Below are 111,940 nucleotides of genomic sequence, written 5' to 3'. Positions count from 1 at the left end.
CAGTTTACTAGCTTTAATTTATGATTCTTTACAGTATCTGAGTTCACTTCAGAAGCAGCCAAGACAAAGATAGTCAAGATGTAGTCAAGACAAAGGCAGGTTTGTACTCATGAGAGATAGTTTCAGTCCATCCAGTTTCAACAAATTGAAGTTATAAGCATATGAAAATTTGATGCCGTTTCACTAAAGATATTTTCCTTCACCCCACCCCTTGTCCCCAGGAATTAGAATGGTTTGGAATTAACTGTCAGTGGAGCTGGAAAGTTATTGGACAACTCTAGAATACAGGTTGAATCCTGCTTGTCATCTGCCTGTCTTCAGGATTAAAGTAGACTCGGGTAGACTCAGGATGCTTTCAGGAGCACCCAGCATGATTTCTCCATGGTTTGGATCGCCAATGAGAAGTGCGTTTTGATTCTATTTGGGGAGAAAAGTCAAATCAATAGTAAGAGATTACTGAATTAAATTGCATAATTAAAAATTACTCCAGGGGGTTCTTACATGTTGTTGGTTACAAATCAGACAAATGTGGTCTTGAGCCTGAGTTCTGATGAGTAATCACCTTTGTAAATTCCAATAGATAGCTCTTGAAGCATGACTGAGATTCTATATTCTAAATCCACTGTTTCTCTAACTGGCAAGAAATTCAAGGACAAATTCTTGCCTCTGTACATTTCCCCCTTTGCTCTCAATGTGTCTGGAGTTTTGGCTCATTAATTCCCCTTGTCCAGTTAATGTTAGTTTAAACAGGATAAAACACTTTTCCAATATCCCACTGGATCAGAAAAAAGGAGAGGGATCAGTGTGGCTTCTGTTTGTTGTGGGTTTTGCCCAGCAAAGATCCTACCGCAGAAGAAATTACTCAAGGCTTTATCAGGTCAAGAGAGTGAGAGGGAGCTGGAGACCAACTCCCTGAGCTCCTCCAAAGCTCTTGTATTTATTGAGAATAGTCAAACAAAGAGTCAAAGTAAAATGCCTCATAGGAATGAGTAACAGGCATGGCGTACCTGCAGGGATGCAGATCAGCAGTTTCAGTTCTTGAAAAACAGAAACATTATAATCTTAATTTATATTTAGAGAAAAGGTTACAATATTGATAGTACAAATGGTTGTTTTAAGCCTCAATCAATCATGAGCAAGGTTACAGTGTTCCAAATAATTGATAATGAAAACCCAGACCACCACAAAGTCTCCATACAATGATTAGAAATTGTCTAAGCATGCGAAGCAGCCCCGCTGTTCCCAGCTAAGGACTAAGTTACAGTCTTCTGTGAGCAAGAACAGCCTACACCATCCACCTACGCCTGATAAGGGAAGCATGTCCTGCCAGTTAGGGCAAGGGACGAGTTATGGTTTTCCACAAGTACAAGCAGCCCTCAATCTATGACCTTGAATTAAGCAAAGCAAGCAAAGCATGTCCCTGCTTTTTACAGCAAGGAGACAGATTGTAGCAATTCCTGCTAGCAAAGCAGCTTCAAGGCAACTAAGCTAAGTTCCATAGATATAAGGTGGTGACTGGTATTGAGAGTTTAGTCTTTTAAGCTTTTGGACATTTTGCTTTGAAGCAGCAGTATAAAGTCAAATATAGAAAGCATTGGTTTTTATTATACATTTCTTATGTGTTTACATAAAGGTGAGAATATGATTTGGTAAAAGCAATTATTATAATATCAAAGTTTGTTAACCCAAGTTTGCACTCCCACAGATCAACCTTGTAATAACATCTGTCCTGCAACAAGTTATTTTCTAACCAAATCCTTGTAGTACGTGCAGTCATATTGCCCAATAGCTAATCAGACGAACAGTGACATCGTGCAGATCCATGATGTTAATTCAATTGTGTTACCTTCACTCCTTGTTCTTCCTAACCCACCCACATTGGAGACCAGCCTACCCTTGGTAAATATTTCACTCTAATAATTCTATGGGCCATCCTTTGTCTACTACTTGAGCACTGATAACAGTGTCTGGTACAGAGAAAATGTTGAACACATATTTATTGAATGAAACAGTAAGTTCTTATTTTTTTCACAGACCAAATTTTTCCAGCATAGCATGACAACCTCTTTCTTCTCCCCAGTTCTAAACAAATTATTTAGGTTATGTTGAGTCTCTGACCAATCAATAATCATTTAATAGACGGATGACTTGGCTCTTCTTCAAAAGGTGTATTAAAAAAAAAAAGATGGTCATTTTGCTTTACTCTCTAGCCTACAAATTTTTGGTAACATTCTTACGCTGTCCAAGTTTGATTCTTTTCTTGCTGTCCTTTTCCCCAAGTCACTACTGTGAACGCATCTTGGAAAGATAAATTTCCACATAAACCTCTACAGAGAGTTCACTCCTCAGAGGGTCATTGAAGTGCTTGTCCAGAATCCACACTCCGGTAGGACCATGAGGCGGTGTAGCCCAGCCCATGATTTCACTTGATTATCATTCTTGGATGGGTCAGTCAGTCTTCTGCCCACTAGAGGGCAGTCAAGTTCAATTCTTGATGGAAACAAGGGCTTGAAAAAAAGGAGTTCTGGGGCTTTTCCAGATTTGCTGATGGCTTGTGAGACCATGGATGCTGTGAGAAAACAATGCGTGAGCTGTCACACACCATTCATATCTTCCTGTGAGTGTTGTCTGGGGTCATGTCAGAGTAGTGTATTAAGTACTTACTCTGCTGTTAACTTGCTGAGTGGACATCTTTTCTGGAATTTCATCTATATTTTGAGATGGACTATTTCTGGGAGTACCCACAGAACTGGAACTGAGCTTCCCCATTCAAAATCTACTGGCTCACTGACTTCAAATAAGCAAAAAAAAAATTGGTGAAACATTCTTGTCTTGGTTCCTTTTTACCCTTTGTGTTTCACCGAGGAAAATGACACCAAAGTGGTCTTATTCATTCTGCTGGGTTTGTTAAAATTAGGCTACATTCAGATAAGTGTTACCCTAAAATTTCCCAGTGCCTCTTGTGGAGAATATTACTATGCTCCACAGAATAACATCAATCCTGGGACAAATTATTCTTTTAACCCACTGGTTCTCAGTTCACATTCCAATCACCTGGAGCTTTAAAAACTACTGATGCCCAAATCCCTTCCTTCGAGATTCTGACTTTATCATCAGAAGCATCCTAGGATTGGGTTTTTAAGAGCTTCCCAGGTAATTTTAATGCATAGGCAGCGTTAGAACCACTGTTCTAACCAAACATTTGCAAGAGCCCCACAACTCTGGTTTGAAAGCTAATGAGAATAATCTACTCATTTGTTAATTCAGTTATGTTGCCTTCATTTCTCATAGTTCCTAATCCACCCACAATCCTGGCCAGTTGAAACACTATGAACTATGTCACTGTAATACTCCTACATTTCCCATCCCTTGTTTATTCCAGCACTTTTAACAGTTTCTGACAAGGTATGTGTTAAGCATATATTTACTGGATTAATGAGTCCCTATTCTCGGGACATATTCTTTCACAATACCAAGGTCTCCAATATACCCAGAACCATTCTCTTTTCATCCAAATTTTAAAATGTAAGTGACATTGTGTTTCCTGGGGAATCATTACTCCATGAATACGTTGTTTCTTATGGGCTTTTCCTTCACTAGGTGTATTAAAGAAAGATGGACATTTTGCTTTCGTGTCTAGCCTGTAGGACCAAGCTTACAAAGGAAAATTTCTGTTGTGCTTGATATGACTCCACTGGCTAGGACAGCATACTCCAGCGGGAGGCTGGTGGATCTCCACATCAGGGAGAGACACTGTTCTCACGTTTCCCAGACCTATTGGAGTTTCACAGATGCTTTTCTTTACAAATGAGTGAATACTGCCAATGATGGGAAACCATATTCACTACCCCAAGGGCATTATAAATAACTCAGGCTGAGCCCCTGAAACTTCTAGCCCTCGTGATTCTCTTCTAAATGCTTTTGAAGCTGTCCCACCTCCCTGTGCATGGCTCTTTGCCACGTGTGATAACAAAGGATGTGTATGTGTGTGTTTGGAGGTGATGTAACTTAGTCTCTTCCCTGTCCTAAGGATATACTATGTACTTATAGGAACACTCAGAGGCCACAGCTGAAATGGTCAGGAACTTGAACTTTGGGGTCATTCAGGTTCAAGTCCAAGCACCTTTCCTTTCCTTATGGTTTGTTTGGCAGCAAGCAGCTCTTTCTTTAGGCCTGACCCTCTCATTAGGGGGCAGAAACTCTTTCCTAATGTATGTGGCTTCCTTGGGATCCCTCAAGAACCAAGTGAAGAAGACTCCAAGCTGGTTTCAGAAATCCAAGGAAATTCCAAGTGATTCTATGAACCTTTCGACATCCACCAGCAGTGTCAGAGCAGGAAACGGTGAAGCCCAAAGTGAACTTTGAAGAGAAACCATTAGAATGTGTTTAAAGTTAAGGAGATCTACATGTTACCTTTGAATGTCACCAGTTTAGCAAAGCCTGCTGCTACTGTAAGGCTGTGGGACAGATGTGTGATGAATAAATACAGGGTAAACAATTCAGAAACTGCTATATTCTCAATCAGTGGGAGAATATTTTTGCTGAAGCAAAGAGCTCTTCTTCCCAAAGAATCATTCCAAACGGTTCTGAAGGGAAATCCAGATAAGTAACCCCAAAGGATGACTTGGTGTCCATCAAGCTTTTGCAGCGGTAATAAACACTACCAAATTCTCAATGGTTTATGACAATAGTTTATGCTTTTTACTTACACCACATATCTGCTCTGGGTGGGCTATAGCTCTGCTCTCTGCATCTTCCTCAATTCAAGATTCAGCCTGAAGAAGCCTTGCCTATTTGGGACATCCCATTCGTATGACAAGATGGAAAATGTAAATGATGGAAGTGGCCAACGCTCTTCAAACTTGTATTCAGAAGTGACATTTATCACTACTGCCCACATTTCACTGGTCAAATGGCCAAGCCTGACGTCATTGGGTGGTAGGTCTACTCCTCTGTTGAGACCAATAACATAACTGACCTCCCCAATGCACTTTGGTTGTTGTTGTTAGTTGAGGTCCTGGGGATTGAACCCAGGACCTTGTGCATGCTAAGCACCCACTCTCCTATTGAGCTATACCCTCCCCGCTGAAGGCATTTTGGAAGAACACGTTAAGACCTGATAACTGTGATTCTGTGTGGGGTTGCAGTGGGAACTGAGTGCATGGGGAACAGGCAAGGAAGACTCTTCCCTGTATTTTTTTATACCTTTTCTCTTATGAGCCTGGTGAAACTACTACCTATTCAAAAAATAAAATATATGAAAGTGTAAAAGTTAAGCAAAAATATGTCATTTTCATATTTCAGATGTTCTTGAAAACACTTTAACACATAACATATACAATATATGCTTTGTTCTATTTTGATTTCACCTGTCACTTAAAATATTTTGGAAGAGACAAGATTAATCTTCCACTAAGTAATCAGTCTTTATTGGTTATGACACAAAGGGATTACAGATTCTGAAATTTCCGAAGTTCCTCAGTAGACCTCCATTCCTAATTTTCCAGATGTAAGTTTAGAAATTTGGGCCTTGTAGTTGTTTCTTTACTCATCTTGGTTAATATCCATGGGTTTTAGTATTGGCAAGCTGTTGAGTCAAGTTTTATTCTTGTAAAACCAACCTTTGCAGTGAGGCAAACATAAGATACTTTCTACAATGCAAGGGAAAGAATCTGCATCAATCAGGATTTTTCTAAAAACCTGCTTCAGAATATCCAATATTTATTCTACATGTTTTCTGTTGTTTTCTGCTGACACTCTTCCCTTTTTTCCAACGGTGCAAGAATTGCTTTCTTTTCCCTTATTTACAGCCCGCCTCCCCCCAATAAAACTGTTTTAGTTGTAGAATTAGCAAACGACTCTGTGTTACATGAATTGAAAAGAGAATGAATGGCAGGATTCTCTAAAGGTAGTTTCCTCTTCGATGTACAGGACATTGTGTGTAACTATTCTCCGACTTTCAGCCAATCGCAGCCAAGTTCTGTGGCCAAACGACTTAGAGCCACAGATGCAAAGAGATCTTCGATAAACGTAAAATAATCCAGGTAGACGTTGGGGTAACGCGTTTGCCAGCTGGCTTCGTGGGCTACTTCCCTTGCTCTACACACATCCAGAAGCACCCAGTTGGGTTCGTCAAATCCTCTTAGCCGGCTGCCGTGGGCGCTGGGCACCTCTTCCCCACAGGCTGCGCTTTCCCGAAGCCAGGCCCGAAGCCGCCGGGGCTTGTGCTGGGGACGTGTGAACGCAGCCAGGCCGGGCCGTCCCCATGCCCGGCCGGCTCTCGGGGTCTCCCCGGCCAGCCCTGTCCGTCACCCGGGTTCCTCACGCCGCGCTGGGACCGCCTCCCGCCAGCGGTAGGACGTCGCGGTCGCCATTCACCGCGCCCGTCGGCGGAACTACTACCGTCCGTGGGCATCTCTCGCACTTCTAACCGCGGGGTCAGCCTGTCCGCGCTCTGACAAACCGGGAATAACGTGGCAGCGCGATTGCGCATGTGAATACGTACGCACGTGCACGTGCGCGCGCGTGCGCGTATACTCGCGAGAGTGCGCGTTTAACTCGCGGGCTTATGTGGAGGGAGACGCTGCTGACAAGGATGTTATTTGTTCTAAGTTTGGGCCAGGCTGCGGTTGCTCCGAGTCCCAAACGAACGACGAGGGCTGCTTCCTATTTTAAAATTTAGTCAAGTAATTCTTGGTAAGACACCTACATCATCGATAATTCGGTCCCTGTGCTAATTTAGAAAGCTGTGCACATTTTGGTGCTGGAGGCCTGAAACTGTTCTCCTATGGCTGCTGTTACGTCTGTTACTTTTTCCCCTCTTGACGTTCCCCTCGTGCTTTTCTCCTTCCCCTCCTGTCTTCCATTTCCCCCTCTTTCCCTTCTTTTCCACCCTCTCTTCCCCTGCTACCTCGTCCTTCCACCTCTCCCTGACTTCTCTCTCTCTTATCCTTTTCTTCATCTTCTCTCCTCCCGGCCTTTCGTTTTCCTTCTCCCAGCCTCCCTTTCTTCCATTTCTTCCTCCCCACCCCCTAACCCTTGCCCTCTGTCTCAAGTCGAAGTCCTTCTGGTAGGCCTCTCTGCCTACTCTACTGTTGTGACTCCTCGAAGTTTCAGCCCAGACCGCTTCTGACTTCTAGCAGATCTGTCTTCCAGACTCACTTGTAATGCCACCTTTTCTATTATTTGTTTTTTATCGACACCAATGCAGTATGTCTTACTCTAATTGTATCAAGCACTTTAATATGTGATCTGTTGACATCAAATGAAGCTGAGTCTTCCCTCCTAGTTCTTCAAGATTGTCTTAGCTATCCTTGACCTTTTTACACTGTGTGTGAATTTTTGAGTCTGAGAATTTCTTTGAAGTCCTATTGGGATTTTGCTTAGAAATTCATGACTTCTTCGATTAATTTACGGGAGAACTGGAATCTTTAAAATTGATTCTTTTCCATTCATGTGATGTGTGTGTCCACTTATTCAGTTTTGTATTACATTCTGTAAGTTCTATAGGTTTTTTTCCTAATTGATTTGTGGACATAGATAGTAAAACTGTAACTCGAATGAATGAGAAACAAATTCAAAATAGAGTTTATTTGGGAAGGTGAGTAAAGTGGAGGCAGTGGGGAGGGACAACTAGGGAGATTATAAGGTACTAATGTTTTATTTCTGAAGCTTGGTGGTGGGTACATGAATATTTTGTTTTTTTTTAATTTTAATTATTCTGATTTGTGAGTTTTATGTGCATAATTTCACAATTTAAACAAATCATTCGTGCCTTTTATTTGATTGAATTTTAGGAGCATTAAGGGTTTAGTTGCTATTGTGAATAAGCTCTTTATTGCAAACGGACTCTTAAGCTGGTGTATAAGAATGCCGTTGGTTTTCATGTCTTGTCCAGTAACTTCGCTGAATGTTTGTAAGTTCTAATAGACTTTTAAAAAGTTTCTTTGCCAACTGTTAATAATTTGAGCTTTCTCTCTTTTTTCTTGCTCAGTATACCTAAAGGTTGCCAGTTTTGTTAATCTTTTCAAGGAACCAACTTTTGGTTTTTGATTTTGTCTATTGTTTTTCTCCTTTCTACTTCATTTATTTCTTTTCTCATCTTTTATTATTTCCTTCTGCTTGTTTTGGATTTAGTTTGCTCTTCCAGTTTCTTAAGGTGAAAGGTTATTTATTTGAAAATTTTCTTTTGTGTTAATTTAGGAATTTATAACTATAAATTTCCCTGCAAACATTACTTTTGCTGCATCTCATAAGTTTAGGTATGTTGTGTTTTTGTTTTTATTTATCTAAAAATATTTTCTAATTTCTCTTGTGATTTGTTCTTTGACCAGTTGGTTATATAGGAGTGCATTGTTTAATTTCCACACATTTGTGAATTTCCCAAATTTCTTTCTATTCTTGGTTTCTAATTTAGTTCCATTGTGCTCAACATACTTTGTATGATTTCAGTCCTTTAATGTTTTTGAGAATTGTTTCATGGCCTAACATGGTCTATTCTGGACAATAATCCATGTGCCTTTGAGGAGAATCTGCATTCTCCTGTTGTTGGGTGAACTGTAGATTTCTGTTAGACCTAATTGTTTTATAGTGTTGTGCAAGTCTTCTATTTTCTTTTTTTCTTTAACATTTTTTATTGATTTATAATCATTTTACAATGTTGTGTCAAATTCCAGTGTTCAGCACAATTTTTCAGTCATTCATGGACATATACACACTCATTGTCACATTTTTTTCTCTGTGAGTTATCATAACATTTTGTGTATATTTCCCTATGCTATATACAGTATAATCTTGTTTATCTTTTCTACAATTTTGAAATCCCAGTCTATCCCTTCCCACCCTCCACCCCCCTGGGAAAGTCTTCTATTTTCTTGATCTTCTGTCTAGTTGTACTATTCATTATTGAAAGAGGAGTATTAAAGTCTCCAATTGTTACTGTTTTTTTTTTTATTTTTTTAATTCAATTAAAAAAATTTTGTTTTGTTTTGGTGGGGGAGGTAATTAGATTTATTTACTAATTTTAATGGAGGTACTGGGGATTGAATCCAGGGCCTTGTGCATGCTAAGCACGCAGTCTACCACTGAGCTATGCTTTCCCCCCTAGATGAAATGCTGCCTTTTACGATGTTGTTCTTTGTCTCTAGTAATAATTTTTATCTTCTTTTTTTAATTGAAGTGTAGTTGATTTATAATGTTAGTTTCTGGTGTACAGCAAAGTGATTCAGTTGTACATATATATATTTTTTTCTGATACTTTTCCATTACAAGTTATTATAAGAAATTGAAGATAGTTCCCTGTGCCACACAGTAGGTCCTGTTGTTCATCTATTCTACATGTATAGTAACGTGTATCTGTTAATCCAAAACTCCTAATTTTTCCCTTCCCTGCCTTTTCCCTTTGGTAACTATAGTTTGTTTTCTATGTCCATGAGTCTATTTTTGGTTTATAAATAAGATTTGTATCATTTTTTAAAATTTCACGTATAATAGATAGCATATGATATTTGTCTTTCTCTCACTTAGTATGATAATCTCTATGTCCATGTTGCTGCAAATGGCATAATTTCATTCTTTTTTATGGTTGAATAATATTTCATTGTATATATACACCACATCTTTTTTAATCCAGTATCTGTCCTCGCTCTTTCCCATCTGCTGCCACACCCCTCTTGGTGGGGACCACTTACTCTTTTTTCCCTGAAGCAAGAACCAAATTGTATTAATTTCTTAGAAGTTTTAATGACCAAGTTTTGGGGAAGGGTGGGGAGGAAGCATTCTGTTAGTGAACTCTGGGAGTCTCATGGTCACTTAGATGGCGGGACCTCCTTGACGGTGGGGAGTTTGGTCACATCCCTCTCTAGCAGATACACACTGAGGTCAGGGAGACATCTCTCCACACCTGCACCAACTTCACAGATTGCGGTGGGAGTCGATGGTTAAGGCTGTAAAGATGCTTGCCATTTACCATTACCTGAAAGAGAAAATGTGTCAGAAATACAGTATGCCATCAAACAAACTCAGTCTTCCTTTCTGTTTCTGCCCTAGTATACACACCATCTACTAGGAAAACCCCTTCTCACACTTCAAAACCTGGTAGATATGCTGCTTTTTTATCGACTACGTTTGTGACTCTTTTGGAGTCTTGTTCACTCTATTTTCGGTACTTCTCTTATTCCTCCAGTGAGGTTCTACCACTGTCTGTTGCATGGTCTATATTTGTTTGGCGTTTCCTCTCACTTCAAAGATTCTCATGGCCAAGAATTGTCTCTCATGAATCTTGAATCCCTGTATCTTGCCCAGAGCATCACAGGCTGAATGATTGACAAGTGTTCATTGAATGCATACATCTCAGTTCTGCAAATCTTTGCTGCCATTTACTCTGATGACCCAGTTTTTCCTTTGAGTAGCCCAGATCTGGAGTGATGGTGTGAAGAATGAAACTCAAGTGATCTTAAAGAAGTAGAAGCGTACATATAGCTAAAAAATAGTATATTATTTTAACAGCTTATAAACATATGAAATGATGCTTCACCTTGGTCTTAAAAATGTTATTGTTTAGCCTAGCTATTTAAAAAGTTCAGACTGTTTGAACATACTCTTTGTTGGTGAGGCTGTGGAGAAGCAGTCACTTTTTAGGTGTTCATTTGTCATATTTAAAATGCATGTGCTTTTTGAATCAGTTCCTCCAGTGTTAAGTACTGGGAAGTTGATAGTGACAAAAGTGTGGTATCAAAACCGTAATGCGGCATCATTTGTGAGAGCAGAATATTGGAAACAACCTAAGTGTGCGTTAATAAAGGTCAAGTTAGATCATGTTCGGTAATCCTTCTACTGGAATAATATGCAAACATTAAATAATGATAGAGCATAATGGATTTCTCTATGATACATTCTTTGACTGCAAATAAACTCTAGTCCTCATGGTATAATATATAGAGAAACTTACAACACTGTTTAAAAATAAATGAAAGTACATATAAGGTAGACAGGTGGAGGTACTTGTATAAGCGTGTATTATCTCTGGAAGAAACGTAAAGAAACTAGGAACAGTTGTGCTGGCTTGAGAATGAGAGAAAGACTTAATTTGGGGTGGATCATGATTATTCGTATGCATATTTTAATCATTTAGCTACACAAAAATTCAAATAATAACAGCATAGGTAGAAATAACTGTGGGTGAAGTCAGAGGAAATTCTCCACTTTGAGGGAAATGGCATGTGAGCTGATCTTGACCCTGATTAGATTTGGGAAAAGACCTGAGGATGGTGGTACAGGCAGAGGGTGCTTTGTCATTAAAGGGGCAGGAGTAGTTATGGGAGGTGGATCCTGATGGACCCTGGGGCAAGCCAGGAAGGGAGAGCTGTGTCCTGTGAGGCCTGTGGAGGCTGTGTACCTGATGGTTCCTGGGCACCCTTACCTGGTACTCATTTTGTAGCACCAAGATGTGCAGTTCAAATTCTTGGCCCTCCACGAAGGGCACTTCGCAGGATGAAACCTCGCAGTTCCAACTCCCATTCTGACGGCTGTTTAGCTTCACAGATATGCCAAAGTACACTCGGAAATGGAAAGCGATGTCCGAGTTCTCATCAGTTCCAGTATGGAAATCCACCTGCATTTGTGGGTGCTTGCTGATGGGCAAAGCACATAGCATGTTGAACAGGGTCCCTTTCTTGTGGGGGACCCACATTTGACATACACATACACGTTCTTTCCCAACTCCTCCCTGGTAGAAGGGAGGCCTTCCTGGGGGATATTATAATCCTTGTTCTGAGGGGCTGCTTAAGCTCATCCTGCCCAGGGTGGAGACATGCCCTGTTCCTTGGCCCAAGACTCAAATTGGGCAGCAGTCACTGGCCTGGCCCTACCCATGGCTCATCCCCCGGCAAGCCTGTGCCCCTTGATAAAGAGCCACAGCCCTGACTCCTTTCCCCAGACCCCACAGCCTGCCAGCAGTCCTGCACCTGTAGGCTTAATGCCTGATACCAGAGGGTCTCCAGGACCTGCACCTGCATGGTGCTGCCATTATGCTAGTTATGCATTTTAACATCACTCGTACATGAAGTGACCCCCAACTCTGATATTATCACTTCTCCTTCCCCTCCCCACCCCTGAAATAGAGTACCCACCTGAAACAGCTAGCAGGTTTCCCTCTGACTGTCACTGAAGAACCAACAGACAAGGACACAGCCCGTGTGTAGGGGACTTGCTGTGGGGAGGTAAGAGTGGATGAGGGGGCATGGCCAGGTGTGGGCTCCCCTCCTACAAATCAGGGCTTCCCAGGGGCTCCCAGGTTAGACATCAGAGGACAAACTCTGAGGACCCCCACCTCTCCACCTCAGCACGGTCAGGTCCCTGTGTCTTTGAAGAGATGAGAGGGTCGTAGTTAAGAGCAAGGGTTCAAGAGCCCAGCTGCCTGGATTCAAATCCTGATTCTGCCCCTTACTAGTGGTGAGATCTTAGATCTATTACTTGAACTCGCCCTGCCTCAGTTTCCTCGGAACAAGGAGGATTATCAGAAATTCCTACTTCATAGGGTATTCTCAGGATAGATGAGCTAATATATGCAAAACCTTTAGCCTAATCACTGGCACATACAGGGTCCACCCAGGGGCGACTATCAGAAGGGGGAGGCCCTTCTGGAACACTGCCTTCCGATCAGTGTCTACTATCTGAAACTCTGAAGGCAAGACTTGAGGATGTAAAAATATACAAACATAAAAGTTCACTCCAGTGAAAAACGTTTGTTTAAAGAAGAGGGAAATAGTAATGGAAAAGGAAACCCCCGTGTGTGGGATGGACATGCATCAGAATTATCAAGGGGAAGGCATATCCTTTCCAGAATGTGTACAAGTTGTTGAGAACACAGCACTTGTACAAGGGGTGCAGGAAAGCAATTGGGGAGAATATGCAAGTTGTTGACTGATATCTCCCGTAAATTCTGTCTGGACTGAGGCTGAATTAGTTCCTTCTAGCCTCAGGAAGGATTGATTCTCTGAAACCAAGTCCCACAACCGCCTTTCCCCAGGGGCCAGGGTCTGCTCACCCTCCTTCTGTAAGGCGATGGGAATGACTGATTGGAGGGCAGACGCCTGAGCCAAAGAGGGTGTCACTGTACTGACTGAGACTGGAGACGCAACCCCCTCCAGCCTGAGGTCGCCTCCCCCCACTCCACTTGAGAAGAGGCATCTAAGGAATCACTCATTCTGCTCTCATTAATGCTCAGAGATGAGTCTTGGGTAACTCACAGTCCCCGAGACTTCCAGTTCTGACCACCAGGATTCACACTGATATGCATGAAAGACCCACAGTCACTTAGACCGTCATTGCCATGTAGGGGAGAACCTCACATGCAGACAAAGACATGCACACATTCACAGGTGAGCACCCAGTCCCAGATTCACACACACACACACACACACACACACACACACACACAAAACATGCACGACAGGCAACTCACACGTCACACACAGCTCTCCATACTCCTCACTGTGACGTGCACTGTGAGCTGTACTCACACACAGTCATGAAGACACACACAGTTTCACCCCCTCATCCCAGTCAGGGGTCCACCTCCCACACGGAGTCACAGTGTCTCCACAGAGTTCACTCTCAGACACTGTCAGATGCTGACAGATAATTACACTGGCCCAGGCTCAACATGTGATTCCCCACAAGGATTCCATGTAGTATATCCCCAGGGTCTCTCTCACACACTCACAACTGTCAGGAAAACAGTCCAAATGGAAATGCACATATTTTCATCTTATACAGTCTCCTACATTTGCCTCCTTTTTAAAAAAATCAATTGCCCCTGGGGAGAATACAGCTTAAGTGGTAGAGCTCATGCTTAGCATGCACAAGGTCCTGGGTTCAATCCCCAGTATCTGCATTAAAATAAATAGACAAATAAACCTAATTACCTCCCCCCTCAAAAAAAATAAACAAATAAATAAAATTTAGGAAAAATCAATTGCCCATTAGGCCAATATTTAAATTTATTTTATTATTTTTTGGGGCAGGAAGAGACAATTAGGTTTATTTATTTAACAGTCCTGGAGATGGAACCCAGGACCCTGTGCATGCTAAGCATGCACTCTACCACTGAACTATACCTTCCCCCCTTCCTCTTTCTTTTATGTCCCCTGAGATTATTGAAGGCTATGTCTTTTCAGCTCACCTGTTGCTTTGACATTGTTGTGTCTTCCTTTGGGCAGCTCTTCCAAACTGTGTCTGGTTTGGTGTTTGAATCCCTTGGAGTTGCAGAATATAAATGATCCCCGGCAGCCCCACCCTTTGGCTTTGTTCCTGTTTCTAAGCCTCAATGTCCCAACAGGGTCAGAGGGTAAAGTGTCAGAAGTAGACTTAATCCCAACTCTGCCTGTGATTGTGTCCTTGAGCAGGGTATATCTGATACAACAGGAACTCCAGTGAAGGGAATGCCCAGGGAGGAAGGAGTAGCGGGGGAAATGCAGGAATAGGGGTGACAGAGTGAAGGGGTGAGTGGGTCTAAAATCCAGCCTTCATGCCTCTTACCAAGTCTTTAGTCCACAGGCAGAATCTACTCAAAAGGTGCACATTTTTATAACTTGCACAGTGGCAAAGAATTGGTGATCCTGGTGTGACCCAGCTGAACTTGGGTCCACTTGCCCACTGTGCAGCAAAACCAACTGACTGACACTGGGTTGTGGGAAAGGAAAGTAACAGCATTTACTGCAGGCACCAGGCAAGGAGAACAGGCAGCCTGATACCAGAATACCTGAACTCCTTGATGGCTTCGAGGGAAGGGTTTTTAAAGGCGACATATGGGATGAGGGCTGCAGGGATTATGATTTTCTGATTTTCTTTTGATTGGTTGATGGGGAGGTAACAGAGCGATGTTTCGGGAATCTGAATCATCAACCTCCTGGTTCGAACCAGTCTGGGGTCTGCTAGCTTGTGGGCCATGGAATCACCATCCTCCACCTGGGTGGGGAGAGGTCTTAGCTTCTGCAGAACACCCCAGAGACATGCGTCAGATTGTTATGCGTATCCCCTGAGGAGGAATGAGGACTCCGAGGAATCCGTTTTATCCTGAACCATGTTTAAGTGGTCATTGCTTTTCTTGCTCAACTGCTCCTCCTTTGTGTCTGTATTCCCTCACATCCCCAGTTAGCAAGTGCTTGAGTCTGCTCTGTGGAACTCAGGGAAGGCCTAGGACACTAAAGCTTTTTTCTACAGACAAGAAATGGGGGACACGGAGGGAATTTGTACCTGGGAGCGCCCTGCAGGATCCCACTCAGTTTCAATCTCCTCTTTCCTTTTGTCCTCTCAATCCTGAGGGGACCAGGGGTGAGACAAGAAAGGGAGTAGAGTTTTGAATAGAGATGTTAATCATAAACTTGGGAGGAGAACTTGGTTTTGGGGGAACTTGGTTTCACTGGGGCTGAGGCCTCTCTTCCAGAGGTTGTGTGAAGGCACATTGACTCTCAGCAGACCCGAGACAGATGTAGAGAAAGTTTTTGAGTTATCGCCACCCTGCACTGGGTCCCTTGGGACCAACTGTGTCAGGTAAGGGCTGCTCAGACTGTTTTCTCACACACCTGGAGTGCAGCACACCTTCTCCGAGCCCTGATTCTTCTTTACGTTCTAGGAGAAGTGTAAGGTCCTTAAGTTCTGCTTGATTTGTGTGCTCCTTGACTCCAGGCTTGTCTGAGCAGAGGGACCAGTACAGGTAATTGCACTTTAGCTATAATGCAGGACCCCTCTTCAGATTCTTCTTTTGGGGTGAGAGGAGTCCCCTTCAAATCCTAAATTAGGAATTTAAAGAAGGGATATATTAGAATTCAGTTGTCGTTGGCATGAAGTAGTGTTTTCATCACCTGACATTAAATTGCTGATTATTTGAGGATTCTGTCCATGGCAGAGATTGAGAACAGAAGTCTTTCAGCCATTTTGGGCAGCAAATGGGGTCACTTTCTGCCACTCAGGGTCTCTGCATAGTAGTTAGTGGTCCCTGGGCATCCTCTGTGAGGTGATGCTCAGTGACCCGCATCCTCTTGAAAATCCTCAAAAGGTGTTGGTGTTCATGTGATAAAAATAAGGTACTTGCTTTAATGTGCTGTATTCATTTGTTTAGATGGTGGGTTATATTTATGGAGGAAACATGAGGTTATGATCTAAGCAAGACTCTGTAAAGGGGCTATTCTTCCATCTTTCTCTGTGGAGTGCAGCTGCATCTCGTGCTTGTTAGGTTCTGGGAACCAAGAGAGCAAATACTTTTTTAAATGTGGGATCACTTCAAGCTTCTCCCACAACAAATCACAACCTTGACTAGGAAGGCCATAAAATTTTTTTCTTTTGACTCCCTCTTCTTGCCAAAGCAAAGTGAAGAAAAACTAGGGGTGAAGGGGCTATGGCAGGATGAAAAGATTCTTGCCTTCAGAATAAGAAAATGCAACCAAATATAAGGTACAAATATCTTTTGGAAAAATAGTTACAGACCTTTTGTTTCACCTTCTTGGTCAACTTCCAACATACATCAAGATGGGACAGTTGAAACAGACCATTATTTGTAACATTCAAACTTGAGTAAGTTATTATTTAACTTTGGGGAACTGTTCAATAAATTATAGCACACCCAATTAATGACACATTTTTAGAGTCACTGAAAGGAGTTAGATGAGAGTGTTTTCAAATATTAAGATTTCAATATGGTATAATGAGTTTAAAAAATAAAAGTCAGTTGTAAAAATCTGTTGAGTATAAACTTTATCATAAGTTCCTGTCTTTCGGTGACCTGATTTTGGCTCTGGAAAGATCTATGAAAATGTATCACCATACTTCCTTTGGGTAAAAGAAGCTTTAGATTAAAAATTTTCTGAACTATTGAAAGTTTAAACATAAGCATTTATCAGTTTCCTTCTGAATATTGTGTTCATAGCAGGGAGGAACAAATAATTTGAGATGGACCATTTCCTCCTTCCTTATTTTCTTCCTTTCTCTCTGTTTACTCTTTCAGAAAAATCTATGGTTCTCCCATAATAAAACAGCCATGAGGTGACCCCTTCTCCTCACCTACCAATTTACTGAAGGCTGATATTTTGTTTGTTGTGCTTAATACTGAGGGCCTGGCTTATAGTAGATGCTTGACAACTATTTAAAACACACATGCATTTTTAAAAAAATAACTTCCTTCTGGAATGCAAACAAGGTAACATTTCTCAGAAATCAGTGGTATGTTTGAGAAGTGAAATGTATCTGTACTATGTGCTTCTTCAGAATGTATTTATGGTTTTATGACTAAAAGAGAAAATGAAGCAAACCTGGATGTTCGGTTAGGTTTCACAATTTAGTCAGTACAATAAGGAACTGAAGTTCTGGAGAACAAATGCTGAGTGTAGGCAGGGTGCCACTGTGGATGGAATAGGGTTTAGTAACTGAGCTGTCCTTTTTTTTTTCTCATGATAAACCAGGAGAAAAATTTTAACCCATAATTCAAACACTAATTACAGTATCTGTGATATATAAAAAGCACCACAAAACAAAAAGGACCATTTAGGAGAAGATTTGAGTAATGTATGAATTGGCCAAATCACAGAAGAAATAAAAATGTCCAATGACTGGAATCATGCGCTAACTCACTAGAAAAGAGGAAGTACAAACAACGTCAGGGTTGATGATTTTCACTTATCACACAGGCAGAAGAGGAAAAGGTGAATCATTTGCCGTGTTGGAGATGACCTGCCAGTGGGGTACCATTCTGCATTGTGCATAGTACGGCACGCTTTGGAGGGCATTCTGAGGAGTCAGTCAGTACTTGTAATGCTTACAAAGATCCCATGTGTTTGCATATGCATGGGGGAGAGGCTAAAAGGAATAATCGATAGAGAACCAACTCCACAGAACCTCGAGATGTTGCGTGTGAATTCCTTGGTTCTAGTCCTGTGCTGAATATGTGCTCAATCAGTGGCATGTAGGAGGAGAGACTGAAGTCAGAGTCAATGCTCTCCTGTTTATTTGTTTTTCCTTTTAAGCTTATTTATTTATTTTTGGTGGGGAGAGGTAATTACATTTATTTAGTACTCATTTATTCTTGGAGGAGGTACTGGGGATTGAACCCAGGACCTCATGCATGCTAAGCATGCACTCTGCCACTGAGCTATGCCCTCCCCCCTTAATGCCCTCTTGTTTACCGTCAAAACCACACTCCTTCCTCATAGAGTTGTTTGGAATATGATCTCCTACCCAAGGCAGTACATAAGGCTCCATGGTCAAGAATTCAGGACTGTTTCCTTCTTTTCTTCTCATATGGAGCTATGTTAAGATCCCTTTTCTCCTTGTCTGTAGAATCTCTGCCACCTGCTTAGACCAGATCCTGGGCTGAGGACAACAGCAGGGCCTGTAAGTTACCAGTACAAATGATGCCTCTGTGTGAACTTCAACAAGGTACCCTCTTCAGGATAGATGAATTTCTAAATGATGCCTTTTCTGTGACGATTCATTACAGCAACGTGCCCCTACTCCAGTGGAGTGTGCGCTCCTCTGCCTCTGTTCTTTTCCTCCTTATGGTGGGCAGCGTCTCTGAATCCCACTGCCCTTCTGCTGTTCAGGTCCTGCCTCAGGGTTTCTCTGAGCCTCTGTTCTACTGCAGGTTTGCTGGTACTGAGGCATAGGAGCCTGAGCCCTAACTGTCTCTGGAAGTCTCCTTCCCTCATTGACTCTCAGAACTTGATGCATTGTGGTTAATCTCTAAGCTCTGAGAGTGTCTGAGCATCTTCAGCAACTTTCTGTTCTGTTCATCTCACTGTAAAGGAAGACATTTTCATGCCCCTTGTGAAGGATAGTAAGAAAGGCTTCATTCAAGAGGGACTGCTGCAATGGGGTTTTTACAGTAGGGGAGAGGTGGAGCCTTATCTCTGATTGAAAGAGTGGGAAGTGGTGATTTAATAGCCAAGGAGCAGGGAGGGAACTGTAGATAGAAAATTTCCAAGAAGAAATGTCAGGGGTAAGGAATTCTGGCTAAACATCTTGACAGGGTTCTTGGGGAGGCAGTCCAGGGTGATAAGATAAGGGTGGAAGTATTTGTTCATTTATCAAGGATGGTTATATACCAAGGGTGGGGAATGAGAAATTTGTTCAGATACTGAATGTAGAAGATTTTTGCTAACCTGACCCAGCAGAATTCTTGCTAAAACCAGGCCAAGTGAGCCGAGGACAGAGTTTAAGGTCAGGGCCTAGTCAAGAAGCGAGCTCAGAATAGCCTGACTCAGGTTTGGTCAAGGAGAGAGTCTTTGTCGTCCCGCATTTCAGTGTGGTTTTAATTTGCATTGCTTCTGTTCTTAGTGTTGTTGAACATGTTCCTGAGTGTGTAAAAGCCATTATGTTTCCTTTTCTATGAAACGTCTTTTTTTTTTTTCATGCTCTTTGTCATTTTTTTCTGTTGGGTTTTTGGCATCTGTCTTACTACTTTTAAAGAACTTTTTATAGATTAAACGTCTGAAACGTCATATGCCATTTGTGTTGTTTTGCTCCATTTGTTGTCTTTATTTTTTTGGATTCCTTCATATCATCTGTTGCCTGTAAAAATGTCTAAATTTAATGTGTTTAGTTATATTCATTTTTGATGGATACCATTTAAAATTTTTACTTAACTTTTCTTGACCTCTTCATTGTTAGTTTTAATCCAGTGTAAATTAAATAATGAATGAGTTGTGTTTTAGCTAATGAACATTCGCCCTCTGTGAAGATGTCCCGGTTCTCCTAAGTGCTGGGTTATGATGGTGAACACGACAGGCAGGGTCTTTGATCTCATGGACATGACATGAGTGGAGGGAAAAAAAACTCATGAATGGCCTAGAGCATAGTTACAGGTTGGCCAAGGGATTCAAAGAGGAGCACCTGATGTTGTGAAAGAGCAACTTATTTTGTGAAAGGCAGCATCCAGGAGGGGCAGAAATTTGACCTGAGAACAGAAGGATGAGAGAGAGTCTGATATTTGGACGCTGGGCTTGGATGTCCCTGGTTATGAGAACAGCACATCTAGCACCCTGCTGTGGGAAAGAACTTGATTAGTTAGGGATGAAGGAGCCTGGAAGGATGTCACGTGACCAGTTGAAAGCGAGTGTTGGACTATAGGGAAAGGTCAGTCACGGTGCCTTGTTGCCATTGAACAGGATTCTATTCTATTCTAAGTACAGTAAGTGAATCATTTCTGGGGACTGATGGAGAGTGACATAATTCAGTCTATCTGGCAGCTATTTTGAGAACAGATTATAGGGGCCAGGAGAGGATGTGCAGGGCCAAGAGGGGGTCTGGGCATTGCTCTGGGGTGAGGCCTCAGCAGCTTTGCCTGGGAAAAGGAGGAAGTAGTGCCAGAGATAAATGATATGAGGACAGGGCACGTTTTCAGATATTCGAAATGAGGGTGAGGGAAAGGAGGAATCAGAAAAAGGTATGGGTCAAGGGCTGGAGTATCTTAATGGCTAGTAAGTATTACTTTAATAGTGAGGTGGGGGAGGGGATAGCTAGCTCAGTGGTAGAGCGCATGCTTAGCATGCACGAGGTCCTAGGTTCAATTTCCAGTACTTCTGGTTAAATAAATAAATAAATAAACCATATCCCACCCTGTACCCCTGCCAAAAAAACCTCTGAACTAATGGTGAGGAGAAGAGGAGAAATCACAAACAGTTATTTTGGTGGAAAAGTTACAGATTTTTGCTTTAGGTATGTTATTTATACAAAGTAATTTATTGACTAGGTAAAACATTAGCCTGGAACCTGGACACATCTTCTGCATTGTACACAAAAGCATCTTATTTGCTCATAGTGCCTTTTGGCCCTGTTTCCTCCTGGCACCATCTGGTGATTTGATATCCTGCCCAGGGAGGGGAATATTCAAGCAGGTGACAGACACTTTGTAGAAGATCTCAAAACTATGTTACTCTTGCTTTCCATCTTGCTCAGTACTTCTAACAGCCTCATGCATAACCCTGCGTTCTTTGGCACCAGGGTCTCCCAACCACGATGCAGAACAGACGACAGAAAATCTTTTGAAATGGAAACACGCTCAGTGACTCTTGTTGCGCACATACATCCCTGTGCTGTGCGCTTGAGATATGGATGTAAATGAGACACACTGCTGGCTTTGTGGTGTTTCCAGGGTAGAAGGGAGATCAGACGATGCAAAGGCTAATACAGTCAGGAGTGAGGAAACTGTATTGCAGGTGCGAGAGAAGCAGAAGGAAGAGAGGGCAACATGGAGAAGGTTTCCTGTGAATAGGAGATACCATGGAGGACACCTGTTTGGGTTTACACTTAGAAAGAACACCAGTTTCAGGGATAGTGGAATCCTGCATTTCTGTACCAATTTTGACTCTTCTAGGTAGTGGTAGCTGGAAACCCCTGCTGCAGCTTTGCCCACCGCGTCCAACCAGTGTTGGGAAGATGATGTAGGTGGGAACGACAGATCTGCCTCAGCGGATGCCTTTTCGACAGAGAGGGAGCATCTTCTCTGTCGTGAGGAGACTCTTCTCTATGCAACCATGGCTCATCCGAGATCTCACTAAGGAGGAGGACCCACCACGCAGCACTCTCCCCGGTGGTCAGGCTTTGTTGCTTTTGAGGGAGAAACATGTCATTGGACCCAGAGTGAGAGTGGGGCTACGGAGTAACAAGAGAAAAGCATTCCCTTGATCAAGCAGTGAATGAAAAGTCATCAGGAACATCTGAAAGGGAAAAATACAGTAACAGTAACAAGTATAAAGCTCTGTGGAGTTCCTATTGTATAATATATTCTTTTTGATGGCAGCAGCCCATTTCCCACTTTCAGATGATCAGTGGAGCTGCAGTTTAGTTTGCCCTTTGCCATAATTTGATGGTGGTGGCTTAGCAGTAGACATGACTGGGAATTGTACGTGACTCTGACACCTAGAACTGCACTTGGATGAAGCATGTCAACATCTCCAATACAATTAGAACCGGCTTCTTGTTACCACAGTGGACTCTGGATAGTGCAGACTCAACACACTTGTAGAGTCACGAATTTCCGAAGAACAGAGGGCAGGGCTCTGCAGCCTGAGCGAGAGGGGTCAGGAGTGACTCACCTCCTAACAGCTTTTCAGGGCACCTTCTCCAGACAGGCTCACAACAGGTTTCAACAGGGAAGGCAGAATCACTGGGGATGATGAAATCCTTAGTGTGAGGGATGGGAAGGAGGGATCTGATCACCTCTGCTTCTTGGGCTGGGTCACTTGGGCGCAAATCATTGAATGCAACCTGGTAGAGAATGAGAAAGAGAATGTGTGTGTGTGTGTCAGTGAGAACCATTGGCTTTGCACACTTGTCTGTCTTTTGCATATGTTTTTCTCTGGGTTTGGAAGTGTTTGTATGTAATATGTGTATCTGTGCGTCTGAGTGCAGATCTGGACACAGATGAATGTCTCCTTGTCAGAGGTGTCCTGATGTCCCTTTGCTGCAAGAGGAAAGCATGTTCTCTGTCTGATTATGCCTGAGTACCAGTGTGGGAGAGAAAGTGTCCCACATTGTTAGTGAGGAGAGGATATGGGTCCAGGGGGTGGGATCCCTCAAGGCCTGGGTGCCTCTCTATTTGAAATTCCCCTGGTTCACTCCTGGGCTCTGTTATAGGCCCCATAGTTTTGAGGATTGAGCAGAGAGTGGGTAGAGGATCCTGTCAAGGGCCAAACATTAAAGATGGAGTCAGCCTCCTTATCAGCCTTTCCCTCCTACCAGCACACTCGGGCCTTCCCGCAGCTTCCATCCAGTCCACCTTTACATCTCTGTCCCTGTCACAGCAGCTCAGGCCCAGCCTGAGTTATTGCTGCTCCTCTTTGTATCACATCAATTTGTGCTCTGTCCACAAGTCCTATTGGCTCTACCTGAAAATTCTTCATCAGTGGACCACTGCTCGTCACCTGAGCGCTCAGTGCAGGCAGAGGTTGTGCCTGACATATTACTGTGCCATTCCCACATCCCAGAAAGTGCCTTACTCATGGTAGGTACTTCATAAGTATTGTATAATCCTTTGTTTATATGAATGTCCTCTCTTCTTTTTGTTTTGTTTTTTTTAACATTTTTTAAATTGAGTTACAGTCATTTTACCATGTTGTGTCAAATTCCAGTGTAGAGCACAATTGTTCAGTTAGACGTGAAACATACATGTATTCATTTCCTCTCTTCCTTGTGAGGTGAAAGCCACGTAGCATTTCCCAGAAATGAGCACTGATTTTATTGCTTCAACAAACCCCAGATATTTCTTCAGAATCTCTTTGATTGCATAACCTAAGGAAAAATCAGTTGATAGCTCATGTTGGGTTTAAAAGATTAATCAGCATAATGAAGTGAAAATTCTGGTGAAAATATGCTGGGCTATCTGAGAACTTAGTGTAAACAGTATTTTAGAGCTGTGCCAACCTTGGTTGTAATGCCAAGCCAGGAGGAAGTGCTCTATGACTTTATAAAATATAATGAATGTGTATAACACACAAATGATTTGAAAGAAATTATAAAAAGAGAACAATTGGCAACATTTTCAGGGAGGCCAGTTGGCAGAATTAGTAATTGTGTGAACTCTAAATCTGTGCTTAAAATTACTGTTGATGAGGAAATTGCAAATAATACCATCAGTGCTGACAATCACCTCATCTTCGAGGAGAGAAGACTACTGTCCTGTGTTTTGGGGCATCTTCCTAGGAGTTTGGCAGGAGTAGAATTAGCACGGGAGTCTTACTGCATCGTTTTGAAGAATCAGTCAAAATATGTGATCGTGCAGTTTACCTCATGTGAGGCAAAACGAAAAGTATGTGGGAAGTTAGGAGAAAATTGTAGAAGTAAAGCAAATTTGTACTAAGATGAAAGGTTTATTTGCTGAATTTGAACTGAGACTAAGTGAGGCAGAAACTAAGACAAATGCCAGACTTAATGGCTTGGACATGCAACTGGAGGTAATTAACCAAGAATAGAGGTGGGAAAACATTAGGTGAAGAGATCAGGAATTATGTTTCATATGTTCAAATTTTAAAAATTAAAAAAATTGAGTTACAGTTTATAAAATATGTTAAGTTTTTAATTCCACGGTGCAAAGGCCGCTTTCAAAAAAAATATATCACCAGCAGTGTCTCCCAGCTGTGTCTGCTCTTGGCACCACTGTTTTGTGTATTTTGACTTTCTGCTAAGAAGGTGATTTCCAAGCATGTTTCAGAGTCTTGTGGGCAGAAAAGGCTGTCAATCACGAGCTGATCTAGTGCCCGACAGAGGGAAAGAGGAAGGAAACAGCTCTTGATTGACCCTTCTGGGTCCCTAGTCAGTTGCTTCTTTAGAGAAGTAGGATTTGTGATGTGTGTGTGTGTGAATCTTGTAGTCTCTGACCTTGTTGAACTCACTTATTAGTTCTACCATTTTGAGGGGGAGTGTCTTCCTTGGAGTTTTCTACATAGACCATCATGTCATCCGAACATAAGGACAGTATTATTTCTTTTCTGATTCCTAGTCAATATTTCAGTTCTATTCCAAAGGCAGGAAATGTCCCTCTTACTCTAGGTGGGGTCAGCCTTTCTGTTCTATTCATTTTACGTCCTTTTCTTGCCTTATTGTACTGACAGACCCTCTAGTACTAGGCTGGGGAGCAGCGATGATAGTGAGTCTTGCCTCGTGTTGGCTCTTAGAGGGAAAATGTTCAGTTTTTTCACCACTGGGTGTGATGTTGGCTGTAGATTTATTGTAATTATCAGGTTGAGAAATTTACCTTCTGTATCTAGTTTGCTGAGTTTTTTTTTTTTAAAGAAAAACTTTTCTTGGAAAGAATCACAAATTCTCAAGAAGTTGCAAAGGTAGTGTAACCAGGTCCCAAGTACCCATCACCTGGTTTCTCCAGTGGTTCCACCTTACATAATTATGGTCCAATGTCAAAACCAGGGGTTTCACAGTGGTACATTGTGTGTGTGTGGTTCTGTGTCATTTTATGAGAAATGTAGGTATATTTGTAACCAGCACCACAATCAATATACAAAATGATTCCAACACCCAGAAGAGAGCCCACCTGCTGCTCTTTTATAGCAGCATCTGACACTTCTACCTCACCCCCATCCGTAACCCGTGACACCACCAATCTGTTTCCTACCTGTGTAACGTAAGAATTTTGAGGATGTTGTATAAATGCAGTTAAACAGTATGCGACCTTTTGAGGTTGTTTTTTTTCCCTCAGGATAATGCTCTTGAAATCTCTTGGTTTCTTCTTACCTCACTGGTGGTTCCTTCTCTCTGTCCTTCAGAGCTCCCTCTTTTAGTCTCGGCTCCTTTATTCTGGGACAGCCCAGTGCTGATTCTTTGCTGTGTGTTTATTGATTTAGCTGTACTCACTCCCTGGGTGGCCTCCACCTGTCAGAGTTTTAAAGACCATCTGTATGTTAGACCTTCAAACATTATCTCTCCAACCAGACCTCTCTTTCAGATTCATGTATTAACCTGTCTACACTGGGGTGTGTGTTAGGCATGTCAGCCTCAAATTCCCGAAGCTGAGTTCCTGATCTTCCTCCCAAATTGTTCCCCACAGTTTTGCCCTTCTCAGTGCATGACTTCTTCAGTAGTTCAGTCATAAGACACAAATCCTAGTAGTTGTCCTCGATTCCTCATTTTTATATTTTTAATTGAGGTAACACTGGTGTAGAACGTTACATAAATTTCATGTGTACAGCATTATGTTTCTTCTTCTGTATATGCTACAGCGTGCTCACCACCCAAAATGTAGTGTCTGTCCATCACCATACAACAGTTGAGCAGCTTCACCCATTTTTTCTTCCCCTTCTCCCTTCCCTTCTGGTAACCACTAATGTTTTCTGTACCTATGTGTTTGTTTTGCTTTTGTTGTAATTTTACTTTGTTTTTTATTTTTTGTATTTCATACATAAATGAAATCATATGGTATTTCACCGATTATAATACTGTCAAGGTCCATCCATGTTGCTGCCAATAGGATTATTCCATTCTTTTTTATGGCTGAGTAATATTCCATTATATACACCATGTATATAAATATATATTTAAAATACATAAAAATACATATTATAGTTATAAATATATTTAATCTACATATCTAAAATATATTTTATAAATTTATCATACATATTTCAAATATATCTATATTTATATATAACAACTATATAAATATGTATATGTGCGTGTGTGTGTATATATATATAAAACATCTTTATTCATCTGTTGATCAACACCTGTGTTGTTTCCTTGTCTTGGCTGTTGTAAATAGTGCTGCTATGAACATTGGGGTTCATATATCTTTCTGTTTTTGTTTTTGGGGGTACTGGGGTTTGAACCCAGGACCTCAAGCATGCTAAACATGTGCTCTACCACTGAGCTATACTCACCTCCCCACCTTCCCAATGTATCTTTTGGAATTAGAGTTTTTGTCTTCCCTGGGTATGTACCCAGGATTGGGATTGCTGGATCATATGGTAACTCTATTTTTAGTGTTTTAGGGAACCTCCATACTGTTCTCCATAGTGGCTGCACCAATTTACATTCCCACCAACAGTGTAGGAGAGTTTCCTTTTCTCCACACTCTTCGCCAGCATTTATTATTTGTAGACTTTTTGATCATAGCCAGTCTGACTGGTGTGATATGATACCTCATTGTGGTTTGGGTTTACGTTTCTCTAATAATTAGCAATGTTGAGCTCTTTTCATGTGCCTGTTGGCCATCTGAATGTCTTTGGAGAAATGTCTATTTAGGTTTTCTGCTCATTTTTTGATTGTGCTGTTTGTTTTTTCGTTATTGAGTTGTATGAGCTGTTGGTATATCTTGGATATTAGTGCCTTGTCAGTCTCACGTTTACAAATATTCCTCTCATTCCGTAGGTGGTCTTTTCATTTTGTTTGTGGTTTCCTTTGCTGGGGTAAAGCTTTTAAGTTTGATTAGGCCCCATTTGTTTATTTTTGCTTTTGTTTCTTTTGCCTTGGAGCGTGATCTAAGGAAATAACTGCTACAATTTGTGTCAGAGAATGGTTTCCCTAAGCTCTCTTCTAGGGGTTTTATGGTGTCATGTCTTATATTTAGATCTTTAAACCATTTTGAGTTTATTTTTGTATGTGTTGTGAGGGAGTGTTCTGATTTCACTGATTTACCTGTAGCTATCCAGCTTTCCCAATACTGCTTGCTGAAAAAACTGTCTTTTCTCCATTGTATATAGTCTTGTGTTTTTTTGTCATAGATTAACATAGGTGTGTGGGTTTTCAATCATTTGTTTTTGTCAGTATGGACTCATGGACATATATTTTACACTTTGAATTATAATCCAGATTTTATTTTTGTTGTTCAGATTGTCCCAGCTTTGGTCCTTGGGAGCTCTTTCAGTTGGCTCCTCTGTCCCTTTGACCTTTCCCCATCGTTGTGGGGTTTTGTTTTGTTTTTGAAGACGTCCTTAATTTCTGAAACTCCAAGATGCTCCAGGTTTATCTTGTCTATTTTGTGCTTTAGTCCCAGAGTTAGTCATTTTCCCAAGGAACCCTAGTTCCTTTTATTGTAGGATTTCATTAGCAACCCAGATCTGGGTTTTAGTGTGATCATTACTACTGGAGTGTCATTGCTTTCAGGTCTCGAGCTGACAGAGCAAGGAAACCTGAGTATATACACATATCTATAAATATTTATATATGTAAACATCTATATCTATATTAAACCAAGCATGAATCCATACTGATATCTCCAACTCTAACACATTACACAGTGCATCATTTTAGCTGCCTCCTTATGCTTATCTATAAACTCACTCCAGCAGTGAGAAACCTCGCCACCACTATCCATTATGAAGTTAGCTGTTCATTTCCACTATTCATGGATAGTAATGTCAGGATATTGTCAATATTCTTTTACTTTTAACCTATTTGTGCCTTTATATTTAAAATGTGTTTCTTACAGGTAGCATATAGTTGGGCCTTGTTTTTATTTTTTAACCCAACATGGTAATCTCTGCCTTTTAATTGGATGTTTAGACAATCTATATTTAATTTAATTATTGATACGTTTAAATTTAAGTCTAACATATTGCTACTTTTTTTTTTGGTTGGGAGAGGTAATTAGGTTTGTTTATTTACTTACCCTTAGAGGAGGTACTGGGGATTGAACCCAGGACGTCATGCATGCTAAGCATGTGATCTACCACTTGAGCTGTACCGTCCCCATCTTGCTACTTGTTTTCTGTTTGTCCCATCTGTTCTTTGTTCCCTGCTTCCTCTTTTTCTGCCATTTTTGGATTAATCAAGTGTTTTTATTGTTTTATTTTAAATCTTTATTTTGTTATCTTAGTGGTTGCTTCGGGGTTTTTAGCGTACATGTTTGACTTATGCAGCCTGTCTCAAGAGGTGTGATACTGCTTCGTAAACAGTACAGTAACTTTACAATAGTATATTTTCATTTGTCTCCTCTGACTTTTATGCTATAGGTCTCATGTATTTTATTTTTATATAAGATATAAACTCTGTGATACATTGTTATAGTTTTTATTTAATAGTCAGTTACATGTTTACCCATAGAGCAGCCATTTCCTGTGTTCTTCATTCCTTTGTGTAAATCCAGATTTCCAACTGGTGTCATTTTCCTTCTCCCTGAAATATTTTCTTTAACATTTTTTGTAGTTCGGGTCTGCTGATGGTTGACCCTTCTCTGAAAAAGTCAAGATTTCACATTGTCTTCGAAAAATATTTTTCCTGGATTGGAAAAGTACACTTCAGATTCAGTTGGAAAATTCAAACATAATCTGTGCAATAGATGATATCAAGGGAGTTTTGTTCCTTTTCTGGAATGTTACAATGGTAGTTGTGGTTATGGTTTTTCTATAACCACATTTTCTAGATGCATTCTAATGTGTTTATAAACAAAATGACAAGATGGCTGAGACTTCATTTAAAATACTCCAGAAAAATAAGTAGGAGGAAAAATAAAACAAGAATGTTAGAATATTCATAATTAGTTGTAAGTGTGATAGTAATTACATAGGGGTCCTTAATATTATTCTTTCTTGAGAAAATTAATGGGAAACCTCACTAAAATGAAGTTGGGAGGCCAGGAGAGGGAGCTCTCATGCACATATCAACAGATGTCATTTTAGATCCCAGCAGGAAGAGATGGACTTCGCATCTCTGGCAGAAAGTGACCTTATTTTACCACCACCAGCAGGAGGAAGAAAGATTTTCTCTTGGCTTGGAAACAGCTCAGCCAGTGAAAATCCAGTATAAACTCTCAGTTTCCTCCAATGGACCTTTTGTTTATAACAGCCACTCCAAACTTTCCCTTCTCCTCTATAAAAGAGTTTTCTCCCCTTTGCTTTGCTGGGCTTGCATGTGTTTCACCGTAGTTGCATGCCCTGGATTGCAATTCTCTGGTGCTCCTGAATAAATCCATTTTGCTGGTAACATAACTGGCTGTTGTATTTTAGGTTAACCTGCTTCTTCTTTGATGCATGTTTGAAATTTTTCATTATAAAGTGGGGGAAAGCAGGGAGCATCACTGCTGTTCTGTTCTAGAGATGAAAATAGGTGCCCAGCAATCCCTTGAAAAAAATTCAAATGTGATGATTGTAACAAAGGGCAGGTACAAGGCTTTGAGGGCTAATTCTTGGGTGGATTGACCTGGCCAGGGATGTCAGAAAATATTTTCCTGGAGAAGAACATTTAGGATCTGAAAAAGAAGTAAGATTTAGCTTGCATAAGAGCAGAGAAGAAATCCCAGGTGGAAAAAAAGTTTGTGCAAAGGTGTAGTCGGCATGACAGACCTATGGAAGACAGCATGGTAGGAGCAGAAGGTGTCAGAGGAAAAAATTAGGAAGTACATGCATGCCTGGGCCTCATAAAAAGCTGAGTGGCTATTGAGAGGGCTTTGATCTTCACCTGAAAGCTGGAGAAACCATTGGTACGGGAGTGGGACGTGATTATATGTGCGTTTGAAAATATACCCCTAGCTCCCTCCTGGAGAATGGAGTGAAAGAGACAGGGAATTGAATCAATTACTAGTTGTTCAACTGAGAGATGATGATACCTGGGACTAGGGTTGATTGAGATGGGAAAGAGGACATACCTGAGAGATGTTTTGGAGGATAACTTGACTTGGATTGGTGGAAGGGGATTGAGTTTGTGATTCATTAGACATGGACAGATGTTGCCGCCAGTTACTAAAATGGGAAGCACTGCAAGAAGTTAGTTTGGGAGAATAAAATCAGGAGTTTGATTTAGGAGATACAGAGATCCTTTGAGACATTCCAGATAAGCTCACAAGTCAAGCTATACAAGTCTCAAGCTCAGAGGAGAGGCTGATAACAATACCATAGGAGTTCCTGAGGGCCATGATAAGAATTAAGATAGGAAACTTTGGATTCAGACTGAATAGGTACAAACCTGATTTTGCCACTTGTTAATCCATGAGTAGTAACAAGTTACTTAAATTCTCTGTCATTTAAGGGTCTCATCTGTAAAGCCTAGACAACAATAGACCTGCATCACAGAGTTCCTGTGAAGATTAAAGGAAACAGATGAAATCACCTTAGAACCATAGATGGCACAAAGAAAAACGTTAACTCTAATTATAGAACTGTGAGAGTGTTGTCTTCTCAAGTAGATAATCATAGGATGCTGGTTTCAGAGCTTTGAGTCATTCAATGAGATTAGATTTTACCAATCTAATTTGTGCAGTAGGTTTGTACCAGTAGGTCTCCTGGTATGCTTGCTGAATTTTTGATGAAGGCAGTATTTGTGCTTTTTAGATGCAGGCATTTTTTTAAACATTTTTTATTGATCTATAATCATTTCACAATGTTGTGTCAAATTCCAGTGTTCAGCACAATCTTTCAGCAATTCATGGACATATACACACTCATTGTCACATTTTTTTCTCTGTGAGTTATCATAACATTTTGTGTATATTTCCCTGTGCTATATAGTGTAATCTTGTTTATCTGTTCTACAATTTTGAAATCCCAGTCTATACCTTCCCACCCTCCACCCCCCTGGTAACCACAAGTCTGTATTCTCTGTCTGTGAGTCTATTTCTGTCCTGTATTTATGCTTTGTTTTTGTTTGCTTGTTTGTTTTTGTTTTTGTTTTTTAGATTCCACATATGAGCGATCTCATATGGTATTTTTCTTTCTCTTTCTGGCTTACTTCACTTAGAATGACATTCTCCAGGAGCATCCATGTTGCTGCAAATGGCATTATGTTGTCGGTTTTTATGGCTGAGTAGTATTCCATCATATAAATATACCACATCTTCTTTATCCAGTCACCTGTTGATGGACATTTAGGCTGTTTCCATGTTTTGGCTATTGTAAATAGTGCTGCTATGAACATTGGGGTGCAGGTGTCATCCTGAAGTAGATTTCCTTCTGGATGCAATCCCAGGAGTGGGATTCCTGGGTCATATGGTAAGTCTATTCCTAGTCTTTTGAGGAATCTCCACACTGTTTTCCACAGTGGCTGCACCAAACTGCATTCCCACCAGCAGTGTAGGAGGGTTCCCCTTTCTCCACAGCCTCTCCAGCATTTGTCATTTTTGGATTTTTGAATGACGGCCATTCTGACTGGTGTGAGGTGATACCTCATTGTAGTTTTGATTTGCATTTCTCTGATAATTAGTGATATTGAGCATTTTTTCATGTGCTTTTTGATCATTTGTATGTCTTCCTTGGAGAATTGCTTTTTTAGGTCTTCTGCCCATTTTTGGATTGGGTTGTTAATTTTTTTCTTATTGGGTTGTATGAGCTGTTTATATATTCTGGAGATCAAGCCTTTGTCGGTTTCACTTGCAAAAATTTTCTCCCATTCCGTAGGTTTTCTTCTTGTTTTACTTCTGGTTTCCTTTGCTGTGCAGAAGCTTGTAAGTTTCATTAGGTCCCATTTGTTTATTCTTGCTTTTATTTCTTCTAGGAGAAAATTTTTGAAATGTATGTCAGATAATGTTTTGCCTATGTTTTCCTCTAGGAGGTTTATTGTATCCTGTCTTATGTTTAAGTCTTTAATCCATTTTGAGTTGATTTTTGTATATGGTGTAAGGGAATGTTCTAGCTTCATTATTTTACATGCTGCTGTCCAGTTTTCCCAACACCATTTGCTGAAGAGACTGTCTTTATTCCATTGTATACTCTTGCCTCCTTTGTCGAAGATAAGTTGACCAAAAGTTTGTGGGTTCATTTCTGGGCTCTCTATTCTGTTCCATTGGTCTATATGTCTGTTTTAGTACCAATACCATGCTGTCTTGATGACTGTAGCTCTATAGTATTGTCTGAAGTCTGGGAGAGTTATTCCTCCAGCCTCTTTCTTTCTCTTCAGTAATGCTTTGGCAATTCTAGGTCTTTGATGGTTCCATAGAAATTTTATTATGATTTGTTCTAGTTCTGTGAAATATGTCCTGGGTAATTGGATAGGGATTGCATTAAATCTGTAGATGGCCTTGGGCAGTGTGACCATTTTAACAATATTGATTCTTCCAATCCAAGAGCATGGAATATCTTTCCATTTTTTAAAGTCTTCTTTAATTTCCTTCATCAATGGTTTATAGTTTTCTGTGTATAACTCTTTCACCTCCTTGGTTAGATTTATTCCCCGATATTTTATTACTTTGGGTGCTATTTTAAAGGGGATTGTTTCTTTACTTTCTTTTTCTGTTGATTTATCGTTAGTGTAAAGAAATGCAACTGATTTTTGAACGTTGATTTTGTAACCTGCTACCTTGCTGAATTCTTCAGTCAGCTCTAGTAGCTTTTGTGTGGATCTTTTAGGGTTTTCTAAATATAGTAACATGTCATCAGCATATAATGACACTTTTACCTCTTCTTTTCCAATTTGGATCCCTTTTATTTCTTTCTCTTTAGATGCAGGCATTCTTTTTTTTTAACATTTTTTATTGATTTATAATCATTTTACAATGTTGTGTCAAATTCCAGTGTTCAGCACAATTTTTCAGTCATTCATGGACATATACACACTCATTGTCACATTTTTTTCTCTGTGATTTATCATAACATTTTGTGTATATTTCCCTGTGCTATACAGTGTAATCTTGTTTATCTATTCTATAATTTTGAAATCCCAGTCTATCCCTTCCCACCCTCTACCCCCCTGGTAACCACAAGTCTGTATTCTCTGTCCATGGGTCTATTTCTGTCCTGTAGATGCAGGCATTCTTAAAGCTTTAAATTGTGTTATCTTCCTCTAAATAGATTAGCTTTTCAGGCAGTGAGAGTGGATATGTACTACATTCTTTCATCCAAATAAAAACAGAGCTGATTAGATTCAGTCTTACCTGCTTTGAGTGATGACTGATACACTTATTCCTCTAGGGTGTATCCCTCTCAGAGCTTTAGCCTAAGCTGCTTATCAGATTCCTCCCCCCTTGGCAAGCACTAAGCTCCAGTTTTTGCACCTTCCACGTGACTGATAGATGTTCTGCTCTGCTGCTTACGAAGGGAGGGTAGAGCTCAGTGGTAGAGTGCGTGCTTAGCATGCATGAGGTCATGGGTTCAACCCCTAGTACCTCTGCTAAATAAAAAATAATAACAATAATAAATAAATAAACCCAATGACTCCCCCCAAAAAGAAAAACAAGAAAAATTTTTAAAAAAGAATTGTCAACTAATATATACTTCATATTTAAATTCCCCCAGTTATCCTAAAACATGACCTTTATAGCAGATTTTAAGCCCAGAGTCCAGTCAAGTTCTATGCATACCAATGGATTGCTGTGTCTCTTTAGTCTCTTTTAATCTAAAACATTCTTCTGCCTTGCTATACCATTTTTGTAAGTTTCCAGGGCAGTTTAGTAACCAGCAAGGGCTCATGTGCCCGTGGCCAAGAAAGACAAACTCTGACAGTGGGTGTATTGTAGGGAGTATTATGAGGGGCACCCAGCAAGGGAGTGGGAGACAAGCCCTCAGGTCTTTGAGTTAGGGGTTTTTATAAAGGGGAAGAGCAAAGAGGCTGGGATTAATCATCTTGTGACATTTCTATGACACTTCTTTTTTTAAAAATTTTTTTCTATTTTAAAAATATATTGGGGGGAACAGGTAATTAGGTTTATTTGTTTATTTTTAATGGAGGTACTGGGGATTGAACCCATTTATCTTTCTTACTGGCAAATTTGCAGCAGATTGAATAAGATCTTATTTGACTTCTAGTAAACTTAGGTACATTCAAAGCATTATACTTTTGGTGTTGACTCTAAAGACATGTCTAAATTAATTAACTAGTGTCAACTAACTCTAATATCAGATATTAATTTAATACTGATTATTTTCCAGGTCAGATAATCCTGAAATTCTTCTGCTTAGTTTATTTTATATTTCTAAGAATTTATACAAGCCCTTAAGTTCCTTTAAGCCAGTTGAATAGAACACATTTACAAATTAATTTTGGTAATGCTCTTTCAAGGTAAACACATATTCATAATGCACACGTAGATACATAGATACAACCGGAGATTTTATACTTTCATTTTAAAATTTAGTCATGCATCAGGTATTACCATATAAAAGTCATTAGTTTATAAATAACAGTTGAAATAATTTAGGTTTAAAAGGATCTCTTGCCTTTTTCCCCGCCTCAGTCTCAGGAATTGGAGATGATCCAGATGAGGTGACAGGAGTTCCTGAGGACCCTGGTCAAAGATTTACATCTGAAGTCACAGGGAGAAAAAAAGCAAGCTCCTCCTAGAGAGACTTGTTCCCTTAGGGTCAGAATTCTGAAAAAATATTTTATCAAGTTAGTAAAACCAGTTTTGGATTGTCATATGAGCCTTATCTTGGGCATTCTTCTCTAGAGTCTGAAGAATATTATGGCCATGCAGTGTTACCAAAAAAAAAAATCACTTTGGCTTTAGTAATGGAACCATAACAACTGAAAGTGGTCCAGTTTTGTAGGATGCATTTTAAAGGACTGTTTTTAGGAACTGAGCTTCCCTTTTCCATGTCTGCCAATTAAAATAATGCACCTTCTTTAAGATAAATATATACTTACCAGAGAAACGTTGAACCACTTCCAAAAGGTTTAACGTCAAACCAGTTTCAAAAAATTTAAAGCCAAACCAATTCCAAAGACGACTTTAGGCTCTTACTTTTCTCAAACCCAATTCCTCCCCCAATACCAGGCAATGGGCCTAGAAGGGCACCACAATACTGGGAATAAATGTTTTTGGCCCACACTGTTGTGCTGGTTGCTTAGCACTAGATGTAGGTCAATCCAAAAACTGTTTCTTACTGCAAGCCTAGAACTTTGCCCAGTGTTGCTGATGCTGGGCTGCAAAGGGGATTCCCCAGCTAGATCCCTAGGCCAAAGAGGCCTGGGCATCTGCTGTATCCACAAAGGGAAATCCCTGAACCTGCAGAGAGCCAGCAGACCATGGACACTAACTTCAAAGGAACCTGAGAGGTCCCTTTGTGGTTGTCAGATTGTAACTGAGCAGGAGCTCTTGTACTCCAGGTGCAGAAAGACAGATTCTGACAATGTGTATTTGCAGCAAAGTAAGGTTTATTGAAGGGTGCCAAGCAAGGACTTTGAGACAAACCTCAGATCCATTCTGACATGGTTCTTTGCGTTAGGTTGCTTTTTGTTTGTTTGTTTTAAGGAGGAGGAACAAAGAGGCTGAAATTGCATGGCCCAGGGAGTCCCTGTCCTGGTGCCGCCCCACTAGTGGGTGAGGCTGGGGCATGAGGCTGCTGGCTGTGGAGCCCCAAGTGTTCCAGGGCTAGTGGTGGCCCACGGGCGGGCAGAGCCAGGCTCTGGTCTGAATGGCTGAGGGGTCAGAGTCCCAGAGCTTGTACTGCCCTGCTGACATATGGGGCTGGATTCTGGGGCAGCTGGATCGGGGGCCCAAGGTGTCTTGGGGCTGGTGCCAGCTTGCTAGTGGTGATCCAAGTCCTGACTCAACTGACTGCAGGGTTGAGGTGGTCCTCGGGCTGGTGTCTGCACCCTGGTGGGTGAGGCTGTGTCCTGGGGATGTTGCTGGACCACTGATGGGTGGAGCCAGGTCCTGGCGTTTCTAGCTATAGGGCACAGGGTTCCCAGAGCTGTGTCAGCCCACTGATGGGTGGTGTTGTGTCCCAGGGCCTCTGTTGTAGGGTTCTTGGGATCCTGGAGTTGGCGTCACCTACTGGTGAGCAAGAGCTGTGTCCTGAAGGCCAGCTGCAGGGCCCCGGGTCTCAGGGCTAGTACCAGCCCATTGGTGGGCTTGGCAGGGTCCTGGAGCCTCCGGTGGGTGGGGCCAGGTCCTGGGGCAGCCCCAGGACTGGTGCTAACTGACTAATGAACAAGTGTAAGTCCTGGTGCTAATAAGCTAAAGGGAGGATTCCAAAATGGCACTTGTCAGCAGCAGCAGTGTCCTCGTAATAAAACGAGCACCCCAGAATGGCTGCTGGCAGTGTCTGTTTTCCCAGGGTGAGTCCCAGTTTCCTTCTGCCTCTCCAGGATGCTCCCCAAGATCAGCAAGTGTGTCTGACACAGGTTCCCTTCAGATTACCATGGCTGCCCTGGGTCTCAGAGCATGAGAGATTTTGTACGCACCCATTCAGAATGCAGTCTCTGTTTCCTACAGTCCTCTGATTCTCCCCCAAATCCCACTGGCTTTCAAAGCCAAATGTTCTAGGTGTTTGTCTTCCTGATGTAGAACCCCTGGGTTGGGGAGCCCACTGTGGGCTCAGACCCCTCCCTCCTTTGGAAGAACTTCTGCTGTGGTAACTATCCTCTCATTTATGGTTTGTCTAATTAGGGGTGTGGGTCTCTGTTATACTGCATCTCTGCCCCTCCTGCTTATCTTGTGGTTTCTTTGTATCTTTAGTTGTAGAAGATTTTTCTGCTAGTCTTCAGGTCATTCTCATAGATCGTTGCTTTGTAAATAGTTGTGATTTTGGTGTGCCCATGGGAGGAGGTGAGCCCAGGGTCTTCCTACTCTGCCATCTTGGCCACTCAATGAATGTTTGTTTTTGTTTTTAACATACCGCAACTGATTCAACAAAAATATAAAATATAAATAGAACCATAAGAGTAGAGAGATTGAATCAGTAACCTCCCAATTAAAATCCCCTTAGATGAGATGACTTCACTGCTGAATTATATAAAACATTCCGTGAGGCCAAGGTTACTCTGATACGAAAGCCAGACAAAGATATCACAACAAAGGAAAATTATGGATCAGTATCCATATGTATTTTTCTACATGCCTGGGAAAGAGAAAATATAATTGGTGAGTATCTAGCTGTTCTCTCCCACAGTGTGAATCACTGGTGATTTTTACAGCATTGCAAATGACCCCTTTTAAACCAAATTCTCTCCGAATCATAGAAAGTACACAATTTCAGAAAACATTAAAATTAAAGTCTATCCGTAGTTGAAAGTAATTGAGTATTCCTGAAATTTTTAGACTTCATAATGACCTAAATTAAAATGGTTCTTTAAAACAAAAAACTGGCATCAAAACTTGATATTGAAAATATTTATAACAGATACAGAGTTGGCCTAAGGCTTAATAGTTCATCCATGAAGTCACCAGGAGGTTTCAGTATATGTGAAAAGACTACCCTGGGGTTGCTAAGAAAACAGTGATCCTCAAAGTGTGGTCCCCAGACCAACAAATCAGCCCATCTGGGAACTTATGAAAATGTATATTTGTGAGTCCCAGTCCGTATCTACTGAATCATAAACTCTGGGGGTGGGACCCAACCTTTTGTGTTTTTACAAGCCTTCCATGTGGTCCTCATGCACCCTAAAGTTTGAGAACTACTGGCTGAAAAAGATCTCTTTTCTGGTAAAGTAAAACAAACAAACAAGCAAGCAGACAAACAAAAAAACCCCACAACCCTGCACACTCTCAAGAGAATGAGAAGACAAGCCAAAGATTGGGAGAAAGTAATTTCAGAACACGTATCTGGTAATATTGTTGTCTAAAATAAATAAAGAACGCTTTAAAGTCAATGACAAGGAGAACAAATCAGTTTTTAAAATGGGCCAAAGATCTGAACAGACCTCAACAAAGAAGATATACAGATGTCAAATAAGCCTGTGATAAGATGCTTAACATCAAGTGTTATTAGGGAATTGTAAATTAAAACAAGATACCACTACACACTTTTAGTATGCCTAAAATTTAGAACAATGACAACACCAAATGCTGGTGAGGATGTGGAGCATCAGGAACTCTCATTCATTGCTGGTGAGAGTGCAAAATGGTACAGCCAGTTTGGAAGATAGTTTGATGGTTTCCTACAAAACTAAGAATATTCTTACCATGTGATCCATGAGTTGTGCTCCTAAATGGTTTACCCAAAAGGGCTGAAAACTTTATGTCCCTAGAAAAACCTGCACACGAATGTTTATAGCAGCTTTACTCATGATTGCCAAAACTTGGAAGAAAACAAGATGTTTCTCAGTAGGTGAATGGATGAATAAATTGTGGTACATCCAGACAATGTGATATGATTCAGCATTAAAAAGTATGAGCTATGGAGCCATGAGAAGACATGGAAGAACCTTAAGGTGAAAGAATCCAATCCGAAAAGGCTACATACTGTATGATTCCAACTATAGGATACTCAAAGGTAAAACTATGGTGGCTGTAAAATGATCAGAGGTTCCCAGGGGTGAGGGAGATGAGTAGGTAGAGTGCAGATTTTTAGGGCAGTGAAAATACTCTGCATAATATTATAAGGATGAATATATGTTATTATGCATGTGTCCAAACCCATCAGATGTACAACACCAAGAGTGAACCCTAAGGTAAACTATGGATTTTGAATGATTATGATGTGTCAGTGTAGGCTCATCTATTATAAGAAACGTACCACTGATGGGGCATGTGGAGAGTGGGGAGGCTCTGCATGTGTGGAGATGGTGTACATGGAAATTATTTTGCTCTCAATTTTGCTTAGAACCTAGAACTGCTCCAAAAAATAATGTGTGAGAAAAGACATTAGTAGGAAAAGTGATGAAATCAAAATAAAGTCTGACTTACCATATGGATAAAGATGTGGTATATTTATACAATGGAATACTACTCAGCCATAAAAAGAATAAAACAATACCATTTGCAGCAACACGGATGGACCTGGAGATCATCATTCTAAGTAAGCCAAAAAGAGGAAGAAAAATGCCATGTATATAGTAATGTGTATCTGTTAATCCCAAACTCATAATTTATCTCTCCTCCCCCTTCCCCTTTGGTAACCATAATTTGTTTTCTATGTCCATGAGTCTATTTCCGGCTTGTAAATAAAATTTGTGTTTTTAAAAATTCCACGTGTAAGTGATATCGTATGGTATTTGTCTTTCTTTGTCTGACTTACTTCACTTAGTATGACAATCTCCAGGCCCATCCATGTTGCAAATGGCATTTCATTTTTTTCTGGTTGAATAATATTCCATTTTACACACACACACACACACACACACACACACACACACACACACACACACACACACACACACACACACACACACACACACACACACACACACACACACACACACACACACACACACACACACACACACACACACACACATCTTCCTTATCCAGTCATCTGTTGATGGACATTTAGGTTGCTTGCATTTATTTGCTATTGTAAATAGTGCTGCTATGAACGCAGGGGTGCATGTGTTTTTTCGAATTAGAGTTTTCCCCAGATACGTGGCCAGGAGTGGGATTGCTGGATCATATGGTAAGTCTGTTTTTAGTTTTTAAGGAACCTCCATACCGTCCTCCATAGTGGCTGCACCAATTTACATTCCCACCAACAGTGTGGGAGGGTTTCCTCTTCTCCATACCTTCTCAAGCATGTATTATGTAGATTTTTGACGATGGCCATCCTGATGGATGTGAGGTGATACCTCATTGTGGTTTTGATTTGCATTTTGAGAGGCATGATTTTTTAAAAATACAATTCATATGTTAAGTTCCCTTACTTAGAATTCTTCATGGGATTTCAACTGTCGCAAATCCAAACTCCTTCACAAACGTTATGAGGACCTCTATGATTTAAGCTCTGCTAAGTTCTTCACCCAGGTTTGCTGCTGTCTTGTGTGTGAAAGGCTGGGCAACACTGGATGTTGGGGGCTTTGACAGTCCATCTTCCCCACACGCTGTCCCCTGGCACCTCCTGCTTGCACCCCAGGCCACACAAAGATCTGCCCACGCAGAGTCTCTTCCTCACCTTCCAATTTCGGGTGTCTTACCAGCTTATTCTTTCTCCCAGCACCCTTTTTGTTTACTCTTTTGTCCTGAGTGACAGTTGTGAATATTTTATCCATTTTCTTCTTGACTTTCATTTATTTTTCCTCCACTCTTTGAGGTCAGGGATTAGATCTTGAGTCACACTTTTATTCCAAGGACCCTGCACAACACCCGGCACAAAAGAGGTTCTCAATAAGCCTGTGCTGAGTGGATCATTGGAGGGTGTGGCATTAGGGAGAATAGGGTGGGATCTGATTGCATTAAAATTTTGCTTAAATATTAGACTTCTAAGCCCAGTAGACACTTAGACTAAATTTCAGTCAGAAAACACACCTGGTTGATTCATTGCTCTTCTGAAGGATACATGGCAGGTAAGCTGGGGCAAAGGCAATGTAAACTTAAGATGCTAGAGGCTGAGTGATTGGGTTGTAGATAAACTAAGGCGAGAGAGGTGAGAGTTTGTGGTCATCCCTGGGTTGTCAGTTTGGTGAACCACTGGGTTGTACCAATAGAGAGTATTTGAAAAACAATCAGTAACTTGACTCCTGCCAGTAATGTGAGTTTTTGTTTCTCCATGTTTTAAACACCTGATGTTGTCATACTTTAAAAATGTCAGTCATTTGGTGGTGTTCAAAACCAAAATTCAAATGAACAAATTTTGAAGATCATGTTGGCTTTATTCAATGATTCAAGAATGGGGCAGCATCCAATCCAGCAGATCAAAACGGGCTCCGAGGAGCTGTACAAAATGAATGACTTATAGGCAGGGTGGAGGAACTCGGAAGTTATATAAAGCGAAAAAGCAGAGTGATTATTGCAGAGTTCCTTCCCTTTATAGGATGGCAGGGGCCTATCAGGAAGTTACCTAACTGAGCTGATGGAGCAATTAGTGATTGATTTGTTTAAGATTCCATTTCTGGGAGAGCTGAAACTAAATTGTCTCGGTTTGTTGATATGGAACTTGGTGTAAGTGACTCCATTTTGGGTCTATTGTCTTGTTTTTAATAGTGGGTTCTTAAAATTTGATCCAATTGCATTTCTTTATTAACTAGTGCAACTGAGACTCTTCACTCTATTTTAAAGTCCATTCTGCTTTTCTTGTGTGCTAATTTCCCACTTCTCTCCTTTGCTGTTTCTCTAGTGTTTTCTTTTTCCCCTTGAGTTTTAGCAGGACATTTTTGTTGTATTCTAGACACTAACAATTTGTCTCTTACATTGTTGCAAATATATTCTCCCAATCTGTTTTAAAATTTACTCATGAGTTCTAATGTCCAGATATTTTAAATATTGGTGCTGTGATATTTATCAGCTTTTCCCTTTTATTATTGGCATTTAGAAAGCCTAGCATAGAAGTGTATTTCTTGACCAGGCATGTGAAAATAATTTTATTTATCTTTTCCATTTCAATTGCTTTAAAAATTATTTTAATGTTAGAAAAAAAAGCAGTGTTATGCCTCAACATGCTCACTTATCAGAAATTGTAACTGGTTCCTTTGGTACATGTTCCATCCATATTGTTTAATACTGAACTAATGAAATTAATTCATTCATCAATTTTGATATTGTCCTTTCAGTTTGGTAGATGAAGATTTTAGACTCATAGCCACATCTCTCCTCAGTTTTACTCTATACAACTTACTAATAGAGGGTAAAAATTAACATTGGTTAATTAAAATAATTTAATAATAATGTAATAATAATTTGATTAAGTCAATATCAATTTAATCACATGTAAATATTATTCACTGCAGAGTTAATTTATACTGAAATGATTCATGTAACATAAACTGTATAATTTGAGTTAATATTCTTTCTTTTTTCTCATATGCTTAAGATGCATCTTTCTTAACTTTGAACTGTCTGATTTATCAGTTTGGCCGATGGCATCTTCAGTATTTTCTCCCGAATATCCAAGCCAATTAGATAATCAAATGAATCAATTTTACTGATTGTCTCTTATATGGTGTATTAAAGAACGAAGTTCAACAGAGGGAATTTGAAGATCTAATTGGCTTTATTCAACAATTAATGAAATGACTAACATCCAGTTTAGGAAATCGAAAGGCGCTTCTGAGGAGCTGTACAAAATGGAAAGATTTTAGAGGCAGAAAGTGTGTGGGACAAGGAAGTCTTAAACGAGAGAAAGGATTATTTCAGGCAGTCACCTTTGTGGGGAGGTAGAGGTCTGTGTGGCAGATTACCTCACCGGTGCTGGCCAGGAAATTCCAGACTGACTGGTTAAAGGTCCCATTCCTGGGAGAGGCTGAAACCGCAGTTAGGCTAAGTATTGAGTTTTGGTTTGCTGGTATGGGGCTTACACAGATGACTCCATTTGGGACTTGTGTCTTTTACACAGGTACTTCTGTCCTCCTGGAATCAGCTCCGTTTGCTTTCCAGGCCTGGTGTATAGGCCTCAGCCTGGGACTTCCCCATGTTACTCTGTTTTCTTCTACATAAATTCCCGCTTGTTCTTTATTTTGCTAGGTTGAACTACATCCTCATGTAGTGCATGGAAGGTAAATTGGTTGAACCAATGAGCATCTGAAAGTGTCTTTATCCTGTCTTCACGTGGAAGGATAAATTTGACTGCTTAGAGAATTTTAGGTTGAAAGTAGTTTCCTTAAAAATGTAATAATAGTCCTTGATTCATTATATTAAAGTCCCCAACTATTCTTGTGTTGCTGTGTATTTCATCTTTAATATTTGCTTTCTATATTTACGTCCTCCTATGTTGGGAGCATAAATGTTTATAAATGTTACATCCTTTTGGTAGGTTGGCCCCATTATCATTCTGTTATGCCTTTCTTTGTCCTTTGTTACAATCTTTTGTTTTAGTCACTTTTTCTGATGTAAGTATTGCTACACCAGTTTGCATTTCCTTTCCATTGGCATGGTATAGCTTTTTTTTATCTCTTTACTTTCAGTCTGTATCTTCAGGTGTTTTTTTTTTGTTTGTTTTTGTTTGTTTGTTTAGTATCTTTAGTTTTGAAGTGCATCTCTTGTAGCCATTGTATAGAAAGGCCTTAGGTTTTTTTTAAATCTGTTCAGCCACCTATGTCTTTCAATTGGAGAATTCAGTTCACTTACATTTAAAGTAATTACTGATAAGTATGTAATGATTGTCATTAAAAAATTACTTTCTGGCTGTTTTTGTAGTTCCTCTCTGTTCTTTCTTCTTCTCTTTCTCTCTTCCCTTGTGGTTTGATTTTCTTTAGTGTTATGTTTGTATCTTTTCTCATTTTCTTTAGGTATTTAATAGAAATGTTTTCTTTGTGGTTACCATGAAGTTCACATATATGATATCCTATGTATTTGATAATCTCTTTTAAGTTGACAGTAACTTAATTTAGAACACATCCCAAACTTTATATGTTTAATTCTCCCCTCCCAGGTTTTATGTTTTTGATGGCACATTTTACATATTTTTATGTTATACACCCTCCTTGTATCTTTTACCCTTTCTTCTTGCTTTGTACGTGATTTATCCACTACCTTTATTATTGGGGATATTTTGTACCAAAGCCTTTTTTCTATCCCCATTACAGAAAAGCCGAGTACCACTCGCCGATTCCGCACACACTTTAGTCGGGGACAACTTAGAGTACTAAGAGATACATTTGAAAAGACCAGGTACCCAAATTGGTTCATTGTAAACCAGCTTTCTTCAAGTATTCATCTTGACGAGTCGATAATAAAGGTATGTCCCTGATTCTTTCTCTAGGTAGCTAGAGAGCACATCTAACCCAGAGTTTCACACATGCTTTCAGTCATTGTGTAATTCGAATTGCTCGAGTGATTGCTATGTGCCAGGACAGATGTTAAGCATTTATGTATTTATTCTAATGATCATTCCTTTTATTGAAGTTAATAGAGAGGAATTGTTTTCCAAGAATTATAAACAAAATAGCTAGAATTTGAACCCAGGCCTTTCTGACTCTAGACCCACAATGCTAGATGAGATCCCTTGTCTATGGATCTCAGATACTCCCATTTGGGTTTGTTCCTGTTGGTTCTCGTTAATCATGACATTCATGATCATCTAGATACCTTTCAACTAAGTGCCCACAGAATGTTCAGGGCATAAGAACCCCTTGATGAATCCTGAAGGCACCCCCAAGCCAGACTCCCACTCCATATTCTCAGGCTTCAGAATCCTTGCTTAGAGAACCCAGAGTGTCCACCAAGACAAAACCGACTTTCCTAAACATACCTCCCGATCTAGGCTTGAAGTGCTCTGTCCTGTTCTCCCCATTGCTAACACAATCTTACACGCCCTTTGCTCTCTGGATCCCAGAACAGAAGAGGATAGAAAGAACTTTCCTCATTCAAATAAATATGAAGACATGTAAGAGTAGCTTTCACATGCCCAAAGCTGCCTAGTTTCTGAGGTGTATGAGGATCCCCCTTTGGACCTATCCCGTCTTATGCACCTGTTCATCTCTTCCCTCCCCAGACTTGGTTTAAGAATCAGCGTGTCAAATGGAGGAAGCGGGAGCAGCAAACTGGGGAGAATCTGTCACTAGAAGACCCACAACAGGTCAGTTCAGTGGAGGAGGAAGAGGCCTCCTCACCTGCCACTTCAGCAAACAGTCGTCCCACAGATCTCAGCATCTCAGATGCCTCTGACCATGAACCACCTAAGCCTGGTATTGAGCAACCTCAGGCGGCCGGTGCTACTCCGTGCAGTTCATCTTGTGGGCTGCTGCCTGATGATCTCCAACAGATAAATTTCAGAGACTTTGACCTTCCTTGGGCCTCCACTCCTTATGACTTGGATCAGTTTATACAATTATATGCCTTACCTGGGGGTGATGGTCCCTGGAGTCTGGATCACGACCTCTTCCCAGAGTGCTCCGATTGAGGGAGTATGACGGGCATTGATCTTCAGTGTGATGTCTAGATCCTGAGAAAGTTCTGTGACCCAAATATTGACCAACTGAGAGACATTTCCAAACACCTTTAATAGGTCCATGTCAGTTTAAACAGGTCACAGTCCAGGAATTTCTCTTTTTCCCTAAGTAAAAAAAACAAAAACAAACAAAAAAAAACCTTCTATCTTTCATCGTTGCCAGTAATTTCTGTGCTCTGAGTTGTGTCCTCAACCCAATTTCAGTGTAAAGGACAGTCATCAGGTCTTTGGAGAAATAGCAGAAACCAGCTGGTTTTCCTAGCTTGTCCCAATTGAGCTCTGAAAGCACCCCACTGATGACAATACCATGTAAAAAATACCTATTTTCTATGGACTAGCTTTATCTCTTAAAGAAAAATTAGGAATCAGCAGCATGGTGGACTAGGAGATCCCAGCACTTGTACCTGATAAAACCAACCGTTTGATAATTATTCACTAATGATAATAGCTCTGGGAGAACTTTGGAGTTCAATTAAGAAGCCGCAACGCAACAGGCACATGAAAAGAGGCTCAACATTGCTAACCACACAGATCAAAACCACAATGGGATACCACCTCGTACCTGTCAGAATGGCTACCATCTAAAAGAATGCAAATAACAAACGTTGGTTGGCGAGGATGTGGAGAAAAGGGAACCCTCCTACACTGTTGGGAATGCAAACTGGTGCAGCTGCTGTGGAAAAACACTATGGAGGTTTCTCAAAAAACTAAAAATAGAATTACCACATGACCCAGCAATTCCACTCCTGGGTGTATACCCCCAAAATCCCCCAGAACTCTAATACAAAAAGATACATGCACCCCCATTGTTCATAGCAACATTATTTACAGTAGCTGAGACATGGAAGCAACCTAAGTGTCCATCATCAGATAAATGGATGAAGAAGACATGGTATAAAGTCCATGGGTGGGAAAGCGCACGGCAAACAGCTGGCCACTAAAGTTGCCGAGAAAAGTGCCCCTTCTACTGCCGGGGTGAAAAAACCTCATTGCTGCAGGCTGGCGACCCTTGCGCTTACCAGAAATCCACTGAGCTTCTGATCCGGAAGCTGCCTTCCCAGAGGCTGGTGAGGGAGATGGCCCAGGATTTCAAAACTGTCTTGAGGTTCCAGAGTGCTGCCCTTGGTGCCTTCCAGGAGGCTAGTGAAGTGCCCCTGGTGGGTTTATTTGAAGATACTAATCTGTGTGCTACGCACGCTAAGAGAGTCGTCATGTCTGAAGACAGGTTTGCTGGATACCGCATGAGAGAGCGTAAGGGCCATTTTTATGGTGGTGTGTAGCAAAATCTGTAAAGTACTTTGGTTTAACTTGTGGCTATTTTGGTAAGAAATTGTTTATAATATGCTGTGTTTCTACCTGGAGTCATCCCATCTTTCACTAACGATGAATGCGAACAGAGACTCCAGTTCATGGAACCTCTGCCAGTTAAGATGGTGTCATCTGGTATAAGGTCCTGGGAAAATCACTTCATAGAGATGGCTTTCCAAGTGGTTTTAAAACTTAACTTTCTACTGAAGTTTTTAGGTCAGTTATGTATGTTGAGTACATTTACACATGAACTTATTTATCAAAAAAATTGAAATAAATAAGCTACAAGGATATATTATACAACACAGGGAATAAAGATTTTATAATAACTATAAGTGGACTATAACCTTTAAAATTGTGAATCACTATATTGTATACCTGTAATTTATATAATATTATACATCAACTGTACTTCAATAAACATTTTTTTTTAAGAAGCGGCAGGGACTGTGTGGAGAATAAAAAAAAAACCAAGGCTGGCCCCAGAAATGGAAACACCTTACCTGTGTCACTCCATCCTCCCGTCCCACTTAACTTTCTTGCAAGAGGCATCCCTTTGGCTGTGACCTTGCACTTGAGGAGGAAAGACGAGCAAGAAGACCTTAGCCACGTTCACCAAGAAGTACCCAAGCAGCCCTTATGTTCTGCCCACATTTTCCATAGTGGGAGCTGTTGCAAGAATATGGCCTTGAGAGAGTGTGGCGTTGTTGAGACCATCCCGACTAAATATGTGACTGGACCCAGTTAAGGCCTCTGTATAAACTTTTTAAGATGTATTGAGTGGGTGTGGAGATCTCTGTATCTTGTGACTCCCCCCCAGACAAGCCTTGTAGTTAAGTTCCCTTGCTCGTTAAACCTGCCACCCACCAATCTGGTGTGATCTTCCTCTTCATTCAGTCTCTCCTTGCCCTCGGTGAGTAGGGGGACAGTTTATGAATCATCAGGTGATTATTAAGAAATGGGATGAATAAAATGGAAATTGATGGGGCTCAGACAAAGGTTCTAAACCAGTACTACCAAACATTGGGTTGGCCCAAAGCACTCCTACTGTTCCTTCATCAGGGAGTCCCAAACAAGTCAGCTCTATTTTCCCTAGTTTGGAGAAATCTTAAAAGCCGAAAGTCAAATTGTAATGAGAAATCTAACCTGCCATCACTTTGAACAATGGTTAGGCAGATTGATCCAGATGAAGACTGACCAAAGGGCCAGAGTCCCTTAACACGACCCTTTCTGGGGGACCCAAAGCCTTTCTGCAGAAGAGTGGGTAAAAGGGTCAGTGGTGGAAAGAGAAGTTTCCAGAACTCCTTGATGTGGGAGCCCCGCCAATGGTGATACCAAAACCCACTGGTGAAGTCCTGACATGAGCCACAGCAAGACTGAGAACATCAAGACGTAAGGGCCGATGGGATTATAAAAATTGGAATGTTTACACAGGCATTATGTAAAAAGGTTGTGTCTCCTTTACCTGAATGTTTTATGGGAATGGGCATTACCTCTGGCAATGAAACACAAATCCCCTACTTAGAGGTGCAAAAGTAAAACTTAATAAAGTGCTATTGGAGGTTACAGTTAAGGATGCAAGAGCTGATTTAATTAAGGTGAATGTTTGGAGAACAGCTATATTTCAACAGGCTTTATGTGAAGAGGTGCATCTCTTTGACCTGATTGTGTTATGGGGGTGGACATTGTCTCTGACTGGGGAATGCTACTCCTAACAAGTACTGTAAAACGGAAGGCATGTGCATTCGCCCTTCGACACCATTAATCGGACGTGCTAAGTCGGAACTGGTCACAAACATTGCATGTCCCAGCAATGACTACTGGTCCATTGGAATAGGGAATTTCTTCTTGAGAGGCAAGCTTGCTGTTCCTGTTAGCTGGCTAATGGACACTATTGGAAACTGTCCCTTTGACTAAAGGATTTGAAGAATCTTGGGACCTGAAATAGCCATCATATCTTGGATGATGTTGAAGAAGTGCTCTAATGGTGATGTCTGTTCTTAGAGGAATTCTGTAACAAAATGGAAATAGTTTATACAGGATCATGTCCCTGGGGGATGGAAGGAGGAGGTATGATCAGGGAGCCTCTCTTCCCCTGGAACTGACTTTGGAACCATGTGAGGAGCCACTGGATTCTCATGTCACATGGACACTGCCCTACAGATAGCTCCAAGTGACCAACAAAGGGCTGTTAGATCTGTGGACCGAAGTTCCAAAGTAAATGGACAACATCCTGCTTCTGATCAAAGTTAAAAATAAATTGGCTCAGTGGGCTGAACTGCATGCATTTTCCTAGCAGGATAATAGAATTAAACAGTGGCAAAGGTCCCTGAATTTTGATTTTTACTGACTCATTGGCAGTGGCGCAATGGCTTGGCTACGTGGTCTGGCAGAGGGCCTATGAAAAGTTGCCCAGATGAGGCATGGCCCTTTAGGAATCACCATGGGAATTTGAGGGGTGTATTAAAATAGGACATGCCTCTGCCCATCAGAAAAGCCCCTTACAGCTTTGCTAAGATGTTTGGATTCAACACACAGATATCCCTCCCTGTGCTTGCTTAAGTGGCCACCTCAGTCCATGAAATGAGTGATTCTGGGGGCACAGCAGCAATGCAGAGATGGGCTGAATCTAGATCTGTTCATCTTGCACCCTCCAAGGCAAACACAGCCCATTAGAGCTGTCCATCTTCCAGCAGATAGAGACTGCAGATGAATATGTGGCATCTCCCTGGGGAGAAGACTGTTCATAGCCAGAGAGTGAGATGGATGCTTGTAGCCCTGGAGGTCTACAAAGGGGTCCGGACAGAAACAGACACTGACTTTGGACTGGGCTTTTCTTACTTGGTGGTAGATACAAATGCTCAGAGTGCTGGAAAAGAAGCAGAACAGAAGAAACTGCACCCATTTGGATGGCCAGCTGTCACTTCTTCAGACAAGGAACACACTTTACAGCCCATGTCCAGCAATGGGTGGAGAGACATCCTCCCCAGAGTACTGGTTTGCTAGAGAACTGGAGTGGGCAATTAAAACATTGGTTGTCTAAAATGGGAAGAGGGGAATAAAGGCATGAAAAAGGCTTACACACCTTCATGAGTGTGTGCGCGCTCTCAACATGGGTGGAGTTAATGGAGTGCCCCCACTGGATGGAGTCCGCTGTTTTCTTGGTGGATCGGGTGGAAAGGGGGTGGGGAAGGATGCTAGTGTGACTGCAGTTCATGTCAAGGGGACAGGGTGATGGTGTTATAACTGCATTTTTCCTTTTTTCCCCAGCGTCACTTAAGGTTTTTAAAAAATACGATACGTTGATTAGAGGACCAGAGCTGTGACTACAAATGCTGGGAGCAGGGATGATTGGTAAGCAAGAAACTAATTACTATACTTTAAAATCTTATGTTGTGGGGGAGGGTACAGCTTAGTGGTAGAGCATGTGCTTAGCATGCACTAGGTCCTGGGTTCAATCCTTGATACCTCCATTAAAATAAATCTAATTATAAATGAATAAATAAATAAATCTGTTCCCCACTGTTGGTGGCGCGATGTCATGTACACACGAACACCGTGTGGAGAGAAGCAAAGCAGTTTTCTGTTTATTGATTATTAGAAAAGAATTTACATAGAACATGCATGGTGCCTCACATATCATCTAAGTTATAACAATGTTAATAATCTTAAGCTATTTCGGTTCCCAGGCTCCAGGTTCCCAGGCTCCTGCAGTAAGCACAGGATGTTACATGATCAAGGACAGATTGTTTTAAAGTTCGTCACAAAACTTCATTAAGTAGGCCATCTCTCATCCAGCCGGCTGTGCCTGTCTGAGGTGGTCCTCCTCTGAGGCTCTTACCCGTCGTTGGCTATCCAGCCGTCCATACTGGATACATTAAGTAGGCCATCTCTTATCCAGCTGGCTATGTGACATTTCTCACAGCTTGTTTATCAGTTCAGCCCATGGCTTATTCTCTAGAGCCTTCAGGCAGGGGCCTACACCCACCCCCTAAAATCACATCAGAATTCCTTAGGGCCTGGCAAAATTGGGGCTAACAGTAAGTATAACTGTGCTGCCTGGTGGTAAAGGCAACCTGCCAGTTCTGGATCTGTGTAGCTGCCCCGTTGGGAACAGGAGTGGACTGGGTGGGAAGGACTCACCAGACTAGGATTGCTGCATGCAGTGTAGACCACCACCATTATCGCACTCTGTGTCTTTTCTGAAGGTGGAAAAGATTGGGGATAAATGGAGAAAGTAATGGTAACTGAGGGCAAAGGAAAGACTAAATTGGTTATGTCATAAGGGAACTCCAGTATTCAAATAGCACCTCCGAGCAAGAGATGCTATTGTCTGTTAGCTCAGTGATATCAGAGGCCTGATGGAGTAAACCTGTCTGTCAAGACTGTTCCTCCTCTTGGAAACTGGTGTATTCAAACGACAGCTGTCCAACCTGAGTGGCCTTTCCCTGGAGAAATTTTATATGGTGATGATGGAGTGGATAATTATTGGTGACTGAATGTTATTCCAGTAACTGGTATCTTTTGACTTTTAAGATCATGTTGCTGTAAGGGGATCTGTGTTTGAAGTCCAGGGTGTGGACTGTGACATTGTGATATAATAAGAAAGATAGTTTGGTCTTCATCCATTGTTCCTGGCTCACAGCTCTCAGAACGCTTGTAACACTCTAGGAGATTAGAGCAAGAGGCATCTTTCGTTTTAATATCTGGGCTTTGCCCTCAGTTCCTAAAATCACATCAGAATATTAAGCTTAGTGAAACAAGTCAGATAGAGAAAGACAAATAATGTACGATGTCACTTAATGTGGAATCTAAAAAATAATATAAATGAATGTATGTGCAAAACAGAAATAGACTCACAGATGTAGAAAACAAAGTAGTGGTTACCAGAGGTGAGAGGGAAGGTGAGGGTGGGCAAATTAGGGGTATGGAATTAAGAGATATAAACTACTATGTATGAAATATAGACAAACAGCAAGAAATACAGTGCATAGCACAGAAATTATAGCCATTATCTTGTAACCACTTTTAATGAAATATAATCTGTAAAAATTTGGAATCACTATGTTGTACACCTGACACTAATATAATATTGTAACTCAAACAGTCTTCAATTTAAAAAAGGTGAAATGAGTGTCTTGTTATTTATAACAAGCCATTTTTAAATCTAACCACACCTGAGTTTATGTTAATGAGGTGATTTTTTTTTTAATTGAAGTATAGTTCATCTACAGTGTTGTGTTAGTTTCAGGTGTCAGTAAAGTGATTCAGTTATACATATATAACTATGTGTATATAAGTATATATATTTTCTTTTTCAGATTCTTTTCTGTTATATTTTATTACAAGATATTGAATACAGTTCTTTGTGCTGTACAGTAGGACCTTGTTGTTTATCTGTTGTATATGTAGCACTTTGTATCTGCTAATCCCAAACTCCTAATTTACCGTTCCCCCTTGGTAACTATAAGTTTGTTTTCTGTATCTGTGAATCTGCTTCTGTTTTGTAGATAGGTTCATTTGAATTATTTTTTAGATTACACATAAAAGTGATATCATATGATATATGTCTTTCTCTGTCTGACTTCACTTAGTATGACAATCTCCAGGTCCATCCACTTTGCTGCAAATGGCAATATTTCATTCTTTTTATGGCTGAGTAGTATTCCATTGCACATATATACCACATCTTCTTTATCCATTCATCTGTTGATGGACATTTAGGTTGCTTCCATGTCTTGGCTATTGTATATAGTGCTGCTATGAACATTGGGGTGCATGTATCTTTTCAAATTAGAGTATTCTCCAGACATATGCCCAGGAGTGGGACTGCTGAATCATATGGTAACTCTATGTTTAGTTTTTTAAGGAATCTCCATACTGTTTTCCATAGTGGCTGCACCAGTTTACATTCCCATCAACAGTGTAGGAGGGTTCCCTTTTCTCCACACTCTTTCCAGCATTTATTATTTTTAGACTTTTTGATGATGGCCATTCTGACTTGGGTGAGGTGATACTTCATTGTAGTTTTGATTTGTATTTCTCTAATAATTAGCAATGTTGAACATCTTTTCATGTGCCTGTTGGCCATCTGTATGTCTTCTTTGGAGAAATGTCCATTTATGTCTTCTGCCCATTTTTTGATTGGATTGTTTGGGGGTTTTTTTTGATATTGATCTGTATGAGCTGTTTGTATATTTTGGAAATTAAGTCCTTGTCAGTCGCATCCTTTGCAAATATTTTCTCCCATTATATAGGATATCTTTTCATTTTGTTTATGATTTCCTTTGCTGTGCAAAAGCTTATGTTTCATTAGGTCCCATTTGTTTATTTCTGCTTCTGTTTCTATTGCCTTGGGAGAATGACCTAAGAAAACATTGGTATGATTTATGTCAAGGAATGCTTTGCTTGTGTTCTCTTCTAGGAGGTTTATGGTATCATGTCTTATATTTAAGTCTTTAAGTCATTTGAGTTCATTTTTGTGTATGGTGTGAGGGAGTGTTCTAACTTCATTGATACACATGCAGCTGTTCAGCTTTCCCAACACTACTTCCTGGAGAGACTGTCTTTTCCCATTGTATATTCTTGCCTCCTTTGTTGAAGATTGACCGTAGGTGTGTGGGTTTATTTCTGGGCTCTCTGTTCTGTTCCAGTGATCTATATGTCTGTTTTGTACCAATATCAGCTGTTTTGGTTACTATAGCCTTGTAATATTGTCTGAAGTCTGCAAAGGTTGTGCCTCCAGCTTTGCTCTTTTTCCTCAGTATTGTTTTGGCAATTCTGGGTCTTTTGTGGTTCTGAGACAGGCTGGGACTTGGGACCCTTTGCTGCAGTGCTTGCACCTAGACAAACATCTCCTTGAGCAACAGAATACAAAGGAAGTATAAGGGACTAATATAACTGCATGCATGCTCAGTTGTGGCAAATTATGAACAGTAAGATACAAAAAGAGTAAAAAGTCAACTGCCACTTCTGAGGTGTTAGGAGCAAAAGTAGGGTACTGCACATGATCTCTGCACACAGGACCAAAGAGGGTGGGCATACCACCTAAATCACCCCTCTGGCCTGAGCCCTGCACCCACCTCTACCCTCACCCCATTTAAGGAACCAGTTTGACCCCCCTCAGGATACGAGCAAGGGAACCTGTTGCTTGTTTTTACTCCCTTGTGCTGCAGCAGGAATCCCAATAAAGCCTCGCCTGAATTTCTTGTCTGCTCTTGTCAATTTCTGTTGATTAAGGAGTCCAAGAACCCTGGTCAGTAACTGTTCCACATAAATTTTAGAATTGTTTGTTCTAGTTCTGTGAAAATGTCATGGGTAATTTGATGGGGAACACATTAAACCTGTAAATTTCTTTGGGTTGTATGACCATTTTAACAATATTAATTTTTCCAATCCAAGAGCATGGGATAATCTTTCTATTTCTTTGAATCATCTTCAATTTCCTTTATCAATATTTTATAGTTCTCAGCGTGTAAGTCTTTTACCTCCTGGATCAGGTTTATTCCTAAGTATTTTATTTTTTGATGCAATTTTTTTTAAAAAGGGACTTTAAAAAAAATTTCCCTTTCTGATATTTCATTGTTATTGTAAAGAAATACAACAGATTCCTGTATGTTAATCCTGTATCCTGCTACCTTCCTGAATTCATTTATAGGTTCTAGTAGTTTTTTGTGGAGCCTTTAGGGTTTTATATATGTAGTATCATGTCATGTATATATAATGACAATTTTACCAATGAGGTGATATTTTGAAAGCTCTTTGATATGCACAGGTTGGTGGCTGATTGCCAGGGGGAACCGACCATGTGATTAGAACTTTCAGGCCCATCAGCTGCTCTCTGGGGAGGGGAGATTGAGCTAATTACTAATGGCTGATGATTTAATCAGTATTGGCCTAATGAGACCACTATAAAAATTCTAAAGGACAAGGTTCGGAGAGCTGGGTTGGTGAAGAAGACCTCATTTACATGCAGTAAAGATGGCACATTCAAACTCTGCAGGGATGCTCCTGTGTTGGGACCCTTCTGGACCTCACCCTTTCTAACTCTTCATCCAGCTTTGCATTCATATCCTTTACTATTCTTTGCAATAAATCAGTAATCTGATAAGTAAACTGTTTTCCTGAGTTCTCTGAGCAGTTCTAGAAAATGATCCAACTCAAGGAGGGAGATTGTGGGAACCTCTGATTCAAAGCTGGTGGATCATAAGCACAGTGACAACTTGGACTTTTGACTACTGGAGTCAAAAGTGGGGCTGTCTTCCCTCTAGGACTGAACTCAACCTATGGGATCTGATGCTATGTCCAGATAGATGGTGTCAGAACTGAGTTACACGGTAGAACTGCTAGCTGGTGTGTGAGAATGGCTGGGGGGTTGGGGAACCCACACACACCTGTTATCAACAGTGAAGTATTGAGAATAGAGTAGAAACAGAAGTTTTCCTTTGCATCATGTATGTAGAAAACCCTAAAGACCCAACCAAAACCTCTGAGAACTAATGAATTCAGTAAAGTTGCAGGGTACAAAATCAACATACAGAAATTGGTCACATTTCTATACACAAACAGATTATCTGAAAAGAAATTAAGAAAGCAGTCCCATTCATGACAGCAACAAAAGTTAAATACTTAACAAATTTAAACAGGTGAAAGACTTGTACACTAAAATTTGTAAAAAAAATTGATGAAGAAAATGAAAGAAGATACAGATGGAAAGATAACCAGTATTCATGGATCAGAATTAGTATTGTTAAAATGTTAATGCTGCCCAAAGTGATACCCTGCAGAAGTCCCCTCATGAATACAACAAAAGATAACCCTTGTGGCTCTCATCACAGGAAATGCCAAGGATTTTAGGAGCTCTGTGCCAGGAACAGACCGTATATATATTTCTTTTTTAAAAAATTATTTTAAATTGGGAGGAAAGGTAATCAGGTTTACTTTTTTAATAGAGGTACTGGGGATTGAACCCAGGACCTTGTGCATGCTAAAGCACATGCTCTACCTCTGAGCTCTACCCTCCTCTTATTATTTTAAGTTGCAATATCACAACTTAAGTGCCCAAGTACCTGGAAAAGAGAACAGAAGTTCAGACATGTCAGAAAATTGCAGAACAGGAATCATGGGTTATAAGGAGAAATTCTGAGGAAGTCTACAGAGGAGAGAGTTACAGTCTTGGTTCTTCCCTGTACAATGTGTCCCATCTTTCCTTTCCACGATCATCTATAAAATGAGTTAGGCTCCCCTAGCCGAAAGTTGGACAGATATACTGAATTTGATCAGGACAAGAATAAGCAAAAGTACATTGAAGTGGGGTAGAGGAAGAGAGGAACAGACAGGGGAGAGTCAGAACGGAGATGTAGTCCCCGTCGAATGGTGGCCAGGTAGAAGGAGAGACTGAGACACATGAATGAAAGAGGGAAAAACAGCTGAAAGAGGGGAAGGCAGAACTGAAGTGTATAAAAGAATAGGACCAGCTGCATTTATCCAGCAGTGATAGATAGCAGATCAGTGGAACGGCCAGCACTGGCTCAGACCTGGATGGTTGAAGTGAAGACAATACACCTGGACCAGATCCAGGTGATGGCAGTGTTCTGAGTTGCCTGTATCAGGCAGCCTGGGGAGGAGGGGGTCATTTGAGGTGAGTGCTTAGAGGGCTGAACTCAACACCCACCTGAATTCAACTCACCTTGGGGTATGAGGAAAGTCTGTGAGGCAAAGGGTGTAGTGCCCGGTGTAGAGGTTTAGGGAACATGGTATTTTGCATACAGATGGGGAGGAGACCCTGTAGAATGCACAGCAGGTGGAGGGAGAACATTTGACCCAGCTCCTATTTCAGAGGAAAGAAGAGAAAGGGAGCAATTTGACTTGAGAAAGCTGCAAGCGAGGAGGCAGGCCGTCTCAGGTACAGGCAGCTCTCACAGTTCTGTAGCTCTCTATGACAGTGCTTTTTAAAACTTTAAGGTCTCTTTATGTTCCCTAGGGATCTGTTTAAATGGCAGATTTTGATTTCATGGGTGTGGTGATTCCACAGGTCTGAAATTCTACATTTATAATAATCTCTGAGGTCGTCCAGACACCTGCTGGTCTGCAGACTGCACTTTGAGCAGCTGGGCTCTGTGGTACATTTTTATAGCCATTATCACATTATCCATGTATTTCTGTGACTCACAAATGATTCTTTCTTTTCAGACTCCAAGTTTCCTGAAGCCAGTGTTTTGTTTAGAGCTGAACCGAAAGGCCAAACAACAGTAAGAAGCAGGTACTCCATAAAATTGCAAATGATTACATTTAAACATATGATTGTTGAATTGTGTATATATGACTGCCATGCTGCGTATGTAGTCTTGTGTGTACAGAATTTTATGCATTATACTTGTTACTAAACTGAACTTGGATCTGCAAAGCCAGTCTGTTGACACTGGGTTGTGATGAAGGAAAGTGCAGTGTTTATTGCAACATGGGGTCGGTCAAGCAAGGAGAATGGGCAGATTTGCTTAAAAGACCCGAGTTCCCTGATGACTTTAAGGGAAGGGTTTGTAAGGACGGGGTGAGGGAGAGGGTTGCAGGGTGCCTGATCCGCTTGTGGACAGTGTTTGGGTTGGTTGGGGTTGAGGTAACAAGGTGATATTTCAGGAATCAACATCATCAACCTTCTTCTAACTAGTGTGAGGTCTGTGTCCTTGCGGTCAGCATGCAGTTAACTTCTTCCACCTGGTGGGGGTCTCAGTCTCTGAAAAACAACTCTCACGCATGTGGCTCCGAATATTATCCATAGTCCTGGAAGTGGAACTAAAGGTCCTTTGTTTTATGGGTAAACAATTTTGATTTTCTCTTGCTTGTCTGTTTTTCTTTGTTTCTGCATTTTGTCACTTCTCTGATTAAATTTGCTCTTTGGAGCTGGGGGAAGACCTAGGAGGCTAAAATTTTCTACAAACAAGAGGCAGTGGACATGGCGGTGTCTGTCCCATGGAAGACCCTGCAGAGTCCTGCTCAGTTTCATACATAATGTGTCTTGTTCTTGTTTTGACTTCATGAACTCAGACACACAGCCTCCCATCTTCAGTTCCAGGTATCTCCTACTATGGGGGAGGCAGTGAGTGATGGCCAGTCTTGTCCAGGTAGGATCAGCTGAAGTGGATCTGCCACCTCCTTCATTCAATCTTCTTACCTGTTATTGGACAGCTTTCTGCTAAAGTTGGTCATAATGGGTGCATGTGCTGAATTAAATCAGGAAATAGACAAAGAAAATTGCTAAATTGATCCAGGAGCCATCAGGTTGTCTGGGGAAGGAAACAGTGCTGAGGATGAGACAGAATATGGTTGAGGGCAGGATGGGGTGGGTCGGGGGAGAATGTGATGAGATGTTAATTATAAAAAGGCAGACCTTAGAAATTTGGGTTCTAATTGGCATGTAAGGAGCTTGGAAATTGCCAGTCAATCCTAACAAAAAGGAAAAAGGTGAACATACTGGAAAAACCAACAAAACTCTTCGTGGATACATACAGGAGGGTAGGATACAGGGCATACTGCTGCTCCTAAGATGGCAGAGCCCGACTGGCAAATACATGGAGTCACTGCTTGCTGGAACAGAGACCAGGGGAACCGGTGCTGGGGCAGGAAAACCTAACCTGTGACTGATGAACTGCTAGAGGCTAAGTGTGGACAATCTGGGAGTTAACACCAGTGGGGACCCAGTCATGATGAGGCTTCTGTAGTATTGTGGAATTTACTCCTGGAGTTTGACCAGCTTCTTGCATTGAATACGGAGGAAATTCTTGTGCTTCCAGTATGGGGAAGAGAAAGGAACCATTCTGAAATATGCTAGAACACTCTGTTCTTTTTTGTGGGGTGGTAATTAGGTATTTATGTATTCATGAGGTCCTGGGGAATGAACCCAGGACCTCCTGCAGGCTAAGCATGTGCTCTACCCTTGAGCCATACCCTCCCCCTAGAGCATTCTGTTCTTAACAAGACCTGCCCTTGGGGCAAACTAATTAACCAGAGCCTAACCTGCTAGGGTATTATTATCAGAGCCTCACTAACCTGGAGGAAGAAAAATATCCAGTATCAGCTGGCTCTAGCCACATGGGAGAAGGAAATGCCCGCTCCAGCCCACTGTAGCCCTCTTGTCCAACCTAAGGGATGGCAGGTGGGGGAATCTGAGAAACATTTGTGAAGTTTAAAGTCCAGAGTCACAGGCTCAGTAAAAGGCTGAGACCTAATAGTAAGAGTATAGAATATTTCTCCTCTCCCCAAACCTAACTACTACATTACTAAGGTATTTTAAAATGCATTTTAAATGGGATTTTTAAACTTTCTCTTGCTGATATTTCATTATTAGTGTAAAGAAGGGCAACAGATTTCTGTATATTAATCATGCATCCTGTGATATTGCTGAATTCATTAGTTCTAACAGTTTTAGGGTGGAGACTTCAGGGTTCTCTGTATAAAGTAATCAGTTCATCTGCTAATTAGTGACAGTTTTACCTCTTCCCTTCCAAGTTGGAAACCTTTTATTTCTTTTCTTGTCTGATTTGTTATGGCTAGGACTTCCAATAATATGTTAAATAGAGGTGGTGAGAGTGGGTATCCTTGTCTTGTTCTTCAATTTAGTGGAAAGGCTTTCTGCTTTTCACCATTGAATAGTATGTTGGCTGTGGGTTTGTCTAAGTGTGAACAGCAGTATGAAACTGGAAATCAACTACAACCTCGGACCCAACAATATCCTGAGAGCTTAGGACAGTGAATGTAGGACCTGGGCGCTGCCAGTGTAGTGACTGTGTCGCCTAACTCCAGGGTCACCACCAGCATTGAGCTCCAGGTGGCGCCATTCGTATATAACATGAAAGACGCTGCTTAGTGATGGTTCGGTCCTCTAGTCCCTCTCCTGCGGGCGGGCAGCACCCCTCTGCTCTCTGCACGGGGACCGCGGCTTCCCGGGTTCTCAAACTGGTCGGTACACACCAGTGGGCGTTGGCTGAGGCCCTGCTACGCTGAGCTGCTTTCCGTGAGGATGTTCTATCCAAGTTTCCTACTGTGTTTCTCGCATTGTCGCTCAGGGCTTAGGACCCTCCCCTTACCCTTGATATCCAATCAGGACAAGGGCTGGATCTCTCGAGGGACCAGCCGGGCAAAGGACATCTTACCCTCCCAAATTTAAATGCAGATGAAAATGGAGTTTCTCTATGGAAGTGTTAATAACAATAATTGACGTGAAAAAGTAGAAACTCTGAATAGACCAATAACCAAAGAAATTATAAAGGAAGTAAGATCTATACTCTAAGAAAGGTATAGATGATTCATAAGCCAATTCACCATACATTCAAAGAAAGTATTCCTAGGTTATAGAAAGTGGTCCAGAGAATAGAAAAAGAACAGATACTACTGAAATCATTTTAGTGGTTGGCATAATTCTCTTAACAAATCTAGAAAAGTAGAATAAAAGTCTAGGCCGATGGCACTCATAAACAGAAGGAAAATTTACAAAGAAAATATTAACAAATTAAACTCAGCAGTGTTTTAAGACGATAATTCACAATAAATGAGAGGAATGCTTTCAGAAATACAGAAATATCTCAACATTAGAAAATTTGCCATTGCATCTCAGCACACTTACAGGTTAAATATGGAATAACATTTGATCATCTTGAAAGAGGTAGAAATGTTGCAGATTAATGAGAGAGACCCGAAATTCAGTCGTCTCCTTTCTCTGCCTTTCCTCCAGCTGTTGGGACAGGAAGCTGGAGCACATAATTCATGATTCCTTAAAATTTTGAGAGGTCAGCGAGGAGAGTCTGAACCCTGAGTGTCAGAGGAGGAGAGCCTCAGAGACACTTCCTCACCTGAAAACCGCGATAGCGATGTTTACCGGTCATACAGTGAGTGCTCCATCATGTATTACCTGCATGATTTTATCAGTTCTAAGCTGTTTTGTTTTCACATTTCAGCATATCTAGAAATCAGATTTTATCCTGTAACTGAGGGCATCTTACAGTTGCTCCCTGTTGAACAGCAGTCACAATGCAATCAGCCTTGCCGGGTTATTGTTCCCCTCCCATCTTGTAACGTTTAAGCACAAATCATTTAAAAGCCATTTGCAGAAGGAACATGAATCCTGGTTGTTGGGAAGCCCTTCCATGGACACGTGTTGAAAGGAAGAGGGCTGAGCTTAGAAGCAAATCCAGAAACGAGAGTTGAGCGCTATTCTAACAGATGTCCATCAGTAACGCTCTTGATAGCACAAGGGCAGTATTTATGGGAGAGCACAAATGTCAGGACCTCTAAATCAGAAAATGAGTCAAAATGTCTGCATTTCACTATGAGATGCATTGATGGCTGGACAGATGTGTATAAAAAAGCAAGTGTGGTTAAAAAAAATTCTAGCAGGGCAACCTTGGACAAATGACTCACCTCTCTGGGCCTCAGTCTCCTCATTTCTGAAACAGGAATAGTAACAGTTAATGTCTACCTCATAGAGTTGTCATGAGGGTTAAATGAATTAAAATATACACAGCTCTTGGAGAAGTGCTGGGCTTCTACTGAGCACCATATAAATGCTTTTATTTATATTATTTTAGAAATACACAATGTTCTGTGCATTATTTTTTTCCAGATGAGACAGACTGAGATGAAGTTTTTTTTTTTAAGAACATTTTGCTTTCCACTTCAGTACTTTAAAATTTTTCTTCGTTATTTTCATGTATTACTTTATCAAAAATTTTTTTTAATCCTGGCTGTTTGTGTTTCTGTTTCTGGACACTAGAAATATCTTGCCTTCTTGGGACAGACTTTCTGTCTTCTGGATAAGTCTAGAATGACTGTTAAGTCACATCAATGTAAAGCAAGCATTCACCGCTGATGGCTAAGGACGGGAAAAGAAAATCTGCCCAAGGGACAGGGGTCTTCTGAGAGGAAAGGGATTAGCACCCAGACCCCTTCTCTTTGAGACACCAAAGTTTTAGAACATTTCTGTTAAACTGGAATGGCCAGACCATAGACAGCTGTCAGGAGAAGGTCAGGGGATTTCTAGAAGAAAACTTACCATGATGGGTAGGTGTGTGCATTGGTCGCTTAGACACAGGTAGCTTGATGAATTAGGGTAGAGTGTTGGTGGGTTAGATTTGGGTTCCCTATGCAGGGTATAACAGGCAGATTTCCATGTAACAGGGAAAGTGCTTATATTAACCACTAGGGCTGCCACAATCAAGTACCACAAACTGTAAAGCTTAGACAACAGAAGTTTATTTTCCTTGATCTTGGCTGTGAGTCCAAGATCAAGGTGCTGGCAGGGTTGGCAGGCAAAGCCTGAGGGCTGTGATGGAGTTCCATGCTTCTAGAAGCTCCTGGCTTCTAGGGCTTTGCAGGTGGTCTGTGGCATTCCTTGGCTTGGAGATGCTGTCACTTAATATCTGCTTCCGTTTTCATGTGGCATTCTCCCTGTGTGTGTGTGTCTCTGTGTCCAAATCCGCCCCCCACCTTTTATGAGGACACACTAGTCATACTAGATTAGGGCCCAACCTAATGGCCTCATCTTAACTTGATCATCTACAAAGACCCTATTTCCAAATAAAGCCACACTCACAGGCAGTGGGGCTTAGAACGGCCATGTCTTTTGGGGGATGCAGTTTAGTCATAAGCAGGGATGTGCTTCACACCAGGCAAGAAAGGTGCCTTAATTTCTCCACCTACAGGATGGTGTGAACATTGTGTATTGGGCTTGATAAGGCTTTTAATAGGAAAAAATAATCATCTCTTTTCACTAGAGCACACCCCAGAGAAGCGTATCCTCTGAATCAGAAATATTTGGCATTGAGAAGTCACTACCTAGGTATTTCTCTTCATGTTTGTCTGGACTTGGGAGATAAGAAAAAGAAATCTCAGGTTCATTTGCTTTTGTTTCTTTTCCCATTTCTAAAATTCATTTTATTGTGTCCCTCTAGTACATTTTCAGTTTCCTTTTTAAATTAATTTTTTATTGAGGTATAGTGGATTTACAGTAGTATATAAGTTTCAGGTGTACAGTAGTGATCTACAATATTTAAATATTATATTCTATTTATAGTTATAAAATATTGGCTGTATTCCCTATGCCATACAATATATCCTTATAGCGTATTTATTTTATACATAGTAGTTTGGACCTCTTAATCCTCTACCTCATCTTGCCCTTTCTCCCTTCCCTCTCCCTACTAGTAACCACTAGTTTGTTCTTTATATCTGTGTCTTTTTCTTTTATATTCGCTAGTTTGTTTTGTATTTTTTTTAGAGTTCACGTATAAGTGATATCATACAGTTTTTATCTTTCTGATTTAACTGAGCATAATACCCTCCTCCGAGTCCATCCATGTGGTTGCAAATGGCAAAATTTCACTCTTTTGATGGTTGAGTAGTATTCCATTGTGTGTATATGCACACTGTATCTTTCTTTTTCCTTTTGGCTTAAAAACCGTAAATTTATTTTCTTATATTGCTGGAAGTCAGAAGTCCAAAATCAGTCTGACTGGGCTAAAGTCGGACTATTAGCAGGTTTGGTACTTCTTAGAGGCTCTGAGGGAGCATCCGTTTCCTTTCTGTTGGCCAACTTCTAGATCCCTTGGCTCAGGGCCCCTTCAAAGCCAGCAGCAGAGCATCTTCTAATCTCTCCTTCTCTCCCTCTGCTTCCCCATCACTTTGCCTTCTCTGCCTTTGACCCTTTTGCCTCGCTCTCATCAGGACCCTTGTGAAAACACTGGGCCCACTTGGATCGTCCAGAATAACCTCCCCATCTTACATCTGTCATATAGGCCTCTTTGTCATATAAGGCAACATATTCACAGGTTCCGGGGACCAAGACGTGGACGTCTTTGGCGGGAGGCATTAGGCAGACTACTATGGTGCTCAAAATGTCTAAGGAATTTTGCCCTCTGTTCCCCAGCAAAGCCACGCCTTTCTCAGAATGTGCTGGCTGTCACCCCCTGATTGGGGGTGTGACTGGTGTTGAGGTGTCCAGGGCCTGTGCTGGATGTTGGGTGGGGTCTCCTCTTTGCTCTGTGGCTGTCACTGCCCTGTCAGGGCCGTGTCTACTCCCCAGTTGCTGGAGTAGAAGCCCTGAGGGTTGGGTTCCCCCAGGCTCCGTTGCCCTCAAGTGCGTGCCCTGCCCCCAAGGAGGTGACTGTGTGGTCACAGGGAACCTATGCACCACCTGTGCAGGTGTCTCCAGTTCTGCTCAGAAGCAGCCCAAGTTCATGTACCTTTCTCTGTCGTGTTCACCCCAGACCTAGCACTAGGCTCCTGTACGGAGCGGGCCGAAGCTCGGGGTGACACTGTGGCTGCAGGAATCGAGGGGACTGTGCTGCCACTGGGACCTAGGCTGTGTCTGTGGCAGACTTCTCCCAGGACCTGACTGCCCCAGATCAGGCTCCACACTGTGGTGTGGAGTGTGCAGAGCCGGAGAGCTCCTGCCAGGAAACCAACCACCGTGTACTCCTGCCCGGAGCCTGTCCGCCTGAGACTCAGCACGCAGCCGATGTGTGTTTCTGTGGCACCACCTGGTGTGTGTGCTGACAATGACCACCCTGGCCAGACACTGCCCCACGCTGCCCGGGCTGACGGTGGGTTCCCCACCACCACATCCCCTGCCCTCCAGGCTGTCTCCACGCAGCTAGATCTAGTCCTCTCCCAGGGCCTGTCTGCCTGAGATTCAGCTCTTAGCCACTGCGCCTATTTGTGGCACCATTTTCCCATGTCCACCAGGTTCCATCTGCCATCCCTGTGTGTGTGCTGACAAATGGTTTCCACGGTTCAGCCCTCATTACACCCCAGTACCCCAGTCTGTCTCTGCACAGCTAGACTGAATCTCTGCCCTGATCTGCTGCTAGGCGGTGGTGTGGAGTGGGCAGGTCAGGGCGTTGGCCCCGTCTGACTGGGCAGTACAGCGAGGTGCAGGTCTCTCTGCCCTGAGTGTTAGCAAGCCAGCACACACCCGTGTAGAATCTAGGCTTCTTCATCCCCTCTGTCTGTCCCAGCAGGTAAAGGGGCTCCCCAGGGTGGGGGTCTGCCCTTGTGGACCTTCTCTCCCTTACAGATCCCTCCCAGGGGCACCAGTCCTGTCCTGATGCCCCCTTTCCCCCGTCCTGCCTGGTTACGTGGAGATCTTTCTTGCAGCTTTGGTTATATAGATATTCTGCCAGTTTCCAGTTGGGTTTCTGTGAGAATTGTTCCACATGTAGATGTAGTTTTGATGTGTTTGTTGGGGGGAGGTGATTTCCTCAACATGCTACTCCACCATCTTGACCCCTCTCCCACCACACCTTCTTTATCCAGTCATCTGTTGATGGACACTTGGGTTGTTTCCGTGTCTTGGCTCCTGTACATAATGCTCACTGTGAAAATTGGGAGTATATATATCTTTTCGAGTTAATTTTTTTGTTTTCTTCAGATACATATCCGGGAGTGGAATTTCTGGATCATACGTTAGTCCTATTTTTAGTTGGTTTTTTTTTTCATGGTACTGTATGTATTTATTTATTTATTTATTTATTTATTTATTTTAAACATTTTTTATTGATTTATAATCATTTTACAATGTTGTGTCAAATTCCAGTGTTCAGCACAATTTTTCAATCATTCATGGACATATATACGCTCATTGTCACATTTTTTTCTCTGAATTATCATAACATTTTGTGTATATTTCCCTGTGCTATACAGTGTAATCTTGTTTATCTATTCTACAATTTTGAAATCCCAGTCTATACCTTCCCACCCTCTACCCCCCTGGTAACCACAAGTCTGTATTCTCTGTCTATGAGTCTATTTCTGTCCTGTATTTATGCTTTGTTTTTGTTTGCTTGCTTGTTTTTGTTTTTGTTTTTTAGATTCCACATATGAGCGATCTCATATGGTATTTTTCTTTCTCTTTCTGGCTTACTTCACTTAGAATGACATTCTCCAGGAGCATCCATGTTTGCTGCAAATGGCATTATGTTGTCGGTTTTTATGGCTGAGTAGTATTCCATCGTATAAATATACCAGTCACCTGTTGATGGACATTTAGGCTGTTTCCATGTTTTGGCTATTGTAAATAGTGCTGCTATGAACATTGGGGTGCAGGTGTCATCCTGAAGTAGGGTTCCTTCTGGATACAAGCCCAGGAGTGGGATTCCTGGGTCATACAATAAGTCTATTCCTAGTCTTTTGAGGAATCTCCATACTGTTTTCCACAGTGGCTGCACCAAACTGCATTCCCACCAGCAGTGTAGGAGGGTTCCCCTTTCTCCACAGCCTCTCCAGCATTTGTCATTTGTGGACTCTTGAATGACGGCCATTCTGACTGGTGTGAGGTGATACCTCTTTGTAGTTTTGATTTGCATTTCTCTGATAATTAATGATATTGAGCATTTTTTCATGTGCCTTTTGATCATTTGTATGTCTTCCTTGGAGAATTGCTTGTTTAGGTCTTCTGCCCATTTTTGGATTGGGTTGTTTATTTTTTTCTTATTGAGTCGTATGAGCTGCTTATATATTCTGGAGATCAAGCCTTTGTCGGTTTCATTTGCAAAAATTTTCTCCCATTCGTAGGTTGTCTTGTTTTACTTCTGGTTTCCTTTGCTGTGCAGAAGCTTGTAAGTTTCATTAGGTCCACTGAAATTTTTATTTTTCTTAAGCCTTGAGAAAAATATTTTACATGTCACTAGTCTTTCCTAATAATACACATTGGTCATCTACTGCAAAAGCCACCTTCGAGTAACAGTTGATTTGGCTACTCTCTAGTTTTTTGGGTTTTTTTAAACATTTTTTTTATTGAGTTATAGTCATTTTACAATTTCGTGTCAAATTCCACTGTAGAGCACAATTTTTCAGTTATACATGAACATACATATATTCATTGTCACTTTTTATTTTTGCTGTGAGCTACCACAAGATCTTGCATATATTTCCCTGTGCTATACCATATAATCTTATTTATCTATTCTACATATGCCTGTCAGTATCTACAAATTTTGAACTCCCAGTCTATCCCTTCCCACTCCCCTTATTTTTAGTTTTTTTGAGGAGCCTCCATACTGTTTTCCACAGTGGCTGCATCAGTACCCATCAACAGTGTACAGGATCCTCTTCACCACACCCTCCCCCAAATTTATTATTTGTGGTCTTTTTTATGGTAGCCATACTGACCAGTGTGCAGTGACATCACATTGTTTCATTTTTTAAACAGCTTCATTGAGATAGAATTCACAGGCCATAAAATTCACCCATTTAAGGTGTGCAATTCAATAGTTTTTAGTGCATTCATAAATCTGTGAAACAATCATGGGAGTCAGTTTTAGTACATGTTCACCACCTCAGAAAGAAACCCCATCCCCTTAGCTATCCCAGCCCTAATCAACCACTAATTCACTTTCTCAGTATGGACATTTGGCTATTATGTACATTTTGTATAAATGGAATCACATGGTATGTGGTCTTTTGTATCTGGCTTTTTTCTTAACTTAGCATAATGTTTTCAAGGTTCATTCATGTTGCAGCCTGTGTCAGCCCTTCCTTCCATTAACAATATTCCATTGTCTGGCTTTACCACATTTGGTTCATCCATGCATCAGTTAGTGGACATTTGGGTTGTTTCCAGCTTTTGCTACTGTGAATAATGGTGCTATAAACATCTGGGATTTGTGTAGACACAGTTTTCTTTTCTCTTGGGTATATTCCTAGCAGTGGAACCATTGGGTCATAAGAGAACTCTATATTTCATCATTTGAGAAACCTTCAGACTATTTTCCAAAGTGGCTGCACCATTTTACATCCCCACCAGCAGTAATATGAAGGTTCTGACTTTTCCACATCCTCGCTAACACTTATCTGACTTTTAAATTATAGTTACCCTAGTGGGTGTGAGGTGGTAGTTCATCGTGGTTTTGACCTGCATTTCCCTGATGACTAGTGATGTTGAGCGTCTTTTCGTGCGCTTTTTGGTCTCCGTATATCTTCCTTGAAAAGATGTCTGTTCAGATCCTTTGCCCATGTTTAACTGTGTTTGTCTTTGTTAATTATTGAGTTTCTTAAATTCTGTATATATTTGAGACACAAGCCCCTTTTTAGATCTGTAATTTGCGAGTATTTCCCTCTGTTGTGTGGGTTGTCTTTTTACTTTCTTGATAGTGTCTGTTGAAGCACAAGTTTTTAATTTTGATGATGTCCAACTTATTTTTCCTTTGTTGCTTGTGTTTTGCTGTCATATCTAAGAGTTTCATTATTTTTGCTCTTACATGTAGGTCTTTGATCCATTTTGAGTTAAGTTTTGAATATGGTTTGAGATAAGGGCCCAACTTTATTCTTTTGCGTGTGACTGCACAGGGGTCCTGGCTCCACTTGTTGATGAGATGATTCTTTCCCGGTTGAGTGATCTCGGCAACCTCTCAGAGAATCAGTCAGCCATAGACACAGCCCTGTCCCCGAGTGTGTGCGCACACTACACTGTGAACCCACAGTATCTCCAAAGTCTGCCTGTACAAGATCATGTCATCTGCAAACAGTTTACCTCTTCCTTTTAATCTTGATGCCTTCCCCCCCTTATCTAATTGCTCCAACGAGAACTTCCAGTACCATGTTGAATAGAAGCAGTGGAAGCAGACACCCTTGTCTTGGTCTTGATCTTAGGGGGAAAGCATTGTCTTTCCCCATGAAGTATGATGTTAGCTGTAAGTGTTTCATAGATGCCTTTATCAGGTTGAGGAAGTCCCCTTCTATTCCTAACTTGCTGAGAGTTTTTATCATGAGTGAGGTTTTGCCAAATATTTTCTTTTAATCTACTGAGATAAGCATGTGGTTTTTTGTTTTCTATTCTATTGATGTCGTGTATTACATTAATTGATTTGTGGATACGAAACCAACCTTGCCTTCCTGGAATAAATCTTACTTGTTCTTTTTGTGTGTGTGTGAGCCCAAATGCAAATTTTATTCAGAATAATTAGGGTTTGCCTATAAGCTGATGGATGTAACACACAGTAGCCAGTAGCAGAGAGTTCATGATCGACTTCCTACAAATGCTGGAATGGAAAGCAGTGTGAGTCTTGGTTGGTTCCAATTTTATGTCAGAAAATTTCTAATCAGCTATAGGCCAGACACTAAGATGCAATTCCTGGCTCTGCTGGGAAAACTTCTAACCCTCAGTCCTGGGTCTCTGGATTGCACCTTTGCTCGAGGCCTAAATACTGCCCCTAAAGCAGCGAAGTATTGGACATCGTCAGCTTCTCCTCATGCAGAGAAGTAAGTGGGAGCCCACGTGGAACCTTCCCCTCCAACCAGAGCTAGAAGGCAAAGGACAGTTTCACTTTTTTTTTTTCTTCAATTTAAGTATAGTCAGTTACAGTGTGTCAGTCTCTGGGTACAGCATCATGTTTCAGTCATACATATATTCATTTTCATATTCTTTTTCATTAAAGCTTATTACAAGATATTGAATATAGTTCCCTGTCCTGTACAGAAGAAATTTGTTTTTTTTAATCTATTTTTATATATAGCAGTTAAAATTTGCAAATCTAGAGCTCCCAAATTCATCCCTTCCCACGCCCTTCCCCCTTCAACGGTAACCATAAGATTGTTTACTATGTCTGTATGTCTGTGAGTCTGTTTCTGTTTTGTAGATGAGTTCACTAGTGTTCACTTGTTCTTAATGTATAGTACTTTTTATATGTTGCTGGATTTGGTTTGCTAATATGTGAAGCTTTTTGCATCTGCATCAGTATTCATAAGAGCTCCTGGCCTGTAGTTTTCTTTTATTGTGATGTCTTTGTCTAACTGGGGTAACAGGGTAATATTGGCCTCATAGAATGAGTTGGGAAGCATTCCCTCCTATTTATTGGAAACTTTGTGAAGAAATGATATTTAATTCTTCTTTAAATGTTTGGTAGAATTTAGTGATAAAGCCATCTGAGTCTAGGCTTTTCTTTCTGGTTAGGTTTTAGATTATAAATTAAACATTTTTACTTGCTTTGGGTCTGTTCAGATGTCCTATCTCTTCTTGACTTGGTTTCAGTAGTTAGTGTCTTTCTAGGAATTTGTTTTTCATATAAATTATCTAATAATATTGACATACAGTTCATAATATTCCTTTTTATTTCTGTATGGTTGGTAGTAATGTCCCCTCTTTCAGTTCTGATTCTAATCATTTCAGTCTACTTGCTTTTTTTTTCTTTTTGGTATATCTAGCTAATATTATTGCAATATCTTGATCTTTAAATGAGCCAACTGTTGGTTTTTCTGATTTTTCACGATTATTTTTCTGTTTTCTATTTCACCTGTTTCTGTCCTAATCTTTATTATTTTCTTCCTTCTGTCTGCTGCAAGTGTAGTTTGCTCTCCTTTTTCAGTGTCTTGAGGTAGAAGTTTAAGTTATTTATTTGCAATCATTCTTTTTTAATATAGGTAGTTACAAGTTTAAATTTTCCTCAAAGTACTGCTTTTGCAGCATCCTATAACTTTTGGTATATAATGTCTTCATTTTCATTTATGTCAAAGTATTTTCTAATTTTCCTTTAATTTCCATTTTTGGTTATTGAAGAGACTATTGTTTAATTTCTACTTGTGAGTTTCCCAAATTTCTTTCTGTTACTGGTATCTAATTTCATTCCACTGTCATCAGAGAATTATCCCTGTCCCTTTAAATGTGTCAAGGTTTGTTCTGTGGCCTAGCATACAGTTTATCCTGGAGAGTGTTCCATGTGCATCTGAGAAGAATGTATATGCTGCTTTTCTATAGTTGCCTGTTAGGTCTAGTTGGTTTGTAGTCTTGCTCCAATCTTCTATTTCCTTGTTGATCTTTTGCCTAGTTGCTCTGGTTATTATAGAAAGTGGAGTATTGACGTCTCTAAATATTGTTGAATTGTGTTTTTCTCCCTTCCTTTCTGAGTATTTGGTTCATGTATTTTGGAACTCTATTGTTACGTACATATGCATTTATAATTGTTGTATCTTCCTGATTGACTTTTGATTATCATTATAAAATGTCCCTCTTTCCTTTTAGTAAAATGTTAAATTTAAAGTCAGTTTCACCTGATTTTAGTGAGCTACTCAGCTTTTTGTTGGTTGCCTACATGATACATCTTTTTCATTCTATCATTTTTGATCTGTTTGTATCTTTGAACCTAAAGTTTGTTTCCTGTAAACTGCATATCATTGGATCTTGATTTTTTTTCCACAATCTCTGCCTTTTGATTGGATTGTCTAATCTGTTCCCTTTTAATGTTATTGTTGATACAGTTAGATTTACATGTGCCATTTCACTTTTTATTTTCTATGTGTCTCATGACTTTTTTTGCTCCTGTATCTTCCTTTACTGGTTTCTTTTACGTTAAGTGAATACTTTCTACTGTAGCATTTAAATTTCTTTGCTGATTTTTTTCTCATTAATTTTTGAGTCATTTCCTTAGTGGTTGCCTAAGTGGCTTACCACATACATCTTAACTAGTCAGGGCGAGCTTCAGATTTATACTAACTTAATTCCAGTGGAATGTAGAAACATTGCTCTTACAGAGTCCTATTACTTTTCCCCCCTTTATGTGGCATTATTGGTATACATATTACACCCATAAATGTTACCAAGAATTCATTGTTTTTTATTATTACTTTATATAATGTTATGTCTTTGAAAGAAACTGAGAGAAGAAAGGAGAGCAAGCATATACTTACAGATATTGTTATATTAACCTTCTCACTTACCATTTCTGGTTCTCTTCATTTGTTCTTGTTCATCTGGAGTCCTCACCTTAGCCCAGTACAACTTTGCTCCAGTGTATTTCCTCTGTGCGGTTATTGGCAATTATATTACCAGTTTGTTATAGACACAACAGTGCTAATGTGTGTGTATGTGTGTTTGTATATATGTGTGTGTGCACCATAAGTTCTTAGAATAATGTTTCTTCTTTCTCTTCTCTCCTTTTGACATTCCGTTAACTGTACACTGTTTTGCTTAATGGTGTCCCATATTTCTCTGGGGCTCTGTTCATTTTTTCCTTCATTCCTTTTTCTCTTTGTTCTTTAGATTACGTAATATCTACCATCAAATTTGTTAATTATTTCTTCTGTCAGTTATATCTGTTGTTGAGTGCCTCTAGTAAATTTTTCATTTCAGTTATTCTACTTCTCAGCTCCGCATTTCCATTTGTTCCTATTTTATAATGTCTAACTCTTTGTTGATATTTTTAATTTGATCAGTTTTTACCATCATACCTTCCTTTTACTTGTTAAGTCATGATTCCTTTTATTCATTAGAACATATTTATATAATGGCTATTTTGAAGGCTTTGTCTGTTAACATCCAACATCTGGTCATTCTTAAAGGCAGCTTCTGCTACCTGCTTTTTTTCTTTTGGGGGGAGGGGTCACACTTTCCTGTCTTACAGAACCCAAACCATTCCTCCTTTCCAACCAGCACTGTCCAGCAGAAAATTCTGCAATGATAGACATTCTGTATCTGCACTGTCCAGTGCAATAGGTACTGGCCAGATATGGCTACTGAGCACTTAAAATGTGGCTAGTGTAACTGAGGAACTCAATTTTAAATTTCATTTTTTATTAAATGTAAATATCCATATGTGACTAATGGCTACCTTCTTGGATAATGCAATTTCAGACCATGCTCAGAGTACCCAGTTCTCTAGAATCCCCTCCCCAAGTGTTCCTGTACCTGCTTCCAGCACCTGTGTAGGGGGTCTTCCCAGTCCGTCTTGCACCCTACACCCAGGGCAGGTCATGTTGGTGTGCACACCTCTAGACCCAGAGGGTAGGCGAGAGGTGGTCTGGGGAGATGGGTCAAGCTCCACTGTGCAGATTAGGGTGTCCACACATATGCATGGGTGACCCCTCATGCAGGCAGGCATGGGAAGAGAAGGGTGTGAACTAGAGACAGGGAGCCTCCACTTGTACTGTTGGTCCAGGACCCACAAATTTTAGGGATGGTTTTGACTGTCGGTGTCCCCTTTCTTACCTACGTGGTGGCTACATGTGTGTTTAGTATATAATTTTTTTCAACTGTATATGCATATACATGTCTAAATGTGCGTGTGTGTATACATACAGATATACCATATGTCACAATTTAAAAAAATGATTAAAATAATTTTTTACCACTATTAGGACAGAGTTCAAGCTCTTCTCATGACACATAAAGCTTTGTACACTCTGTGTGCTGCCTACGTGTCTGGCCTCATCTCCTGCTGTCCTGCCCCTCACTCTCTGCTCCAGCCATACTGACCATCTTGTTCTAGCTAACAGGCCAAGTTACAGAGGAGCTTGTTGGGGGGGAGCTGGATCAGCTCTGCATTTAAAGCCGTTTATATTAGCAAAGCAAAGAAATACCTGGGATGGGGGTGGAGTATGAGGGGATGGGTTTGGAGGGCCAGCCAGTGACAGGAACGACGTGGCAGCTGCCGCCTCCCCGAGGTTAGGAGGAAAGGTGTCTGCTTATATAAGAAAGCTGGAGACAGTTCTGAAGGCTGCCGAAAAAGGAACAGTTGTGGTTGAAGGAACCATCAATCAGGTTCCCTGAACAGGTGGAGGCTGGGGCTACTCTCAGCAGAAAGCTGGGCTCAGAGCTCCAGTTACCAGCACAGAGTCCAACAGTCATAACTGATGCCAGAGGGGAGGGAGAGGAGGAGAGAGAAGCCTGAGTCAGCGGAAAGGGCAATTCCAGAGCACCTGAGGTGACTGCAGAACCACCAGAAAGGGAGTTGGGGACCAGTGACGATAACATCTAATGCAGTGGTTCTCAAAGTAGGGTTCCCTGGACCAGCAGCACCAGTCTGAGCCGGGCACTAGTTAAAACGCAAAATTTCAGGCTCCCTTGAGTGAGAATCAGGAATTCGGAGGGAAGGGGAGGGCCCAGCAGTCAGTGGTTTAACAAGCCCTCCAAGGTGATTCTACTGCCCAACAGAGTCTGACTGTAGTGAGCGTTGTCTGTGCCGGGCGCTGTTTTGAATGATTTGCCTCTGGCCGAGTCACTGGTCCACCTAACACTGCTGCAACACAGAAGTGCACCATTTTACAGAGGGGAAACGTGAAGCAGGATGGTTTCTGTAACTCCCTGAAAATTAGAGCCAGATGGAGGTGGAGAGATGATTCTAACCTCAAGCATACGCTCTGTCTTCACCGCTGTGCTCGCCCGCGGTGAGGCTGTGACTGGGCACACAGCGCCCGGCGGGCTTCTTCAGACACTCTTGCTGGAGCCCATTCTGGGTCTGTGGTTCACTAAGGTTGAACCTAAGCGCCTGCATTTTTCTCAAGGTCCCAGGTGATGCTGATGGCCGTGGTCCAGAGTCCACACTGGGAACGTCTGTACTGTTCTACTGACTTTTCCACATGAGGACTGAGTCCAGCAAATGGGCTTTTGGAAAAACTCCATGTGCATAGCCCCCTGCTGGGACTCTTGACTACAAATGACAGAAAACCCAAATTCAAACTGGCTTAAAGCAAAAAAGATATATTTATAGACTCATCTAACTGAAACAGGTAAGATTTGCCTTCAGGTACAGGTGGACCCAGGGCCAAGGAGTTAGGATTCTCTCTCCCCACCTCTCGGCTCTGCCTTCCTTCCTGTGTTGTCTTCACTCTCAGGCAGGTGCTCCTCTCACAACGGCCTAATACGGTCAGATGGGAGCTGGAGCTGGGGTCACTCTGAAGGTGTCTCCATTCCTAGGTCTGGCGGTGGATGCTGGCTACCGGCCAGAAGGCTTGCACGTGAACTGTTCACGTGGCCTGGGCTTCCTCACAGTTCCAGAGGCGGACATTCAGAGGGAGAAGGAACCAAGCTGTATCTTTTATGACCTAGCCTCAGGTGCCACATAGTGTCAATTCCACCATACCCTTGGCCACCTTGGTCATAAATGCCTGCCCAGGGTCAAGAGGATTTGGCCACTGGCTCCACCTGTTGGTGTGGGAGTGGCAGGGTGTAAGGAGAGTCTGTGGAACAGGGGACAGTGTTAGTCATTTTTGGAAAATATGTCACGGGGAGGTCATGACTGGGAGAGGGCGTGAGGGGGCTCTTAATATGCTCTATTTCTTGATCATTTGCATATACATATTTTTATTTAATGGAGGTACTGGGGATTGAACCCAGGACCTCGTGCATGCTAAGCATGCGCTCTACCACTGAGCTGTACCCTCGCCCCAGTTGCATAATTTTTTAAGTATACCACCATGTCATTTGTGGGGTCTCTGCACATGCAGTTCCAGACTTTCCCTTACCCTTCATATCTTAGCTCTTCCGTCCTCTCCTCCGGAACGCCAGGAGTGACATCCCGCACCTCCTCCTTGACCTTAGTCCTCTCGGCACCACAGGGCCTAGTGATTCCTTGATAATAGTACATCTCACCTTACCTTAAATTGTTCTGTTTAGGTGTTTTACCCCTCCCCCAACCCTAGGCCAGACGACTTCAAACCTTTTTGACTACATACCCCACAGAAGTTTATGGGCACGTCTCCAGGATATGTATATGCATGTGGATGTGCTGTGTAACTTGAGTTGCTCTGTATTAATATATACAATATAAAACATGCACTAAAAGCGAAATGCTTTGAGATAAAACTTTATAAATACTTTAATATTTTCCTACATCTAAAAACATTGGGTCTTGAAAAACCCTAGAGAACCAGAACCCTCTTGGTCACTAGGCCTGTGACCCTGAGTTCTATGGGGTCACGTGCCAATCTGTCTTGCTCACTTCAATATCCTAGCCACTGGGTAGGAACTGGATGTGGAAATGAATTCACCTGCACTAAAGATCTGTGCACTTTACGGTATGTGTTATACTCCAGTAAAAAAGTTTACTTAACAACAAAAAGGTAAAATCTTGACAGCCAGCCAGTAGGGCCCTCACATTACTGCAGACCCTGCTGACGTCCAACGGCAGTGGTGTGAGTGTCACCTGAACTTTTGTTTTCTTCCAGTTCCTTGCTGATAACTTCCTTTCCTTGTCCCACCCTCCGTACTATAAAAGTCTTCCACGTTGTGGAACTTCTAGGAGTATCTCTCCGTTTGCCAGATAGGATACAGCTCAATTCATGGATTTTTAAATAAAGCCAGTTAGATCTTCAAATTTATTCAGTTAAATTTTTTTTAACACCCCTAAAATGTTAGCGCTAACTCACCGTGCGGGTCACTAGTGAAGATGTGTTTGGCTGCAGGTAAGAGGAGCCAGATCCAAAGGGCTTGATCAGAAGGAAATTATTTTATTATTTCAAATTGTTTTCATTATTTCACATAGCAGGAAATCCAGAGGTAGGGTGTTTCAGGGTTGTGACATTCAAACATCTAAGAAAATCTAATTATATTTTACTTCAATAAGAAGTTTAGTTTAAAAAATACGTATATTTACTGAGTGCTAACTAATCACCAGGCACAGTTCTAGGAACTGGAGATACAGCAAAGAAAGTGAAGTCCCTTAAATGTTGACAAGGCGCTCAGGTCCTTTTTTCTGCCCTGACGTCCTCAGCATCAGGTGAGTCACCAGGTGGTGGCATCTGCCCCCAGCACCACCTCCTTACACAGCATGTCCAGAGGCAGAACAAGGAGTTTGTCCTTCCTGCTCCCCTGCTGTTGTTAGCTTTACTGAGGTATAACTTACATGCAATAAGATACATGTTGAAGGTGAACAATGCAACGAATCCCAAAAAGTTCCCTCTCCCCTTGCTAATTTTGAGATAGTTTTATCACACATTTTCGAATGCTTTAACGTTTCTATGTGCTTGGTTTTAAGCTTTATAAAAACAGCATTATCCTCTATGTGATGTTGTGAATTTTGCTCTATTCACATTATTTTTCTCGTGCATCCGTAGTTCCTTTCCTTTCACTGCTGCATAATATTCCATCATGTGGATTATAGTTTATCCATTTGCCTTTCAACGGCCGTCAGGTCTGTTTCCAATTTTGTGCCGTCAGTGCTATCACAAACCTTGGTAGCCTCACCTGGTGCATGTGCCTAAGTCTCTTCTCCAGTATGTGAGAATGGAGATGCTGAGGAGTGAGGGACTCAAATCTTCAACTTGGTTGAATTTTTCCAGATAATATGCAGCTATTTTCCAGAGGGTTGTACTAGTTCGCACTCCCACCAGCTGTGTATGAGACGTCCTGCCAATTCCCATCTTCACCTCGGGTTATCTGTCAATTTGAGGTGTAAAACAGAATCTCAGTGTGGCTTTTTTTTTTTTTTTTAACTTTAGATGTTTAAGGGCTGGCTTTTAGTGAGATGGATGGGACCAAAAGAGGAGAAAGGGAATTCAGGGCTTGCTGGTAGTGATGAATCTTTATGATGGGTGGGACAGTGGGAAGGATGGGGATGAAAAAGGAGGGACATGGTATCAGGGTACGGAGAGAGTGTGGGAACCAAGGTGACGATCTTGCCAAAATCAGAGATACGGCAGTGGGGCATCTGGGCAAGCAGACTGGCATGAGAGGAAGGCGGTCTCAGTGGGGTCCTCATTTGTCCTTCCCTGATAATTGATGAGGTTGAGCATCTTTTCATATCAAGTGAATTACAAAACTATTGGAGCAACAGAATAATCTCAAAGGAAAAGGCCATTAGGCTATTAATTACTATATCTTAAGAGCAATGTTTCTAATGAACTTAAAAAAATTAGGGAAATCTCAGACTGGTAAAAGTCTTTATCAAAATCTGTGTTGTACAAAAAAGAGCTGAAAGAAATTATAAAACAAAAAAATAAGTCCTCATTCAGAAATGGGACACCAGCAGAGGATAAATCCCAGGAGCTCCAGGGTCACTCAGGGACAGCTGCAGGACAGTCCTACAGAGGCTGATGAACCCACAACATACCTACTACACCCAGTAAGGTGAAGGCAGTTCAGGATACTGTGCTGGTGTCAGGGCCCATCAAAAACAAGACCTCCAGAGCTGGCTTCATGGTCTGGTTCAAGAGTCGAAAATGTGCATGGACCCACATCTCACTTGTCTTAATTCGGTTAACAGATATTTACTGACCCTGTGTCAGGTTCTGCAGATATATAGTGGTGACCAGAACAGACTTTGTCCCCATCCTCATGGATTTATCTGTCTAAAGAGGGAGACAGACATTTAGATGCTGTCATCACAGATGGTCGGGGTTGGGGTTGGGGTTGGGGAAACCCAAAGAGCTGCAGAAGCCTGGAAGAGACACCCGAACCATCCTGGGGGATCAAGGAGAGCTTCCCAGAGGAGGAGGCATCTTAACTGAGACCTGAAAGATGTATGAAATTAGTTGTGAGGAGGGTGTAGGGGAGAGGTGCTTCAAAAAGGAAGAGGATGTACAAATGCTTAGAGGTGACAGGGGGTCTGGAGTGTTCTAGACCAGCACAATCCAACAGAAACAGGAGAACCACAATGTAATTTAAAAATTTCTAGTAAGTGTATAGCTAGTAGCCATTCAAAACAAACAAACAAAAACAGGTAAAATTTAATTTTAATATATTTTATTTAACCCAATATATCCAAAATATTACCATATTAACATATGATCAATATAAAAACTATTAATGAGATACTTTACATTCTCTTTTTTTGTACTAAGTCTTTGAAATCTGGTGGGTATTTCACACTTCAGGTACAGCTCAGGTCACACCAGCCACATTTCAAATCCTCAACAGCCACATATGGCCGGTGGCTGCTGCACTGAACAGCACAGCAAGACCCTGGTCACTCAAAGCATCGGCATCACTTGGGAGCTTATTAGAAATACGGAATCTCAGGCCCCTCCCCAGACCCACTGACTCAGAATCTGCATTTTTAACAAGCTCCCAAGGGATTTATATACACATCAGTTTGAGAAAGCGGGCCCAGTTCTGCCTAAAACACTTCTGTGGCTTTGTACTGCCCTCAGGATAAAAGCCCAGATACTGACCTTGGCAATCATTCATTCATTCATTACTGAGCGCCTACTGTGTGCCAGGCTCTGTGCTGGATGATGCTGGGGACACTGCAGGGACAAAGACAGACCTGACTCCTGCCCTCATGGTGCTCCTAGGCAATTAACAGGTAAGTACCCAAATCCCTGTTTCATCTCGACTATGGTCAACGCGATGTGCTTGATGTGCAGTTACAGTGTGCGAGGAGCGTTACGGAGGCCTGACCTGGAGGGAGTGGAGGGGGCATCCAGAAAATAACCCAAATAAGGAGGCGGCCACTATTATGGCAAAAAGCCACACGCAGATTAAATGTCCCATTGCAGGGGACAGGCCTGCCAAGCAACACCAGCCTGTCCACGGCCACCAAAAGGGATCACTTTCAGGCTTCAGAGCAACGTGGAGAAGTGCCTGGGGAAGGGGGCAGGGTTACAGGAAGTGGGCCAGGGACAGAGCCAGTGAGAGCATTGCCCCTGCCCAGATCTGTGGCGTTTGGAAAATGAGGAGGAGCGGGAACAGAGCATCAGGGAGGTGGGCAGTTGACCAGCAGAGGGAGGACATGGGGCCAGGAACTGAAGGTTACCTCTTCTCTGAAGACGAGGTCTTTCAATAAGAGACACCTAGACTTGCTTTACAATAATTGAGTGGGGTCGGGGGGACAGGGCGTGCAGGACACAGAGGGGACAAGAATGGCCACATGCTGGGAGCTGCTGAAGCTGGGTGAGGGGGACATGGGTGTTCATGAGACTTTTCTCTCCACTGTTGTATGTTTTGGAATTTCCCCTAAAAAAAAGTGTTTTCCTTCAAATTCAAATAACTAGGGATGTTGGAAAAAGATTTTTGGCAGCTGGAGAAGAAAGTAATTTAAGCCCTTCTTCTGAAAGGAACCTGCACTATCGGGAACGGGAGCATCTCCTTTAAGAATGGTGTCCAGTAGGAAGGGTGCTGAGGCACAGACCATGGACCCAGCCCTATTCCTGGGCTCCAGTCCCAGGGCTGCCACTTACTAGCTATGGAACTTGAAGCAACTGATTTCAGCTCTAAACGCCTCCCTGAAAAGCTGGGATCCTGACAGTGGCTGCCTCCTGAGGGCTGTGTGAGGTGATCGCTGAATTAACGCAGGCGAAGGGCTTGGACTGGTGCCTGGGATGAAGATGTGCCACGTAAACGCTGGCAGAGATGACTGAAGCACGTGCCAGCCAGATTTAACACTGCACAGGGGCTCACAGTGAATGCATCGACGGTTCCCGTACACAGAATTCACTGTTCCAACAGTCGCCAATAAGAGAGTAGATGACAAAAATTCTCCCAACACCAATGCCCTTCAGGATCCTTCCTTTGCCCTTACAGAACCCCTTTTATGTAAGTCAGCTGCGCCAATGCTTGGGAGACACCGTCTAAATTACGTAAGTGGTGTTTTTAATGGTAGCTATGAAAATTAATGGTAGAAAATTCCCTAAGTGGATATGATTTCAGAAGGAAGCTTAGAAGCTTGAAAGTCCCTTCTAGGGTGACCGTCCCAGTGCACAGAGAAATAGACCTCTGTCCTCTTCCTGCTGCTGTAGAATTTTTTAAGGTAATACAAATAATTCCTGAAAGGTTTCTTCCTCTTAAACACAATGTGATTTTTTTTCTTAACATTTTCTCCCCCGGCAGCTGCTGGTGTTATGTTAGTATTCAATGCCAACATGCCCGCTGCAAAAAATTGTAAGTAAATCTCCCCTCCCCTACATCCAGCACTCATGACCACTGGTTATGTTTTATTCATCATCCTTACAGATGATGATCTGGGAGTGTCTTAAAATTATATGAGTGGGAAGAAAGTGGGGCAGGACGGGCTGGGCGAGGGTCCACACAGAGGCCCAGGTGAGAGCTGGCCACATTCAAAGAAACAGTTCAGTGGGTCTGGAGCTCAGGGAGACCGGCTAGGTAGTGGTCAGGAACTAGATCACACCAAGCCTCCAGCATCAGTCCAGGAGTTAGGACTTCGCCCTGCAGACACTGGAGAAACACGGAAAGGCTGACATGATCAGATTTGTGCTTCATGAAACCCCTCCACTGTCAGGTGGAGGTGGGTTAAAGGGTGAGATGGGAGGCCAGGCAGAGAGAAGGCAGGAGAGGACAGGGTTGGACCAAGGCAGGGCCATGAAAGGTGAGCAGGGGGCAGATGGGAGAGATGACCAGGAGTCATGGTGGTCTGGCTGTGGAAGATGATGGGTGGGGATGGGGAGGGAGGCAGCAGAGGCGAAGCCCAGGATTCTCTCTGGGAGCCTGGGGTGTGGGGGGGTCCCCTCTGAGACAGGGACCAAGAGGAGGAACAGGTTTGTAGTCTGGGGCACGGGGACATCCCACCACGCCAGGCTGCCCAAGAGGTCAAATCTCCAAGCCAGATTGCTGGATTAAGAAAAGCAAACAGAGGTAATCCAGCGTGTCATAAAGTACTAGTCAAGAGGGTGGATGCATCATAAGATGCATGGAACATTCCAGAAAATCAGATTTAGGTCCAGCTGCATAACACAAAGGATCCCACACATAAGTCTCCCTGTAAAAACTTATCCATTTAGGGGTTTGATGAGATGGTTGTTGAATGTGGGGCAACGGCCAGTCCTGGCTACTCCCCCAGCACATGTGTCTTACTGGTCGGACTGGCTGATACGTACTGTCCTTTGCCAATAGGTAGGATGGGGAGGGGCTTCTTAAGGCCTCAAGACTCTCAGATCTGGGGCCCAGGGAGGAGTCTGAGCTAAGGGCAGGGTGGGCACCATTAGTACAGAGACAGGAAGCAGACCACAAAAGAAGAGTAAAATGGCCCAAGGGGTGGAGCAGAGAAGAGCCATCCACATTTAAGGGATCAGTGAAATCAGGACCTTCTTGCAAAGCAGCAAGACACAGGAGGAAAATTAGGGGACAGTGTTGTCACAGAAACCAAGGGAAGCGTGTCTTTACAGAAGGTGGGAATGGCCAACACTGTCAATTTTTGCCAAGATGGCCTGTAAGATGCACACCAAAAACTGCCCACTCGGCCAGAGAAGGAAGTTACAAAGAACACATGGGGGTGTGGGGAGGCAAGAAGCACCCTCTAGAGATAGATTAGAGTCAGATACCAGTATGGACTCCGGTTTATTTTTATACACAGATATTTGTGTCTGTACGCAGACGCACAAATACAGGTATGTGTGTATACGTGGGTTGTACGCGTACACATCTTTCCCAGCTCTGTCAGCTGAGAGGGACTAGAAAGTGTCCCTCAGCAGCAGTGACCACACCCAGTGCCCAGACCTTGGTATCTAATACCTTCTTCCATCAAAGGAGAAGCGGCTGGTTCTAGGGCTGGGGCAGGGAAAACCCAACATGAGCCTGGAGCATCTTACAGCAGAAAGTCAGGAAGTGCCTGAGAAGAAGAAAAGAGTAAGGATCACAGAGCTAACCTGAAAGAGCCCCTTTGGCCAAAATGGGAAAAATATGAGTGAAAAAGTTAATTATGGTAGTATTGGGTTATGGCCAAAGGAAAAAATAAATTTCCGTGAGTCCGTACTGGTATAAATTATTGACTGTACAAATAAGACAAATGGGGTAGAAGGGATCAATCTTCCTACAGAAGAATTCCCAGTGAGAAACGCAGGGGAAATGAGGAAAGCAGAAAAGCATCATTAGAACACTGCCGTGATGATTTGTGCAGGTCCAGCGACCAGCGCCAAGAGTCCGTGGGGAGAACTCTGAGGAGAAACAGAACATTTGCACAGCCTCAAAACATCTTCCCACGTTTATTAATAACTGTGGTGGTTCTGATATATGAAGAAGACAAATTCTTTGATGTTTTTTCCTCCAGGAAGAGGAGCTTAAGTCTCCCCTTGAGTACGGGCTGGACTGTGTGACTTGCTTCTAACAAGCAGAGTGAGGGAAGGGAAAAACTGTGATGTTACAGTTGGGAAACCTGGTGGGCGGCCCGTGGCACAGGGCGGCAGGTCACCATCACCTGAGCGTACTCCTCCCCGCACCTGCCAGCCCGGTCTAACCATGAGGAAAGTTAGTCCCAGACAGAGGGGCATTCTACGCAATACCTGACCAGTGCTCCTCAAGACTGTCAAGGTCATGAGAAACAAAAGACTGAGAAACTGTCATAGAGTGGAGGAGACCAAGGAGACATGATGAACGGACGCGACACGGTATCCTGGACTGGATCCTGGAACAGAAGAAGAACATCAGTGGAGAAACGGGCGGATGTAAGAAAGCTGGGAGTTCCCTCAGTAGGATACGCATCAGTGTTAATTTCTCAGTTTTGACAAATGTTACTTTAAGTAAGACACGAACATGAGAAGAGGCTGAATATAAAGCATATGGGAAGTCTCTACTATCTGTGTGCCTTTTCTGTAAATCTAAAGTTATTAAATAAAAGTTTTTGTGAAGTACCTCCTGACTTGGCTACAAGTAGTCACCATCAGAGTCCCTAAGTCCCTACATCCGCCTCTTTAGCTCTCACCCCATGTGGCCTCTACTCCAGGAAGTCCTCCCTGATACCTCAAACTAGATCAGGAGGCCCCCGTGCCTCCCACTTCCTGCCCTGACCACTCACTCCCCCAACCGCACTGGACACGTGCTCGGTGAGGGTGGCCCTCAGGGTCATTAACCGTGTCAGATCCCCAGCCCTAAACCTTCTGAGCTCAGAGCCTACCGGATCCCAACTTCCTGGTCTCTCCCACTCCATCACCCAAGCCACAACAAACCTGCAGCTACAAAACCGTCTGTCCCACCCACCTAGCAAAATAGGGTCAAATCTCACTCCCCAGGCCTGTCCCCAATATACCGTCGGGAATACTGTGTAACTGAATGTTGGAGGTGACTGCCCAGTCCCCAGCCCTTCCCAGCAGACAGACATCAACACTGCAGGAATCCTTCAGCGACAGCCGGTAGAACAAGGTTGGACACTGGACCCCAGCAGCCCGATCTGTCTGGGGAATCTGAAATGGGGCCAGAAGGGTTGTAGGGCACTGCACTGGAAGGGTGCAGAGTCAGGGCAAGAGTGCACCCAGGCCCAGCCCAGCTGCCTGCAAACAGAGGAAGCAGCAGATGCAAAGAGCAGCAGAGACCGCAGGGCCCGGAGGAGGAGGAGGAAAACGGTCGCTGCCCCACGTTCGACTCTGTTCTCAGGAAGCCCTCGTCCATTTCCTCCAGGCATCACCTGCGACACCTGCACTGTGGCTTCTGCCTTCAGAGTGCATCCAGACGACTGCTCTTGCCCACCTGTGCCCCTCTCTCCCCGAGACAGTCACAGCAACCTCCTCCCGGGCCTCTCTGCTCTCACTCCCAGACCTCGATCCAGCCACACTCCTTTCCTTGGTGATCTCATCCTGGGCCTCAGTACCATGCAAGTGCTAGTGACTCCCATGTTTCCATCTCCAGCCCAGACCTCGCCCCTGAAGGCCAGACTCCTGTATCCCAGACTCCTGTATCCTGCTGCTTGCTCACAAGTCCACTGCAATGCTACCGTGTCTACAGCTCCCTGAGTCTCCCCCAGACAGTCACTAACAGGCACTCTCCTCAGGCTAAAACCTTACGGTCATCGATGCCCCTTTCTCACCCCACACCCGAGTCCTGGCCACTCCCTCCTTCAGATTGTACCCAAAGTCCAACTGCATCTCCCCACTTCCAAAGCTACCGCCCCAGCCAGGCTACACATCTCTCAGCTGGACCAGCGCAGCAGAACCAGGCCCCCGTCCTCGGAGCAGCCGGAGGAACCCCATCAGGATGCTCAGGCACGTCACCCTCAGCTCCTACTGCTCCCATCTCACTAAGAAGCAAATTCAAGTCCTTCCCAGGGCCCATTTGGCCCCGCATGCACTTCACCTCTTCCTCCCACTCGAATGGTTCAGTCTGGTCCAGTTCACTCCTTTCTGCTCCTCCAACACGCCAATCACACCTCAGGGCCCTTGAACTTGCTGTTTTTCCCATCTGGAAAAACATCCTTCCCAAACTACGCGCGGCTGGCTTCCTCCCTTTCTGTCAGGTCCTGCCTCTGTGACCATTTCCTCCAAGATAACTTATTTAATCCCTCCACCTGAAACAGCAGCCCCTGTCACTACCTGGAACAGAAGAAGAGCTCTTATCACCTATGTATACACAGGTGATATAAATATATATATATTTAATCATCTCCTTTCCCCATTAGAATGTAAGCTCCACAAGGACAGGGCTATTGAGGGTCTTGTTTACTATTAAAACACCAGCACCTAAAACAGGGCTTGAAACAGTACTCAATCTCTGATGAGTCAAGAAATAAGTGAATAAACCCCAGAAATCAGTTAGGATATTGGTTCCAAGTAGTAAGCAGCCTAATTCAACCTGGCTTAAATGATTAAAAAAAAAAAAAAGATTTACTGGATTCCCTAGTAAGTCCTTCAGGTGAGGCATGATCCAGCACTTCCAACAGTATCACCAAAGGCCTGGTGCTTTTCTGTCTCCACTAGGCCTTCCAATAAAATGGCTTCATTCTTGTGGCCACAACACACTTGGGCACATGCTTCATAGTAATTATCATCCCTGCCGTACATTAGGCATTTGCTGTCTGTCAGACCCTGCATGCCGCACAATTCCCCTCTGAGATGAATAGTATTACAATCTCCATTTTCATAATCTCAGAAAGGTGAAGTCACTTATCTAAAATCATACTGCTCAAGTGGGTTAGTAACGCTTTCATTCATCTTACCTCCACTTCTTTAACAATCATGAAAATTTTGATGCTGATGAACATGATCCTGACAACTCCTAATGCACGCTCAGCCCTTACTATGCGTCACGTATCTTGCTAGTTTCATTAACTTTTCTGTGCCCTCGTTTCCTCATACAATGGCAATAATAATATTACATAGGCTGATTGTAAGGACTAAATGAGCTAGTATGTAAAAATGGTTAAGATCTCAAAAAAATATTTGTTCGTTTCAGTCAGCTACTACTGGGTAACAAGTCATCCCCAAAACACAGTGGCTTAAAATCACAACCACTTCATCTGCTTCGATTCTGTAACGGACCAGCCTCTGTGGAGGAGCTGACTTGGGATGGGTGGTCTGTATGCCATATGGTGTCAGCGGGCAGCTGGGCTGGACTATCCAAGATGGCATCACTCAGGTCTGATTTAGCTAAAATAGTGGAACAGCGAAAATAGTGGAACAGCTGGGGGCTAACTGGACCTCTCTCTTTCCACATCCCTCCACAGTGGGGTGGCTGGACTTCTTTACACAGCAGCCCAGGGCTCCAAGAGAGTAAAAGTACAAGCCGCCAGGCCTTTATGGCCCAGGCCCCCCAATCAGCACAGTGTCACTTCCATGCAGCCTGTCGGTCAAAACAAGTCACAGGCCAGCCCAGACTAAAGAAGAGGAAACTCCACCTCCACAGGAGGAAATGGAAAAGAGTGTGCGGCCTTCTTTGGCAGCAGCTACTTTACTTTCCTGCTAACAGCCTACCTGCTCGTCTCTCTACTCCAGCCCTAAATCCCCCCAGTCAGTTCCCCACACAACAGCCTGAGGAATCACACATGACCGACCATGCCTCCTTCCACTGCTTAAAATTCTACAACTTCCCACTGCACGTGGGGAAGGACACACAACCCTAACAGGACTTCGTGGTCGGGCCTCTTGCTCACTCTCAGCCTCTGGGTTCCAACTACCACACACACACTTACCTCTTAATTGGGTTAGTGCCGCCTCCTTCACCACTGCAAATCTCACCTCCTAGGGTCCAGATTAGGTTTCTTCAAGCACCCTTATGACACTCTACCTTTCTCTGTACTTTTATATTTGTGTGATAAGCTGACAATCCGAACCTCCACCCCCAAGACTGTGAGCCCTTTGGGGATTGGGAAACAATTTTGTTACCTGCTGTGCTCTCAACTCTGAGTGCAAAGTGGAGGCAAGGTGAAATGCCTACTGAATGTCTGAGAAAACTTGAAGGCAGCCCCTAAAATTCCATGCATGGGGGACGGACAAAGTCCTGAGGATGCTGGGATCAGGATCTGCACTATAAGATCATCCATGTGCTCATTCAACAGCTACTGAGTCTGTACGACACATCAAGAGCTCTCCTAGGTGTTAGACATAAAGCACAGAGTAGACCAAAGCCTCTTCCCTCATGAAGCTTATGGCTGCTACGGCAGGAGACAGACAATAAACAAGAAAAATAAGTTATATGGCGTGTTAAGTAGTGATATGATTAATGCTAAGGAAAAAGTTAAAGGGAAGACAGATATGAATGTTAGTGGTATAGTTCTATGAGGTGATCCAGGAAGATCTCAAGCAGAAGGTAACAGCTGAGATTTGCCACCTTGACTATCTGGGAGAAGACTGTTCCAGGTAAAGAGAACAGCAAGTGCAGAGGCCCCCGAGGCCAGTGTGCCTGGAGCTGAGTGAACAGGAGGGGGAGTAGATGATGTCAAGTAACAGGGAAAGACTGTGCAGGGGCCACGGAGAGGAATGTGGCATATACTTCCTGTGAGATGGAATCACAGGATACTAAGCAGGGGAGGGATATGACCAGATGCAGGGGTTCAGTGTCCCTTTGGCTGCATGTGAGGGGCAGACAGTGGGGAGCAAGGAGACCACTGATGGTCTAGGCAGGAGATGAAGGCGGACAGTACCAGGGTGGCAGGAGTGGAGGGGGGAAGAAATGGTCAGGTTCTGAAAATACCTTTGAAGGTGTTTGCTGATGAACCAGATGTGGGCTTAAGACAAAAGAGAGAGGTTAAGGACAACTCCAAAGCTTTTGGTCTGAACAACTACAAGGATGGAGGTGGCATTTACTGAGAAGAAAGTGGGAGGAACACGTTTTGAGGAAATGACCAGGAGTTCAATTTGGCCACAGTTACTCTCAAGATGTCTCTGGATACCCAAGAGGAGATATCATGTAGGCAATCAGTCAACAGAGGACACGTTCTGGGCTAGAAATGAAAATTGGGGAAATATATTTCTATGCTTATCACAAATTCCTTACAGGACCTACATGATCTGACTACTGATGTCTTGAGGCTCATCTTGCACTTTGCTAAATCAATGGTACACACACACCACAAATCCTGAGCCCTCCATTTCCTAGTCATGTAATCTTAGGCAAGTTAGTCAATTTTCTCTATCAGCACTAACATCATTTGCAAAATGTAGATCACACTGGTAGTAGCTTCCTAGGACTGTTCATTCAAAAAAAATTTTATTAAGCATTTTCGATATACCAGGCACTGTTCTACGTGGTGAGATCCCTTTCCCACCCCTCTTCACCTCCCTCTCCCACACAGCGTGTCACCCTGTCAGCTCAGCCTTCAGTAAGTCTTCCCCACCCACACCCATCCTCCCCTCCCATCCAAGATCCCTGCCCTGGTCCATCCCCGACATCTCTTGCCTAGAATCATGCCACAGCTGCCATCCTGGGCTCCCAGACTCTAGTGTCTTTCCAGTCAACCTAGTCCCAGACGGCTAGGAGTATGGCACACTGGGCCATACTCCTTCCGGAAAGCCTCTCGAGGCTCCTCACTGCCCTCGGGACAAAGTCCCAATTCCCTAAATGGCCAACAAAATCTCCCATGATCTAATTCACAGAGCACTTTCAATAAGATTTCCACCAACACCAGATCACCTGCAGTTCATTAACACACAGGGCTGTTTCTCATTGCTGCCTTTGCGCAAGCCATCCCACCGCACCAGCGCCATCCCCAAACATCCCTCCATCTTCAGGTCTCAGCTCAAACAGCTCCCCGCCCCCGCCCCTCCACGAAGGTTTCTTTACCGCCGGCGGACCTCCACGTTCCACGCTGCCTCCGTTAGCGAACACATGCAGGTCCGTAATGGGGCCTTTGCCCGTCTCTCCTACCGACTGGGGCCTCCTTCGAGCTGCACCGAACACAGCGGCTAGTAACACCCCGGGTGGTGGGGTCTCTTCCGGCCTGCCTACGCGCTTAACTCCTGCTCGGTAACCACGAACGCCTAACCCGCAACCTCTCCCGACACAGCCCAGAAACTCACGTTTCGCGTGCCTTACAGAACTCAGCACTTGCGCAGTCTGGCCAAAGTCACCCAATTACCTCCTTCTCTTCCTCTACAGCCCGCCTTAGGCATCCGGGCCCAGGCTGCCTTTGACTGCCGATTGGCTGCTGGAGAACCCGCCCCTAAGCACGCGAGCGAAAAGAATTCTGGCCTTTGTAGTTCCCTAAGGAAAAATTGGAAAAAGAGACTGCCCCGTAGAACTCCATTTCCCAGGAAGCGCCGCGCCCCAGTGATAGGGGACGGTACCCTTTGAATTTGACGGTGCTTGACTGGACGATTGGAATTACCATGGAAACAGGCCCACTTACCTGGAATCCTGGGAGTACCATTTTGCCCAAGAATCTCAAAACACTTTGTTCGCAATGGTTCTAAATGGTGAGACCAAAAGTGTCAGGGATAAATTCTGTACCCACTGCCTGCCTGCCATTCCCTGGATGGCACCAATAAGGCCTGCTGCAAGCACTTAGCACCTACTGGATGCCCGGCAAAAGGAGCCATGCCTGTGCAGACTCTGTGGAAGCCCTAGCTTATTAGGGCAGAACCTGTTGTTTCCCAGAGACAGGCCAGAGCTGGGCCTCTACCCTTTCAAGGCCTCAGTTTACCCTAGAAAAGGCAAACTGGCCTAGGATTGTATCCAGGATCTCCCATCTACAGCCCATCCTCCTACAGCCCCACGTCTGCACCAACAGCCACAACTTCCCCGGGGCGCAGCCCACACGACAAAGCTATTCCAACACCCCTTCCACAAACACCATTCCCCACCATGCCTCTGAGGGTTAAGTGAGGGGAGCCGAGGCCCTGCAAACGCTCAGGCGGGCATGTGAGAAAGCTCTTTACTGGGGGGTACAGCAAGGAGGAGCAAGGCCATCTCCCCCTACTTGCCCCCACCCCCTCCTAGGGTCCTGGGGTGAGGGGGCTCTCCCCCCTGCCCACTGGACCACCACTGTCTTTGGTACAATAAATAGAAAACAAGGGGGGAGAGGGGGCCAAGGGTCCAGTCCTTAGCGGGGAGGGTGAGCCTAAACCCCTCTCCTTGACCTCCTGCCCCAGGCCCCAATCAGTGCAGGCCTCACCCACCCCGGCTGGGTAGCAGCAATTCCAGTCAAGGGGAGAGATGAGGATGGGAGCCCAGGGCCCCCAGATGGGGGGGGGGGTATGGCTTCAGGAGGGGCCCCAGGGAGGGGGCAGGGTCATGAGCTGGCTGCCGTGCTCTGGGGTACACCACGGAGGCCCAAGCGAGGCCCCAGAGTGGCAGGGTCATCAGGGGGTGGGAGGGGTGGACGACCTCCTGTCATCCGAGTCCGGAGGGCTGAGGCAGCCGGGTGCTGGGGGGCAGGCGCAGGGTGAGGCGGGGAGCAGTCCGGAGGGCCGCCCACCAGGCTCACATCCATCAGCTCCGGGGGTGGTGGCGAGGTTGGTGATAGGGGGCGACCAAGGCATCGGGGTTGGGGGGGTAACTGGGCCCCAGCCCCTGGCAGTGACGAGGTGGAGGCAGGGGCCTGATGTGTCCTGTGGGGCACATCACCCCCTGCCCAGGGGCGCAGCGGCTGGGAGGATGGGACCTAAAAGAGCAAAGGAACAGTGGGTGATGGAGACCTAGGTCCTGAAGCCCCAGATCCTCCACCACACACCTCCAGAGTCCCCAAGGCCCCATTACCTGGGGGCTGTTCATCTCACAGTCAGTGATGGGAGGCCCAGGGCCCCCACAATATCGGTTGCTATAGCGGTAGGTCCGGTTGTCACTGGAGGAGCCACTGGAGCCTCCTGGAAGTGCCAGGGGAGGAGAGGAGAGGCCTTAGGCAAGGAGAGGTGGAGCTGGGTTTTCAGGTGGTAGAGTCAGGTTCATGCCCCGTTCTGGGCTTTGGGACCAGCGCCCATTTGAAGGATCAGGTCAAAGTTCAGTTTGGGCAGAGTCAGAACCAGTTTTAGCCATCTGAGTCCAAGCTCGGTTTCAGTGATTAGGTTGGGGCCAGTCTGAGCTTGTCTGCCCCACCCATCCTGGAGTTCAGGATCCTGCAGTTTCAAAGCTCTAGGTGAAGGCCCAGTGGCAAGGCCTCCCCAGGTTAGGCCAAACCAGAGCTTCCCCCACCCGTGTTCTACCCTATCTGGCACTGAGCACCCACCAGAACTGGAGATGGAGCTGGCGGTGCTGGAGGAGGGGCAGGTGTCGAGGGGCGCGGGCGAGGTGGAGGCACTGCTGCCTGCCGGCCCCGTGTTGGTGGCCTCATCAGCCGTGCGGCGGAAGAAGCCGTGCTGCAGAGCCCCCAGTGGGCTGATGCGGGCGGCGGGCTCATACTCCAGCATGCGCAGCACCAGGTCCTGGAAGCGGAGGTAGTCGGCGGGGCTGTGGCCCGGCTCCCCCGCCCGCCGGCCCCCGGGCCCGCCCGTCTGCACGCCCAGCACCTCCTGCAGCCGCCGCGTCCCGGGGCCCTGGTAATCCTGGCAGGGGGAGGTGGGAGGGGGGGCAAGAGAGTGGCCGTCAGTGGGCAGGAGGGGCAGGGAGACACACACGGGGAAACAGAGGCACAAGAGAGAAAGTGGAAGGAGAGAAGCTAAGAAGAGCTGTGGGGTGGGTAGGAGAGATGGGGTGGGCGGGGGAGGAAGGAAAGGACAGATGAGGGGGAGAGGAAGGAAGGGAAAGACACCAGGGGGAGGAAGCAGGGAGGGGGAGGAGGGAGCCCCAAGTGTGAGAGAGTGAGGGGCCACCAGGGTGGGAGGAGCAGCATGGGGCAGGGGCCGCACCTTCCTGAGTTCCTTTGTCCTTCGCAGGGTCCAGCCACCCCCAGGCAGCCGCTCAAAGTACTTTCGAGCCTTGGGTGCCTGGTCCAGCATGGGGGCTGGTGGGATGCCCAGCACCTCCACAATCCGGTTCATCTGGTCCACCTGAAAGCAGGCAGGCAGTCAGGGTCATCAGGCTGGCCAGGCCTCCACCCCCTCCAGCACACCCCCTCCTCGGGAGCACACCTCATTGGAGCCACTGAAGAGGGGCTCTCCAGTGTGCATCTCCACCAGGATGCAGCCCAAGGACCACATGTCAATGGCCAGGTCATAGGGTGTGCCCAGGAGCACCTCGGGCGAACGGTAGAAGCGGCTCTGGATATACTGGTAGATCTGGGGAAGGGGAGAGGGCCACAGTCAGACGTTCCAGCCTCCCCTACTGGTACCACTGACGCCCCAAAGCTAGGAGGACCAGCCTCCTGCCCCCAAAACGGGATGAGGGGTCGCCAAACCCTGATATTACCAGCACCAGCTTTCCAGGAGCCACTACCACTATCTTATTCATCAGCTCCAGGAGTCTCTGACCTAGAGCCTTACCACCCTCCCTCCCAATCCAGACCCTCTTGAAACCGCTACCAACGTCATCTCAAATACCTGCTCACAGGAAACTGCAAAGCTGAAGAGCCCCGCCCACCTCCACCCCAGCTTTAAGAGCACAGGGTAAACAAAACTGCGACCCTGGGCTGAAAGCTACCTCCCACCTCCGCCCGCCAACAGGCAGCCTCAAAACTGGCCCTGTCCCCTCAAACTTCACTCTTCCCTTTCCTTCGGGCAGTATACTCTGCAGCCCTCTCCTTTACCCCCTTCACCCACTGGCCCCACTCTCCATACTTGCAGACACCCCATCCCAAGCACTATCCCACAGGCATCAGCCACACCCAGCAATCCCATCCTCGCCAAACCAGCTGGCCCCGCCTACAGCCTGGCCACACCCACACCGCTAGCCCCGCCCCGGGGCTGGGCCGCACCCGCTGGCCGAGCTGGCAGGAGCTGCCAAAGTCCACGATCTTGATGGCGCTGCGTTTGGGATTGCAGAGCAGGATGTTCTCGGGCTTGAGGTCGCAGTGAATGATGCTGAGCTCGGGCGTGGCCAGGAAGAGCAGCGCGGTGCAGAGCTGCTGCGCCAGCTTCCGCGTCAGGTTCAGCGAGACACCGCGGAAGTGCGTGTTGCGCAGGAGGTCGTACAGGTTGTAGGAAAGCAGTTCGAACACCAGGCACAGGTGGTTCCGGAACATGAAGTGCCGTTTCAGGTGCACTGTCGGGAACGGGACAGGAAAGGGCCAAAAGAAAAGAAACTGAGGCTCAGAGAGGGCGAGTGGCGGCCTGGCGTGCACAGTAACAAGGAGAGAGGCGGAAAGCAGATTCTGGTCTCTGCTTCCTGAGCACTGGCCAGACGGTGGTGTGCCCACGTGTACCAGCTGCTGGTCAGGATGTTTTTATATGTCTATAACTTGATTCACACTGGAATTCAATTCCCTTTTCGACTCTGTCAAACTTTCCATTTGGTGCTGGTGGGTCTTTAACACCCTCCTACACTTATTCATTTAATTTTGTAATATTGTTCTAGTCTCAGTTATGTTTATTTTTGTGGCACAGGATACTTGTCTACTTACTGTAAGGATGTATATTTTCCTTTTAAAAGAACCACATTTAAACCCACTTGTTTTTTCTAAGAGGAATCAGTATAGGAAAGAGGAAAAAGACTGGCATAGATGTTAAGAGTGAAGGCTCTGGAGTCTGCTGCCTGCTCAGATTACAGCTCTACTGAGTGAGTACAAATGCTGTGATCTCATGCAAGTTAGCACCAAAATGCCTGTTTCTTCATCTCCAACCTGCGGGCAATGATGCCCCTTTCCCCATGGGGCTGTGGTAAGGCTTAATTAAACAAGTTAGTTTATGTTAAGTTCTTACTCCAGAGCCTGACCCTTAGTGAGTACTCTGACCAGCATTATCACGTGAATAGGGCAGAAATCGTCAAAGTGGCAGAAGAAATCACTGCTGTCAGGGAGTTACAGACCAAATGCCACCCTGAAGACAGCAGCCTCTCCTGTACTGAGGGGGACCCCTCCCCAAGCAGCTCTGCTGCAGGCCTCACCTATGTAGTACTTCATCTCTGTGTCGTGCTGGTTCATCAGCTCCAGCAAGCGCAGCTCAATCTGGGCCTGGTTCAGGAAGGCCTTTTTGTTCTTGATGATCTTGATGGCCACCAGCTCCTGGGTTTGATGATCGTAGGCTTTCACCACCTGCTGGGGCAGGGTATGTGGCAAAGTGAGGGGGTGGGGGCGTAGGGAACAGAGCCAGGCACCAGCCTTCTCCCTCCTGCCAAGGAGACCCACCAACATCACCATTAATAATGCTAATCATTCAAAACTGAGTGCTCAAGAACAGTCAGGCATCAGTGGAAACACTGGACATGAAACAGCTCAACACCCTTATGTGGAGGGTCTGTTATTTGCACTATTTTACAGAAAAGGAAACCGAGGCACAGGGAAACAAAGTGACTGTGCTGGGGTGAGTGGCCCAGCGTGGAACTTGAAGCCACTGAATCTCTGGCTGTGTGGGTCAGTATCAGGGGGACTGCGGATCAGGGTTGAGGCGGGGGGCGTTCCGCACCTGGCCAAAGGAGCCTTTGCCAATGAGTGAGTCAATCTCATAGCGCTCCAGCCAGCGCTCGCCACTGCGCACGATGTAGTCATGGTTGTCATCGTCATAACCATGGTTTAGGACCTTTTTCTCCTTCTTGGTGCTCGAGTCCTGAGGTGGCGCTTGCTGGGCCCGCCGCTTCTTCTTCGCATAGTATACCTGCCCGGCCCGGCCAGGAGATGAGGACTAGTGAGTGACCCGTGCCAACAGCCAGGACCCCTCAGCATCCAGCCTGGGTCCCCCACCCCATGCCCACCTCATTGATGTGCTTGTAGGTCTTGATGAGGTCCACGGAGAGCTTGCGCAGTGGGGCCGAGGTCGCGTCTCGGAAGGCCAGGGGCAGCCTCCGCGGCAGTAGCCGCACATCAGGCAATACCTGGTGGGGCAACGGGTGGGCACTGAGGACAGGCCTCCACCTCTGACCTCAACGGGGAGAACTATATGGGCGGCTGGCGCATCATTACCCCACACAGTATTGGTTTGGTGACTGACAACCCCACTAGAAGCTCCTCAAGAGCAGAGACTTTCTCTTATTCTTGCTTTATCTCCAGTGCCTGGAGCAGGGCCTGGCACATAGTGGATGTTCATTAGAAATTTGCTAAGTAAATGAAGCAGCGAACTATTTACCCCTGACCTCTCATCCCATACCTTTACTCTTTTCTAAACCCCACTGGGAAAGCTCAGATGGAAAACCTGGGCTCTGATCCTCCCAATCCTTCACCTGAGACCATCCATTCTGGGTATCCCGTCTTGAGGGCCCCCATCTTGCTTCACCCTCATCCCTTGGGGCCTTCCCAACCCTTACCCCTCACTCTGTGCATCTTTGCCCAGTTTTTTCACCCTAAGGGTCTTGGATCTGGATCCAGTGCCCTGGATCTCCCACCCCATCCTGCTTCAAGCTCTACAGTTCACAGCCTTAAGTCTCTACCCTTGAAGCTCTTTCCCCAGCACCCCTAGCCCCTGCTGGCTCCAACACCCTTCAGTCTCAATCTTCTTCCCCTTTCACCTCCTCCAGATCTTCCACCCTGGACATTTTTTACTTAGTGAACATATCTTGAGTGTTTACTATGTGCAAGGCACTGTTCTCAGCATTTCCAATTACATTTCACTACTTTGTTTAAACGCCCAACAACCCTGTGAGGTATGTATCATTACAAGCCCCATATGACAGAATGGGAAACTAAAGCATGGAGAACCTAAGTAATACAACCACCCTGCCGATATGTGACCTAGACTCTCCAAACCCTGACCCTGCCAGCCACTTCTCTATGTCTTCTACTCCCATGGCTCCCTTCATGTGCCCCGGGAGACTGTCTTGGGAAAACATAACATCTTTTTGGCCCGAAGACCCTCTATCCCAGCCTCCCCTACCTCAGGCAGGTAAGGAGCCATCTGAACGCATACCTGCGTGTGCTCCTGGGGCCCCGGGAAGCCAGAGAAGGGACCATGGCCTGGTGGGACGGCCATGGTGGGCTCAGAGGGCCGCAGGGGAGCGAGGCCTGGAGCGGGAGCCCGGCCGGGGGGCGCCTTCTCGCATCCTGCACCTCGGCTGCCACCGCCGCTGAGACCTGAGAGTGGGCAGGAGGTGGGGAACAATACGGAACAAGGGGATATGTGGGACAGGGCCAGGCAGGAAAGAGAGGGACAATAGAGAGAAGGCAGGGCACAGAGGGAGGAGGAAAAGGGTGCAACAGAGTGACAGGTGGCAATGAAGAAGGGAGAAGAGAAAAGAAAGAAGTGGTATAGCGGAGTCCCTCAACAAATGATTACCGAATAAACGAAGTAGGCAGCACAATGAGAGGAACATGGAAAAGAGAATGATTGGGAGCCAGGAAGGGATATGGGTCATGATAGGAAAGGACAGAAAGACACCAATAGTAGGGGGGGGTGGGGGTGGAGAAGAAAAGAGAAACCGTAGACAGTATAGAGAGTAGGGCTCACTCTTTTGTTCCCATTTCTACTCATGGCCCTCCCCAGGGCCCCCTCCCACTAGATCCTGCCCTCCTATAGTTTTCCTGACCGTCAGGATCTCATGTTACCACAGCAAGGTCCCGCCACTTCAAGAGTGACCCTTCCCTGTAGGTCCCCAATCCAGAGAGCTCTGGGATCCCCCTATACCACATGAGAATCTCCTAGGCCCCCTCCAAACCACGGCAGAATCCTCTGCCGGCCCCTAAAACCACATCAGGGTCCTCAGGGACTTCCTGACTACACCAGGGTTATCTGAGGGCCCCTTTAAGAATCTTACCCCTTGGCAGTCTCACCCACCAAGGCGTACCCTTCCCAGGGGACACTCCCCATAGCGTGCCAAGACTTCTTCCCTATAATTTCCTCCCACATCAGGGATTAGCCCACCCATAATTTTCTACACCATATTCCAGTTCCCCCATGCCACGTCAGGGCTCTTCCTATTACTCCAAGGTCCCCCTCCCAATCAAGGACCACTCCTGATGGAAGCAAGGGGAATGCGTCTCTTCCTAGCTCTAGAGTGGATCGTCCTTCTCTTCCCTACTCTGGGTCCTACCCACCCCCTACCCCCGCCCCTCGCAACCAATATTCCTGTCAGGTAACTTTCTCCAGTCACTTCTCTACACCAGGGTCAATCCACAACTGTGCCCATTTCTAGAAGGCCCCCATAGCCAAATTCTCCAAATATCAGAGTTCTCCCTTCCAGAGAATCTACCACACCAAAATCCTCTCCCATGTCAATTCTTTTCTTCAATGCCAAGCCTTGCCACTCCACGACCCCTCCTCTCGGAGCTCACCTCCTTCCCCAACAACCTCTTCCCCAGGTCCTCCCACACCAGGACCCTCTCTCCCAGACCCCTCCCCCTACCCGGGTCAGGGCTGGCGCGGGGCCCACGGGGGGCCGGGGCGCGGTGGGGCCCCCAGTGTGGTGGGCGAGCGGCCAGCATGGCGACGGTGGCGGCAGTGAGGAGACGGCCGCCTGTCCCGACCCAGCCGGCCCGGCAAACCAGCGGCGGGGAGGGCAAGCGGGACAGGCGGCCCGGTGGGTGACAACAGCAGCCGCTGCCGCCGGGGGGCGGGGAGAGGAGGGAACAAGGGTCAGCTCAGGGCACGCGGGGGAAGGGGAAAGCAGGTGGACGGGGGAGGGGGAAGTTAACCCTCACCCAGCCAGCCCCGCCCCACAGAGCCACCCGCCCCTGGGGACCCCGGCGTCCCGCCCCCCAACCCTGCGGGACCGCCCCGGCCAGCGAAGCCCAGTCGGGCGGGGTGGGACTGAGCTTGGCAGTCCACACCTACCATGGCAACAACAGTGCCATTGGCCTCTGATGCCAAGAGCTCGACCAATCACAGTCCAGGACAGCTGTTGCTAGGCGACGACGATGCGGCCGGCGGAGCCAAGCCCAAACAAAGGGCGGGAGAGGGGCCCCACTACCCCCTCCCAGCCTCCCTCCCAAGACTGCTCCCTCGGGCTTGGCCTCTTCCAGGAATCCGACTATGAATAGCCAGGCAAGGCCTGCACCTGCCTGCCACCCCCTCCTCTCCTCCCTCGGCCTCGTGCTAAGTCTTGCGGCGACGCGGGCAGGGCGGGTCCCGTACTGTCCCCCTCACAACGACCGCGTGTGGCCCCGACCATCCGACCGACCGTTGCCACGTCGTTACCTGAGGGCGTGGGCAAGGGAACTCAAACTGCTCGGGAAGCCCGAGCTCCGACCTGCTCACTGGCTGAAGGTATCCGGCGGACGCGGCGAGCCAGGGCCCCGATTACCCAGTAATGCAACCAGCAAAATGGCGACCACAACAAACCGGCCCCCCCACCCCCGGCTCCGCCCCCGCCCCCCCAGCTGCTTCCCCTCACGTGATCCAGGGCAACACTCTGCGCCTGCGTCCAGAGGAGCTTACCGGGATCCAAGCGCAGTGAGCTACCAACCCCGCCCAAGCGCCAAAATCCACGTTACGGCTGCGCAGGAGGGAGCTAAGAAAAGAGCATGCGCTGTGTGACTGGCTGCCGATGCCCGCCCCCACCACCGAGCACGTTGATCAAGGGCGCATGCACCCTGTTAATACAGGTCGCCAAGGAATCAGGGGCAAACCGAGCGACTGATGAGTCTTTTAATAGAAAAACACACGTGTAACAGTAGCAACACAATCTCTCGGGATCCAGATGGTACTGGGCTTCAGTTCTTCACCTTGGGGGGTGGCCTGTGGGAGGAAAAGAGATGAGCAGACTCAGCTTGTCACCACTTTGGGGCACTCGTAACAAGTGCTGACTTCGGCGGTTCTAGGTTCAGGGGACAGAGATCTCTGCTCACCTGTACACACCCACAACCACAGCGTGGTCTCTCTCGTATGGCTCTAGGGTCAACTGCTCTTGAGGCTTCATGTTCTCCTGTTGCATCTTTTTCACTTCAGAGGCAAACACGGCCTCGGCAGATGCTGTGGAGTCTATGCAGTTGGCCTGCAGAAGAGAGGATTTAAGTCTGCAGCAAAGCCTTGGGCTGCTTTCCCTTTTTTGTGCTCTTTTAAACCAGTAAAATTTTTTATTGGAGACTCAGGCTTTGGAAATGTAGGGAAAGACTTTGTTAGAGAAGTTTTCAATTTGGTTTGGGTTTGGAACAGGAAGCCCTATTTATCTAAAAGCCAGTGTTTAAGTTTTACACTCTAGTTTTTTTTTCCCCTACTTCCTCTCCTTTAACAATAGCAATAATGCAGCTGAGAATACTAAAGTGCAGCAAAAGGCTAAGGAATGGTGAATTAAGTTGAAGCGTACACTGGAGAAGTCTCTGTATTTCGAAATAAAATGTTTTAAAAAATCTACCTACCATTTATCTGGTATTTATGCCAGGCTCTGTTCTAAACACTTTATACACTTTATATGTTGAGAAATTTAGTCCTTATATCAACAGTAAAAGACAAAGAGCTAATGCTGCTATTTCACATGTGAAGAAAGAGGCACATAGGTATAGTAACTTGCTCAAAGCCACACAGCAAGCTGGAATTCAAATTCAGATACTCAAGAGTCAGTGATCACGTACTTAACCACTACAGTTTACTGCCTCATTTAAATAGTAAGCTTTTTCATTTTGCAGACATTTTTCATTATGTGCTATTTCATTGGGTGGCTGTATAAGCTGGGTAGGGACAGAGGGTGAGAATAGACTGATGGCATTAGGTGGTTAAGGCCCCCTTATTTTCACTGGCTGCTTGACAGTTAGAGAAGATACCGCCGCCCCATCTTAGGCTCCTCCAAGCCCCATACCTTAATGGAAATCACAAAGTGCCCTCCATTACGTAGGAAGGTGTGGGCATTCAAGGCTACAATCCGGGTCTGGTCTGGCTGGGCCACATCGGCAAAGATCACGTCTACCATCGCTAGGGAGACAAAAGTGGAGGTTAAAAACTGGATGGACCAGATCGTCCCAGCTCCTCCCATGGGGCCTGTGCCCCATCACCAGCAGGTTCCTGGCAGAGTCTTCCCTGCCACCAGTCTCACTCCTCCCCCCCGGATACCCCACCCTCCACAGTGCCCCCAAGATGGATCCAAAACCCACAGTCACACCCATTCATTCATTCTTCTTGTAAACCATGTTGCCACCTACTCTGTGGCCAGACCCAGGCTGGGCGTAGGGGACACAGAGACGAGTCAGACCCGGACCCTGCCCTCGAGATGCTTCTGGGTCTGGGGGGGAGACAGACACGTCATCAAAAAGGCAAGTAAAGGTGAGCACTTACAGGCAAGAGCATCTGCAGGACTGGCAAATGAAAACACATTGCAGGACAAAGGGTATGGTTTGAATGCACAGGGGAAAAAACACTCACAGAAAGGAAAACCAGGGGAATAAAAAGTAGTTTTAAGACAGTGTGATTAAAAAACAAAACAAAAAAAGAAAACCTTAAAAAAACAAAAAGATGGTGCAATGAAAACTGATTTTTTTTTTAAAAATCGGGGAAAGCTGACATCAAACTTTTCATCAGCTATCTCTAGGGGTGGTTTATAAGGTGCTCCATTTTTTACATTATGCTTCTGAATTAAAAAAAAATACAATGTTATTAATATTCACAATGGGCCCCTCTGGGCCAGGCCAAACTCAGCTGGCACTCTCTGGGTTCTGCTCTCACCAGACAATGATGATGACCTCTGAAGGAGGCTTTTATACATAAGCCAGGGGCAGTGTAAAAGGTACCATGTTGTAGACAGGGGCAGGAAGTACAGGGGTGCCGAATGGGAGGGACAGGAGATCGGAGGAAAGAAGGCCGGCCCTCCAAGGGTGCCAGATACCCAAGACCCTAAACTAAAGCGGGACCGCTACCTCCACGATCTCACCTGGATCCCCCCACCCTTTTCATTCGGACAGACTCAAGAGGCCTGTTCATCCACTCCAGTTCCATCCGTATCAGGGCTCTGGAGGCCTCTTCCAGGAAACCTGGAGTGGCCTGTCCTACCTCACCTGGGCCAACCCCTAGACCCCTCACCGATGAGCATGCGGTATTTGTGTGGGTGCCGGGCATCTTCAATGACAGGAATAATGTTGGTCCTCTTCTTGGCCAAGTTAATGAGGTCACGGCCAGAACGGTGGGAGAACTCAACTGCATAGACCAGACCATCCTAGAATAAATCAAGTAATAACAGTGATACTAGTTCTCATGTATGGAGTGCCTACTTTGGGCCTATATGTTGCAAGAATCTCTTCAAATCCCCAAATCCAAACCCTACCATTTAATCCCCAAATCCAAACCCTACCATTATTTCACAGATGAAAAAACTGAGGTCGAGAGATGTGAAATCACTGGCCAAGGGTTATTCAATCCTGCTTTGTCTGATCTGAGAGCCCAAGCCCCTAATTAAAACCAGGAAGCTAGGGCACAGAGATGATGTTGTAACAGTTAAGAATATTTGCAGTGGGCCAGGAACTGCTCTAGGCACTTTAAAGGATGCAACTCATTTATCTTCACAATGACCCTATTTTACACAAGGGTAAACTGAGACTGAGAGGTTAAGTTACTTGCTGAAAGGGGAGAGGATACAGCTCATGGTAGAACACATGCTTAGCATGCACAAGGTCCTGGATTCAACCCCCAGTATGCCCTCTTAACACAAATAAATAAATAAACCCGATAACCTCCCCCCAATTAAAAAAAAAGTAACTTGCTGAAAGCCAACTTCACTGTTACAAGCCTGCACCACAGCCCACAGTTTTTAACCACTGAATTACACAGCCTGTAGTTGCATGCTGAGTGAGTCGTGAAGTGGGACGCACAGGCGCCCTCTCAACAGGGAGCCTGTCCAGCCAGACAGAAACGCAGGCCCAGAAACTGACTTGGACATCAAAGACCAGATTTGAGGGGTATCAATATTTAAAGAGGGCAACCAAATCAAATAGTCTGGGTATCTACACTCTCAGCTCTGGGCCCCTCTAACACTGGTTGGTCGTCCTGATGCCCAAGCTCCTTCCTTCCAGGCCGAGAACTCAGGAGTGAGGCTGAATGAAGCTTTGGAGACCATGTAGTACATGCACAGGCACTCTGACCAGGAAGGGCCTGGCTCCAGGCTGGCAGAGGAGGTAGCCTTTCCCTCCCTCCCGCCTCTTCCCCATCTCTGTTCACTCACCGGGCCTACGATGTCAGAGACGTGGGAGACGGTGGTGCCCGAGGCAGCGCCTAGGTAGAGCACCTTGGCCCCAGGCTTGATGTGGATCTGGTCCACGCCGCCCAGGATTGCTGCCGCCAGCTTGGAACGGAAGGGGTTCCAGGCGCGGTACTCAATTTTGTCATCTCCCTCCTGGGCCGGGAGAGATGGGGATGGAAGTCAATGCAAGGCTTCTCTGCAAGACCCTGCTGCTCTGAACTCTAGGGCCCTTTACAAGGGATTGGGCGCCTGAGCATCGTGCAAGAAATGAACACGGGTGCATATGAGTGACCACGGCAGGCGCAGGGCCTGTCCACTCATGGAGGTTCCTAATTCAGGGAGAAGGGGCAGCGACAGACAATAAACAGAGACACCGATGCCCCAGGTAATGGCAAGACTTACGCATTCATTTAACAAACACTGACTGTGCCAGCAAATACTGTGCACCAGTCCCCAGGCATAGGCACCACGGAAACCAGCAAGTAAGACTCATGCCCTCAAGGAGGCTAAGCTGAATTGACCGTCGAACACATATGGCAGTGTCCAGGAACAGGTGCTAAGGAGGAAGACCTGAAGTATGGGGAGCAGAAGCAGGTCCAGGGCAGGTGAAAACGAGAAGGGGTGGCCAGGGGAGCACCAAGGAGACCTCTGAAGCAGACCTGACAGTGAGGGCCATTCAAGTTAGCGTTCCAGGCACAGGAAAGCCAGCAAGGCCCTGAGGCAGGAGTGTGCCTGGCCACACAGAAAATGTCATGGCATAAGAGGGCAGGGGATAGACAGGGTGGTGCAGGGTGGCCTTGTAACAAGACAAGGTGACACTTGACCAGAGATGCTAATGATGACAAGGAACCAGCCACACCCAGAGCTGGGAGGAGTGCGTTCCAGGCGGAGGGAACAGCAAGGCTGTCGGTGTGTCTGGAAGACAGCTGGTTAGGGGGCAGTGGGAGGAGACAGTGGGGAGGGAGGGCAAGAATGTGTAGGGCCTCCCAGGCCACCCTGAGGACTTGGGACTTCAACCTGAAGCCCGTGGGACATCACGGAAGGTGTCTGAGGAGGGGAGCACACAATCTGACCTATGGATTAAGATGAGCCCTGGCTGTCACATGCAGGATGCATGCTGGGAGCAGAAGACCAGACAGCCGGTTATACCATCAGCTGGGGCCCTGGTGGCTAGGCCAGGGGCCTGGGCCTCACCGAAATCGAGACTCTCTTCTCTCCATAAACTGATTCTCCAGGGACCAGATTCTTGGTAACCAGTGCATCTTCCTTTCCTCGACAAATGAAGACACCTGGGTGAGGGGATCAGGGAAAGGGTGAAGACTCCAGGCCACCACCCACCCCAACCTCAGCAGGTGCCCACCTCCCTCACTCACCCTCGTGGCGATGAGGCTCCACCATCACATTCTTCCCGGACTGGTTTCCCTTTTTTCCTCCCCGACCACGACCTCGGTTGCCACCAGACTGGAACCCGCCGCCTGCAAGGCAGAGATGCAATAGAGACGGCGACCCCACAGCTCCTCCCTCCCCGCCTGGCAAGCCCAGGAAAAGCTTCCTCCTCTGTCACCTCTTCCTCCTCCTCCTCCTCGTCCACGGCCCCTGAAGCCTCCGCCTCGACCTCGGCCCCCGCCAAAGCCTCCTCGGCCTCCGCCAAAGCCTCCACGGCCTCCACCACGACCGCCACGGTCACCAAAGCCACCTCTGCCACCGAAGCCGCCCCCACGGGGGCTGAAACCTGCAGTGGAAACAGAAACAGGAATCAGGGCCACGAATCTTGAGAAGTTATCCCCACACCGAGGAATCGCACTCAGGAAAGAAAGTGGAGAAACGTGTACATCTGGGCACCGGGAGAGCTGCTCACAACCGTTCTGAGCAACAGGTAGTTCAGAACTAACCCAAATGTCCATTGGCAGCATGACGGACAAATGAAACAGGGACTATTCACCACCAGCAATGCCAAGGCTCAGTGGTTACACACAACAGACAGATAAATCTTAGCCTCATGTGAAGAGGAAAAGCAAGTCCTAGAAAACCACTATCCAACACAATATCTGTTTTTATAAAGTCCAGCAACAGCTAAAATTAAACAAGGCCATGCTGTGTTGACATGTGGTCACCGACGCTCCCCTCCCCCTAGAAACAGGCAAGGGAATGACAGATGCAAAACACGGTACTGGGCTTTGGGAGGAAGAAACCACGGGGTCGGGATGGGAAGAACACAGGTGGATGTAGATTACTGTCAGTATTCTGCTTTTCTCAGCTGGACAGCAGAGTCATAGAATTCCTTCTATTTTCAATACTAATTAGTCTGGAGAAGAGTGTCTACTGTGTGAGTACGTGCACTGTGGCAGTAGGGTTCCCCACACCCTGGAAATATCTTCATGGCCTCCCCCTCCTGACCCTGTGTCTGGGAGGAAAGCGCCAACCCCGAGAGGGGAGGCGATCGGCATCACGTCTTTCCTGCTAACTGATCTCTCTGCTTCTAAGCCTGCGCAAGTCTCTCCCAGCTTGGTGGGGGAAAACAAGCAAAAACCCAAATTGTCCTTGATGAATGGGCAGCAGTTCATAAGCAGTTTAGGGCTTGTCAGTAAGATGGAAAGTTTAAGGGAAAAAAAAGAAAAAAACAAATTCAGAGAGACTTTGTTTTCATCACTTCAGGATAGAACATTGTTTACTTCACTGGGTACAAAACAATGTCTGAAGCAGACACAATTGTCCTGCAGCTAGTGGATTCAGTATTTGACTTTTCTGTAACAGCTTCCAAAGCCCTGCAGTACTTCCAGAGAAATCACGAATTATAAAACACTAGTCAATATGAAAATTAGTGATGCTTTAAAATGATCTCACTTGATGTAAACTATTTAGTAATAAACTTGCTGAAGATTTTGCTAAGGTGAGTTATATTAACACTCTGAAAACTTCATGCTTCTTAATGGTGTTAAAGATGAAAACGTAGAACTTTTAATAGCTAGTTTTAATTTAGTTGTTAAAATTTTCAAAACTCTTACACCAAGAGTTGTTTACCTCGAGTCTCCTACTCCCTCTACTGCCCACATTGCAGCTAGTGACTGATTTTTCCAAACAGCCAATAAGTTAAAAAAAAAAAAAGTTCGAGATTTGCAGATACACACTATTATATATAAAATATGAGGAGGGTGTATGTAGCTCAGTGGTAGAGTGAGTGCTTAGAACGCACGAGGTCCCGGGTTCAATCCCCCGTACCTCCAATCAATAAACCTAATTACCTTTCCCCCAAAACAAAGAAACAAAGAATTTAAAAAATAGATAAACAGCAAGTTTCTACTGCATAGCACACGGAACTATATTCAACATCTTGTCGTAACCTATAATGAATGAAAAAGAATATTAAAAGGAATATATGCATGTATATGTGTGACAGAAACATAATGCTGTACACCAGAAATTAACATAACATTGTAAACTGACTATACATCAATTAAAAACAAAAAACCCATACTGTAGAAATAAAGTTAAAAAAAAAAAAAAAGCCAACCAGACCTCATCACTCCCCTGCCCAAATCGCTTTGATGGTCTTCCACCACATTCTAAATGAAATCAAAACTCCCTTCTCTGACTTCCAAAGACTAAATCAGTGGTTCTCACCCTTCCCCCATTTGTTACCTAGAGACTCTGATGTAATTGTCTGGGGTGGGGGCATGGGTCTTTGTAAAGGTCACCAGGTGACTCTAATGAGCAGCCCAAACTGACAACCATTTGGGCTCAGCTTTTGCTGGCTTTTCTGACCTCACTCTATGCTGGGCCCCCCGGTGCCTCCCCCAAGGTCAAACTCACTCTCCAACTTCTAAACCCTGAACATCTACTGTCCTCCTGCCTGGGTCCTGATGACGTTTCCTTGACTCACTGACTCCACTGCACTCAGGTCTCTTATCAAATGCTCCTTCCCTAAAAGGGCCTTCTCTGGCTACCTGCCCTTTACCCTGCTTTCTTTTTCTTCCTATCAATTATCACACGTGGCATTTAAAAAATTATTCCTGCCTGCCTCCCGGACCAGAACCATGCTCCAGGATGTGTGTTCTGGTCATCACTGCATCCCCAGCATCCTGCACAGCATCTGGTACAAAGTATGGGCTCAATGAATATTAAATGAGCTGTCTGCTGATGACTCTTAAATCCCTGGATTGTGCCTCATGAAGGAAGCACCCTCTCTGTTCATTCAGGAAGAAGGTGATTGGATGGTGACCAGAGCCCTGGTCCCTCCCCTCAAGCAGCTCCCATATCAAATACAGGCAGATGGCCACGCCTTTCATGACCCCAGAGAGGAGGGAAGGTTGGTTGGAGTCTTGAAAAGTTCATCTGTGAGATGGAGGTATGGAAATCACAGGGTGTCCACCTCATAGAGTTGTAAAGATTAAATGACTTAATACACACAAAGCACTTCGCTTAACACACTGCCTGGCACGCAGTTTGAATATACTATTTAAACTCAAAGGAAGGAGTCCCTTCTCCTTCCTACTTAAGGGAGAAACTACTAGGGTCCAAGAGACCGTCGACCCAGGCCTGATGGACCAGAGACCCGGAAAGTGCAGGCACCACCTGGGGCGCTGGAGGCTGGAGGGTAAGCTCTCCATCTCAGATACTCAAAACATCTTAACATTTCAGGTCCTGGGGCTCTTAGAAAAATGCACTGAGAGTACCCACCTCTCAGAAAAACACACATTCACATATGTTTCTAGAAGCTGTGGGTGGAGAGTCCACAGACCCCCAGATTTAAACTGCTTTCTTCCCAAAGCCTTCCTCATCTCAGAAATGGCAACTCCCTGCTCCCAGTTACATGGGCCAAAACCCTTAGTTCTCCTTGGCGCCTCCTCTCACATCCACATACGAGCTGTTGCCCACACCTTCAAAAGATATCCCCCAACTGCAGCAGTGCGTCAGCCAGGCACACTGCCACCACCCTGGTCCAGGCTGCATCGCTTCCCAGCAGATTACAACAAGCTGCCCACTGATGTGTCTGCTTCCACTCCCGTTCCCCTTGAGTCTTCTACACATAGAAACAAGGAGGATCCTTTTTAAACCTATCAGTCCATTCTGACCAAAATCTTTGCTGAAGAGCTGCCTCTGACAACTCCTCCAGCTTCATGTACTAACTCAGTGAGGGAGGGGCTGGGAGGAAGGTGCATCCCCCATTCCTGGGCCGATCAGACTACAGGATGCCTGCGGGCCTGCCAGGGTCTCGGTGGGAGACACACTGCTTGGTACTTCCCACTCCACTTCACCAGCTGATCCCCAAACACTGAAGAGAAAGGGAACTTGGGAAGAGGGCACCTATCCACTAATCCCCTCCTCCCCTGCCCCCGGAGAACCCCATCTCTCCAAAGGCCGAGGGGGGGAAAAAAGAGGAAGGAAAAAGAAAATCTGCATTAGGAAACAGAGCCTTTTGGTCATGGTGAAAGATTTCCCCAACTCCAGCGGAGCAAGTTGGCAGGAGGAGCGAGGCCTGATTTAGGAAGAGCTGAGACGCCAGGGAGAAGGACCTTTATTTTGTTCCCCTTGAGAAGAAAGACAACAATTAGAGCCAATACTGTATGTTAAACACTGTGCCGAATGCGACGTAACTGACATAACAGTGTGTAAGTTTAAGGTGTACAACCTGTTGACATGACACACATCATATATTGCAAAAAGATTACCACCACGTGCTATTTTTTTTCCTAACATGATCTCACTAAATTACAACTGGGCGCTATTTTACTGATGAGATAACTGAGGCTTAGAGAGGTAAAGCCACTTGCCCAAGGTCACACAGTAAGTTAAACAGAGTTAGGATCCAAACTTTGAACTGTCGGCTGTCAAAGACAGAACTCTCATCATTCTATCACGAGTGAGGTGGGGTGGGTTCATCAGAATCTCGAGTAAAATCTGAATGAATAAAACCACTCCTACCCTGTGACTATCTCTTTCCCCCACCCCACAATAATCCTATACCGGACTTGAGAAATGCATTCTCACCTATCACTGCGAGTTGACCATCACTAGGCGCAGGATCTCCACTCCATTCTCAGGACCCGCCCCTCTCGGGAGAGTAGAGAGCGGGAAAGTGGGCCAGAGAGGGCCACACACTATCAAGCCGGGAGTACTCATCCATGCCGGCCCTCTCCAAGAGGCTGGGTTTGGGGCCAAGGGTACTGCAGTAGCGGCGGTGACAGGGGAGCATTCAGGGTCCTCCCAGACTCACCTACTGGACCCAAGATCAGCGACTCTCCGCCTCGGAACCAGGACAAATCCCCGAATACCATGCCCAGAGATCTAAGACCCCAGATGTGGATCCTCGTCTGCCACCCCAGCCCAATACCCAAGACCTCAATGACGGCCTCAGTGTCACCTCGGCCCCAGTTCAGTACCCCTGTACCCACACCCCCAATCCCACGCCAAACACTCGATTCACGACCGTGACCTCCGAAAAGTCAGTCACAAACCTTCAAACCAGGAACCCGAACCCTGGGCTCAGGTTCGATCACAGAGCGGAACCAAGCCCCTCCACCCCAACAAGAGACCGGAACCGAGACCCCCTCCCCACAAGAGACTGGAACCTCTGCCCTCAGACCAAGACTCCGCCCCTCCATTCTGGCCTGGCACCCGGATCCCCGCCAGGACCAAGTCCCCTGACCCCCGACCCCAACCCAGGCCTGCACCTGGCTTCATAGCAAGCGCGGAGCTGCACGGCTCAGGAAATCGGAGGCTTCCTCCGCTCCACGCGTCCCGGGCTTACGCACGTGGAAAAGAGCGCATGCGCGCGGCGACGTACGGTTCAATACGCCACTACGCAGCCCCACCCCTCGGAGCCGCAGCCCCACCCCTCGGAGCCGCAGCCCCGCCCGGAGCCTGGTGCGCGCGCTGTGGGCGAGGATTCCCGAACCTCTCAGGGCACCGCCCCCTGGGCGGCCCATGGCACTGTCTTTACCTGTGCAGCGAACCCTACCCTAAACGCTCTTCCCACTTCCCCTTAATCGGTGCGAGCACTCCAGCAATCAGGGCTCATCCTCAGACTTTAGCACGGACTGTACCCTCTGCTCCTTTTGTCCATTCCTTGTTAACTCCCTAAAGTTCCCTCTACACCCAAAAGCCTTCCCTAATCCATTTCCACCCTCAAGAACAAGGGCCAACTCTGGATTCCTAATCATACATTCGAAAAACATTTATTGTGTGCCTGAATGTACTAGGCACTGTTCCAGGCGCAGGGAATACAGCAGGAAACAAGACAGACAAATCCCTACCCCTCTGGAACTCATCTTCTAGTGGGAGAAACAGACACCAAACAAGTTAGTAAAACCATGTCGAATGATAGGCAATAAGTGCTTTGGAGAAAATAACAGCAGGGAAGGGGGATAAGGACTGGTGTGTGTGTGGGGGGGCGTTTCCTATGGGATGGTCATGGAACGCATCCAGTGACTTTTAATTTTTTTTTTCTTTTTGGGGGGAGGTAATTAGGTTTGTTTATTTATTTATTTTAATGGAAGTACTGGGGATTGAATCCCGGACCTTGTGAATGCTAAACACGCAGCCTACCACTGAGCTATAACCTCCCCCACATCCAGTGATTTTGGAGCAAAGAGCTAAAGGAGGTGAGGAGTGAGGCATGCTCCCATTTGAGGGAAGAGAGTTCCAGGCAGCCAGGATTGCAGGTGCAAAGGCCCTGAGGCAGGGAAGGTAAGGAGGGTTGCAGAAGCAGTGAGGTGTGAGGTTGGGGGTAGAGGGAGCAGGGGAGAGTAGGAGGAGATGAGGGCAGGGAGGTTAACAAGGCAAATTCTGTGGGGCCTACGGGTGAGAGCTTTGGCATTTACTCTGAGTGAGATGGAGGGTCCTGAACAGAGAAGAGATATCTGACATGCAGTCACTCTGGCTGCATGTGGGAAACAGAGTGAGGGAGTTGGGGTAGGGGCAGGAAGACCAAGGAGGGGCCTGCAGCGATGGATCAGGATTCAGGCAGAGGAAGTGGTGAGGAGTGAGCAGATTCTGCGTAAGTATTGAGAATTTTGTACTTCGTAATTTTATCATTTGAATATTCATCCCCATATTCATTCAAGGAAACAAGTATTACTATGAGAAGCTACTAACAACCTCCAGGAGAATCCACCGGTCTGTTCCGTTCTGCTCATTGCTGTATCACTACATACCCAGAACAGGGCCTGGCACAGAGTGGGTGCTCAGTAAATGTTTGTTGAATGAATGAAGGAACCTACGCTGTCTTGAATTCTCCGTGCAGGGTGTTCCAGCTGCACAGAAACATTCCTGAAAATTTGCTTAAATATCAGGATGGAAAATCTGCTGAATTTATGCTGGATTTCCAGGAGCTTTGTAATAACTCAAATGGCTCCAATTCAGGATAATGTTGCCCACTACATGGATTTTACTATTTGCCTTCCAATTAAAAACAATTTTTATCTAAGGTTGAAAATACTTAAGAGTACAGTGCAGACCTGAAATTTGCACTACCAGTGGGTAATTAGGGGGTGCCTGCAGATCTTGTGTGGGGGCACAATGGTGACTATAAGAGTCCAGCCCTCCTGGAGCTGCCAGTCCAGTGGGGGAGACAGACTGGTTCCCAGACAGTGGTAGCCCAGAGGGGTCAGGGTGAGAATTGGGGGAGGTATAGGCAGAATGGTCACAGCTGGGATGGGGGAGGCACTGAAGGCTTATCTCCATGTCCCCCATCATGATACACCCTGGAGATCACTCCAAAACAATGTATAGAAATCATTTTTATTTTTCACTCATCTACATTGTGGCCCATCATGTAGATGAACCAAGTTTATTCAACAAGTCCCCTACTGACGGACATCTGAATGGTTTCAGTCTTTTTTCCATTATCAAGAGCACTTCAATGAACCGCCTTGGGCTTACATACTTTCATTGCATTGTATCTTTGGGCTAGATTTCTCGTAGTGAAATAGTTGGATCGAAAGAAAAATGCATCTGTAAGTTTGCCATATATTGCCAAATTTCCCTTCATTGGACTTATACATTTTGCATCCCCACTGGTGACATATGAAAGAATTCTCTTCCTCCTAGCCTTGTCAATAAATTATATTGTCAAGTTTTTGTATTTTTGCCTGATAGTTGAGAAGTGATGTCTCGGGGTAGTTTAAGCTGCATTTCTCTTAATATGGGAAGAAGTGAGAATTTCTCATCCTTAAGGGCTATTTGTATTTCTTTTTCTACCAGCCATTTAGATCTTTTATTTTCCTTTTGGATTTTTTTTTTCTCTGTCTTAAGGATGTCTCAGTTCTTTTTCTTGTAAGGCAATTGAGCCTAGGTGAGACTCAACAGCAAGATTCAGTGGAAATAACTGGTTTGGTGATACATCTGCATTCAAATCTAGGCTCCATCATTATAAACTGTTTGCCTTTGGGCAAGTTATTTAACCTCACTAAGACTATTTCTTTATATCTATACTCATTTTGCAGGGTTGTTGTGAAGCTCAGAAATACTGAACATGAGAAACCTGACCTACTGAATGCATTCAATATCTTTAGATTTCTGTCAACTGCCTGTTTATATCCTCAACACACTTTTTCTAATTGGGCTGCTGTCTTTTTCTTACTGATTTGAAGGCACTCTTTGTATGTTGTGGATAGTAATCCTTTATTAGGTATGATGCAAATCTTTCCTCCAAGGTTGTGGTTGGCCATTTATTCATTCAACAGACATGTATTGGGCACTTACTATGTGCTAGGTGCTGGGAATAGTGGTGACTGAATCAGATACAGATTTTATTCCAAGAGAAACGTAGAGCCAATGGTCCTGTGTGTATGTTAAGAAGAGCCATCTAGCGGCTGGGAGGATGGATTACAGGAGGGGAAGAGCAGATAGTAGGCTATTGGTTGCTACCAGTGAGGACGAGGGGTGAACCAGGTGGTGACACGGGGCATAATAAGAAAGGCAGGCAGATTTCAGGTAGGTTTGGATACCATCCAAAAGGATTTGCTGATGAATGGAGTGGAGGGCAAAGGGGAGGAAAGAGTCAAGAATAATTCCCCATTTTCTGGCTGCTAGACTGAGGACTGGTAGTGCTATTAACCCAGGTGGGAAGACCATTATAGGCAGGGCAGGAGACAGGTTTGGAAGGGAAGAGAGACTTCCACTTTTGACTTGCAGATTGGGTGAACACATGAAGTCCTCGCTCCAGCTCTGTGAGGTAGGTACTACCCTTAGCTCTACTTTAAATATGATGCTATTGACTGAGTGTTTGTGTCCCCTCAAAATTCATGTGTTGGAACCTGATCTCCAATGTGATGATATCTGGAGGTGGGACCTCTGGGAGGTGATTGGTCATGAGGGTGGGGCCTTCATAAAGAGATTAGTATCTTTATGAAAGAGGCCCAGAGAACTCCCTTGGCCTTGCAGGAAATAGGCTCTCACCAGACATCGAATCTGCCAGTGTCTTGATCTTGGACTTTCTGGCCTCCAGAGCTGTGAGAAAATTGAATTTCTGTTGTTTCTAAAGCACTCATTCTATGGTATTTTGTTACAGCAACCCAGGTGGACTAAAACATATGGGGAAACTGAGTGACAGAGAAATTAACTTGCCAGGGTTATAAATGATAAAGCCAGAATCTATTGATCTCTCTTTTCATTT

At 44.3% G+C, this 111,940-nt stretch overlaps 4 protein-coding genes across 19 annotated transcripts; 1 reads left to right on the top strand and 3 right to left on the bottom strand.

The window, feature by feature from the left end:
• The first annotated feature begins 6,581 nt into the window (after positions 1–6,581).
• LEUTX (leucine twenty homeobox) lies at positions 6,582–82,700 on the top strand. Of its 11 annotated transcripts, none has more exons than XR_012075516.1 (8): positions 6,582–6,696; positions 44,664–44,747; positions 49,698–49,781; positions 56,619–56,688; positions 60,154–60,307; positions 78,339–78,424; positions 79,948–79,998; positions 82,121–82,700. XR_012075516.1 is itself a non-coding variant. In XM_072967066.1 (2 exons), the coding sequence occupies exons 1-2, from the start codon at positions 43,638–43,640 to the stop codon at positions 45,069–45,071; spliced, it is 678 nt and encodes a 225-aa protein (XP_072823167.1). The 11 variants fall into 11 exon arrangements, 1 of the variants encoding a protein (XP_072823167.1); XR_012075515.1 differs by having other exon boundaries at positions 81,971–82,700; XR_012075512.1 differs by having other exon boundaries at positions 79,113–79,998; positions 81,971–82,700.
• LOC102544187 (galectin-10) lies at positions 9,756–14,224 on the bottom strand. Its single transcript, XM_072968777.1, has 4 exons — positions 14,183–14,224; positions 12,129–12,208; positions 11,420–11,630; positions 9,756–9,973 (listed from the first exon to the last, which is right to left on the bottom strand). The coding sequence occupies exons 1-4, from the start codon at positions 14,195–14,197 to the stop codon at positions 9,860–9,862; spliced, it is 420 nt and encodes a 139-aa protein (XP_072824878.1). The 5' UTR covers positions 14,198–14,224; the 3' UTR covers positions 9,756–9,859.
• Positions 82,701–89,132: 6,432 nt separating the features above from the next.
• DYRK1B (dual specificity tyrosine phosphorylation regulated kinase 1B) lies at positions 89,133–97,538 on the bottom strand. Of its 6 annotated transcripts, none has more exons than XM_072967063.1 (12): positions 97,362–97,503; positions 95,139–95,302; positions 93,991–94,110; positions 93,705–93,893; positions 93,187–93,334; positions 92,060–92,346; positions 91,278–91,424; positions 91,056–91,196; positions 90,717–90,752; positions 90,437–90,632; positions 89,971–90,077; positions 89,133–89,875 (listed from the first exon to the last, which is right to left on the bottom strand). In XM_072967063.1, exons 2-12 carry the CDS (start codon positions 95,199–95,201, stop codon positions 89,504–89,506), a joined length of 1,806 nt encoding a protein of 601 aa, XP_072823164.1. In that variant the 5' UTR covers positions 95,202–95,302; positions 97,362–97,503; the 3' UTR covers positions 89,133–89,503. The 6 variants fall into 6 exon arrangements, with proteins under 6 accessions (XP_072823164.1, XP_072823161.1, XP_072823163.1 ...); XM_072967060.1 differs by lacking the exon at positions 97,362–97,503 and adding an exon at positions 96,571–96,893; XM_072967062.1 differs by having other exon boundaries at positions 90,437–90,752; positions 97,362–97,538.
• Positions 97,539–97,797: 259 nt separating this feature from the next.
• FBL (fibrillarin) lies at positions 97,798–108,124 on the bottom strand. The gene is made up of 9 exons (XM_006215026.4): positions 107,997–108,124; positions 102,890–103,057; positions 102,699–102,800; positions 102,520–102,614; positions 101,308–101,478; positions 100,173–100,305; positions 98,959–99,071; positions 98,012–98,157; positions 97,798–97,901 (listed from the first exon to the last, which is right to left on the bottom strand). Exons 1-9 carry the CDS (start codon positions 108,004–108,006, stop codon positions 97,877–97,879), a joined length of 963 nt encoding a protein of 320 aa, XP_006215088.1. The 5' UTR covers positions 108,007–108,124; the 3' UTR covers positions 97,798–97,876.
• Positions 108,125–111,940: the final 3,816 nt, after the last annotated feature.

Source organism: Vicugna pacos, chromosome 9, assembly GCF_048564905.1.
Source record: "Vicugna pacos chromosome 9, VicPac4, whole genome shotgun sequence".
Lineage (NCBI taxonomy): Eukaryota > Metazoa > Chordata > Mammalia > Artiodactyla > Camelidae > Vicugna > Vicugna pacos.
This window is presented reverse-complemented; position numbering and strand designations above follow the sequence as displayed.

Bases quoted from the DNA above. Each gene is read 5' to 3' on its own strand.
- LOC102544187 (XM_072968777.1), bottom strand. The intron at 11,631-12,128 runs GTGGGTACTCTA...TTTGCCCATCAG, and splicing joins AAACCTGCTAGCTGTTTCAG to CAAGCACCCACAAATGCAGG. The intron at 9,974-11,419 runs GTAAGGGTGCCC...TTTCTCTTTCAG, and splicing joins TGCTACAAAATGAGTACCAG to GTAATGGTAAATGGCAAGCA.
- LEUTX (XM_072967066.1), top strand. From the start codon at position 43,638: ATGTTATACACCCTCCTTGTATCTTTTACCCTTTCTTCTTGCTTTGTA. The intron at 43,908-44,663 runs GTATGTCCCTGA...TTCCCTCCCCAG, and splicing joins TTGACGAGTCGATAATAAAG to ACTTGGTTTAAGAATCAGCG.
- DYRK1B (XM_072967059.1), bottom strand. From the start codon at position 96,649: ATGCTGGCCGCTCGCCCACCACACTGGGGGCCCCACCGCGCCCCGGCC. The intron at 92,347-93,186 runs GTGAGGCCTGCA...CGTTCCCGACAG, and splicing joins AGAGATGAAGTACTACATAG to TGCACCTGAAACGGCACTTC. The intron at 90,078-90,436 runs GTGGGTGCTCAG...TGGCACTTCCAG, and splicing joins CAGCTCCATCTCCAGTTCTG to GAGGCTCCAGTGGCTCCTCC.
- FBL (XM_006215026.4), bottom strand. The intron at 102,801-102,889 runs GTGACAGAGGAG...TCTGCCTTGCAG, and splicing joins AGGAGGAGGAGGAGGAAGAG to GCGGCGGGTTCCAGTCTGGT. The intron at 98,158-98,958 runs GTATGGGGCTTG...TCTCTTCTGCAG, and splicing joins ACTTTGTGATTTCCATTAAG to GCCAACTGCATAGACTCCAC.